The sequence below is a fragment of the Anastrepha obliqua genome, chromosome 4 (genome assembly GCF_027943255.1).
Source record: "Anastrepha obliqua isolate idAnaObli1 chromosome 4, idAnaObli1_1.0, whole genome shotgun sequence".
In the NCBI taxonomy this organism is placed as follows: domain Eukaryota; kingdom Metazoa; phylum Arthropoda; class Insecta; order Diptera; family Tephritidae; genus Anastrepha; species Anastrepha obliqua.
The window spans coordinates 6,262,981-6,407,159 of record NC_072895.1 but is presented as its reverse complement, the minus strand read 5'-3'; the positions used below and the strand labels follow the sequence as shown (position 1 = coordinate 6,407,159).

The 144,179-nt window shown below is 37.2% G+C and overlaps 1 protein-coding gene across 1 annotated transcript; it reads left to right on the top strand.

Annotated features, from left to right (window-relative positions):
- Positions 1 to 23,055: 23,055 nt before the first annotated feature.
- LOC129246407 (semaphorin-2A-like) lies at positions 23,056 to 111,108 on the top strand (the record flags this gene model as incomplete). The annotated part of the gene is made up of 14 exons (XM_054885213.1): positions 23,056 to 23,147; positions 40,679 to 40,730; positions 54,571 to 54,639; positions 56,012 to 56,119; positions 59,959 to 60,096; positions 61,034 to 61,166; positions 67,279 to 67,635; positions 80,992 to 81,220; positions 86,974 to 87,310; positions 87,699 to 87,862; positions 98,070 to 98,222; positions 99,574 to 99,682; positions 105,632 to 105,710; positions 110,271 to 111,108. Coding segments are annotated over 13 exons (2,013 nt in total), but the record flags the coding sequence as incomplete, so codon positions are not given.
- Between the last annotated feature and the right edge of the window lie 33,071 nt (positions 111,109 to 144,179).

Below are 144,179 nucleotides of genomic sequence, written 5' to 3'. Positions count from 1 at the left end.
ATAAAGTGGCAAGCACATGTTGTGAGAAGGAAGGCAATCATGTGCATGTGTGTGTGTGTGTGTGTGTGTTGGAGTATTTTACATTTAAATATGTTATTTGAATTACTGTGTTACTTGTTGCTGTTGCAGCTATTATTATTATGTTGTTGGCCAGTAAATTAGCCTCGTTTCGTAATAACTATCAACTACTTTATGTACATTTCTGCCTCAGCCATGTATCGGGTTACGTGTCGGAGATACTTACATTTTGTTGAGCACATAATTAGTAGGGTACAACCTAAGAATGATTAGCGTATTTTGCTTTTAAAGGGGGATTATTTAAGAGCTACAGTAAAGTTTTTCAAAAAAAAAAAAAAAAACACGTTTAATTCAGAAAAATGCAAATCGATAGTACAGTCCATATAATTTAATGTTTGAAGATTATTTCATGCATATGTTGACCGTGACTGCGCTTCAAATGGTCCATCCGCTTAGTCCAAGTTTGGCATACTCCGTCCAATGTTTCGGCCGGTATCTCACATATAAATGCTTTAATGTTGTCTTCCAATGCGATAATTGAAGCAGGCTTGTCTGAATAGACATGAGCTTTTTAACTTAGCCTCACAAAAAATTATCTAAAGGCGTTATATTGCACGATCTGGGTGGCCAATTGACAGGTCCCGAACGTGAAATAAAATGTTCACCGAACTCGCCTCTCAACAAGTCCATTGTAACGCGTGCTGTGTGGCATGTGGCACCGTCTTGCTGAAACCACATGTCATGCAAGTCAAGCTCTTGCATTTTGGGCAAAAAAAAATTTGGATATCATTTCACGGTAGCGCTCACCAATCACAGTTACGTTACAATTCGCAGCATCTTTGAAAAAGTATGGTCCAATGATACCTCCAGCCCATAAACCGCACCAAACTGTGACCTTTTCTGGATACATTGGTAGCTCTTGCAATTCTTCTGGCTGATCTTCACTCCAAAATCGACAATTCTGCTTATTTACGTACCCATTGATCCAAAAATGAGCTTCGTCACTGAACACAATTTTTCGATAAAAAAGTGGATCTTAAACTTTCTTAACAGAACACGCGTTTTTATAATAAAATGCAATGCTTTGCAAGCGTTGTTCGTTTGGAAGACGATTCATGGTTAAATTATAGGCCAAACTGAAGATGTTTGACAGTGAAACAAAACACGAAACGTGCGCCAGCTGTTTAAACCAACTGTTGGAAAAGATAATAGCTAAACAATCATCCTTTTCAAAAAATTTGAAGATATATTTTGATAATTGATAATAAAATAAAAATTGTGTTACAAAAAAAATTTTTTGTTATCAAAAATGAATTTTTTTGATAAAATTTAAAAAAAGATTTTTTTTGTAACACAATTTTTATTTCTGTATAACAAACCAATTTTTTTATAACAAAATTTTTATTTTGTTTATATATAATTTTTTTTTTTTTAATTTTAGTTTTTTTGACAACAAAAAAATTTGTTAGCTTTTATCAAAAATATTTGTACACTTTTTTCCAAACGATTTTATATATTTATTCGTTAAAGTTTTTGTAATTTTTATCAAAAAATTCTTACAAAAATTGTTTCTAATTATTTTTATATTCTTTGAAAGGCCTATAGAAAACATATATTGACCTTATTCTAATTTTCAACTTTTCTTTAAAATGATACCTAGTTTTCGTTTTAAGAGAAAAAAGTATGTAATTTTTCCGGCACACCGCGTTGAAGTCAGTCAACCTGCAGTTGCCAAAAAAACCCAAGTGGTGCGCTGCAATTTTATTTACCAGAAAAAATCATTGAACTGTTTTTTTTTTTTAATTTTTTTTAATATTCTACTGGAAATATTCACGTATCGAAAATCACCCAATATTTCCTTCCCTGCTTATCAGAATAACTTTTTTACTAAATAAAAACAAAAAAAATATGAGTTTGGGTGATGGAAGTCATTATTTTGGTCATTAAGGGCTCCATTGCTTGTCTGTTTGTATACTGCAGCTGTCTAGTTGAGAAGTGTCAAATATGACTGACGTACAACTGACTGATTTTACGCCGTCTTATATATAATATGTATAATAAGGTATCTTCAGCATATTTCACCAAAATAAAACGGAAGAAGTTTTTGTGTGGGTAAAATTATCTTGCTAAGCTCCAATTATACGATTTATATATATATCGATTATACGAGGTTTTTCTTCTATATGAAATATTTCCGAACATGTATGAACAAAAATTCCGAGCGTTTTTGGCCAAAAAATTGCCATAAATCAAACCGATTTTTTAGCTACTTCGAGCTTTTACTTTATTATTTACTAAAATTTATTTGCTTTAAAACTGCGTATATAGAAATTTTCTGAAAATTATGACTAACAAGTTGAAAAGTTTGATTAAAATTTTTTGAAACTTTTAAAATTTTTCAGATCCCTTTTCTCTCCTCCATTACATCAACAGCACTGAATGGCTGTAGATGGTTTTCTCTTCCCTCATTTTTCTTTTCACTGGTAACGGTCCACATTATGGTATTGACACAGCGCGTAAGTGCTACTTGAAGTGTGCGTTGGCACTCTTGCCATTTTACCTACCCACCTACCTTCAGATTTTTTCACAAAACTGGGGAGTTTGATTTATATAGTTTCTGCTGCACAATGAACTTTATTTTTATAAAAAGCTAACGAAAAATTTGAGCCTGAAAAATATTGCGAATATGTTACTGTAATATAAAATTGAATATGAAAGATGGTTAAAAGTGGCAGAAGTCGTAGCCGATTTGATAGGTGCGTAACTTACATACGAAAGTGCGTAGGTTTGAATCTCCGGGCATGAAACAGAAAAATCGTGAAAAAACATGTTGCATAACAGCAGGTAATGACAATCTTCCAAGTGTATTTTGGACATAAAAAAGCTCCATAGAAAACCATCAGCCGTGCGGAGTCAGCTTAAAATTGTTGGGCTCTCCATTTGTGGAATGACATCACGACGCACCTCACAAATCAAAGGTGGAGCTCGGCCAAACGCCCAATAAAAGCAATAAGCGCCAATTATATGTATTGATTGTTTTAATTATGGTTGCCAATATAACAAAGTGAAATATGTTTTAATGATTGGTGTTGTTGCTGCACTTTAACTGCTTTTTACTTAACAAATTGAATATGTAATTTTATAGAAAAATTGAGCGTACTGTCTCTAATGAAATCATTCAAAGAAGAAGTTTTTAACATAATTTTGCCACCATATATTTCTCTTTAAATATAGATTTATTACGTTTTTTATCATCTCTACATGACAACTGGTTTGTTTAACAAACATCGTCAAGTCGGAAATTCATAACCGGCTTCGCTAACAAATGTTTCGATTAATTACGAGTAAATGCTTTCTCTGACGGCTTTTGTGCCTTCGGTAATCTCCAACCAAGTTTGGTGAAAAATTCTATGAAAAAAATGTTATTAAACATATTTTCGTAGCACATTTCAATCCCCAAATGTCAAGATAAACAGAATTTTTTGCAATTTTCTTAAAAAAGAGCAGTCAGCAGCCATCTTAAGTTCATTTCCGAGTAGATATTCCCTATAAAAAACTGTCAAGCACTCGCTAAGGAAATTAGTTCCTCGAATTTGTATATTATTTTAAAATTATTACGAAATGCTTAGGAAGAAATCCGCTCATAACCCTTTCAAATTACAAGAAACACTTATTTTCGTACACTACTTTACGAAGGAAAAAACTAAGCTCAAAAAGAGAAGTTCACTTTATTTTATGCAGCGCGTGACAAATCACATCATTCACTCGCTTTGCTACACTCGAACTAAAACTTGCAGCAGTTGTCAAAATATTTATACGTAACATTTCGACAAGTTGTGTGTGTCATTGGTTTCAACTGCCACACGTACAGACCCAGAATAACCGTTACACAGCTCGAGTTTGTCGCATTCATAGTAGCCTTGGCTCTATCAACGTACGCTTTGTGACGAGGTCACACGAGCTTTTCATGTGGGCTCCATCAATCCCGCATTTGTAATTTTAAATTCATGGACTTCGATTACAGTTATGCTCTTGAAATTTTTATAGCTCGCACGTTCTTTAAGTGTGTGTGTATTTGCTTTGAGAATACAGATGAACATCAGCAAATCCCTATCTACATTTGACTGTATAAGTGTGCCGTTGTGTGTGCGTGTATAAATATTATTTTAATATTCATTCCTCTTTACTGTCAGTCAGGCGATCTGTAGCCTTCGTTCATCTTTCGGCGGTGACACTTTTTCAGTATTTTTATCAGTAGTTGCTGTTGCTGTAATTTTGCCATTTTCTAATTTTATATATACAAAATGAGTGTGTGTGTGTATGTACGGGTATATGAATCACTTTTTCCATACTTTATATAATGTCTGTCCAGCTGTCACCAGCTTCGTCAAGCATCCTTCGCTAAGCAGCACCGTTGCTGAGATGCTCTACATCAATCAAATTTCAAACACTCTGCATATAAATAACACATTTTTTATTTCACTCGTTGCTGTTTTTCCTCTCTTTGTTTTTTCTCTGTTTTTCTATGTAAGAAAAGGCGAGTCACACCTTGTAGTAAGATGTACATACACATAATTGTAATTGTGTGACCTTTGTCCTTACGGCTGGGGGTTTTCGCTTGTAAAAGTCAGTGATTGCTTGTGCGCCCTTCTGCTTGTATATGCATTCCGACTTGTGCGCGCCAGCAATCAATGTGCGAGCATCATTTGTCATTTCCGTTATGATTATTTTTCTTTTGGGCAGCAGTTTTTGTTAGTAAACTTTCCAAGTCTTGCAGAAAATTGAAGTGTCCAGGAATGATTTGCAATTTTATGATGTTGGAAGTTAAAGAAAAAAAAAAACCACAAATGACTAATCAAAACGGCCGATGTGCTTTTCCACAAATGCGAGAATATTTCCCCATCAAGGTTAGTGCTCAGGGTAAAGTCAATTCCAGTATCGTGTCCAACGTCCAAATAAGTGTTAGAAAATGGAACAAGCCTACATCCAAGACCATCCAAGCCTAAAACAAGTCTGAAATGAATGCAAAGGCACGACTTCTTGTCCAAGCCCCTTCTAAAACCGAAACCCAAGCTTATAACAGATCAAAAGCAATAACTAACTCTAAATTCTTCACCACGATAAAGACTAAGCGGAAAATCAAGGCTAGACCACAACCAAACTCGGGATTATTACGAACAATAAGACCAATACCAACTTAAAGACCAAGACCGCGACCGAGACCAAGGCCAATACTAAGCTTGTGGTCAAAACCCAGACCAAGACTAAGATCATTACCAAGGCCAAGACCAAGACCAAGACCACGACCAAGACCAAGACCAAGACCAAGACCAAGACCAAGACCAAGACCAAGACCAAGACCAAGACCAAGACCAAGACCAAGACCAAGACCAAGACCAAGACCAAGACCAAGACCAAGACCAAGACCAAGACCAAGACCAAGACCAAGACCAAGACCAAGACCAAGACCAAGACCAAGACCAAGACCAAGACCAAGACCAAGACCAAGACCAAGACCAAGACCAAGACCAAGACCAAGACCAAGACCAAGACCAAGACCAAGACCAGGACCAAGACCAATCCAGGACCAAAACTAAGACAGAGACCGAGAGCATTACCAGAACGAAGGCCAAGGTCAAGTCAAATAACAATCCAAGGCCAAGACCGAAATCATTACCAGGGCCGAGGGCAAAATCAAGACCGAAAGCAGTAACAAGACCAATACCACTTCAAGTCCAAGGATAAAACTAAAACCGAGACCAATACCAATAGTGGGCCTATAAAATATACTACTTTTATATTCCAAAATAGAACTAAGACAAATGAAAAACCAAATAAAGATGAAAATTCAAAAAGATGCATAATCTCAACTCCATTTTCCAGCTGGAACCTTAAATTTCGAAGTACCAAATTTCAACATATTTCTCCTCGCATCACTTCACATCAGTTTAAGAAGGTGTCAAAAATTTGGATTACGCCGCATTCAACCTGAACAATTCTTAAATTTCTGACAACGGATTTACAAGTCTTAGGAACTCACTGGGTTATTCACATTCAAATTCTTCGTTAATTTCGCTTTTCAAGTGAGTGAAACTCCAGCCAACTGCCCCAGCTCCTCAAATTTATGGTAATATTCAAATTTTAAATGCTCTTTGTTTTATAAACTTCCCTGCTTGCTTTCGCTTCTCCATAAATTTTCTCTCACGCTCTAACTCTCTTTCTTTCTCTGTCTCTACGCCGCGCCGTAAAGATATTATCTCTGTGGTGTGACACATACAAATCAACATTTCGCTTTATCTGGAAATTTGCACAAATGCGCGCCGCCATTTGCACCAAACTCACTACAGGCACACCCACACACCAACACACAGACGCACACACTCCGCACACAGATCAAGATACTCCTTTGGCTTAGAGCGTTTTGCAGCTTATAGAATTTAATTGCCCATAAAAATTGAGTAGCGCAACATCCGGCGGGCGTGTTGCAAGGCGCCAGAGTTCAGCGATTTACCGATGTGGTACCGAGCAAGTTTATAAGTGGGCGGCAAGTGGCAAGCAGAAATGGCAAGTGATTGTTGAATATGCTCGTAAATTCTTGCGCAACGCATTTGTAGTTTCTTAATGTTGACACAAACCGCATTTTTAGTGGTAATACTTGAGTTAGTATGCACGCGTGTGTGTGTGTCTGTGTGTTGAAGTAGATGCGTCAGTGAAAGTCGGAAGCCGGAATTGGCGCATTAGCAATATTTTGTTCTTATTTTCATGGAAAGTCACTGAAATGGATTGGAATATTTAGTATTTTGAGGATTGCTTACACTTTTCAGTTTGCAAAAGAAATATTACACTGGTAAACAAAAATCAACTTAAATGGAGTATAGAAAAAAACAAAAACAAGATTTTATTTTAATGGCAGGGTGTATCATTTTTCATTTGATATCCGCATTTGCGATTCCTTGACAAGAGATGCAAGTATTTTTGACATTGCCGTAAATTTTTTCCGAAAAGTGGTTAACTTCCAGGCTCTTAATTGAACTCTCCTACGCAACTTTTAAGGATTACTGAGCATAGTTTCAGTTACTACTACAAAATTAGGAAAGAAACTTAAGTGGGAGAGATTTTTTCAAATGGCAAATAATTTTTTGATTCTAAAAATTATTAAGAAAAAACAGGCTTTATACTTAGGTTAGGTAAGGCGGGTTGGCAATAAGCCACGCATAGACCTTTTGGTCCGTAGCGATACCAGATGGAGACCGATCTCTATGAATCATCAACGCTTTTGGCGAATCTAAGCAGAGCTGGGAGATCCGCTTTTGAGACTCCTCCAGACCCTCAAACAATGGGCCTCCCAGGCATTTTAAGCGCGTTTTTAGCAATGCCGGACAGACTCACAGAATGTACTCTAAAATTTCCTTAACCTCCTCCTTTATCAAGGGTGGTTAAGCTTCAAGAGCCGGCGTTGATTTTGAGTAAAATAAAATTTTTATAAGAAATTATTACAATTTCTCTTCATTATAATAATAATGGTATGACTCAATTACGTATGAAACAAAATATCGGCCAAATGGCCGCCGCGACCTCGGCGGCACCACTCCATCCAATGGTCAAAATTTTCGATGACGCTGAGGCATAATTGAGGTTCTATGCCGTTAATGTGCCGAATTATCTCATCCTTTAGCTCTTGAATTGTTGCTGGCTTATCAAAATGCACCCTTGCTTTCAAATAACCCCAAAGAAAGAAGTCCAACGGTGTCAAATCACATGATCTTGGCGGCCAATTGACATCGCCGCGTGGTGAGATTATTTGGCCATCCAATTGTTCGCGCAAAAGAGCCATTGTTTCGTTCGCTGTGTGACAAGTGGCACCATGTTGTTGAAACCACATATCGTTTACATCCATATGTTCCAACTCGGGCGATAAAAAGTTCGTTATCAGCTCACGATAGCGAACACTATTCACAGTAACTACATGACCGGCCTTATTTTGGAAAAAAATACGGCCCAATGATGCCGCCGGCCCATAAACCGCACCAAACAGTCACTCTTTGTGGGTGCATTGGTGTTTCGGTAATCACTCTTGGATTATCATTCGCCCAAATGCAGCAATTCTGCTTATTGACGAATCCACTGAAGTGAAAATGTGCCTCTTCACTGAAAATGATTTTCTTCGAAAATTGGTCGTTCACTGTTGCTGTTGACATTGACGACGCTTGAAATGGTCAAGAGTCTCTAGTTCTTGAGTCAACTGCGCCTTGTAAGCGTGTAAATGCAAGTCTTTATGCATAATGTTCATCAACGACGAGCGTGAGAGGTGCAATTGTTGGGCACGACGACGAGTTGAGGTGGACGGCTCTTCAACCACACTATCGCGAACAGCAGCATTATTTTTTGCTGTACGAGCTGTACGAGATGCACTGGTGTTTTTACATCTCCTACAGACCCGGTTTGCTCAAACTTTTGCACAATTTTTCCGATTGTACGCACATTTGGACGATTAAATAGACCGAAAAAATCACGAAATACGCGATATGCATTTTGATTTGAACGCCCGTTTTCATAATAAGCCTGAATAACTTTAACGCGTTGCTCGATTGCGTATGCGATTCCATGGTTCAAATTGAGTTAGTCTCAGATTGAAAAAGTTTTAATGAAATGCAGAAAAGGGTTTGACACTTAGGTGTGGTTTACATTCAACATCGGTCCTTTAAATTTAACCAACCTTTACTTAAAAATGAAAAAAAAAAATTCTAAATATATTTTTGAAAAATCTGTACACCAAATCTTTCGACATCTAATAAATCTGAAAATTACTGGTTTTTTCAAAGAATTTTGAGTTAACTTCTTATAAGTCAAGCCTACTAGTACCAATTTTTAGAAGAATTCACGATAATGACGAAAATACTGGGTCATTGACAATTAATCGCTTATAGAGTGAGTATTAGTGCCTAGAACCGGTTTTTGAAAATTTACTACTTCGAAACTTTAATGTCTGGTATCCTAGGCTTTTATAAAAGATCCAGTTTTTAGAGTAACTGCAGTGAAGAGTTCATTTGCTCAGTAATTTTGCCACAAAATGGTTTTGAAAATGTTAAATTTAGATCAGCTGCTTACTCCCACATTCGCTTAAAAAAATCTCAACCAATCTCAAATCGAACTCAGCTTCGCTGTTACCTTGAACAGATTATTTTCCAATCCTTAATGTTTTAGAAGCAACCCTGTTTGCTTAGCGGACTTGGTTCATTTGTTTACCCTTTCGTTGGTTTGAAATTCTCATCCAGCATTTGCAGTTTCTCACATAAATCATCCAAAGAAATCCCCGGCAGAGCTATTACTTATTGATCATTATTGCTTTGGCGCTTGTGAATCAGCATTTAAAATTAATTGATTTGTGCATTCCTTTCCATTCCCGTACCACACACTTTTAGCCCTTGCAGCAAGAGCTTCAAATTTGGACCAACACAAGAGTCAAGCACTTCAATTCTTCCTTTCATCACTTTGAATTTTTTTACTTAACAAAAATGTTTATTTATATTTACACATTGCGTTCCTTTTTTCACACACATCGCCACCGAATTGTGGATATTCAGAATTTACGTAACGTCGAAAAAATATTAGATATAAAGCAACCGAGGGACGCACAGAAAAAACGAAAATATTCAAAGGCAAAATGAAAAAAAGGGAAAAAATTTATTGACATTTCCTTGCGCCACACACACATATGCACATAGCCATACAAAGGCGCATGCATACATGGAAAAACACGTTTCAATTTAGTCAAGCATATTTGTGCGCTTTATTTTGCATAAATTTAGGGGCTTTTGCCGAAGCAATATCATTCCTAACCAACGAAAATAGACCAATGAAATTCGATGGTGCAGCGACAAACAAACAACATTTGAGTTGGGTTACACAGGCTGTCAACTGGCACATGCAGGAGGCGATTCCTGTCGACAGTGAGTAGGCAACCAACTGGCAAGCCAGTCAACCAGCTATTCAGCCAACAGTCAGCATATGTTAACGCATCGTTGACAGACAATAATGACGTTAAAGCGTAGAACATTTTTATTTTCAGCCAACGTTAGCTAGCTTTTTCCGCATAATTTTGATGCGTATGTGTGTGTGTGTACGTTTGTGCATGTAAAAGTGGTGGTGCGGTTGTTTGAGCACTGACTTCTTTTACCAGCTCGCTAGCTGCTCTTTATTAGCATTTCTAGGTCACTCTTTCATGCCACTGCAGAATTTTACATTATTTTTCTTTTTTAGAAAATATTTTTTGGCTATTTGCTGCTGGTATAAGGATATTTTGTTTTTTTTTTTTACTTTTGCGTATGTAGAAGTACAAAATTTTGAAGTGAAATGTCAACGGAATAAACTCAGAAACTGAAATCCGAGACAAAATCATCACAGTTTCTATATATAAAGTATGTAACAGTAGTCTAAGTTATGTATGTACAGGCAGAAGAAAAATGAGAAAATTTCTGTGTTAAAACAGGAAGCCTTCAAAGATATTACGCTGACACTCCGATAGAGAATCCCTTGCCAATTTCTCAACTTGCATCTTGCTTAGGTTACCAACTAACTAGTTTGGAGAGTGGCGAATTACAGCGCGTGAGTGGCGTGGCGAATTATATGGTGATCTTCGATATGGTGGAATCCCCGCATGACTCATTCTATATCGTGACTTATAAAACTTTTAAAGATGTTAATTTTGCCTTAATCATTTGCTGAAAATCAAATCACACTTGGATTATCATTCGCCCAAATGCGGCAGTTCTGCTTATTAACGAATCCACTGAGGTGAAAATGTGCCTCATCACTGAAGATGATTTTCTTCACGAAGTGCGCGATATGCATTTTGATTTGAACGCCCGTTTTCATAATAAGCCTGAATAACTTTAACGCGTTGCTCGATTATGTATCTTTCCATAGTTCAAATTTAGTTAGTCTGAAATTGAAAAATATTAAATGAAATGTAGAAAGAAGCTTGAGTTTTTAGGTGTAGTTCACATCCAACATCGGCCTTTGAAATTTAACCACCCTTCATAATGTCCAACCCCTATTGCAGAAGCTGTGAGGATTCTACAGAGAAAGAGACTGCTGAGCACTTTCTCTGCAAATGTGGCGGCTAATCGCTTGAGATTCCTTAGCATGCCCTTTGGGGATGGGTTGAAGAAATTCTCCCGCCTAGATCCCTTTTCTCTCGTCCACTACATCAACAGGCTGTAGGCGGTTTTCTCTTCACTCATTTTTTTTTCGCAGGTGTGGTCCGCATTATGGTATCAAAACGCACTGTGGTGCTACTTGTAATGGCTTTTCAACTAATTAATTTCGTATTTTTCTGCCAAAAAAACCATTTATTTAAGTATAAAAGTGAAAAAATATTTTATTCAAAATATTGTCCATCGGAAGCGGCAACTTTTTCCCATCTTTCAGGCAACTTATGGACTCCATCCCAAAAAACCTTCTCAACTTTTGCGCCGCGAATGTCATCAAGCCATTTTTTAATACCTTCAACATTGGTAAACCGTATTCCAGAAAGGTGATTCTGCATCGACCGAAACAAGTGGTAACCAGAAGGAGCTATGTCTGGGCTATAAGGCGGGTGAGATAGAATTTCCCATGCGGCATTTTCCAAATAATTTTTGACCGGTACTGCAACATGTGGCCGAGCATTGTCATGATGGAAAATCAATTTCTTGTGTCTGGTCGCCCATACTTGCCGTTTGTCGGCTATTGCTTGCTTCAAACGTATCAATTGTTGCCTATATAGCTCTCCCGTGATCGTCTGGTCCGATTTTAACAGCTCATAGTACAGCACACCCTTCTGATCACACCAAATACAGAGCATTACCTTCAAACCATGAATGAATATCCGGCTTTGGTGTCGATTTGACTGGTTGGTCTGGCTTCACGTATGATCTTTTACGCTGTGGGTTCTCGTAATTAATCCACTTTTAATCGCCAGTGACAATACGATGCAAAAACGATTTCTTTTTGTGGCGATTAAGCAGCATTTCAGACATGCAAAATCGTCTCTCAACGTCTCTCGGCTTCAATTCGTATGGCACTCAATTTCCTTGTTTGTGAATGTAATCGGCTGCTCTTAAACGTTAAGAAATGGCTTTTTGAGTGACTTCCAATGTTTTTCCAAGTTCTTATTGAGTTTAACATGGATCTTGATCGAGTAATGCCTCCAATTCTTCGTCTTCAAACTTTTTTGATGGACCTGATCGCTCTTTATCTTCTGCGTCAAAATCATCACTTTTAAATCGTGCAAACCACTGCTGACATACTCTAACCTCTGGAGCATATTCAGGATAAGCTTCTGAGAGTACACGATGTGCTTCTTTGCACTTTTCTTTAAATTGAAGAACAAAAGCAAAGCTCCCCGCAAATGCTGTTTTGTTGGAGCGTAATGATATTTTGACTGTAATAAAAAAAATTTGTGTGTTTACTAATATTCACTGTGACATAGCAAATTTACTTGAGTTTTTGGCGTGCTTTAACATAGAATAGCTGTCACTGTCAAAATATTGACTACATAAATAGATATGAGGTTAGTAACAAATACGAGATTAATTAGTTGTACACTCGATAGTATATCTACCCGTGGTATTCTTGCCATCTAACCTATGTATAATGCCCACAAAGCGTAACGATCGTCGGACCTACTACTACAGGCCTGCTGGACCTACTACTACATGTGCGCTTATCTTGAATTCCTCACTTTTGCCCCCACTCTTTTACACTTTGTAGATACGCTTAAACGCGCACTACCTTTTCTCAATGTTTCTCAGTTCGTTCTGGGCCAACACACACGATTTCCTTTGCTGCGACTTGCTAAAGAGCCTTTTTCGTTAACCGTAACTTGTTTTTTCTTTTGGTATCGTGCAAATTAAGTGATGTGCAGAAGCGTGCGTACATGTGTGTGCGTGTGTATGTAAAGCACTTTGGCTGTTTTCACTTGACTGTAATAACGAAAATGAAATAGAAATAGAAGTGTAAAACGAAATATGTGAAAAAAATTATGCTAAAAAAGAATTGTAAGAGTGAGTAGAATTTTTTACGCAAAAACGCTCGAAAATCATTTGTGCGTATTTGTAGATATATACAGTTATCTGTAGTATTTCGGCTTAAATGAATTTGTTGAAGTGGGATCGCTAGCCAGGATAATTGAATGTTAAGCTTGACAGCTAAAGTGTGAATTTTTGCCATGACAGACGTGTATAGAAATTTAATGTATTTAGAAGTGGAAGTGTTATTTTTGTGCGACGTGTTTGTGCTCGTGTTGGTTCCTTTTTTTGTATTCTTTGTATTCGCAAAGTCTCAAATGCTATTAGTGCGCGCAACTGTTTTTTTTTTTTTTTTCGAAAACACAAAAACCACTATTGGACGTTGCGTATACGCCGTGTTGGCAGTGTCACACTTCCTGCTCAGTTCGATTTTAAGTGGAAATACTTATGATGAGAGTTTTCCGTTGATTTGGTATTCATTAAATAAATTTTTAAATTGAAAAACGTAATTGATATTTCAATTTGAAATCAAATTTTTAATTATTTTTACCAGCTGCTCTTTTTACCCCATGAATTGCAACAAATTTTTAATTTATTTGCGGTTAACTTATTTCAAATTTAGGTCAACAATATTATATTATATTTGTGGTCTTCACGCCGTTTTTTATGGGTTGTAATTTATTTTAAAAATTTTATTAAAATTAATGTCTCATAACTACTCTACGCCACTTGCAGTACCTCCCAATCCACCATTATCACCCGACCTGCCGCCATCTCACTCAATTCGCTATTGCTCTAATAAAGTCGGTTTTCTGAGCACTAAAAAGAAAAAATCCTTAATCTAGCAATTTTATATATGCATACAAAAATTTTTTACATTAAGCATTAAAATTTTCTTTCATGAACTTCCTTTTTGTATTACTACAATAGTTAAGTTTTCTCTTTTATTGCGCACATTTCCATTTGCTTGGATGTTCGTAATGTTGGCTTCGCTTGTCTTTTATTAGTGGCCGTTGGTAGCTGCATCCTTCTACGGGTATATTCTGTGACATTTTGGCCAGTTGGCAACTAATTTGCATAAGGGTCAATATTTAAATAGGCAAATTGGCCGACTTCAGCCATACTTCAATATACCGTTGCTGTTACTACTGCCATGCCCACTCTGCTGTTCCGCATTTGAATGTATTTCGACTTTTTTGCTCTGCCTGCTTTGTAATGGGTAGAGCAATGAGTTGACAAATTGATTTGCAAATATTTAAGCGAGGTTTTTATGTATGAACGAAAATATTTGAAATTTCTAGGTATTTAGATTAGTGGCAGAGTTAGTTAATTTTGCATGTTTTAAAGTCTGCAATAAAATTTTTAGTTCAGCTTTAATGGCATAGAGGCAGACATTGAGATATATTTATTATGTAAAGGGTTTCCAAAGCATATTCAAAGAAAAATGCTACTTTTTAATATAAATGATCGGATGTTTATTTCATTATAAAGAGGAAAGAATGCCGTTAATAGTGGAAAATAACATCAGGTAAATGGGCACCATGACCACGCGACAGTACAATATCCTTTTCATGAAATTTCCTATAACCGAATTGCAAAGTGGCTGCCCTATGTCCTCGATAGCCTCACGAATTCTATCTTTGAGGTCCTGAATCGACTCTGGGTTGTTGGAGGAGACCTTCTCTTTCACGTGGTCCCAAAGAAAAAAGTCACAAGCTGTTAAATCACAAGATCTCGGTGGCCAATTGTGATCACCTCTTCGCTCTTCGAGAGATAACGCGGTTTGGAAACTTTTCGCGTAAAAGATCAATGGATCAAAGAGCGTTACTTGTGTGGCACGTAGCGCCGTCTTGTTGAAAATAAACGTTGTCCAGATCAATACCATCCAATTTCGGCCATAAAAAATCGTTAATCAACTCGATAGCGCAATAATTCGGTATAAAATAAAAAAAGGGAAATAGAGAAAGAAAAATAATCCTTGAAAATAAAAATAAAATGCCTTTTATTGAGGATCAAAAATTTTTATTTTTTTTATCTTAGTTTTTTTAATTCTGGTAACAATTCAAGTAAAAATATCGGGTCACGAAAAAATGTACAAAAAATCTGACACAACCGAAAGTGATTTTCCAGTACGATTTTTGTGTAATATTTTGTATGGAATGAAAAGATGAAGATGAAAGAAGTTGGTAAAAAGTTGTAGTAATATTACACCTTTAAATAGGGTTGCCACATAGCGTAACCATTAAAATTAGTTAAATCTGTCAACGATTTATAATATTATTGTACAATATGGGTATCAACCGTGGTTTATTATTATTCAACAACGCATTAGGTAATAATATTCACAAAAAGAGGTGCCACCTATTTCACAAATTAATATAAGTGAAATACTTAGGCTACTATTTATATCACAATAGGAGTATTAATCATAAAATATTCATTGAGCTTTAAACACAGAAATATACATAAAAGAGTTGCCATCTGTTTCAAAAATTAACATAAATTAAATACGTCGGCTATTATTTATATCACAATATAGGTATCAGTCGCGAAATATTCTATAACACACTAGATAATAATATTCATAAAAAGGGTTGCCATCAATTTAAAAAAAGGTTCTAAATTAAATGTGTAGGCTAATTTTTATACCACATATAGGTATCAGTCGCACAATATTTAATAAGACCTAAACTTAGAAATATTCATGAAAAGAGTTGCCATCTATTTTAAAAATTATTATAAATTAAATACGCAGGCTAATTTTAATATCATACATTATGGTGTATTATAATATTTCATTATTATTATTATTCAAAACACATAAGATAATAGTACCCATAAAAAGAGTTGCCATCTATTTCAAAAATTAATGCCAGTGAAATACGTATTATATATCACAATATGGGTATTAATCGTTCATTAAGCTTTAAACACAGAAATATACATAACAGAGTTACCATCTATTTCAAAAACTAATATAAATTAAATACCTAGTCTATTATTTATATCACGATATAGGTACCAATCTTAATATATTCTATAACACATTAGATAAAAATACTCATAAGAAGGGTTGCCATCTATGTAAAAATAGTATATAAATTAAATATGTGGGCTAATTTTTATTCCACATATAGGTATTATTCGCTCAATATTTATTAAGACCTAAATTAAGAAATATATATAAAAGAGTTTCCATCTATTTCAAAAATTAATGTAAATTAAATACGCAGGCTAATTTTTATATCACATATGGATACCAATCGCAAAATATTCAATAAGACTTAAACAAAGAAATATTCTTAAAAAGAGTTGCCATATACATATTTAAAAAAATTAACTTGAACTAAATATATAGGCTAAGTTTTATATCACAATTTTCGTATCAATCGAAAAATGTTCACTAAGAGTTTTATTCAGAAATATTCATTAATAGGGTTGCCATACATAAATGAAAAATTAAAAAATATGATATACTTACATATAACAAATTTAAATATTCCTCTTGAAGCTTACGAAAACATGATATTTTCTGGTTAGAGATCGTTAGCACTAACTATCCTTTCAATGAGTCGATTTTCAGAACTTTGAGAGAACTTAATTCGCTTTCAAGTCATTTTGGTCTAGATTTTCTGTCATTGTTCAGCATAATAAAGATACAAAATAAAAATTTCTACAAAAATTATTTAGTACTAAGGTGCATGTCCTCCCGCTTCTATGATGCCTTGTATGCGCCTAAGTAAGCTTTAGATGCTTTCCAGGTGTGCTTTATATGATTTTCTATGTATCGGCCGCCGTAGCCGAATAGGTTGGAGCGTGATTAGCATTCGGAACTCACAGAGATATCGTTGGTTCGAATCTCGGTGAAAGCAAAATTAATAAAAACATTTTTCTAATAGCGGTCGCCCCTCGGCAGGCAATGGCAAACCTCCGAGTGTATTTCTGCCATGAAAGAGTTCCTCATAAAAATTTGTGCCGTTCGGAGTCGGCTTGAAATTGTAGGTCCCTCCATTTGTGGAACAACATCAAGACGCACACCACAAATACGAGGAGAAGCTCGGCCAAACACCTAACAGAAGTGTATGCGCCAATTATTTTTTTTTATGTACCTCTGAGATGTATTTTGTGTGCGTCCACGTTAAGTTGGATCACTTATTTTCTCATGTGGCCGAAGTTCTTGACAAATTTAGAACTGTACTTCAACATATTTCATGCAAAAGCAACTTAGTTTTCATTCCATTTCGCAAGATTTTTTTATTTCCGTAAAAATCTCGTGCACTGTGGAATTGTGCGGAATTTATGCCACATCCATAAAGCAGTGTCTTTTGCAAAATCGATCGTCAGTCCAAACAAAAAGCACTTACCAAAAAACACATTTATATAAAAACAACAACAACAATAGCAACAAAATTTACATCATTTCAGCAATACAACACATTCGTCCTCACAATTCGTCACTGTATTTATCATTCATTGCTATGCAAATCACTTCTAAATCTAATACTATTATTATTATGTTGCTGTTATTATTGTCGTTCGAGGGTTGATTGACTATGCGTGCTGGTGTGTTGTTGCAGCTGGCGCTTTTGTTATTGTCAATGGCGCTACTTTTTATAGCTGTTGAAGTTCTTAAAGACTTTAGCTCTAGTTGTTTTTGTTGTTTGGCTGCTTTACTAGATTTTGTATGCTTGGTTTTGTTGCTGTCGCAGCTACTTCTGTTGCCATTGTGGCTTTATTTGCTGTTTTACTCTTTTATTGCCATTTTCCTACGCTTCCCGTTGAACCCACTTCTGCTTGTGTTTTTTTTTTTTTTTTTGGCGTTTTTGTCTTTCTGCATTTACTTTTGCGTTCTATACGCAGCTCTACCAGCATTGTCCGCGTTGTCATCGCTACAGGAATCCTAACGCACACAGCATAATTTGTATTTTACTTCTCCCACCGCTGCATATTTTCAGGCGTGCTGTGACACAATTTGCCGCTGCTTTGCATTTTAAACTTTTTTCTATATTTTTGTATATTTATGTGTGTGTATGGCTGTGTGTGTCTGTAAGCACATTTTAAGTGATTTTCTTTTACTTCTCGTCGCTTTTTACTTTGCCACTGATTTTCTTGGCAAAATAACTAAATCGCTGCTAAATCTTCTTGCTGCGCTTCAACGTCGTTGGTGCTTTTAAGCAGCGCTCTTTAGCGAATTTGGACCAACGTTTATAGCAGAAACTTTATTTTTTGATTTTTTCGTTTCCTGCTTGGCGTTTATTCGGATTCGCTCTGTGTGTGCTTCCAAAACTGATGTTTCTACTTGCCTGGTTTCCAGTGCTTTCGCTCCATTGCCTCTTATTTTTCTCGGTGCGTGTGCTTTCTTATTTTCTATATTTATTTCTATCACAGTAGCCCCTCTCCTTTTGTGTGTTTAGGGTTTTACTGTTGTCCATTAACATGCATTAAAGGGCTTTACCCGGGTGGCAGCGCTCTAACTTACTCAAGCCTAAGTGCCACGCAATGGCTTCAATGGCAGAGTTGCCTACGATTTGCTGCAGTTACAATCGCTCGATGCGTGCGCAAGGCCCTTATGGCCTTTAATGCTTCCATAACATAATTTTTTAATACCTGCCTTCCATTTTTTTTCTTCCTTTTATTTCTTTACATTTTTCCCCACTTATAATATTTCTTCATATTTTGTCCGGCGCACTAATTACTCAGACTTTATTAACTAATTTCCCTTTCAAAATATGTCCATGCCCTGTCCCGGTACTGACCTCACGAAATGCTTAAAATTTCTGGCAATAACTTTGCCTAATTGCATTTGTCATTGAGTGCCGCATTTTATTTTCGCACAAGGCGTCATCAAGTGACGAGTTAATGCGCCACTAAATGCCACGTGCAACTAACGGTCGGTACACTAACACACACACGCACACACACAGTAATAAATATGCACACAAATACCCACACCTTCGAAAGCACTTACATCTACATAAACAGCTGGTTGGGAGTATCAGTTGGCTAGGCACTCACTGGGGTTCCCTAGCTAAATGCGAATGCAGGACGTGACTTGCGTACGTGGTGTGATTAAAATTTACAACACACTCCACTTATTTGCAAAACACAAATGCACGCATGCACACAACTACATAACTACACAATCCCTACGCAATCTCCAACACTTACAGCAATTGCCTTGTCGTCGCAAAATTGCCTACTCTTCACATTTTGTTTACTGCTGCGTATGAACCCTGCAACACCCTTGGTCGTGGCAATGACGCCGCGGTCATGGATAATAGCCACACAACATTGGCTACTGCACAACACACACACAAGGCCAACATGCAGAGCAAAAGTGTTTGTAAGTGGCATTTATGTCGAAAGTGACACTGATGCCAATTTGTGTATACGTTTGTCTGTCCAGCTGCCACTGGCCCCTGGCTGTGTCACTCTGTGAATTATGCCCCAAAATTAGCTGCCTGCAGCCAGTCCAATTAGTGAAAATATTTATTGTTCCTAACGAGGTGAACAGAAAAAAAAGCAAACAAAAAAGGAATGAAGCTTGGAAAAAAGAGAGTTCAAAAAATTACTACTCAGAGATACCTGATTAACAAATTTTTGTTGAATCTTACGTAGCCGCAGCGTCATAATATCCACTATATTGAAAGGAGTTTGATGCAGTGCTGTGACGATGTGCTCAACAGTGTATCTCAGTTGCCGCTTTGTGAAAAGTAAAACATTCCAAAATCGGCCTAAGGCTAGGTTAGGTTAGGTTAAGTTGATATAGTTGCCCATAGAGAAGGCACGCTTGGACGAAACTCAAAAGTTCGTCCTTTGTGCTATCATTGCAAAGGAGATAAGAAGGCAGGGAAGAAAGAAAGAAGGCGGAAGGGGGGATGAGTATTTGGTGAAGGCAACCGAACGATGAATGATTTACGGTACTGATGATGAAATCCATCAGGTTTTTAATATCAAGACCTGCTATATCCGCAAGAGTAAAAAAGAGATGGGGGCTAAGTTACATAAATTTAAGGCAGTGGAAAGCACGGCAGCTGAGGAGAAGGTGCTGGGTCGATTCCACCTCATCCTTCATACAGCTATCACATAAAGCACTCGAAGTAATTCCGAGCACATTCCTGTTGGCCAATGTCCTGTAAGGGCATCTATGTAACTTGAGAGCTGAGATTTTGTTAACCTCAGTAGATCCACTCGTGGCCAGAAAGATTTCACAACCTTACAGGTTTGTCTACTTGCCCAGCACTCGCTGAGTTGCCGTGAAGCCCACCTCTCCAGGAGCAGTTAGTCAACGGGATCTCAATCTGCTCATTTCACGGGGTAACTACCTCACAGGTTCTCTGTCTAACCAGCTCATCTGCCTCGCAGCTTACCGCGATGTCACTATGACTAGGTACCCAGATGGCCCTTATAACGAAAAATAAGGCAAGTGATGGCGTTTACTAAATGTTTACTCTTTGATCATAGCATAGAGCACTGTACAGTCCGTACAGAATATATGAAGAACTGGACCATAGTGAAAGTCATAGATATTTTAAGGATGACATAGAAAAGTTATAAAATTCATTAATTTTTAAAACCGGAAGTAATTGCATTATGCTTAATAGTCTGTGCAATAAAAACTGCTCTTTATGTAATTTCAATGAGAAGGAAACAATCCAACATTTTCTTGGACGATGCCCAATACTAAAACAATAACGCTGTATGGCCACCGCGGACTCGGCGGCACACCTCCATCCAATGGTCAAAATTTTCGATGACGCTGAGGCATAATTGATGTTCTATGCCGTTAATATGCCGAACTACCTCATCCTTTACCTCTTGAATTGTTGCTGGCTTATCGACGAACACCTTTGCTTTCAAATAACCCCAAAGAAAGAAGTCCAACGGTGTCAAATCACATGATCTTGGCGGCCAATTGACATCGCCGCGTGGTGAGATTATTTGGCCATCCAATTGTTCGCGCAAAAGAGCCATTGTTTCGTTCGCTGTGTGACAAGTGGCACCGTCCTGTTGAAACCACATATCGTTTACATCTATATGTTCCAATTCGGGCCATAAAAAGTTCGTTACCATCTCACGATAGCGAACACTATTCATAGTAACTGCCTGACCGGTCTCATTTTGGAAAAAATACGGCCCAATAATGCCGCCGGCCCATAAACCGCACCAAACAGTCACTCTTTGTGGGTGCATTGGTTTTCGACAATCACTCTTGGATCATCATTCGCCCAAGTGCGGCAATTCTGCTTATTGACGAATCGACTGAGGTGAAAATGTGCCTCTTCTCTGAAGATGATTTTCTTCACGAAGTGGGCGATATGCATTTTGATTTGAACGCCCGTTTTCATAATAAGCCTGATTGCATATACAATTCCATGGTTCAAATTGAATTAGCTTGAAATTGAAAAATATTAAATGAAATGCAGAAAAAAGCTTGACGTTTAGGTGTGGTTTATATTCAATATCGGCCCTTGAAATTTAACCACCCTTTATAATTGGCGCTTACACGCTTTTTGGCTGCTTGGCAGAACTCCTCCTGCTATTTGTGGCGTGCGTCTGGCTGTTTTTCCACAAATGGAGGAACCTACAGTTTTAAACCGACTCCCAACGGCCTTTTTTTATGAGGAGCTTTTTCATGGCAGCAATAAAAATTACTTCTTCTAAATATTGACCGCTGCCGTTACCACTGGCACTGGCCGAAGAAGTGATGTCGGCATGCCATTAACCTCGCAAACGATATTTTCATGTAGCGCTTCACTGGTCGCTGGATTTGTTTCTCAGGCCTTACTTCTGAGGTGCTTCTACAGAAAAAAGTCTATCAGCGTAAGATCGGGCGTTCTGGGTGGCCAAGATATGCCACCGAAACGTGTTATCAGCTTGTTAGTGAGGGAATCACGCAGTAGCGCCAATCTGTCTGGCCGTGTGTTTTGCTCTTCTTGCTGAAGGGGAGATGTTCTCTTATTTTTGACGGAAAATAAGCCCAGAAAAGACGTCAACCACGTAAATTGCTTGCCCTCAATTATTTAAAAAAAAAATATGGTCCAATTATTTCACTGCCTGACAATGCACACAAAATGGTCACCTTGGGTCTGTGTAGTGACAGTTGATATTTTAGAAGCGAGTTCTGTTCTTTATGTGACCTGTAACGACAATTTCGCTCACTTAAACTTTCATTTAAACGAAAATTGGCTTCATCACTCCAAAAAAAAAGATAGTACTTACCGTACTAAAGCGCTCCAATATTGTCTCGCAGAAATAGTAGGACTTAAGCAAACTGTAGGACTTAAGCGCTTGCACAACTTAAATTCTGGAGGGACGAAGTCTAAGATCCTTTCTCAATACACAATCGTTTTTGGAAGTCCCATGGCAGTCTGCGCTCTCTTGCGCAAGCATTGACGCGGATTATTGTGCAAACTTGTCGCGCCGAGTTCAGCATTTGTTCTTGTTGTCAGGCTGCTCCGTGGCAATGAACTGTTTGCCACCAAACTCGTTGTTCGGAACCTTCGCACCCATGAACGATACAAATATGCACTTGGGGCATCACATCAACGTCAGATATTTGAGATTTTTTGGAGGTTTGCATTTCAACCTTATGGCCTTTTGTGTCTCAAATATTGTAACGTGAGTAAGATCTATGTACGTGAAACAGTTGGCCTTGAAATACGCTTCGATTGCCAACGCACGTTTTTCAGCCCTCCACTGCGACGTTTTGACTCTACAACCCTCATGAATAACGAGAGGTTTGCTCCTCTCTTATATGATACGCTCAGCGGTTTTTAATTAAATTCGCTTATTTTAAAAATTCTAAAAAATATATCTAATTTGGAAATTCATTTAGCGTTTGCGGAAAATACTTCAATAAAAACAAAAAAAATAATAGTTATATCTAAAAATTACTGGTAGTAGAAAATTATCTTTCGATTAGAAACTCTTCAAAAGAAATCAGCCACTTATATTGGCGTGTACATTTAACCAAATAAAATAAATATCATGAATTTCTTTATTAATTTCTTTCCTTTCTTCTCTTTCAGATCATGTCAAAGATTTCAGCTGTGGGCCGCTGCATTATAAAACGTTTTATTTCGACGAGAATAACAATGCGTTATATGTGGGCGCTATGTAAGTATTAGAAAAAAAATGTTTGAGCTTCAGTAAGTTTAAGGGGAGGTTCCAGTCCAAAGGTCCGAAAATGAGCGTAATTTCATGATTTTTTTTTTTTTTTAAGAGTACATACCTATTTATTTTTTTTTTAACTTATATTTCATTTATTTGTCTATATTTTAAAAAGTGTACGAAAATTTTTCGGGAAAAATAACACAAAATGGCAGCTCCAGCCCTCACTGACGACGGTCGTGCGTGGTGGTGGACAGTGTGCACGGGGCACTCTACAGCCCTGCCAAGTGATCTGGAACGAAAAAACCAAGAAAAATCCTAAAGTAGATTAGATTTTAGGGATTTTTAAAAAACCCCTTTAAAAAAAAATGGGGACGCTTTGGAAAAAAAATACCTTTTTTGTCTCTTTTTGTTTCTTTTAACGTTAAAAAAAACAATACTAAAAAATTTTTTTTGATAAAAAACGCTTTTTGAAGGCCCCCTAAATTGAATAAGCTTTCATTTGAGCCGCCAAACGTCGAAATCGGTGTAGTCGTTGAAGAGGAATCGCGCTCCGCGCGCAAAAAAAGGTGTTTCGTGAAAAACACGTTTAAAGCTCCGAGCGCGCTTTTACCTGTTTTTCGGCCGACGCGCTCACACTCGCCTATACGCTATAACTCGTAAAATCAATTAGATAGGGAAATATTCTTTTGAGTACTTTTGAGTACACATTTTTAAGACCTTAAGGATGAAAATGAAACAATACAAAAAAGTAAGTTTTTTTGGTCGATTTTGACTAGAACCTGCAACTTCAGCCTTAGCGATTTTTTAATGTGTTCTTAGTCTATTTTCCACCTACTTTGTAGAAGTTGGTTGACTCTAGTTGGTTGACCAGTCTTTTTTTCGCTTTCAACACTGGAGTTTTGGTAACTTTTTAACTCAGAGTTAAAGCCTAAAGTTTCTTCCCCAATTTTGAAGAGCAACCAGCAAGAACTTGGATTATTTAAGCTGCCTGCCCTTTGACTTTTTACCTTTAGGCTCTCTCTGTACGGTAACACAGTTCTGGTGACGAATTTCTTATTTGTAGTTTTTTCTTTGGTAAGCTGACCGTAGTCATCTCCAAATTGGTCCATTTGCAACAGAACTCCCATTAACCTATTCTAATTGGCTGAAGGTGAACTTTATATTTAATTCCCCTTTGCTGTTAACTGCGCTGGTCGCTCACACAGCAGTCGTCTCACACTTGCAAAGCAACTGCAAGCGATTATTATGCTCGCTGTTAACTTCACGCTCTCCCAGCAGTCGACGCCCAATTGTGTTGTAATTGTATCGTATGTGTATGATGTTCAGGAGTGGGGCATCAGAGAGCATGTTCGTGTATGTAGGTGCTCTGCAGCCTCAAACATTCATCACAGCTGCTGATGGCACAATCAAGATGCTATTTTGTTAGTGCTTCCTATGTTTAGAAAAAGGATATAGCAAAAAAAAAAGACATTTTGCAAACCGTTTAGCTGTTCAAACACTTACTGCTCTCTGCAGCCCTCACGTGGTACCATAGTGGAATTATGAACTATTTGAAAAACGATATTTGGAAGTCAAAGTTTTCAGAATTCCTGAGTTTGAGAATTCCTTAACTACTTCCTTAAATCGACTAATAACTCTTAGGCTGTTATTTTTTAGCAATAGGCTATACATTATCTCAATCTGGAGGCCATCAAACATCATTGAGAAGTAATTAAATATTTCTTCGATAACCTCACAATCAACATCTGTTTTAACTAGCATATCAGAGTTGCTCTCAACTGTACTATACATTTATTTAGAATTACACAGTCCGGCCGAAATTGGGAACAAAGACAAAGTCTGTGAACAGACTACACTTTTCTAAAGGTTTTTAACCTGATTAGATAGATTTGAGGTTTGCACTAAGGTTTGCTTTTCGTGGTCTTTTTCGGCCTCTACTCATCACAGTACCTCATCTAGACCCCGTTGCCTTATTGAACTTGATATAGAGCTGAGTTGGACTGAGCGTGTGTGCCTTTCACTGCATTTAAGGAAAAGGTGCATTGAAGTCTATTGGGTCGGGGATTGGCTGCCATGATACTCAGACTTAATGTGCACGAATATTGACTATATTTGAGGATATGTAATATCATGAGATATTTTTTTTTCGCTCGCAACAGTATCTCCAAGTTTTCTCTTCTTTTTCTTTTCTTCTTCTTCTAAGTCTACTATAGTAAGATATCGTCTGTCATATCTGAGTGGCATCAGGCATATAAAATACACAGATATAACATATCTAAAACCTTCTGTAAAGTGTAGTCTGGTTCTGTGTTTTAAAGGTTAATAAATTTTTTGTCGGTCTGCGTTTTATCCAGCTGACATGTGAGCTAACGAAGTGTTTTCCAACGACAGCTTTTGCTTTTCCTTTACCAAGTGAACGGCATAACAAAAAACTCTTCGCTTTAAAAATATTTAATTTCATTGTTTTGGTATCAATATTCAGCCACTAAAAATTATTCGGAGCAAATTACACTAACCTCAAAAAAAAGTGCGTGTAGTCTAGTACACCTAACAGAAGTGAAACTTTCAAGGCAGGCAAGGAAAGAGGTTGTGACCCGAGAGAGAATGAGAGAGAGAGAGAGAGAATATATATCTGAATAAACTCACAACATTTGCAGAGAATACAAATATACAAAATTTACAAAAATCACACAAACCGCGTCAACAACGCGCACTACTCCGAAGGTTTATCACCCGCACAAACCCAGCGATTCCAGGACCGCAGCAACGGCACAAATTACCGCAAGGTAATACCAATAAATGCGACGTTGGAATTGATAGCAATTTAGAGTACGCACAAGCACCAGCCAGGAAACGGAAATAAGCGCTAAAAAGTAGGCTCCACAAAAAAAAAACGCCAAAAAAGTTGGGACAAAAAACGCCCCAAACAGTAGGCACCAAGGAAATGTAACGCCAAAAAGTAGGCACCAAAAATATATTTCCTACAAGTTTGCACCAACAAACAAGCGCCACAAAGTAGGCAGTGTTATTTCTCACTAGAAATTCGCAATCACAAGGAAAAACTCAAGAAAAATAGCCTAAAGCGTATCTAAGATATATTATATATAAGATATAGCTCTCTATCCCCTTTTCCTCTACGTTATATTTTTTTTTCTCTCTCGCGGAACGAAAATGCCCAAAACGTTGCATGGCCTTGAAATTTGACTCTCCATTCTCGCTCGTCCATCGACGCCTAAGAAGTTTCGCTTCAAAAATTGCAAATATATGTTATTTGTTACCTCTTACACATTTCATTTAACTACGAGTACATCAGAAATATTTAAAATTTTATTCCAAATTGGATGAGTATAATTTTAAATTTTATCGAAAACTTTAGAGCAACGAAATTATATCATGGCATCTTTTCAGTACTAAAATTGTGTAAAAAATGTAGACAAACATCTTTATCCTAGTTTTCAAAGTGTCATCAACTGAAATATTCATCAGTTGCGCTCACTTGTTAAATCATAATTACTAGTAATGATACTCCTGCTCCTCTCAGCCTACTCTCTCGCGCGTTCCCAGGTTAAAGCAGTTAGCGTTCCCATCGGGCCATATCAGTTCATAATTAAGTATGCCGACAGTGTTTCCAGCTATGTTTCAAGCTAAACTAGCATAAAATGGCATTGCCCCGTCTCCCTTCCCCTTTACCACGCACGCAACAAATACCACACTCTCCCACCTTCATATGGAAGTTTTTCAACTCCTCCTTTTTCATAGTAGTTTTGCGACTCTTCTCACTCATCGCTTGGCAGCGAGTATGTTGAATTATGAAATATGCGTCCGCTATGTGCAAAATGTGCGCAACCTCAAAAATTTTTGAACAGTTTCAAATTGCGCAACAACAACAATGAGACAGAGGCATACCACCGTGGTCCGCTTGGGTACAGAAGTGTAGAAGGAAGTAATTAATTGCAGCCGAACAAGCACGAAAATGTTCGAAGCATCGAGACTATAAAGCCAACCATGTCATAAGCAACAACAACACTGAGCACTGTACTCAAACAGTGTACACAAAAGCACAAAGGCCATAAAAACAGGAGCGACAACAACAACAACAAAATAAACTATTTGAAGTCATAAACGGGTTGATAATGACTGGAAAAATGATGGTAATTTCACCAAAGCACAGCATCCACTACCAAGTGTGCGCTCATCTAAACTGTTTAGCAGTGCCTTTTGGGCGTGGCGCGCATTGGACCACATTGCATGTGCTTTTTTGAAATACTCATAGTTGTGCTTAGCAACAGCGGAGCCGCTTGTATGGAGCAGCTATGCCAGCGCGACACTTTGTTAGATGCCAACTGACGCTGAATAGGAAGTTTTGATTTCCGCCACTCAATTATGAATTATGAAACCTAATGGATCCGGTTACTTTCGCATGCATGCTCATAATGCTGTGGCCGTGAACTGGCGCTGGTGCTTTGTTTCGCTTTAAATTTCGATGCTTTAAAAATTTTTAATAAATAAAATGAAAATGAAATAATAGTCTCAAGTGCGTATGAGACGTAAAGGTTTAATAACTGGCCACGACGAGCGTTAAGGTCGTTTAAAAGAAAGTCATTTGTGGTGAGCTCTTCAAGCGCAAGCTGAACACTTGTAAATAATGAATAGCTACCTACTCTCATGAAAAAAATTGAATGAAGATTTTGCTTCACTGAACTAGGGAACGGGAGTTTTCAGCTCCATAATTTCGATGAGATTTGAGTATATTTAGTAAATTGCTCAGGTATGAAGTTATAGCAATCTTTTTTTTAAAGATTATGATTCCATTTGCCGAATCGTTCATGACTATATTAAATTTAAGCATAACAGTAAGCTTTTAAATCTTAATATATTAGAATTTAGCTGCAGGTTTGCCCATTACCTGAGCTCTTTATGATCAGCGCATATCCATCTAATCCTTCATACTCTGTACCCATTTCACAGCAGTCTAAAGAAATTTAATGCATATGTGAAATGTGAATATATGAATATGAAACTAGTCCTTTTGTAAGGCTTTTCCTACTTTTTATGTAAGATAAGTAGTAACTATTCTATAACCTATTCCTAATAATAAACAAAGTTGCTGCCGAATTCCAGGCATTTCCCTTACTATCGTTTTCAATACATACACAAGTATGCATTTGCTCTCCTATACCAATTTATTTCACAGTATTTCACTCAGCTATCCGTACGTACATTCCTATGTGCATACCTAGAGCTGCACCACTCCCGCCTCTGTCTACGTAGCCACTTCCTTTCAATACCAGTGACTACTTAAAGAAGAGCATCAGCGAAATGAAGATTAATGGTTACAGTTGGTGAACAATTTAGCCGCATTATGACCTCGAACAAAATGAATGAAAAAAGCAACAAAGAAGCAAGAAGAAGCGAGCAGAATATGCGAACGTCTATGGGAATTGCTGCTCCCACACGAGTGACAGCTAACAAATGTTTGGCTTCGGCAGAGTTACTTCTGCGTGGAGTAGTAGTAAAAATAGTTAGTTAAGATCGAAAATCCGCGCAATTTAGAGACATCGTATTGCAATCGAGTGCAGAGAAGAAAAGATTAAATTGACCTTCGATTTGAATCTATTTAAATTAATTCTTAACCAGATTTTGAGCGTTCCTCGAGTAAATAAAATTAGATTAGGATTGGCACGTATTAAAAGTTATTTAAAAATTATAAATATTTTTATATGGACATCTTACAAGCTTTTAATAGTGAAATATTTTATCATAGTTGCCACCCTATTTTTAATATGAAATTGTTTTTAAAAATTTTTTTAAATATTTTGCATTACAGAAAAGGAGTGCACTAAAGGTTTTAATATTTAAATAATATTTATTGAGGTTGCCACTTAATATTTAATATAAAATTATAATTTAATTAAGTAAAGTTGAGTCTCTAAAATTATAACTAAGACTTCAAGGAACTTTTGCGTTCAGATAATTCTCTACTTTCCACTGCTATTAAGATAATTTATTTCTCTGATATCCTCTGTGTATGAGTAATATTGCCACTCATTTCAAAATTATTTGCATATCAAACTAAAAATCTATTAATAAATTTTGAATGATGGACATTTTAGGCATATTTTATATATTTCTGCAGCTCATATGCTCGAATCCCCGTGCTTTTCGGACTTCTAATAGCGGTCGTTCCTCGGCAGGCAATGAAAGAGCTTCTCATAAAAAACCATTTGCCGTTTGGAGTCGGCTTAAAACTCTAGACCTCCATTTAAAGTAGCCAAAGGACTCCCACGATTAAAAAGTAAACGATCGAGTAAATAGAATCATGTTTTTCAAGATAAAAGAGTTACCACCTAACTTTTAGTGCAAAATTATTTTTAATAAGTTAATTTTCTTGTCAGGATTTGGTTTAAATTTGACATTTAGATAATAAAAGAAATTCCAAACTACATATGAATGAACTTTCCCACAAATTTTACATTGTACTCTTCTTAAGTAGGTTAAGTTAGGTAGTAATGGTTGCCCAGAGAGTGGGCCCACTTGGACGAAAGAAGTTTGGTTCATCTTTTGTTATACCATTACAAGAGGTGAAAAAGAGGTAAAGGAAAAACAAACGATAAAACGAAAGGTTTGGGTATTTGTGGACTATGAACGGTGACTAAATTGCGTTAACCTCTTTATGCTGCTGATGAAATTCATCAGATTTTTGTTATCAAGATCTGCTATATCAGCAGGCGCAGAAAAGAAGTGAGAAACAAGATGCTTGAATCTTAGTCCCGCGAGAGCAGGGCAGCTAAGGAGCAGGTGCTGAGATGATTCCACCTCATCCTCCATACAGCTGACGCAAAAAGAACTCGAAGTAATTCCGAGTCTCACGGCATGTATACCCCGCGGACAGTGCCCCGTGAGGATGCCCACGAAATTCGAGTGATGAGATTTTGCCATCCTCAGAATATCCCTCAAGCGCCTTCTATCCAAACGTGGCCAGAAAGACTTCACGACCTTATACGTTCGTGTACTTGCCCAGCGCTCGCTGATTTGGTGCAAAGTCCATCCTTCCAGGAGTAGAGCGTAGGTTGTCAAGGGGATCTCGAAATTTTTGGAAATAATTTAAATATTTCAATTACTAGATTTAGTGTAAAACACATATTTGGGATTGGGTTGCCACCTAATTTTGTTGGTAATTTGTTTTTTCATATTTCAAAAATTTCAAAAATTATTTGAAATTATAATCATGAGCTTTAATATAAAAACACATAGCTCGAATAGGGTTGCCATCTATTTTTTATATACATTTTTTTTTAATTTTTCCAAAAATTTTAAAAATAATTCAAATATTATAATTGTTAGACTTAGTTTAAAAAAACACATATTTAGAACGGTGTTGCCACCCAATTTTTTATATAAATAAATATATATTGAAAAAATAATTTAAACATTATAATAGGAAGCTTTAGTCTTAAACACATTTTTTGAATTGGGTTGCCACTTAATTTTTTATCTAAATTTTTTTTTAATTACTTAAGAAATTTCAAAAACTAATTGAAATATTACAATCATAACCTTTATTAAAAAAAAATTTGTTTGGGTTCTCACCTAATAATCATAAGCCTTAGTCTTGAAACACATATTTCGAATAGGGTTGCCACCAAGTTTTTTTATATACATTTATTTTTAATTTTTCCAAAAATTTAAAAAATAATTCAAATATTATAATTATTAGATTTAGTTTAAAAACACATGTTTCGGTGTTGCCACATAATTTTTTATATACAATATAAAAAAAAACAAATATTGCAAAAATAATTTAAATATTTTATATTAATTACTAGATTTAGTCTAAAATCGTATATTTCGAATTGGGTTGCCACCTAGTTTTGTATGTAAATTTTTTTTTATTATTTCAAAAATAATTTGAATAGTATAATCAAGAGAACTATTCAAAAAACATTTGTTTGGGCTATCACCTAATAATCACAAGCCTAGGTCCAAAAACACATATTTCGAATTGGGTTGCATCCTTATTTCGTACGTAAAATTATTATTTCAAAAATTTGAAAAATAATTTGAATATTATAATCATGAGCTTCCATCTAAAAACACGTATTTCAAATAGAGTTGCCACCTAGTTTTTTTATATACAATACTTTTTTTAATTTTTCCAAAAATTATAAGATTTAGTTTAAAAACACATATTTATAACGGTGTTGCCACCTATTTTTTTACAATATATATATAAAAAAAATATATATTGCAAAAATAATTTAAACATTATAATAGGAAGCTTTAGTCCGAAACACATAGTTTGAATTGGGTTACCACCTAATTTTTTATTTTGATTTTTTTTAATTATTTCAAAAATTTCATAAAATTATTTTAATATTGTAATCATAAGCATTAGACTAAAAACTTTACTAAACTTAGCTAACTAAAAGAAATATGTGATTTGGATTGCCATATAATTTTTTATATTGCATAAATTCTTGTAAATTTTTGCATTCCAGAGAAAATTCGAGAGTCGCTAAGCATACTGCGGTTGGCTTGGCACCTATAGTAGATACTATATAACGAAAATGTAGTGTCTTTTGGGTGTGGCAAGATTAGTTTAAGTTTTAAATGTCTTATTTTTTTATGACAGCTCTTCGTTGTAGTAGATTTCATTGCAATACAATTAGAACAGAAAATTTTGTACAACAAACACAACGACACGTTTAGGGAAACTTGACAAAACACCTAAGGCAAAATCAGTACATTATGACAACTGATTTTTATAAAGGTTATATGATGTTACTAGATTACTTCCAAATACTCCCTCTGAAGTAATGCATTTCATTTTTTAAGTTAAGTTAAAGTTTTCGCTGATATTAACTACTTTGTATAAACTTGAGTGCATTAACGTTTATTTTCGGTCCATTTCTCCGCAACAGGATTTTTGCTTTCGATTGGAACTGCTGCAAAAATTATTACTTTTCTTCCGATATGGCATTTCAAGTGCAGCATTGGTTATACTGCAATGGTAGTGATTTTTTTTTAACTTTAGTGTAGAATTTCGAATTTCCGTTAATATTTCCTATAAAGCACACATACTTACGTACATACAGAAGTATACACATACATATATACAGAGGCATACATTTTTTCAAGTGCTAAAAACCGCTCTAATTTTTATATATTGCGTATATCCTGCCCACGAATAAATACATTTCTATTTATTATGCAATTTAAATTCATTTCCCTTGAAAATTAATTTATGTATTTTAAAGTGGTGCGAGAAATTTATTGCAAATTGCAAACGGTTCGGCAAAGCACTTTCGCACTTCTCCGACAAGCAAATTGTTACTGTGCTTGTATTTTGTACTGCTGAACTTCTTTTTGCCGCTAACCTTTCAACATTTGTTAAGTGAAAAGTTGAAAATTAAAAAGTTTTCTACTTGACCGTTGCCGAACCTTTCGCTCATAAATCAGTTCAGCTGGCTGCCCTGTATATTGTGTTGAACAACTAAGTGTTTATTTGTGTGTGTGTGTGTGTTGAATGCTTTGTGTACTGGTGAATTATGGCCTGCGTTCTTGCGCTCTTCCTCTCAGTGACAGCTTAGGGAAGATATGTGAATATACAGTAGTGGGCATAAAAAAAGCAGCTCAAAGGTTAAAACGTTGTCACATTTTATACTTACTAGATAAAGAATTATAGACTTAAATGGTGAATAAGGGTTGTTCTCATTAGAGACTAGCCATTCCTGTTATGTAAAGTATGTTAGTAATAGTCAAGTCACAATGGAAGATTATGAATAAAATATATGAGGAAAAAAAATAAAACATTTCGATATTTTTCAACAAATACAGTTTATCACAGTTTTATACCACCTCCGCACAGTGCGTGTGTTTTTTTGGACTAGTTTCATCATGTCAAAAGAGCAGTAGGAGGTTTGCCATTGTTTCTGGTATTAGAAACGATTTTTCCTATTATTCGCCACTTTTCTGCCCACAATATGCATTGAACCCGATGACAGCCAATGTTTATCGAACACTAACCATTTATTTTTCTTCCTTGCTTTTATGCAATTTTACTTGGGGTTAGGTTTCCTAGTACGTAATCTCCAGATTCTGCGATCCTGGCTCATCTCGGTGTTTAAGTTTGCACGTTTCAAATCACTTTCTATTTGCATCGCCCATGTGTCTTCTGGTCGACTTAACTTCCTCGGCGCCGTGGCGATGTTTAAAATGTTTTTTGTCATATCTGATTCAGGCTTGCTCTGAACATGCCAATATGGCGAGATTTTAAGACATCCACGAATGAATCGATTAGGCACTTTGTCCAGCATTGTGACCCGGTGACCATATCACCATAGCACTAACCATTCATTCAGTTAATTTTCCAACGCACATGTCGAGGGAAACTTTCAAAAAATCTTGGCATTGATGGAAACAAATACAAAATTCTTCTTCTTCTTAATTGGCGCTATAACCGCTTACGCGATTTTGGCCGAGTTTAACAAAGCGCGCCAGTCGTTTCTTTCTCGTGCTAACCGGCGCCAGTTGGACACACCAAGTGAAGCCAAGTCCTTCTCCACCTGATCTTTCCAACGCAGTGGAGGCCGCCCTCTTCCTCTGCTACCACCAGCTGGTACCGCATCGAATACTTTCAAAGCCGGAGCGTTTGTATCCATTCGGACGACATGACCCAGCCAACGAAGCCGCTGGACCTTTATTCGCTGCGCTATGTCTATGTCGTCGTAAAGCTCATACAGCTCATCGTTCCATCGTCTGCGATATTCGCTGTTGCCAACGTGCAAAGGTCCAAAAATCTTACGCAGAATCTTTCTCTCGAACACTCCAAGTGTCGCTTCATCGGATGTTGTCATCGTCCAAGCTTCTGCGCCATACGTTAGGACGGGCATGATGAGAGTCTTGTAGAGTGTTAGTTTTCTTCGTCGAGAGAGGACTCTACTGCTCAGTTGCCTACTTAATCCAAAGTAGCACTTGTTGGCAAGAGAGATTCTACGTTGGATTTCAAGGCTGACATTGTTATCGGTGTTAGTGCTGGTTCCTAAATAAACGAAGTCTTTTACAACCTCGAAATTATAACTGTCTACAGTGACGTGGGTGCCGATACGCGAGTGCGCCGACTGTTTGTTTGAAGACAGGAGGTACTTCGTTTTGTCCTCGTTCACCAGCAGACCCATTCGCTTTGCCTCTTTATCCAGTTTGGAGAAGGCAGAACTAACAGCGCGGTTGTTAAGGCCGATGATGTCAATATCATCGGCATACGCCAACAATTGTACGCTCTTATAAAAAATTGTACCTGAGCGATTAAGTTCTGCGGCTCGTACGATGCTCTCTAACATCAGGTTAAAGAAGTCACACAACAGCGAGTCACCCTGTCTGAAACCTCGTTTGGTATCAAACGGCTCGGAGAGGTCCTTCCCAATTCTGACGGCGCTACTGGTGTTGAGCAACGTCATCTTACATAGCCGTATTAGTTTTGCGGGGATACCAAATTCAGACATCGCGGCATACAGGTAACTCCTATCCGTACTGTCGAATGCAGCTTTGAAGTCAACGAAAAGATGGTGTGTGTCGATTCTCTTCCATGGGTATTTTCCAAGATTTGGCGTATTGAGAATATTTGGTCGATGGTAGACTTTCCAGGTCTGAAGCCACACTGATAAGGTCCAATCAGTTGGTTGACAAATATATTACAAAATTGAATTTATAAAAAAAAGTGCGTGTAGCGAGGTATACATAACAGAAGTGAAACTTTTAAGGCAGACAAAGAAAGAGGGAGAGACCCGACAGAGAATGAGACAGAGAGAATGAGAGAGAAAGAATATATATCTGAATAAATTCACAACATTTGCAGGGAATACAAATAGACAAAATTTACAAAAAACGGAGAAGGGTCGACCGGTGTAGGTAAACAACGGACACAATTCGCGCACTATTCCGAGCGTTTATCACCCGCACAAACGGAGTGATTCCAGGACCGCAGCAACGGCACAAATTACTGCAAGCAATACCAATAAATCCGACGCCGGAATGGATAGCACTTTATAGTACGTACAAGCACTAGGCAGGAAACGGAAATAAGCGCCAAAAAGCAGGAACCAAAAACAAAAAAACCGGAAAAAAATTGGGACCAAAAACGCCCCAAACAGTAGGCACCAAGGAATCATAACGCCAAAAAGTAGGCACCAAAAATATATTTCCTGCAAGTTCGCATCAACAAACAAGCGCCAAGAAGTAGGCAGTGTTATTTCTCACTAGAAATTAGCAACCACAAGGAAAAACGCGGGAAAAATAGCCTAAAGTGAATCTAAGATATACCTATATAAGGTATAGCTCTCTCTCTCCTTTTCCGCTGCGTTATATCTTTTTTCTCTCTCGCGAAACGAAAATGCCCAAAACGTTGCATGGCCTTGAAAATTTACTCTCCATTCGCGCTCGTCCATCGACGCCTAAGAAGTTTCTTTTGAAAAAAAAAATTTAGCAAAGAAGAATTAAAAATATCTCAGTAAAATTGTTTTATGAAACAGATGTTTAGGACCTTATTCCATATATTATTTCGACTTCGTAAGTATTCTGAGTAATCAACACATCTCTTGAGAACTATAACTCTTAAAAATTTGTGTTTAAAAGCAGTCTCTGTTAGATTCCTAAAAGAGTTTTAAACGGAAAATGCAATAAAACTGCGAGAAATCTGATTTTTAGAAAATTCTTTTTTAATTTTCCATAGACTTCTTCGAGTAATAGACCAGCTAGCCATTTCAAAGTGCATGTACTGAGTTGCATTTCTATACGTAAATATATTCCAAGCCCTAAGACTTTAAAAAATAACCTTTAATATTTAATGGAAATAAATTAGTTATTAAGCCAAAGAGTTGCCTTCACTCCGCATAGAAGCTGCTATAACTTTGCACACTACGGTATATGTATGTACTCAATTTGAGCGTCAGTAATAATTCTCAAAAACAATGCTATCAACTATTTAGTGCCGCTAACGGCCGTTTCTTCTTACATTTCCTCCCCTCCTTGCCTTACACTAAACGCCCTTGTACTTATTTCATTGTTGCTCTTGTCATTGGTTGCTCGCTGCTCGTAAAATATTGCTGAGTATTTCCTTGCTGTCATTGACTTAGGCGGAGTTTCTATTAAGTTAGGCCAAAGCTCAAGTCTACTAATTGCTTAAATTTACATTAGAGGCGTTGAAATGTGACAGTACGTGAGTTTTACTGCAAGCCATAAAAATTAGTAAGTTTTCTTATTCAACTACTTTCGCTCTTAGGAATAGAAATTATTTTGCAATGTCATTAAAAGTGTTTCATATAAATGACATGGCAACTAGTAATTCAAAACTTGTTTTTAGTATCCGAAAATAAATAAATATTGGAGAAAATTAATAATTTTTTTATTTTTCTAAGTAAATTCAATTGGCTCTGTGGTAAATGGGAAGCCGAAAACCAACTTGGCAGTTCACTTTTATTTGTAGAAGGGCAGCTACAATTGAAGTCAAAGTGTTAGTGTTTCATATTGCCGTTTATGATTTATGTAAATACGAGGGCTGCTATTTATATTTCCGACCAAGGGCACTTCTAGTGCTGTCAGGCGATAACTACTGACATTTTCGTTCGGACGTTTAACATATTTTACGATTACCGCACTCAGTACGTTTTGATGTGTAAGCCATATTAGAATTGTTCGCAGTGGCTTTAAAACTTTGTCTCGGCAAAACAAAAACTTAACTAAGCCGTGCACATTTTTGAACCATTATTTGTCACGTTTTCCGTCGTCTATTGTACAAGAACTCAACGGTGAACTAAAATCATTAAACGGTAGACAATCCCCTTCCCTCTGCTCCGTAAAAACCCAGTGCAACGAATTTTATCGTGGTCGCTCTTGCCTTAAGATCGTTGAAAATCTGTGGTAGGACCAGAAAATATTGGTGCTGTGCGCGAAATTATCACACATCGATAGATTTAGCCATTCTTGGGCATTAGTACGACGAGCTTGAATAAGATTTTTCATGACCATCTTGTGGTAAAAATGTATTTTCACATTGGATCTAATTTTAAAATTCGCGGCTTGAAAAGTGCTTCGAAAATATGCTCAGAATGGTGTGTGCAACTATAGGCCGATCTCGAAGCTTTCTATTATTTCTAAACTTTTCGAAGAAATTATAAAAGAAAAAATGTGCTTTGCAATTAAGAGCTTAAACTCGCCAATCAGCATGGATTTATCTCGGGTAGGTCTACAGTTTCCAACCTGGTTGCTTTTGGTGAATACTACTTTGGAACTTTTGCTGAAGGTTTTCAAGTCGATTGTGCTTACACGGACTTTTTCAAAGCATTTGATAGAGTTTCTCATACAATTCTCCTACGTAAGTTAGCCTCGCTTGGTTTTCATTCTACTTTCAATGGTTGAAATCCTAGTTATCCAATAGACGATGTGTGGTAATGATTGAGGGTGAATGTTCGGAACCTTTCATGCCACAAGGCAGTAATTTAGGGCCTTTTCTCTTCGTTCTATTGGTTAATGATATTTGTAACTGTTTTTCATTTGCCAACTTTCGTTTGTATGCTGATGATTGGAAAATCATTACCATTAGAGAAAATGAGGATCCTCCTATGTTACAAACGGAAATTAATGCGCTCGTTCGCTGGTGGCATCTCTCTAAATATTAAGAAATGTTTTCATGTCACCTTCGCAAACTCAAAATGTTTTCCAGTCATCTTACAGCATTGATAATACTTTACTTCAATCTGTTAATGAATTCAAAGACGTAGGGGTGATCTTTGACTCACATTTTTCTTTCAACAGTCACATTAACTTGATGTGTCCACTTCTTACTCAATCTTAGGTTTTATACGGCGTAATAGCTCGATGTTCTCGGACCCTTACACTCACAAATTACTTTTTACTTCCTTTGTTCGCTCTAGATTAGAATAAGCAACATTTATCTGGAGGCCTTGCCATCAATTTGCTATTGAGAGAATTGAACGTGTACAGAAGGTGTTCCTTAAATATGCCGTCAGGTCGTTAAAATTCTCAAATCCTATCCCTTCCTATCATTCCCGCTTGATTTTAATTAACCTAAAGTCTCTAGAGAGTAGAAGGTCTATACTCTCACTGTCTTTTTTTTTTAGTGTAATTGAAGGAGAAATGGACTGTTCATCCCTATTGCGTTGCATTTACTTTCATATTCCTCCTAAATCGTTACGCAATATGTACTCATCCATTTCATCTTAATTTTCTTAACACGAATTATGCGCGTAATGCTCCTATTGCCCGCGTTTTCAGAGAATTCAATGAGATCTCGAGTTCTATTCCGCTTGACTTATCGGTTTCAAAGAATGAATTTTATAAATTTCTTAGCTCTTTTTTCTAATTTGTTTAATATTTATAGTAATATAATAGTAATTTAAGCTCATATTAAATCTAAGTGAAACATCATATGACTGAAAAAAGTTTTTCTAACAAAGTTCGCTCTTCAGTAGGCACTAGCAAACCTTCGAGTGCATTTTTGCCATAAAAAAGCTCTTAGTAAATAATCTTCTACCGTTCTGAGTCGGCTTAAAGTTAAAAGTCCCTCTACAGGTCCCTCTTGTTGAAGAGGAAGAGCTCGGAAAAACACCTAACCGAAGTGTATGCGCCAATTATTATTTTGTTTTTGTTTTTATAATTCATATTTTCGGTTGTTAATGCATTTTATATTTTCAGGTCTGTTAATGGCTATTAAATTCATTAAAATCTTTCAACTAAAAGCCATGTGTTCGCTTATAATCCCTAAACTATGTTTCAAAACTTGGTGGTTAAATTTCAAGGGCCGATGTTGAATGTGAACCACAAAAGTTCAAGAGCTAAAGGATGAGATAATTCGGCACATTAACGACAAAGAACCTCAATTATGCCTCAGCGTCATAAAAAATTTGGACCATCGGATGGAGGTGTGCCGCCGAGGCCGCGGCGCCATTTGGCCGATATTTTTTTTCCATCCGTAATTGAGCCATACCAGTATTATTATAATAGAGAGAAATGACAATAATTTAAAAAAAAATTGTAGTTTATTCAAAATCAACACCGGCCCTTGAAACTTAACCACCCTTTATATACTATAATGATAGTTGCTTTGTATACGCAAACGCCTCCCTTCTGTATGACGAATCATTTGGTGCATATTTCGTATGAAAAGGAAAAACTTGCGATCCTAACGATTTCAAGTTAAAAAAATGTATTGCATGGGTGTTTTAATTGATTTATTGTTATTATGCCCAAATGGAATTCGTTGACACTTTCAAGATAATCTATCGTTGAGGTGTTGATGTAATAACACAATTTCACCAATTCCGTATTTGTTTGTTTCAACAACACCTCAGACTTCATTATTCAGTTCATAAATTGTTTTTGTGTTCTTGGCTTTGCTCCTTCTTTACTCTGAGAGTATTTCTCATTTAGAAAATTCCACTCAATCAAATCACAAGATTTCGGTGGCCAATTCACATCACCGAGTCTCGAGATAGTTATTTTTTTAAATTTTGTCTTTAATATTTTTATTGGTACTTTCACTATTTTACTTTTGATATGACCCTGTAGACAACTAAAAAAGTTACAAATGCCCTAAGCTCACTATTTTTCAATTAGCGTGACTTCCTTTCATAGCATTTACAAAGGGATATCGCCGTAAAATCAGCTTGTTGCAAACTGGTCAGCTGCTTAGTGACATATTTTTGGTACTGCCAATTTATATACTCCTGTAATTAACTATTAATTATGTAAGCAACTATTAACAGATTTAGATTTAGAGCTCTGGAAAGAGGGAGAAAAAGAAAGGAATGAATATAGACAGAAATAAAGGTAGTTAGTACTGTGAGAATTTTCCAGTTTATTTCGCAAATCTGGAGGATATTTTTCTCTATTCCTTCCTATCTCGTTCTCTTATACTTTTCTCCTTCGCTCCTCGAGTATCTACCCTCTTTCCAGAGCTCTAAATACAGTGGGCTTTTTAGCCTGATTGTTTTAGGAGCCATGGCTCCATCTATTCAAATTTCAATTTGAAATCTATTAACACGGCGGACGCCGTAGCCCAATGGGTTTGGAGGATAGATTCCAATCTCCGTGCGTGAGATACCAAAATGATAAAAAAAGTTGTTTCTAATAGCGGTCGCCACTCACCAGGCAATGACAAACCTCCGAGTGTCTTTCTGCCATGAAAAAGCTCCTCATAAAAAACCAACTGCACTTCGGGGGCGGCATAAAACTGTAGGTCTCTCTAATTGTCGAAAAGCATTCAGGCACATACCGGAAATAGGAGGAGGAGCTCGGCCAAGTGGGCAAAAATGCCGATGGAGTTTATTACATATTTCGAATAAATATGCCATCATTTCTTAATAATGCACTTCATTTCAAATAAATTTGAATCGCTTATTACATACTGAACAAATATTTTTATGGCATTTATGGCAAGCATAAAATTTGTTTTAAATTAGCTTTATAAATTTATCTAAAACTTTCACTAAGTTAACTCTCTTTTTCAACTTTCTTTGCAGGGATCGCATATTTCGCTTAAATCTACAAAATATTAGTCAATCAATTTGTGAGGTAAGTACATCCAAGATATATGAAAAATCAAAAGAAAAAAACATCAAAAATAAAGATGAAAATAAATTTCATAAAATAAAAATGCATACAACAGCAATTCTTATGCTCGAGCGAATGTAAAATATCAAAGCAACATTTCTGCGAAAGTGCTCCCAAAGCAACGCGGCTTTGCTGCAAATGCTAGTGGAATCGCGCCAGCAGCTATACAAAAGCCACAACAGGAAGTGAATCAAGCAGCTCGACTAAAGAAGACATTTCACTTGAGTAGAAAAAAAATATATATAAGATGAAATTTTGCAAAAAAGAAATAGAGAAATGCATCGTACGTAAAAAACACGCCCGCACAGCTACTCGACTGTAGTGGCTGGCGGAAAGTTAAAGAAATTGAAAAAGTGAAATAGTGTAGTTGATTTGGAATACGAATAAAATGGTAAAAGTAGAAGAGAAAGCAGTAGGGTTCAATGGTTATTTGCAGCATATGCTTGACTTGGTTTTCAAGTTATGCTGCCGCAAAAGGCAACTCAAGTTTGAAATGCAAACACAAAGCACTGCCGGCTAAGTATCAGAAACAAGCAAAAGCAAAAACAAAAAAAAACAAAACACAATAACAACATAGAAGCAACAAAGAAGCCGCACACGAGATAGTCTAAGCAATGCCAGCTGTTCCTCGACTAGAACGTTGGTTCGACCACAGCACCGTGATTTGGTTGTCTGGGTCAGAGTCGTGCAGCTCCTCGTAAGTATGAAAAATCGAAATGTGCCTTAAACCAGCAGTCAGTTGCGCGAGGAGACAGGTGAATTTTACTCTTTTTCCTTGACTATCTCAATGCAGATGCAGTGAATGCGGTTTGTCTGCTGTGTGCACTGCTTCGTTTTAAAGGCAGAGGCAGCCGGTGCGTTGCTGACATCAACGGAGCGTATACGTAACATGCACAACGTACAGGGTGTAATGGCAAGGCGCAATGTCGGCATTGTGTAAATCTTTGTCTGTATGTGTACGCCATCTATGTGTGGGAGTGTGTCATGCATACAAGCATATTAACACATATGCCAGCGTGTGCTGGCTTTAATTTTTGTTGTGGGTTTTGGAAGTTGCTGCTTATTCATTTTCTGAGTGATGCAATGCCCATTTTAGCGTGGTGGACCTATGCGGTAACTGCCTCGGCTATGCAGTTGTCAGCTTTAGCGTTGCTTATCTTTTAACTTAAGTGTCTTTTTAAATAAGCCTTGAAATTTTTTTAGTTTCTTTCAAATATAGATATTTATTTGAATTTTTGCAAATATTGGCCGGAGTACCACAAGGCAGCATACTCGGTCCAGTACTGTACCTACTCTATACCGCAGACCTGACAGTACCGAAAATGTGCAAAGTAGCTACATTCGCTGACGATACATGCATCTTAGCTGTTGGATCAACTGAAAACGAATCCATCCAGAAACTGCAGAAGTCCATTGACGAAGTAGTCACATGGACTGAAAATTGGAACATACCTAAAGCTAAACGAAACCAAATCAGTTCACGTGGATTTTACTAATAAAAAAATTATCTGCAAACCAGTTCATATTTTTTCAGCAATAGTGCCAAATGCTAATAGTGCAAAGTATCTAGGCATGACTTTAGATGTAAAGCTCAAGTGGAAAGAGCACGTGAAAATCAAAGCTGCTGAGCTGAATCTAAAGACGCAAAAACTCCAATGGCTAATTGGCAGAAACTCTGAGCTATCAACTCAAAATAAACTCCTCATTTACAACCAAGTGCTAAAGCCGGTGTGGACCTATGGTCTTCAATTATGGGGATGTACTGCAAAGACCAACATCGACATTATACAGCGCCTCCAAAATAGAGTAATCAGGGGAATCGTTAAAGCTCCCTGGTACGTGCGTAATGAAGATCTGCACAAGGATTTAAATTTAAAAACCGTCTCAGACACAGCCAATCTCTGTGCAGTTAAGCATGCTGAAAAATTAAAAAAACACATTAACGCAGAAGCTTCCGTACTAAGCGATGAAGCAACTGTAAAAAGAAGATTAAAAAGAAAGAAACCTCAAGACTTAGTTGTCAATATTGTTTAAGCTACTTCAAATTGTGAAATGAAAATTGCTTATTAGTTTTATATTAGGTGTAATCTTTATGGAATGTAAATAAAAATTTATAGCATTTCAATAAAAAAAAAAAAAATTTAACTGCTGCCACCATACTTGTCGAAGCCACTTAAGCAATTCAATAGTCAAATGATACTCATTGACATTTCTGGCACAGATTTGCTTTAAAAAAAATGAGTGTATGGTCAAATGCTTTAAATTTTTTGCAGAAGTTTTGAAGAAAAGCTAATGAGAATCGGGTAAAGAAAGTTTTCCGTTTTTAAACTTCCTCACTGATATCACACTGGAAGTGTGCAAATATTCCCTTCTTACAAAGTAAATCCCCTCTCAACGAAAATCGAGCTTTTACAAAGATAAACACTTTTTGCGACAAATGTTTTTATCAGTCACTTCGTTACGATTCTTCTTCCAAGTTATCACGCGAGTTTGGTAATCACATTAGCCTCAATTCTTGATGTTTTTCATTCATTCGACTCATCGCAAAATACAATCGCATGGTTCCAAGTCAGTTCAGTATGGCAAATAGGACAAATAAATAAAGGGTTTTCCAATAACAGGTGTTATCTATCGCTATCGAGAGAGGATTAAGGATTTTCTATGACCGGAATTGGATGGTATTGATTTAGACAACGTTTGTTTTCAATAAGACGGCGCTATGTGTCACACAAGCAACGAAACAATTGAACTTTTACGGGAAAAGTTTCCGGACCGTGTTGTCTCTCGAAGAAGTGATCACAATTGGCCACCGAGACCTTGTGATTTAACAACTTTTTTCTGGGGCCACGTGAAAAAGAAGGTCTACGCCAACAGCCCAGGCAGGGTCGATTTTCATGAAAAGGATATTTAGTTTACCTTTGCTTTGCGATTTCGCATAAAGTCACGCAGAACTCTTAGCAGGCCGTTACTCTTACAGCCTACAATGCACACAAAATTCGCCATATTAAATAATTTACTGTGCGAACGGCCTGGTCTTTCATTTCAAAGAACGTTGTGGTACCACTGTTATTCATCTTTGGCAGTCAGTCCTACTTTTTTTTACTATTATTTAAATAGTGGCATGAAAATCCACAAAATGCCAGGGAATTATAATTTTGTTTCATTTCTTACCCAAATATCGCTCTTGATTGCTGACTATTTTTAGAGTGAAGTCTCCTTTTACCTGTTTTCGAAGTTTTTTGTAAAATTGTGTTCATGATCGGAGGAATAGAAAAAGGGAGGAGGGAGAGGGAGTTCATCAGGTTCATGGTGAGAAGATTTCAAATTTGCGCTCTTTAGCAGTTCGCTATTCAACTCTGGGCGAATTTTACACAATCAGCTGATGGCCTGACGTCACTTGAGGTGTGTTTAAAAAAACAGAGATTGTGCTAGTGATATATGAACAAAATCAACCAATGACACTCGCGATCATCTGAGCAACGACTAATTGGACGAGTGTGTAAATACATGTGAAATAATCGTGCGGAATTTTGCTGATGAATCCGCAAGTGACGTGGCAGCCAAAGTTCAGCTCATAATTTTCTTTTTTACAACAGGGTAACTTATCAGCCTTGCTACAGGATCCAGCACTCGAAATGTAACCAATTAAAAAGGCCACAAACTTAGTTTGGGAATTACTTTTATTCAAACTCAAAGTAAAAAATGTATGAAAATTATACAAAATTAAGAATTATTTTATTTTTGCTCGTTACGACCACCTTTTGCCTTGACTATGGCCTTGAGACGGTCCAGAAACGAATCGCAAGCTACCCGAATGTGACTTGCAGGTATTTTGGCAAACTCTCCGACAATGGCTTTTTTCAGCGCCTCGAGACTGGTGAATCTTTTAGATCAGACTTTGCTCTTCAAAATAGATAAAGAGAATAATCCATCGGATTCACATCTGGTGAATTTCAGAGCCATTGTGTGCACGTAATGAAGTTCGGAACATTGTGTTTAGCCATTCTTGGTTCACTCGAGCTTTATGAGATGATACCGAGTCCTGTTGAAATGGCCATGGTCTGCCACTGAAATGTTTGTCTGCCCACGAGCGGCTTCAAAGCAACTTCCAGAATGCTTTCCTGATAATATTCCGCATTTACCTTGTCGCCAGGCTCGATGAAAATGATTGGAGAGAGCCCATCTGCAGTTACAGCGGCCCAGACCATTACCTGTGGCGAGTGCTGCCTCCTGGTGGCCAATCGATAACTCAAATTCTCGTATGAATGGTCGGTTAAATAAACCCTATCCTTTTGGAGTTTACGAATTGCTGAATTTGAATAATTTTCTCGTCAGGGAGCACAATGTTCGGAAATTGACCCCTTAAGGGCAAGCGAAGCATCTCCTTCGCTCTCTCAAGTCTGACTTGTTGCTGCTTTGGTGTGAGATCAATCGCCTTTTGGATCTTTTGGATCTTATAAGGCTTGACTTTGAGATCATTTTTCAATTTGCAACGGATGCTACGGTCAGATATTTTCAGTTCTTTCGCCATTTGATTGGCACTTCGTAAGGGATTTCGCCCAAGTCGCTTCTTCACTTTTTGAACCAATTCACGTGACGTTGCAGTCTTTTGATGACCACCTCCATGGCGTTTCGCGATGCTACCAGTATCAATCGATATCAATCGAACAATCGCTGATTGTGATTTTTCAGCCAAATATAATGAAATCGCACTATTACGTTTGAAATCCATTACTGATTTTCTTTTTTTTTGCGTTTACTCTCGGCGGTTTCCGCGCGCTTGTGAACAACACTCTGGAATGTAATTGAGCCTCCTAGCAGACAGCTGCGTGAGCGGTCTGAAGTTGGTTACACTTCGAATGCCGGACCTTGTACGGGTATCTGTTTACGCAGATGATTTGTGAAATTTAACAACAGGATGGAGCCGGTAGTAGTAAATTTAGTTCCGAGTCATCCGAAAAGGAAATCAAAGCGTATATGAGCTCAGCTGTCGATTTTAATAGAACGCAAAGAGGCCATTGACACTTTCTAAGCTTTCGCTGTGTGAAAGTGCCAACTGTTTATAGGAAAAGTTTACTACTTATAAGGAAATACATATGTAGGAGGTATGGCTCTATACTCAATACTAGAACACCAGTTCCATATTAGGGAATTTTCCTTGAGAGTGGGTATGTATGTACATATGTATGTTTCACTGCATGCGTGGGACGCGGATACTCATAAAATATTTTCCTTTATTTAAATCGTGATAAAATTCCTGTTAAACGTACATATGTACACATACACACATATACATGAAATGACTAACTGTGTACATTACTGCATGCGCTTCAGCAATACTCCCTAACAAAAGCAACAGTTAGAAATACCAGCAACAACAATTTATATAATAAAATAAACAAAATAAATGCAAGTAAAACTGCGCGTCCGAAAGAAAGCCGTCGCCTGCCAGAGCATGCAAAGTGTTGTCTTGTATCCGCTCCTCCCTCTGAGCCCAGCTATACTAATACAAGCTCATATATATTTTATACATTTTACACACACAAATACATATAGCAAAGCCAAATAAGAAATAAAATAACAGCAGCAAATGCAAGAAGCGGTGGGTAAAAGCATCGAACGCCATTGAATGCGCCGTCATTTAAAATATCATTTGGTATTTTGCTCACGTTACGCGTTTGTTTATTTAATTCGATTTTCGTTTGCGCTGTATTCCACCAAAAGGAAAAATAAATGCAGGAACGAAAATCATTGCTCGATTTTTTTTTAGAGTGGGAATTAGAAATTTTCCGAAACGATGGAGGCAACTAACTTGAAAAAAGTAGGGCCAGACAGAGGCAGCAGCGCATTGAATACAAAATTGTGAATGGAAAATTTCTTTAAAAAATATTTGTGAATGCATGACTGTGTATATATTTGTACATTTTATGTGTATGTATGTATGTTCCTTTGCGCAATAGCATACGTAAGACTTGTTGTTTTTTTTTTGTCCTTTAGGTGTGTGCATGTGTTTGTGTCCCTGTGAAAGGTCATTTTGAAAATGCCAGTTACTGGCTGGGCTACGTGCAGAAATTGTACACGTTTCATTTTTTCATTGGCGTGCTTAGAAAAATGTTTATTGTGCAAGCAAGAAAATTGATTTTGACTCGATGACTAAACAGAAAAAATCAATTGGGAGCTAGCATAGAATTTGGCGTAATATTTTAAATTTCTGTTGCTAACTAAATATTTGAAATTAAGTACAATGAAATAGGAGATTTTCGAAAAGCAATTTGTGAGTGTTGAATGACTTACATTAGCACTTGACTTATCACACTTAATTGGGCCTTGCGATTAGTATGGCACTTGCGCTGAAGCCTTGCAAATGCAGAAAAAAGAAAGTATTGTTTAACAATAATCGACACACTGGCATCCCACTACTAATGCCATACAATAAACAAATAGGCCTTTAAGTGCAGGGAGGGCTGCAGGGGTGGGAATGGAAAAGGATTTTACACAGGAAAAATAATCATCGTCTATCCCATTCCTAGAAGAATTTCTTCGAGCGTAAGCAAATAATGTTTCAAGTGTCAATGTGGTGTTTGCTTTGGCTTAGTAGGCGGATTGGTTTCTTATTTCTTAGGTCCTTTATTCATACTTTACGTGGGAATTTACTAAAACGTTTTTATGTAATGCCGAAAGTATTGAGTGGAAATTGCTTCCAGGAAATTCATATTTGAAATAATATATTTCAAAGAAATTTCCATATCCCAATTTATATATATAACTGGCTCTTACACCCTTTGTTTACACGAGCTGCGCCTTGATGTTGTTCCACAAATGCGGGGACCTACAGTTTTATGCCTCCTCCGAACGGCAGCTAATTTTTGAGAAGCTCTTTCATGACAAAAGCTATTTCATGCTACATTAAGTTATACTAAGCAGTATTGTGTATCTTATATATTATGTTATGTTATGTTATGTTATGTTATGTTATGTTATGTTATGTTATGTTATGTTATGTTATGTTATGTTATGTTATGTTATGTTATGTTATGTTATGTTATGTTATGTTATGTTATGTTATGTTATGTTATGTTATGTTATGTTATGTTATGTTATGTTATGTTATGTTATGTTATGTTATGTTATGTTATGTTATGTTATGTTATGTTATGTTATGTTATGTTATGTTATGTTATGTTATGTTATGTTATGTTATGTTATGTTATGTTATGTTATGTTATGTTATGTTATGTTATGTTATGTTATGTTATGTTATGTTATGTTATGTTATGTTATGTTATGTTATGTTATGTTATGTTATGTTATGTTATGTTATGTTATGTTATGTTATGTTATGTTATGTTATGTTATGTTATGTTATGTTATGTTATGTTATGTTATGTTATGTTATGTTATGTTATGTTATGTTATGTTATGTTATGTTATGTTATGTTATGTTATGTTATGTTATGTTATGTTATGTTATGTTATGTTATGTTATGTTATGTTATGTTATGTTATGTTATGTTATGTTATGTTATGTTATGTTATGTTATGTTATGTTATGTTATGTTATGTTATGTTATGTTATGTTATGTTATGTTATGTTATGTTATGTTATGTTATGTTATGTTATGTTATGTTATGTTATGTTATGTTATGTTATGTTATGTTATGTTATGTTATGTTATGTTATGTTGGCCTGATCGCTGATCTGTCAAAAAAATCTCGAATCTGATCACCATTTATAAATATGCCGTATTTTAAATAGCTTTAAAATGTTTCTCATCATTTATATGATACTCTTACAATAATTTTAGAAATCTATGTAACTTGAGATTTCAAAATTGTTGAAATTATTTTTAAAAATATTCAAACACATTTCTGAACTTTAATACATAAACCGCTTTAAGTTTTGAGAATCTGAATTAATTATCTTGTCAAATAGTATTCCATAACTCCTTCAAATTACGACCGGCTATTTTAAGTAATTTTATTTTGTGGCTAACAGAAAATGTGAATTTGATATTTTCAAACCTCTAAGTGATTTTTGAGTACACAAAAACAATGGCAAACTCTCATGTCCATTGCTGTTTAAGTACAGAAACACAACAGGGTCAATTAGTTTTAAAACATTTTTTAGCACAGAGCTCAAAGCACTTGAATAATAAATATACATAAATAAATATTTTAGCTCTAAACTTTGTTTGTTCTGTTATATGTAACCTACAAATTTCAGCAAATTTCACTTATCTTCAATTTCACTTATCTGTAATCAAATTTTCATTTACCCTACAGAAGCAGTCGAACGATAAAAAATAGCAGCAGAAGAGCGCAGCGAAATTTCCTATAATTTATTCTGCAAAATGCGCTTAAGTACAAAGTGCAAATGCAATTCGATGTAAAATGCAAAATGCACAAATTGCCCGGAAGGCACACAAGCTGCGACCTTACAATGGGCACGCCCACAAGCATTTATTTTCTTACCTCATTCTCTCCCCTGCGTGGCTCTTCTCCTTTGCTCTTGCCCATCGATACTTTAATATCGAAATCGTTTGAAGAAATTAAGCAAAAATGTGGCCACAGCAACTGGCTGCAATGACTTCCCCAACACAGAAGGCGTGCATATATCACATAGACTTATGCACACACACACACGCACAGGTCTGCCAGCATGTAAATAAAGTACAGATGCCTGTCTTGCTCCGATTGAATGAATGCCCAATAATACTTCAACACTTCTACGCATTTTTTTATTGTACAGATTTCTTTACTTTGCTTTACTTTTTATTTGTTTTATTTCCTGTAACTACTTTTTGCGCTGCTTGATTTTTTCTGCGTCTGTCGACTGCAGTGATGCACAGTCTGCAGCTTCCCCACTTTCTTGCCTTCTACTTTTACGGCCGCTTATTACTTGGCGCTTGGTTGCTTATGCATTTTCGATTGCTTGCTGACCAATTGAGTCGCTCTTTCATTTGCTCATTTTTGCTGCTACCTTACAGTTATTTATTCTTTTCGACGATTCTTTAGCTCTGGTTTCTGCTGCTCTGCTGGGTGCTGCTCTGCTGGCTGCTGGTTGTTGGCTCCGTCCGTCAATCCAATCGGTTGGCAATATTTTTCCCACCATTACGGACCATTACCGCATTTGAGTATGCAAGTGGAAAAGGAGAAGAAGTTGAAGAAGGAGATGAAGAAGGAGATGAAGAAGAGTTGAAGAAGAAGAAATGTGTGCATGTGTTAAAGCGCATACATATGCAAGTGAGCTTGTGTGCTTGTGCGCACTCATCACCACAGTCTAATGACTTCGTCTTCAACTATCAATATCCTTTTCCGTTTTTAGTTCAAGTTCAGCTTTTATTACTTTTTCATTTGCCACATTTCAGCTTTAATTTTTTTCTACTCGCCAATACTCATCGAACTTTTGCTGGCACAATTTGTGCATCTCCCCGCCATCTTCTACTGCTGCTGCAAATATTGCTTTTTTCCACACTTTTTTTACTTTCTTTCATCTTCTTCCTCTTCGATAGCACTCAACTTTTTCATTTCTGCGTTTTTTCTGCTCGTTTTGTTTTTTGTTTTTCTTCTGCTCCTGTTTGCATTAAGCCAAGATAAGTGCGAGCTAGTAGATACTGCTGGCTCAAGTATTGAATTGAAGTGGGCGTACGAGCGTTGAGAAGATATCCTTCATTGCACTTGAGTATCTGCTCTACTAAGTAGTTATATGTGTGTTTACATACACACACACACACACACAAATATGCGCACTCGTAGCTCCGTTGCGCCAAACTTCAAAGGCTGTGGGACAGACGGCAAAGTGTAGGAGTAGTGCTAGATAAACTTACAAAAAGTAACGTGTGCTCATATTCACACATCTACACAAACTCACAAATGCATGGGCGCTTATAAGAAGCTCCCCATTTTGTTATCGGTTGTGTGTACGAGGCTGTGCTGCATACTCCGTCATCGTTGAATGCAACTTTTTTGAAGACAGACAACTTAAAATATTTACCATATATAATTCAAACGTTTTTATTGAGCTCAAGCCAAGTTGCGGACTGAAGTGTGCGGCTGCCTCAACAATAAAAAGTGTGTCAAGTGTTTTTGCTCATTTATGGAACGTGAAAAGGAAAAGTAATGTTTTTTTTGAGTTGTTAATGATTTGAAATCTCAAAAAGTTTGCTATGAACAATACTTCAGTCATACGAACACATTGCTCAATTATACACTCGATCTTCCAGATTTTTAACTTGGGCTCACTAGTAGGATCTCTTCGAAACTCTACGGTGCTAATAGATATTTTCAAAAATTGTGCTTCAAGCGGAACTCAGAAGCTCTTCAGGAGTTCAAGGAGTTCAAGGAGTTCTTCAACGCAGCCACATTCGATCGATTCTCTGATAAAATGTAGAAAAATTTTAATATATGCCAATTATGAGCGTTCATGTCAAATGCCTCGGTCGCAGAATGATACTCACTCCACACTGATTTAAATACTAGGTTGTTTAATGAGTTTTGTTGTACGATAAGAAAAACACAATTTTATGGTTTGAAATAAACTTTATTATTCAGTATAGTCTCGCTGAACATCAATACACTTATGTATGTATTCCCACGAGAACTCCCTCCCTGAAGTGAGAATCTGTAAGGGCTGCAAAATACGCCTCCATAGCTGTTATGAGCTCTTCATTTCATGAAAAACGCTTTCCACGCATTCATTTTTTAGGTCTGGAAACAGATTGCAGTCGTTAGGGGCCAAACATGGTGAATGGGCTAGATGGTCCAACAATTCAAACTTTAATTCAAGGATTTTCACCATCATCAAAATTCTCTTCTGACACGGGGCCTTGTCTTGATGAAAAAGAGTTTTTTTCTTTTATAAACAGAGTCCTTTTTCGCGAATTTTTTTCTTCAGCTGATCTAAAAGGTTACAATAATATTCAAAACTTATTGTTTGACCAGTTTGCAAGTAATCCCGAAACAAAATTCCTTTTGCATCCCAAAAACCTGATGTTAAAACCTTTGTAGCCGTTTTCTGGACAGGAACTCGTTTCGGAGCTGAAGAACCAGGTTCACACCACTCTTTAGCTTCTCGCTTTGATATAGCGTCTTGGTGATAGACCCAAGTCTCATCCATAGTAATGAAACGACGCACAAAAGCGATTTTGGCCTTTCGAAAACGTTCTAAATGTTGCTAAGAAACTGGCATTCGAAAGTGTTTTTGTTCCATTGTTAGCGAATGTGGCACTCAACTCAATACTTCAGTCAAAATATTGCTTACACTGCCCAATGAAAAGTCTAGGGCTTCTAGTAAATCTTTCCTACGATATCTGGTGTTGTTGCTGGTCTGGTCTGTTTTGGACGTCCTTGACGTGAACTATTTTTCAAGGCTTGTACGACCACGTTTTGATTGAGCAACCCATCCTTGTACTGCACTAATTGATGGCGAAAAGTCCTTATACACTTTCAATATTCCCTCATAAATTTCATTTACATTTAAACCTTTCAAAAGTAAAAATTCCGATGACCGCACGATACTTGATTTTTTCCGTTATAAAAAAATATTAAGACTGTACCAACATAAAAAAAAAATAAAAAAAATAAATAATGTGCGCGTACACTTCTGTTAGGTGTTTGGCCGAGCTCCTCCTCCTATTTGTGTTGTGCGTCTTGATGTTGTTCCACAAAATGGAGGACCTACAGTTTCAAGCCGGCTCCGAATGGCAGATATTTTTATGAGGAGCTTTTTCATGGCAGAAATACACTCGGAGGTTTGCCATTGCCTGCCGAGGGGCGACCGCTATTAGAAAAATGTTTTTATTAATTTTGTTTTCACCGAGATTCGAACCAACGACCTCTCTCGAATGGTAATCACGCACCAACCCATTCGGCTACGGCGGCCGCCTGTACCAACATAACCAAAATAAATTGAAGACTTTGTTGATTTAGATGCTACTATGAATAGTAACCGCGGAAACTAATACCGAACCACTGTAGGTTTTTCCAAGTGGAGGTAGCCGCAAATTATTACCCACAAAAAAGCGGGGGCTGGGTTGCTTACTGTAAGGCAGCAAGGCGACAATTAAGTTCTTGAACTCGTTGTTTGTGCCTTCGTAATTAGTCGAGGAATGCCTGATTTCTCTCTCCACTGCATCCGTATACTTTGATATTATGCTCTTGGAGACCCGGTCACAGTTGCATGGCTTGACGAGCTGGCCGCACAGAAGACTCTCGAGGCGGTTTCACTGCGAAATGATAGGATTGGGGTTCCCTTGATGACTGTGGTCTGCTCCTGAAAAGATGGACCTCGCGTCAACTCAGAGAACTCGAGAACTGTCGTCTGCTCTTGGCTGATAAAGCCTCAGCTCTCGAAGTTGGTGGGTGTCCTTAGCGGGCATTATCCATTAGGTACTCATGAGGTGAAATTTGGGATTGCAGTCTGCAGTCTGTTCTGCAGAGGACGTCTGGTGGAATCATCTCAGCACCTTCTACTCAGCTGTCTTGCTCACGTTGGGCTTAGATTCAGGCATCTGGGCTCTCAGTTTTTTGGTACACCTGTGGATACAGCAGGTTTAAACATTGCACGCCTGATGAATTTCATCGCATGTATGGTATCACAGTGGACGAATTTGATACTTTGGCTAAGTGGGACCTCGCGTGTGCAGCCATTTATCCTAAACTTACTTGACTTTAGTGTCCAAAAACTTCATATTGAATCGCTCTAAGGAGAAGAATTTTATTACACTAATATCCTACCGAAGTAAACTTTCAAAGGGGTTTATTAAGTAATCTTTTTGGAATCGATTCTAGTAAAACATTTTGTATCTTTCGTTTATCAGCACCCTCCTCACTGTTGACTGTTGATTTCGAGGTTGTAAGAGACTTCGTTTATCGAGGAACCAACATTAACACCGATAATAATGTAAGCCTATAAATCCAGGGGGCCATCTCTATGGTCAACAAGTGCTAGTTTGAACTAAGTAGGCAATTGAGTAGTAAAGTCCTCTCTGGACGAGGAAAACTAACACTACAAGGATCTCATCGTGCCCGTCCTAACGTATGGCGCAGAGGTTTGGACAATGACAACAGCCGATGAGGCCTCCTTTGGAAAGTTTGAAAGGAAGATTCTGCGCAAGATTTTTGGGCCTTTGCATTTTAGTGACGGCGAGTATCGTAGGCGATGGATGAATGAGCTGTATGAGCTGCACGACGAGATAGACATGGCGCAGAGGATAAAGATCCAACGGCTTCGGTGGCTGGGTCATGTCGTCCGAATGGATACAAACGCTTCAGCTCTGAAGGGGAAGGCCTCCCCTACGTTAGAAATATCAGGTGAAGAAAGACTTGGCTTTAATTGGTGTTTCCAACTCGCTCGTCGGTTATCACGAGAATGAAACGACTGGCGCGCTTTGTTAACTCGGCCAAAATCGCGCCGATCAAGAAGACTAATATCTGTGTAGAGTCTAAGACAGAAAAAAAGAACTGCCATTTTTCATGAAGTATAAAAGATATATATTTTAAAAATTTTTACATGAAAGTATGTACAAAACTACCAGTCGCAATTACTCAATAAGCCGTGTAGTCTCCATCGTTGTCGAGTATAGCCTGGCATCTTCTCCAGCTTTTCTGCGTAGCTCGTCGACAAAGAGACCAGATTTTGCGAACTTCACGCGCGAGTTGCTTTAAATCGTGGACGCAAATTTCAAAATTACTTAAAAGCTACTCAAGATTACTGTTTAACCTCCGATTCAAGCTATTTTATTTATATTATTTTATAACTTCTAGAAATACCATATTAACAGATTTTTCTCTCAATTTGCAGCGTGATGTGCTCATACTGGAACCTTCCGGTTCAGATATACTCAGTTGCGTGTCGAAGGGCAAGCGCGAGGTATGTATGCAAATACCAAAATATAAAATTTATATATATTATATATAATTTTTTTTATACCTACATAGCTATATAATTTGTATAGAATGAAAAGAAATAAAAAATTATCTTGTAAAATACTACCGAAGTATCCCTGCAGTTAAATCAATTGGTACCGAACTGGCAAACTGCAAGTTTGCTGTCAGTTGGAAAAGTTCGTCTGCTGGATTTTTCAATTCTAGCAAGTGATATTTTTATGATAATGATGCTCTGTAGCTGTTCAGAGTAGCTGTTCTACAGTGCATCTGAAATATTAAAAAAATTAAATCATGCAATAATTTTTTAAATTCGACTTTTTCTTAAATTCAGGTAAAAAAGTTGAGAATTTAGATCAAAATATGTGTAATTTTTTCGAAAATTTGTAAGTTTGATTTTAATATTAAAAAAAATTTTTTTAATTATTTTAACTCAAAAAATATTTGAAAAATTCAAATATAATCAGCCACAAAATTTTAACTCAAAATGTATTTGAAATATTAAAAAAATTATCACCCACAAAATTTTAACTCAAAATGTATTTGAAATATGAAAAAAAATTTGACTCACTAAATAGGCCTAACATTTGAAGCAGAGCATAATATTTCTTGTCATTTTGTGACTAGTTCAAATCTAGTTACTTTCGGACTAGTTGCGAACTAGTTACCATTTCATGAGATAGAACGTTTGCTGAACAGTTTGGTTTTTCACTGCAGGGGTACTGTACTCCTACATACTCGTACAAGTGTGTACTTAAGTGCATGTACAACACATATGTAAACATGTTACATCATAAGTATTCAGCCACCCATCCACCCTACCTACCTACACTCAATGCACATCACTTCAATGCGAACAAAAGAACACAAGTGTATGGAGAACTAAACAAATTTTGTAGTAATTAGCAAAAACAAAAACAAAAACAAAACTTAATGCAAAATTTTTTGTTATTGAAATTTAATACATAAAATGAAATGATTTGATATAAAAATTTCAATAAATAAAATGAAGTGATATAATATCAAAATTTAATACATTTTCGCTAATAAAATTTATCTGAAAAACTTATTCAATCATCATTAAAACAAATATGCAATTGTGTTTTTTCTCTCTCTCCCTCTCTTATCCCTGCACTTTCTTCCTTATATTATTATTTCTTGTTCCATTCTTTTCGCTATTGTTGTTTTCACGATTTCTTTGCTCTGTGTGTGTTTAACTTTCGTTTTTGGTACAACGTAACAAAAAAACCAAAAAAAAAATCAAAACAACAAACAACTGTAAACAATGTCAACACGTATTACTACTGCTCTCACACACACGCATACACACACACCCATGTTCGAAAACTTACTTCAAGAAGGTGGAATGCCGCAATCACATACGCGTTATACAGCCGATGGACTCTGGGACACGTTTGTATGTTTGTGGTACGAATGCGCACAATCCAAAGGACTACGTGATAAATGTGAGTATAGATAATGGGCAACCATGAATTGCACTCATTGTACATAAATACCTACACACACACATATATATATATTTAATAGCTACATTTGAATATGCTTAAACACATACATACACACGTAGATGCATATCTGAACAAACCAACTATTTCCTTGAATTTTGTTTGGAGCGCCGCCTTTGCTATTGGAAGAGATGTAGAATTTTGGGTATTCAGCTTGTTGTTACTTTATGGAGCTGCTGGTTAACTTTGGCTGGCCACAACTATACAATACTCGTACGTGTCTAGTTTATATGTGTGTGTACGCTTTGGTCGCTTTGTAGCCAAACTAATGAGCGGTGGGTTTGGAATTTTCACCGCTTCTGCTGCTTACACTTCTCTCCTCGCCCGAGTGAATATTACACTACACATAGATATGTACATATCTGCAAAAGCCTCTACTCGTATTTTCAATTTTTTTGGCAACGCTGTGGTAGGCGTAATGAATGAGCACAAATAAACCCGGATTAGTTGGTTGGGCCACAAAGTAGACCTACATAAATATATGTACACACACATCCTCACCTACCAAGCAACTGACAAATGCAGGCACGACAAACCTGAACCCACATTATCTACTTACATACGTACATGGATACATCCATACACACATACATACATACATAATAGCGTGTGTGAACACTTGGACTTGGAGATTTGCTGGGTGGTCAGGGCCATGACAACATTTAAGCATTAAATTAAAGTCACTATGTGGCAAATAGCTTCGATTTAATTGCGTTGAACGGAAATTTATTTAATGCTGCTTAGAGTTGTTGATATGTAAAATGGAAATCAGTGAATTTATTACTCTTTTAGTTGCATAGCTAATGTGAGAGAAGATTACTTCTTTAGCAATTTTGGGATCACACATTGTTGTTGTTTTTTTTTTTTTAATATTTATTTTTAGGACATTGTGGTAGCACACTCCGCTCAAGCGTCCTTGTGGAACCATGTATTTCTACATGTCGAAAAGGATGATTAGTTGCCATTACAACACCTTAGTCTCTCAAGAGTCCTTCCTTCCTCTTCATCGTGTTTGGAATTACAATGCATGTCGATATACATTTTTATATTTTTCGCTATTTCGTAGCATTTTTTGGACAAAAGATGCGGAAGCGTAGTTTGCTCCAAAGATATTGAGCAGCTTTTTTCTGTTTTTCTTCATGACAGACAGCTTCTTCGACAACTGCTCCACAATGGCCGCAAACGGCACTAGTTCGTATTTAAATCAGTGTACTAAATAAAGAGACTTGAAAACTGCGGCATCCAGAGAGTTCAATCGAATCAATGTCCCACAGATATCCTCTCAAGATAGTCTTCTGTGATTTAATATATCTAAATAAATTTTTCGTTCATTAGGAGCAAATAATACGCATAGGGATCTGACAAATAAAGTTCGAGCAGTTTTCCATGAACTCCTCTTCAAAGAAAATCTTTTGTTATATTCCGATGAAAATCATAAATACACCATTCCTGTATAAAAAATCGAATAACTCAGCCATTTTTACTAAATAAAGGCGCTAAACGCGGAGAATCCTTCTAACTCCCAGAATGATTATTGACTGGCTGTTTGTGCACTGCGACCTGAAGAGATCTATTGTGCAGCCATGTAGCCTACTCAAACCGTTTTATGCTGTTAATAAATCCTAAAACTGCTGTAGGCCTGATTTCTACCAGCAGGTTTGGATCTATAGCACCATTTCCCAGGTAATTTAGTCTGCATCGTGCCACTGCTAGGCAGTCGCATAGAACGTGTCTTGCTGTTTCTTGTGCCTCTTTTACGAGTCTACAGGAATCGTTTTCTATCGCACCTATCTTTTTCATTTGATAATTAAGTTTACAGTGTCCTGTTAGAAGTTCACTGTAAAGTTTTATGTCCTTTCTGCTTAGGTTAAGAATTGCTTCTGCCTTTATTCGTTCTGGGTCTATGAGTCTTTTCGACTGCCGCATGCCGGATTGGGCCCTCCAGTAGTCGATTAGGCCTCGTTGTTCCTGCTCACGTAGAAAGGCACTTTTGAAGTTGTTATTTATCTCGCAGAAAGGTTCAGGACCTATGAAGGGAGTGTTTGCCCCCCTTTTCGCTAAAGTGTCCGCAATTTCGTTCCCTTCATGCCCCTCATGTCGCGGAACCCATATCAAGGTAACAGAGTTTCTTGATGCTAGGGTGTTGAGGATTTTAAAACATTCCCAGATCAATCTTGATTGGAATAAGAAGCTATCCAGCGATTTTATAGCTGCTTAACTGTCAGAGAGAATGTTAATGTTGACACCGCGCGTGCCTCTCTGTAGACATTCTCTAGCACACAGCTCTAAGGCGTTGACCGGAAGTGGTTTTGTCCCATTGCTATTGATTTTTTGAAATGTAGTCCGACAATTCCAGCCCCGGCACTACGGTCCTCCATTTTGGACACATCAGTAAGCCCCACCTGTGCGCCCTGTTTTAAGAATATTTCATTGTTTCTCCACGCTTAATGGTCACTAATGACCACCTTGAATTTCTTGGAGAATTCTAGTTTCCTTTCCATCTTGTAGTGCACTGTCAGGCTCGAAGTCAAGAGTAGGTCAAGAGTTTGCACTATAATATGGCGGAATAAAACTAAAGTGGCTCAACCGGTTATCACCTTGATTTATGAAAGACACTCCTGTTAGAGCCATGCGCCTCCTTCCAGGCTCTAATATAGTGTTTTCTATAGCAGTGGCCGTGTGAAAATTCCTGGCCGCTGGTCGCCACGATAACTCAGCTCCAGGTTGTCTGAAAGGAAAAATTCAAATGGCATTTTACTCCTTATGAACGTAGTTTCAGTATGAGCTATTGAAAAAAAAATTTTTCGAAAATTAATATAACTGCGTTGGTTGAAAGACAAAGTTTGTTTTTTCGCACATTTTTTCCTCGGATTTTTGTTTATAAAAAAAAAGTCATGCATGTATCAGTACGAATAAAAATCTCAGAACTGCATAAGGACAGAAGTAATTCTCGGAATAAAAACCGCCGCTCGTCTATTGCTCGCGCGCTTTCTCAGTATTATGGAGCGCGCCGAGTTCATTGATCACGCATAACTTCGTCAATTTAACGAATTTTGTCATGAAATTTCGCACAGAGTTCTTTGAAAGTATAATAAACCAGAATCGGCAAAAAATCGATTTTTTTAAGCCGGGGAATGGGAATCCCCCCTTAAAAAAGTTATACACATCTCTTTAAAATAATGCCTCAAATTTTTATGCAGACAGATAAAATTCAATTCACAAAGTTCACTTTAGTACGCAGAAAAGTTTTCAAGGCCTAACAAGCTGTGCTGCGGAACATGCACACACAGCCATACATATGTATACACATGTATACATACACACATACATACATACGCACGAACATACATACATACACACATGCAGATGTACTATTTTATCGATTCTCTTGTCAGTGCGTAATTGCTGCTGCCAGTTGCGTTAACCTTTAACTCAATTTTTGCAAGCAGTAACCCAATCTAACAACAACAACAACAACCTATGTAACCGAAATTCCAACAGAAACAAAAACAGCTACCAAACTTACCACTCATACCTTTTGCTCCATCATTATTGCTTCCTTTTTCGTTTTTCGTATTTGTATTCCCTACTAACACCAACTAATGCGTTTACTTTGTTTTTCTTTGCTGCTCGTGTTGCCGCTGGCCTCTGGCTGAATACCTTCACCGAAACTCATCGACAACAATTCAACATCACCGAAAATGCTGACGCCGATATGGAACAATCTTGCACGCGAAACACACACACACACACATTCGCACACATAATTTTGCCTACAGGCGAACTTAACACATTTACCCAGATCCGAATACGTGCCTGGCATTGGCTTAGGCATTGGCAAGTGCCCCTACGATCCCGCCGATAACTCTACAGCCGTTTACGTGGAGAAAGGAAATCCCTTTGGATTACCAGCGCTGGTAGGTATAAGTAGATGCAGACGACAAAAGCAAAAAAAAGAAATGGGGAAAAGTTTTGAATGCAAGAAGCTGACGAAGGTGTAAGGCAAGCAAGCACACATGTAAACATCTGTTTGTTTATTTTGGAAGCATGCACTGCACCAGCTCCTTTGCCGCTGCAGCAAAAAGTACAATAAAATTTGCGAAAATACGGTTAAAGTGAAAGAATGAGCGAACGAAAATAAAAGAAGCAACTTTGGAAAAATGTCAATTGTAATAAAATTTGCCAAAGAAGGCCAACACGAAATGTGGCTTTGGCCATGTCCTTCGCCACAGCTGCGGGACTGGCAACCATTTTGCAGCGCGCGCTCGCGCCCGCCCCGCATCTCTTGCCGTACGCTTGAAAGAAAAAATTTCTCGTGCACTGTACGAACGAATTAAATTATACGCCCACAAAGAACGGAAGCGAAAAGGTAGAAAGCCACTAAGTCGTGTTTTTTTTTTTTTGTTCAACATTTCTTTCTTTCATTTTTTCACTTGAAAATGGCTTTGGCAGGGGCCGTGATTACGATTGCCAGCACAAAAGTGGTATAATCAAGAGAAGCAAAAAAAAAAAAAATAATTCCGAATTCTTGGAAAATAAAATCAGTTAGAGCGCAATAATACTATTGACATTGCCGCAATGGTGAATTCGAATTTTTGCCAAAATGGCGCGCTAATTTTACACTTTACTGCCTTGCTTGCCTTGACATCAGCTAGCCGGCCAAGGCGGCAGCCTTCTGCTGTCATTATACGAGCACGAATTATCCTGCTCTTTTTTCCATTCCATTTCGTCTGCGTTTTGCTGTCTTGTTATTGTTGCTGTTGTAAGCTACTATTGTATTAGCACTAATGCGCATGTTTTTTCTACTTGCTTGCTTGTCTTTTTTTCTTCTCTGCTTCTCTATTTTCATTGCAGTATTCCGGCACAAATGCTGAATTTACCAAGGCTGATTCGGTTATATTCCGTTCAGATTTGTATAATTTAACATCCGGTCGGAAGGAGCACAATTTCAAACGCACCGTGAAATATGATTCCAAATGGCTTGATAGTGAGTATAAAAATACACACACACACACCTATTCTATATACTTATCGAAATTTTTTACACTTATTCTATTTCTTCGTCTTAGTTTACTGTTTAATGGGTTAGAAGTTATAGGTGAATAGGCGGCATTAGGTGTCGTAGTAATTTACTAGGCTATTGTCATTGCCACCTGCGCGTTGGCCGGAGGTGAGCGAAAGGAAATTGTAGCAAATAGAGGAGGTTTTTAAAAACTAAGAAAAGTTTAAACTCAAATATTTAAACTGGTAGCGCCTAGGTTTGGAGTTAAGCAACTAAAATTTAAATAAAATCTTGGGTTCATATGAGTTGATATGCAAAATAATGCAAACAACTTTTATACTAGGTTGAATTGGGTAGATTGGAGGGTAATATTGGGGTATAGAAGGACTCACTTAGGCCCAGACACCCTTTGTAATACCACTAATTTGGGCTCAAGTTCCCCTTTTATTTATTTTTTTGGGAATGGCAACTGTTTTCCAAACAGAAGTTTTTGCCATCCTAAAAGCAGCCGAATGGATAATCGAGAGGAGATGGAGCGGGAAATAGATTGGAGTCTTCAGTCACAGTCAGGCTGCATTGAAGGCCCTGGAGAACGCGAAGCAAACCTCAAAGATTGTTCAAGAATAAAAGAAGAAGCTTAATTCTGTCGCAAGACAAAACAGGCTTGCACTTGTATGGGCTCCGGGACACTCCGGTGTTCAAGGAAACGAAATTGCCGACGAATCGGCCAACCGTGGATCAGCGGTGCCCCCACAGGGGCCAGAGCCAATAATCGGAATCAGTCCCGCAGGAATCAAGAATTGGGTCAGCGATTATGAAGGCAATCTACATAAAGAGCGATGGTCCGGTCTGGAACGCTGCAGAACTGCAAAGTGTTTTGTGACAAGTCCGAACAGAAAACTGTCAAACTTTCTACTAAATCTTAGAAGGACAGATATTCGGTTGATGGTCGGCATCATTACAGGACACAACCCATGGGGTCAGCATATGACCACCATTGGAATCATCGAGAACCCGGTATGCCTGTCATGCTTGAAGGAGGCGGATATCACTGAGCACTTTCTCTGTGAGTGTCCTGCCCTTACTAGAGCAAGGCTACGAGTATTGGGTTCCGATGTCATGAGAATGAGTAATATTCGTTCTCTAAAACTGGATGATATTTACAGATTTGCCAAAGAACCTGGAAAATTCTCACAGGACTAGCTATCTCTATCTCTGTCTCTATTCTTTCCTATCTCTTTCTCTTATACTTTTCTCCTTCCCTCCTTGACTATCTATCCCCTTTCCAGAGCTTTAAATACAATGGGCTTTTTAGCCCGAGTGTTTTAGGAGCCACCTAATCTTCTGGTGCTCCTTGGCTCGACCTTTTCAAATTCAAATTCAATTTCCCCTTTTATTTCGCGATGTGGTGAAATCGCTTCTTCTCTCTAATAGCTGACGAAATAAAGAGGATGCCTGCAGATTCTAAGTTTACCTGATATTCAAAGCAGTAAAAGGTAAGCGGTGATTTAGGGTTCTAGCAAGAGTGGGATAGCAGCAGAGAAATCACTATCGACTTTTCCTAATTTCTGCGGATGCCACAGGGCAACCCAGTGTGCTTGGTTATGCTACTAACCACTAATAACTAATGGAAGGTCTGTATATATTGATGAGATGCTTAGTTTTGTTTTCATTCATTCTAGGTCAGACTTGCCTTAGGTTAGGTGAGGTAATGGTGGTGGTCGGTCTGCACGACCAACTCACTTAGGCCTTACTGGTCCGTTGTGATACCACACAGGAACCTCATTTACCTTCCTTCGTGGAACCATTTTGTGGCTCTTATGAAACGTAGTATTGATCCCAACCCCACGCCAGAGATCTGTAAAAGAATTAAGAAAGTATTTACCTAGACAATCTGCTCTAATTTTAGCTAGGGCTGAACAATTGCAAAGGAAGTGCCCAACTGTTTCTTCCTCTTCCTCATCTCTACAACTTCTGCAATATTCATGGGAGAAAACTTCTAGTCTCGAGGAATGCCTGCCAAATAGCCAGTGACGGATTAAACAAGCCACGACCTTCGAGATATTATCTCTTCTGAGACTAAGCAATTCCATTGTTCTTTTCTTGTTTATTGGCGGCCAGAGTAGCCTAGCTGTTAGAAAAGTATAGTATCTTCATTTCTCCATGACCTATTGGCCTCTTGGACGATGTTGTTTTTTATTATTAGTTTACTCGTGGCCACAGGTATTCCAATGGTACTTTTATCACTGAGCAGTTGAAGAGCACTACCTTTTCTGGCTAGCTCATCAGTTTTACAGTTTCCTTCAATATCTCTCTACCCCTGAACCCAAATAAGGCTGATCTTGAATACGTCACTAATATCATTTAGGGCCGCCCGGCATTCCTGTGCAACCTTCGATCTTAGTATAGCCGCATTCATTGATTTGATGGCCATCTGGTTACCCGAGACTTGCCTTACAATGGACTCCGTGGTTTATCTATTGTTCGGTAACGCCATATAGTCCACTTGAGCCAGAGTTCGTTTGAGGTACAAGAGATGCCCACATACTGGACTGAGCTGATTGATTTAAGTTCAGTTCCCCTACTAGCCAGCTCATTCGCGATACAATTTCCAGAAATGCATTTGTATCCAGGGACCCAGACACTGTGCATTGTGCACCGCTTAGTCAGCCCATTTAAGATAGTCCTACATTCAATTGCTTCCTAAAGCTTTCTAGGCATCTTGACTGTCAGAGTAGAGAGTGATCAGGAAACACCATGAGCCAGAACGCAGCTTGTTTTATAGCTATCAAGTCGGCCTGAAAGACCCTGCAATGGTCAGGTGGTCCTTATTGTTAAGTTTTTTAGTTTTTTTTGGCCGCATTTGTGTGCGAAGCGGAGAGAAATGTATCAATCTGATGAGAAGAGCTTGATTCTGCAATGAGGTTCCCACAACCATGTAGCAGGCTTTTTCTACTTAAAATCCCATGTTTCTATGGTCGATGAATTGTCAAAATACTTTTTGGGATAGCTAAAGAGACATACTAGTTTTCAAAATAATTCGCAGAATTGTTTACAGACATTTTTTTTTTTTTGTTCTTAAAGATGTGAAGTAGCATCACTCAGTGAAACATCGTAAATTCAAAACTTTATCAAGCCACCATTTTCAACAGTGAAGGCTGTGCTAAATTTTAGTGATGCTTTTCATCAATTGACATATCCCTTAATTATAAGCAGAAAAAAATCGAGTGCTTGACCTAACATTTAAAAAATGTGGGCATATAGCAAAAATAACTTTTTTTTAATAATCTTTAAACTGTCATATCCCATATAAACAAATTAATCAGAATTGACCTAAATAATAATGGATTTAAATATCAGGAATGAATCTTCTAGTTACTTCATATAAATAATAAAGACTTTAAAAGCCAAAGAAAAGTTAAGAGTAGGTGTTGAGAGCAAAAAACCCCCTCACTATCAAACTTCAGATTTAGTCTTACGAAAGTCAGACAAGTTTTTTCAGGATTATTGTCAAAATAGACCATTATCTAGTAAACTATTGGGTTGGCAACTAAGTAATTGCGGATTTCAGTCATAGATGGCTTCAGTTGAATTCAATCATTTTTATTTCCGCATCGCAAGCTCATAAAAAGTTATGTGCTGTTTATTGTGACGAAGCCTTAAAAGAACGGCAGTGTCAAAATTTCGTTCTGGTGATTTTTCACTCCAAGACGAAAAACGCTCTGGTCGTCCAGTTGAAGTTGATGACGGATCGTTCCAGTACAACACGTGAGATCGCAGAGAAGCTTCATGTATAACATACATGCATTGAAACATTATGGTCCATTTACAATGTGTTAACCTGTCAGAACTGATGCTGACTTTTTTGTGAAGTCAGATCGTGAGTTTTTCTGTGCAGTTTGTACTAAAGTGCGGCGAAACTCAATTCGCTCCCCGCCTCCACCTCGTAACCCACCTGATGCATTGCCGCCTGTGTAGGATTCTAACATTGTTGCTCATGTGCCTGAAAAACAACAAGGACCATCTGTTCCGCCCGTTACTCAAAAGCTAAACAATGGTTAACAGAATGACAAAAGATTGGAATCTTCGTTCACTGCTGTTTTGAAAGAATTAGCTGGGCTTAGAGCAGAGAATGTTAGGGTGCTTTGTCTGCTGCGATCTCTTTATGATGATAAACAAGTGCTACTGGGAAAGGTTGATAATCTAAACTTTAAGTTAAGTATTAGTGAGCATAATTATAATAAACTGCTTAAGCTTGAGATTTGCTGCGATTTGCTCAAGAAACGTAATGAAAATTATTCATTTTTAAAACGACTGATAACTGGCGATGGAAAATGGGTTGTTTACAATAATATCAAGCGAAAAGGTCGTGGAGCAGGCCAGGTGAACCAACTCAAACAACATCAAAAGCTGATATTCATCAAAAGAAGGCTTTGTTATTAGTTTGGTGGAATTACACAGGAATTGTCTACTTTGAACTCGTATCACCCAACCGAACGATCAATTGTGATGCCTACATTGAACAACTAGCGTAATTCAACAATGCAGTTGAAGAAAAGCGGCCCGAATTGACATCATGACAATGCATGGCCACACACATCTTTGGCAACTCGGTAAAAATTATTGAAGCTTGGTTGGGATGCTTTGTCACACCATCCTGACCTTGCACCATCTGAATACTTTTTACTTCGATCTTTACAAAACTCCTTGAATGGTAAAAATTTCATGATGATGATGTCAAATCGCACCTGATTCAGTTTTTTGCTAATAAAAACCAGAAGTTTTATGAACGTGGGATTATGATGCTGCATGAAAGATGGCAAAAGGTTATTAAAGGGGAGTAAAATGGACAGTACATTACAGAATAAAGATATTTAGTTCCATGAAAAAGTTGTCTTTGATTTTCTAAAGAAAATCGGCAATTACTTAGTTGCCAACCCAATACTTCAGAGATTTGACGATATTTGCTAGAACTCATCATGAAAATAAAGTTGCAATAATGTTGTTGGTGAGAGTGGAATCGAAACCGAATTGGCTTGTTTTTAACGAAATAGTGCCACAGCATGACAAACAATTTTTGAAAATTCAGCTTTTCAACTGTTCGTTGAACACTTTTATCTACCGGCCGAATAAGGTTCTATTGCAGTCCCGTATCAATAAATTCTATTATTTTAATTGTTTTAAATTCTATACTTTACCACTTGGTTATTTCTACTATTTTTCTAGTCTTAAACTTTTTTTAAGCGTTTGTTCAAAAATACGAAATACGCCATAATCAGTAGGTGGGGCCTTGGCTGATTTTTTGTTTTCTTACAAAACTTAAACTACCACTTTAAGGCAACAATTTTCAGTTGATGAATAACATAAAAGTTATTTTTGCACCGAGAACTGTAGTCGAATACGGAAAATGCGCTTGAAAAAATTTTAAGATTTGATTACTCGGGTCCCGTCCGATATATAAAAAATTGAAATGAATAGTAGATATTATATTTTGTGCGGCCGCTACTACCATTCGGGAGACTTTCGAAGTCTGCTTAAAACTGGAGATACCCATTTGTGGAACAACATCAAGACGCACATCATAAATAGGACGAGGAGCTCGGCCAAACACCTAACACAAGTGTCAATCATTAATTTTTTTAATTTATGGTCTTTGGCCAATTATGGGTACTTTTTTGGCAGAATGTAGGTCTGAACCGATTTCGGTTGATTATTCGATATTCGATTTTAATATTTCTCAATATTTTTCAAGTGAAAATCGACCTATAAAAAAACTATAGTTACATTTTCAAACGCCAGACGAATCACCCCTTAGTATTAGTTATTGTAATTTACTCCTCGCCCGGCAATGGTAAACCTACGAGAGTAATTATGTCATAAAGAATTGGAAGTCATCTTGAAGAACTCTTGAATTAAATTATCTTAAATTTTTATTGTTATTTTTTTTAGTTAAACTAGATTTGAGTTGTCAGTATTAAAAAACGAAAACTATATTTTATTTAATCTTTAAATATTCTCGAACTAATTTTTAATTACACTTTTTACTTCACCATTCCTTTACTTATCAATTCCATTCACTCATTCTCTTCCCACACAGAACCGAATTTTGTCGGCTCCTTTGATGTTGGCGAATACGTCTACTTCTTTTTCCGCGAACATGCCGTCGAGTATATCAACTGTGGCAAGGCCATCTACTCGCGCATTGCCCGAGTGTGCAAGAATGATCGTGGCGGCAAATATATGATCAGCCAAAATTGGGCGACCTATCTGAAGGCGCGCATCAATTGCAGCATCTCCAGCGAATTCCCATTCTACTTCAATGAAATCCAATCGGTGTATAAAATGCCAACAGATGACACCAAATTCTATGCCACCTTCACGACGAACACACACGGCATTCTCGGTTCGGCGGTGTGCAGCTACGACATACGCGACATCAATGCTTCCTTCGAAGGTGAGTAGCGATAAGAAAATGGGGGGTATTGAAGGGAGGGTGCAAAAAAAATTCTAAATTGTGGTAAAGCGCCGCTCGACATGAGAAGTGGCGGTTGAAAAAGGAGAAGAGGGTGTGTCTGCTGCCGGTAGCAATCTTTCGTTTTTCACATATCTGTGAAGTTTTTCTCCCCAATCTCATTTTTATTATTATTTTGTGCTCGCGTAGATTTATTGCGCCGGCAATTATTCTTGCCTCTCCAGTGCGCTTCAGCTGGCAAAGTCAGTACGCTGTGCGCTGAGGCGTACGCGTGTGTGTATATGTATGTGTGCGCATATATATGTATTATGTCTGTGGATTGTCGATTTGAACGCAGAAACATACATATATGAATCCAGGTATGTTTGTCGCCGCGTCACCTGGTGTGTTCTAGCTGGCTGGTGGGTCTCATATGCGGATGTGCATACGAAAATATATCAGGCAGAAATTGCATTAGGAAAATTGATTGGGTTTCTAAGCGAATTAAAAAGGAATTTGAGATAAATTTTAAACATGTGCAAAGGAAATTTTTATTGAAATTAAAAATGCTTGCATGTCAAAGAAAAATGGTTCTCAAGATTTTTTCACGAGCGCTTCGCGAGAAATGAAATTTGATAAAATTTATTCACAGTTAAGCAAACTGTGAATTTTTAATCGTCTGCAGCTACGTAGTGAATGTGAACTGTGGAATGTTTTGCGCGTTTCAAAAAGTAAGAATTATGGAAACAAATTTTAGCTCTCAACATTCCACCTATACCTGCCCACTTTCACATTACATATAACAAAATCTTTTCAAATAGCACTTTTGAGAGTTTGAAATATACAAGGTGAAGTCCAAAACAAACAAGACTGGCGTCATAAAAAAATGTTTTTGATGGCGTCATCTTTTTAAGGAGTTAGTGCGTCAGAATTTACATCCTTAGCTGACTTCTAGTGAAAGCTTGGTGGCATTCGGTTTAGTGGAAGCAAAGTTATAACGTCTAAAGTGTCAGTATGTTTGTGTCATCGGTACAAAAATGAGTTTCGAACGAAGAGCTAACATCGAATTTTGTTTCCAAACCGGTAAAACCTTTACTGAAACATTTGAATTGATGAAAAAAGTTATGGCGATGATTATCTATCTCGCCGCAGAGTTCATGAGTGGTTTACACGTTTCAGAGATGGTTGCGGGCGCATAAATAACAATGAACATACGAGCCGCTCAAAATCAGTAATCACCGAAAACTACATTAAAATTATTCGGAAATTTAACAAAAGTGAACCAAAATCATCGTTGAAATTCATGGAATCGAAGTTGAATATCTCCAAAACATCGATTTATCGCATTTTAACTGATCATTTGGGCTTACGAAAGGTCTGTTACCTTAATTTAACTCAGGACCAAAAATAGCTCAGAATTCGACATTCGAAAGGCCTCATTAAAGAGGCGAGAAAAGACGAGAACTTCCTTTACAACATTACAACTGGTGATGAAATGGTGGGTGGTGATGTTTTCAACATAAACCCGAGACTGAAACTAAGCGTCAAAGTGCCGAAGGGCAGCAGCACTTCAACATTTTTACAAGTCTTGATTACACAGGTCTGCAAAAAAATGGGTTCGGAATGTTCTATAAAAGTGTAGTGTCATTTCCGAGTCTTTTAAGTATCTCGCTAACTATGGGTTAAAATCACCCGATGTTTAAAGGTGCCAACATCAAGATTTTTGACAGTCATTGATATTTAGATATTTCGGATCTTTCGTTTCTGCCTCTCTTTGCAACAACCATCCTATTCAGTTCCACTACCACCCTTTCTTTGTCACATACTCCCACATTTATTCGTTTAAATGTAATTTTATTATGTGAAATTAAATTTTTAAATTTGTAAACTGAAAATACTTTTTGCCTTAACAAACTTTTGGAACAAAAATATAATAAACAAAATAACCGATTTTCTTCTTCCCGTGCGAGCAGCCAAAATTCTTAATAAACTTTGCCTAATCGAAGTTGCTTTTGTTACTTTCTGTTAAAATACAGTGAAGACAGTATCATACTTTCATAAAAATCGAGAAACAAAAAAACAAAAACAATTATATCAGCACTTCTACTTATAATTTACTTCGTAACAAAATCTCAAAACCTGATCAAATTGTGGTCAAGTGCTTCGAAAATCCCAATTGCATATCAGCAGACAATCGAGAGGTTTTACCAGAAATATGCCACACAATAAATAAATTATTCTTTTTACAAACATATTTTATTAAATTTTAACAAACCTTTTACCGAATCAGAGTTTTTCTGCTGCTCTTCTCTGACTCGTAAATTTCGGTTCCTTTGGTAAATGCGACAAAATTGGGTTTATTTGTAATCGAAATGCAAATAGTTGAGCAGAAAAATTTCTGTAAATAGCCAATTTCTCGCATTCCACAGCAAATGCAAAATTCATATTTCAATTTTGCATATTTACCAAACACACAGCCGAAAAATGTAACAGGAAAATGCATGCACGAAAATTATTATCTCATAACGGCAGCACATCAAAAAAGTGGGACAGTCCGTTGCAAGAATTTTCATATGCAATTTATGGTTTACACAAAATAACAAGCATTTCCCGCTCGCTACTCTGCTGCTCAGCACACCCGCAAAGGTGCCCCAGCAACGGGGCCCCGAAAAAATGCTGCAATGCGGTTAGTGGCTTGTTTTATTGCCAATTTAAATATTTTAAATGCAAAACGAGATTTTCCAAATGCTTTACTTGGCAAAGGCAGTACTTTTTTTATTTATTTATTTGTTTTCATTTTTTTTTTTGTATTTTTTTTTTTAGTTTTGCCAACCAAATTTATATACTGCGAAAAGATCTATTTGCGTTTTTTCGAAAACATTTCTTTCTCGCTTCTGTTTTACACACACACTGACACACTCACTCACCTATCTCGTTTGCATATATTTGCTATTTGCTGCTGTCTATTTGCTACTTTCAGTGCTATTTCGTTTTCGTTTTTTTTCTGTGCTGGCGTCTGGTGCCAAATATTTTGTTGCATGCAATCGGAAACGGCAAATAGCATGCAAAACGCGCTGACATTGCCACCGTTGAAGCGCAAAGCGGAAAGCTCGTTACGCGCTATTTTTCGTTGCTGACTCTAGTATTGTTGTTGCTGTTGTTGCACACGTTGCACATTCATTTTTCGTATTCACTGAGCATTTGCATTCACGTGACTTAATGTGCGTGACAGACACGCCAAACACAGCCAGCGGCCAGCGTGGCGGAATATGAGCAAGATAATAAAAGTGGCAGGGAGAGAGTGAGTGCGGCCCGAGGGGCGTTGGGTAGGCCCTGGGTGACATGTTAGTGTACACTAAGCGCCATTTTTTCAAAGAATTTGTTTGTGGTGACGAAAAGAAATGCGATGGTGACGCTCAAACATGACAGAAATGCGACAACAACAATGGGCGGCGAAAGCCATTTGGATAGCAACAAGAAAAGTTGAAAAATGTGCATTTTTCCATACGCATTTCCGTCCGATTTCCCCCGCCTATCCACACATTGACGTGAAAATACCTGCAAATACATTTTAGTGTGTCAACAGCAACCCAAATAAACCTTCGTATGCCCATACACGCACACATACATACACAAGGAACACATTACACCAAGCGGTTTGTAGCTTGGAAATCTTACAACATCCGTTGTAATGCTAACTCATCATAAATATTTTTTATTTCTCTTTACTGCTCGCGCTTGTCAACACTTTTGTGCCGAAGCTCGTTATAGCAGCTAACAAAAACAACAATTGCTGAGAGCAGGCACCGCTTCAGCCATTTGTGTGGCTTCACGTTAGCGGTGCATGTTGCAATGAATAACGCATTAATTTTTGCGCACACTTGCAGAAATCATTTCCGTTTCCGTTCCCTTTGCATATGCTTTTCCTGTTTCGCAGGTTTCTAATTCCGTCCAGCATTGCGATTTTTCCAAAGGAGGTATAGTGTTTTGAGGACAAAGAAAATGTGGGTAAAAATGTTCGGTCAAGTGAAGGGTTCTGAGCATTTTCAGGCTTTATTGCAACGATGAAATTAAAATAGGGTTCAAAACAAATAGGCCCTATTTTGCTTGACTTCCAGAATTTTTCATTTTCCATTTCCTTCTTCAGCTTACTAAAAGCTGCCTAATTAATTCCAAAATAAAAAGACTAAATTGGAATTGAATTGGACATATGCTCCTCAGGGAAGACGACAATGTTGCCAAAATAGCTTTTCAATAGAATCCGCAAAGGAAGTCGACGTAGAGGCCATCAGACTCAAATTCAGGTTACCGGATCACTGCAGGGTGTTTCAAGCAGAGGTAGCCGCAATCAAGGATGCAGCTGATTGGCTGCTCACATGCGTACTAATAGTCAAGAAAATAAATATTTACTCCGACAGCCAAGCGGCAATAAAAGGACTGGTCAGGGAATGCCTGGCCTCACTTTCGACTGCGTCCGAATTCTTTGACATAAGCCTCATCTGGGTTCCTGGTCACAGCGACATTGCGGGAAACTCTGAGGCAAATCTTTTTTGCGTCGGATGAGATGGAATTATCTCAGCACCTTCTCCTTAGCTGCCCTGCTCTGGTGGGGTTAAGATCCAGGCATTTTAGTTCTGACTTCTTGCTACGCCTGCTGATAAAGCTGGCGTTGACATTAAAAATTAGCAGAAAGTGATTGTGTGTTCTCAGCTGCTGCAACAGCTTGATAATGAAAGTTTTTTGAACCGTATCGTTACTGATGATGAAAAATGTCCTGCTCGAGCTGTAAACTTCTTAAACCAAATTTATAAGAAATTGCATTTTTCCTATGCAAATTCTGTAGTAATTTTCAAAGCGTTGCCGGCGCGTGTAAATATTAAATAAAAAGAATAAATTTTTTTTGTCGTGGAATAAATGTGGAGCGCAAGATTAAGTTAGGTTAGGTTTGACAGCCGCATCGCACATAGAGACAGCGATGCCACTTAGACCCCAAAATGTGTCCGTTGTGAGTCGCAGGTGCTGGCCTACATTTCCCTTTCCTGAGCTTTTGACAAAGCGTAAAAGGTTCTTGATACCCAAAGTGTATAGATTATCTATATTCGTTAAGAAGTAGGATTTTAAAAATCGGTTCCTGCCACTGGCAAGAGCCGGGCAGGTGCAAAAAAGGTGGTGAATTGTTTCCAACTCCTCCTCATTCATGCAGCTACGACAGAAATCATGCGTGTAAACGCCTAATCTCCTTGCATGATTTCCTATGAGACAATGTTCTGTGAGGACCCCTTAAGGTCTACTCAGTTTTATAATACTCTTGGACAGACGTAATTTAGCCTTGGCCATGTTTGCCTAGCAATTTCACAGGTATTGACACTAATTCATCTTTGATTTACAGAACTGATTAGTGAGTGCTTAATAAGAAGCTTAGAAGTTGTAGGGAGTTGTAGTTGCAGAGCATAGCATTATATAATTTTTTTGATGCCATTATAATATTAGTATATTATTTTATTCTTAATAATATTATTATAGCCTTTATTTGCGGCATTACTTCTCACTGTGCATCTTCTATGCGGACTTCGCATATTTTTACAAGGCTGCCGTATTCTTACGGTGCTGCCGTAACTGCCATCTTTGCTATTCATTGCACTTTTCTGGTGCCATTTTTATACCAATTTTCTTTATATTATCCTCTGAGCGCGTGTGTGTGTGTATGTAAACGTTTTTTTTTTCTTAACTCCTTTTTTCACCTACTCGGAAAAGATTTATTTCTTTGTCGACGGATACAGGAGAACATGCCATACATTTTGAAAGCATGCGCACATACACACACACGCAATCAGAATGATCAGTGTGTACTATGGTTGCACTACCTTGCATATGTGAATATTTTGTTCACGTTTGCACATTAGATGGGGTTGAAAAAATTTTTAAAGCTAATCACTGTATTTAAAGCTTATGTTGGAAGGATTTCAGCACATAAAAACATTTTTTTATGTTTGTTTAAATTGCGGAAATTATTATTTTATTACAACTCGGTAGTTTGACGTCCGGTTTCCAAAAGCAAAAAGTCATTATTCCAGTCCTGAGGACCTTAAAGTGCTATATTTTCTTGGTTTCTGAATTAAGCAAAGTAGTTTAAAGCAAACTTTCAATGATCTTCAAATTACTTGAGATTGACGGAACGAAATGCTTGTCTTATGGTGGTAAAGCTCCAAATAACTGGGAATGGGACAATAACGAGGACACCGAAGTGCAACAATGTGAAAAAAAAGAAAAGTGACATATCTTCTTCTTCTTAATTGGGCCGATAACCGCTTACGCGATTTTGGTCGAGTTTAACAAAGCGCGCCAGTCGTTTCTTTCTCGTGCTAACCGGCGCCAATTGGACACACCAAGTGAAGCCAAGTCCTTCTCCACCTGATCTTTCCAACGCAAACGAGGCCTTCCTCTTCCTCTGCTACCACCAGCTGGTACCGCATCGAACACTTCAAAGCAGGAGCGTTTGTATCCATTCGGACGACATGACCCAGCCAACGTGGTCGCGTGAACTTTTTTCGCTGCGCTATGTCTATGGCGTCGTAAAGCTCATACAGCTCATCGTTCCATCGTCTGCGATATTCGCCGTTGCCAATGTGCAAAGGTCGAAAAATCTTACGCAGAATCTTTCTCTCGAACACTCCAAGCATCGCTTCATCGTATGTTGTCATCATCCACGCTTCTGCGCCATACGTTAGGACGGGCATGATGAGAGCCTTGTAGGGTGTTAGTTTTGTTCGACGAGAGAGGACTTTACTGCTCAGTTGCCTACTTAGTCCAAAGTAGGACTTGTTGGCAAGAGAGATTCTACGTTGGATTTCACGTCTGACATTGTTATCGGTGTTAATGCTGGTTCCTAAATAAACGAAGTCTTTTACAACCTCGAAATTATAACTGTCAACAGTGACGTGGGTGCCGATACGTGAGTGCGCCGACTGTTTGTTTGAAGACATCATCGGCATACGCCAACAATTGTACGCTCCTATAAAATATTGTGCCTGAGCGATTAAGTTCTGCGGCTCGTACGATGCTCTCCAACATCAGGCTAAAGAAGTCACACGATTGCGAGTCACCCTGTCTGAAACCTCGTTTGGTATCAAACGGCTCGGAGAGGTCCTTCCCAATTCTGACGGCGCTGCTGGTGTTCAGCAACGTCATCTTACATAGCCGTATTAGTTTTGCGAGGATACCAAATTCAGACATAGCGGCATACAGGTAACTCCTTTCCGTACTGTCGAATGCAGCTTTGAAGTCGACGAAAAGATGGTGTGTGTCGATTCTCCTTTCATGGGTCTTTTCCAAGATTTGGCGTATTGTGAATATTTGGTCGATGGTAGACTTTCCAGGTCTGAAGCCACACTGATAAGGTCCAATCAGTTGGTTGACGGTGGGCTTCAGCCTTTCACACAATACGCTCGTTAGAACCTTATAGGCGATATTTAGAAGACTAATCCCGCGGTAATTGGCACAAATTGCAGGATCGCCCTTCTTATGGATTGGGCAGAGCACACTTAAATTCCAATCGGCAGGCATGCTTTCATCCGACCATATTTTGCATAGAAGCTGATGCATGCACCTTACCAGCTCCTCGCCGCCATGTTTGAATAGCTCACCCGGTAGTCCGTCGGGCCCGCGGCTTTGTTGTTCTTTAGCCGTGTCATTGCTATTCTCACCTCGTCATGGTCGGGTAAGGTAGCGGAACGGTTGTCCACCAACTTATAATATTTAAAACACCAATTTGTCTTTTCTCAGCAGCATCAAAATACTTTTTTATGGTGCCGAAATCCTCTCACCAGCTCTGCTCTAAATGCAAGTGTAGACTTTTGCCACTTTATTTCGCATGGCGATTGCTCCGGTCTAATGCACATACATATGCACATATGTAAGTGGCGTATGTAGTTCTCTGAATTGTCGCATGCAATGACGATTAGAGCAACAACAACAACTATATGGAACAGCGAAGCAAACAACATCCGGCACAACAATTTTACGGCGTTTGTATGTGCGAGTTGATATGCGAAAAAAAATCGGCTTTAATAAAATAGCAACAACAAAGGGAAGTGTGTAAGTAAATGTCACGTTTAGTTTACATCAACGACGTGCTGTTTGCTCGAGTGCGAATGTGATTGCGTGAGAGTGTTTGCATGGAGAGTCCCCTACGCAGTTATGCGCACATATGTGCATGTGTAATATGTATGCGAACGTTTGCATTGGTGTGTTTGGTGATGTGCGCCCTGTTTTACTTGAGCAAAAGTAATTTTCCTGCAAAATATTACATTTGCCTCGCCAACAGTAAAGTTGTTTGCATTAGTTTTAAATCTTTCTTATTAAATATTTATTGCACAATTTCGCCAAATACTCGTATTTACATTTTACCAGCAACGGTTCCGTTCGGAAATTTTCTTAGGCATACATATCGCACCCTAAATACACAAGGGTCACAACTCAAAATACTAAGATTTTCAGGAGAGACGAAAAACGTTTTATGTAAAAATTATTGTAATATTTAAAGAAAATATTGTTCCATCATGAAAATATACAACATTGAAGAAGGTTCTACTGTATTTCTTTCAATTTTATATTATGTTTGCGAAAATAAATCAAAATTTTGATTTATGACCCTTTAACTGAAATTGTTTCGATTAACTAGTGATATTATCTTAAGTTGTGCCTTTTTAACTGATAAAATGTTTTAATTTTATAAGTTTCCTAACCTAATTGAACTCACTTTTTACAACTAAAGAGGCACAATTCAAAATAATATACCACGAAATTTATCACTTTTTACAGTTATAGAGGCAGAACTCAAAATAAAACTCTTTATGTGTAATAAAAGTAATCAGCTGTTCTTGAGCCCATTAACGCAACTCAAAATAATTCTCTTTAGTTGGTCGTGCAAAAGCAACACACTTGACATAAAAATAGACATAACTGTATTTTTCCAGTTAAAGAAGATAGTTATGTGAACGAAATATTTGCAGCAGTTAGAAATGTGTACTCTGAATTAATTTATGCAAAAAACTCAGTTTTGGAAAATTTTGAGTTGTGACCCTTTTGTATTTAGGGTGCGATGTATAAACCTAAAAACTATTTAAGGGCATTAACAATTATGATAAAAATAGTTATAGGAAATAGAGGTGCTAAGTCAAAGCATTATAAACAAGTAGCGAAAGTCACTGATGGCCATTCACTTGGGAGTGGCCAGGACGATTCTTCTGCTTACCATCCAGGCAGCTTCGCTCAAGTATCCTCCGGGCAGCTCCCAAGCTTCCGCTAATGGGAGAAAGCTAAGCAATTTGGGATATCGAGTTGTGCACTGGCTGTGAGACCCGTCACGTAAAAATCATTCCACAATAAAAAAAACCAAACAAAGCCTGGGATGAGAACTGCCGACTCTGATGTCGACCACTGCAAACGAACTAAGTATTACGTTTTGAGGGCGTATGTCTGGTATACACCGTCCCTTCATGGGGAAGATGCCACTATCCAGCTAGTTGATGTTCTCGTAGGAGCAAGAGATGCGATGGACGCGGCAAGTCAAGAAGAGCATTGGGCCTTGCGACGTCTACTTCAGTTGACGTACAAAGGAGCGCAAATTCGGTGTTGAATTTGTAATGGAGGAGAGACTTCGCCACCAAGTACTGTCGTTCACTCCGCTGGTTCTCACATTAATCCCCATCAAAGCGAGATTTTTCAACATCTCACTAGCGTCCATGCTCCGAGGAGGAGAAAGGCGATATGACCAAAGATGTCTTCTATGAATGCCTGGAACATATCATGAGCGCTGCCCCCGACATTACATAAAAATCGTCGGGAAATTCACCCTATACAACGAAAACTTTCGGTAACGGACAGAGGCTGATCGACTTCGTCAAGGCTCAAAACTTGGTAGTCTGCAGCACCAGACTTCACCATAAAAAGATACACCAAGCTACCTGGCTGTCTCCTGATCGAAAAACGCGAACCAGATCGATCATCTTGTGATAGATGGAAGGCACGCTTCCAGTGTTTTAGACATACGTTGCAGCCAAACTGTGCTCACGCCTCTGTACAGCAAAAAATGTGCATCTAACCACGCAAAGAATGTTTGACCTCGTAAAGCTGTAATCACAACGGACAGCGAAAAGATTTCTCTCAACTCCCGCTCCTGCTCTCAGAGAGTACTGCCCACTAATTCGGTATGCAGGAGCGATGCTGCAGCACTCCTCGTTCCTCACATACCGCCTCAAAAGAAGAAATTGGATTTCGGCGACTCTGAAAAAACAATTGTTACGACGAGGAATGTCATGCTGCAGTGCAAAGGAAGGATGCTGCCTGTGGGACCGCCATGTATGATCTCTATCGAAAGCTCAGAAAGGAAGAGAAACACATTATCAGAATGAAGAAGCGAGGCACAGATCCAGTGAATGCGAGGAGCTTGAGATACTGGCCCATAAGTAAAATGTTCGAAAATTCGTTCAGAAAGTTCGCGGCTTACAGAATGTTTTTTTATTAATTTTCTACCTATATATGTATACAGTCAAGAAGGGAGTGGCAAACCCCAAGGCCATGGAGAAGGGGGAAATTAAACTTTTATACAGATGGAAAACAGCCAGGTTACTATGGCCGCAAATAAACAAGAAAAGGACGAAGGAATTCCCTAGCCTCTCAAGAGAAGATATCTCGAAGGTCGTGGCTTGTGTCACCGCCCACTGGCTATTTGAAAGGTGTTGCTTGAGACTACGAGTATTCTCCCATGAATATTGTAGAAGCTGTAAAGATGAGGAGGAGGAAGAAACAGGAGAGCACCTAGTTTGCAATTGTCCAGCTTTAGATAAAATCAGAGCAGATTGTCTAGGTTAACACTTTTCAATTATCTTACAGAACTATCTGGCGCGGCGATCAGACCAATCCTGAGCCTCAGACAAATCAAGAGCCTCCAAATGGTTTCATGAAGATAAATAAACAAAGCTCCCGTGTCGCACAGTGGTATCACAACGGACCTGCGAGGTCTAAGTGAGTTGGTCATACGGACCGACTACCACCATAACCTAACCTAACCTTCTATGAGCTCTTGAAAGGCTGGCTTAGAAATCATACAGCAAATCACCAGCCAGCGAAATAACAGCGAACTGTGTGTCAAAAGTTCATTAAACCCATTTCTTCACCACAAAACAAACACAAAAAAAAAAAAAAAAAAATCACAAATAAAATAAATGGTTGAAGCGAGTTTCTCTTGTAACAAGGAAGCACTTAAAATTCATTATCAAAGTTGTTTGTCAAAAACAAAACAATAAGCAGAAAAAACGGCAAAAAAATTTACAAAAAATTCTTGTTGATTTCAGTATTTCTAGATAATTTGGCAACTTTGCCAAAATTTTGTTGAGCCACAAAAAATGTGCCATGTTACCACAGTAATTAATTAAAAGTGCAACATTTCTGACAATGATATGCAACAACAACGCCAACTGAGTGCAAGCAAAGGCATGAAGGAAAAGTTATTCGAAAATTTTTTGAATGGAAAATTAAGATTGGCAAACTTACATGCAGAAATATGAATAAATAAACTAAATTAATAAAAAACATATTTTTAACAAGCGCTAAAAATTAATAAGTAAAATTAAAATAAGTTGGAAAACAATTAAAAAATACTTAGGACAAAACTAACGCGCATCAGTCGCTCTTTGCATGACGCGCTCAACAGTAAAGAACACAGTAAAATAATAATGAAAATAGATTCACTGCTTTGCTTAATAATTTATTGTTTCGTTAAATTCTCCTTGGAGTTGATGCTTGCATCAACTTGCAAAGCATTTTTCACTTTAGAACACCTGAACGCCTCCAGAACCTCAAAATGATATATTATATAACTTTTTTTAGTATTCATTGACATTTCATCATAGAAGAACTTACGCCTTAACAGCGTCTTACCGAAAGCACAATTTGGCATACCATAAGAATAATTTTACATTATTAGATGATACTCGACAGATCACACACAGTCCGAAGTGAAGAGATTATTGCGGCTGTACATGAGAGTTTTGCCAAAGACATGAGAAAATCAATTCGGCGTGGGTCTCACCTATCTTATGGCTCTACACGGATGATTTTGGGCAAAGATCTTAGTTTGAAAACGTTTCAAATACAGCTAGTCTAAGATACGAAGCCGGCAAATCTTCCAAAGTGTCATACTTTCAGTCATTGGGCTGTTGAAAAATTCGCAGAAGAACCGCAATTTGGGATCCGAATTTTGTTTGCGGGTGAGCCCATTTTTAGCTGAATGGCCACGTAAATAAGCAAAATTACCGTATTTCGGCTGGAGAGTAACCCCAAGCTATTCAATAACAATTATTATAACCACTAAAAACAAACGTTTGGTGCGCCGTTTTAGCTGGGGGAATCATCGTCCCATATTTCTAGAGGGTTCCACCAAATTAACAGTGAATAGCAAACGCTATCGTGCCATGATAAACGACTTTTTGACACCGGATGCTGAAAATTGAAGCCCGTCATCTCCACAGTACTTGGTTCCAACAAGATGCCGCTACTTGCCACACAGCCCGTGAAATAATGGATTTACTCCGTCGTCGTTTCGGTCAGCAATTTATCTTTCGTCTAAGACCAGTGGATTGGCCACCAAGTTCGTGTGATGTCACTCCTTTGAACTTTTATTTGTAGGGGTATGTAAAGTCTAAATGCTTTGTGAATAAATCAGCTTCGATTGAGGCTTAGGAAGTCAGCGTTACTAAAATTATTCAGTAAAATTATTTCATATATGTCCGTTTAAAAAGAAAAAATGGATGCATGTGAGCGCAATTTAGTCTCCCTTTTGCGCAGGAATTGAATGTAACTTAAGTGGTTGTGAAATAATGTTGCGCATTGTCACCTTTGAAGAAGTTCCACGGAATAGCAAACTTACATTTCTTATTGTGGCATTCAAACAAAACCTGAAAATAGGCCAGTGGTTCTTTTATGGCAAAACTTAAGTTCGTTAAACTCCCTGCTGCTAGACAAACTAATTGGTGTCACCTATTTTATGGTTACATAGTTAAAAGGGGCTTAAATAGTTTTTTCGCTTTATATTTGCGACATTTATTTGATGCTTGCCGATCATATCTCATATGAGACACTTTAGTACGGTTGTAGTGATAATATCTTTAACACAGCGCAGAAGTAGGGCTGACACTCATTGCCGCATACTTAGCTCAACAGCCAGTTTTTGTGACACTCTCCGGTAAACGAGCGATATACTTATATAATATATAATATAACTACACACATTTTCCTTTCACTAAAAACAAGCTTTACTTTTATACTCCATTTTCTATTTTTTCTTTTTCCTCTTTTTAGGCAAATTCAAAGAGCAGGCAACCTCAAACTCAGCTTGGCTGCCGGTGCTCAATTCCAAAGTGCCCGAACCCAGACCGGGTACATGCACCAACGATACGGCCGCGCTGCCAGATTCGGTGTTGAATTTCATACGCAAACATCCGCTAATGGACAAGGCGGTCGATCATGAATTTGGCAATCCAGTATTTTACAAAAGGGATATTATACTAACTAAACTGGTGGTGGATAAGTAAGTAAAAAACAAAACAGAGAACAGAAAATATAAAGTAATTTAATGCATTATGAGGATATATAGTGTGTTGTTGTTGTTGTTGCACATAACCGCTTTAAAAGCAATTTTGTACTCTTACGAATTCAAGCGCATAATCTCTCTGCAGTGTCAGTTTTTTTTACTTCACTTATATGTACAGCTGTTCAGCATGGCGTATGAGTAACTAAAAAGAGCGGACAGCGACTTTGTCGCTGCCAAAAACTGTTTGTAATGTTAGTAATGCTGTTAATGCCATTACAAATGCTGGTAGCTGCCGTTTTATTGCATTTCGTGTTTCTCGGCAGCTTGTTGACATTTCTTCTGTTTTATTTTTTTAATTTTTTACTTTTGTTTACACTCACTAAGTTGCCACAATTCGCGCGCTGTGAACTTTTTCTGTGCGGTTATCCGCAGGCAAGTAAGCTGCCAGCAACGTTTGTTCTTTAGTTGTTGTTGTTTTGGAGTTAGCGAACATAGTAATTATTCACATTTTAAAATAAATGCAGCGTATTACAAGCAGCAGCGAAAAGAAGATGGAGAGGAGCGCGAAAACTAGAGGAATAAAATGTGAAAAATTAAAAAAAAATGCTAAAATATTAAAAAAATTTTAGAAAATCCAAAAAAAAAAAAACGAAAATCAGTAGAACTAAAAGCAGATATGCACCGCTGTGGCAGAAAGCATTTTTGGCATTTATACAGTTTTTTGTATAGACACATACTTAAAAATGCGAGTAGTTATTTTGCTTTTTTTGCCTTGGCCCCCTTCCAATGCTAGTCAACTTGTTTTGAGCCAAGTGAAATTTGTGCTGGGAATATCAGCATCAGGCGCAATTTGAATAGTAATATAGTTAAAAAAAATTAAAAATGTGATACGCTTTTCAGCTAAATGCTCTCGAACACCATTAGCCAGAGGCACAAAAATAGTCGCACTTCCCTGTGTAAGAATATAAATGGAATGCAGCAAAAAAATTACAAATTTGATGATAAATAAATAAAAACGTTAGAAAAGTTCAAGTAGTGGGCAAATAAGAAATAGTGTTAAAAAAAAATAAAATAATATAAAAATCTGAAAAAAACTAGATTCCGAATGCAAAGCAATTATTAGTTAATATGTAAGTGCTGCCTACTCTGGCGCCCATTTGGCAGCTCATCTTGGTACTTTTTTTTAACTCTTACACTTCTTTTATTGGCCACTGGTACTTTCATGACATGTTGTGGCGCCTCGTTGACAGTTTGTTTTATCTACTTGTACACATTATTAATGACTTAATGTAGTTCTTTGATAGTTCAGCGCTCTTTTGGCCATTCCTGTTGCGTAAAATGTGATTGAATTATCGAAATGATTATTTTAAAACTCACCTCATGCAACTAATTGTTTACGAAGTGCACGCTTATGTGGCGTTTTGATAATCTATATGCAGTGTTAATCAATTTTTTTTTTTCGGTGAAAATTTAAATGGCCTTTCTTCTTGTTATGCTAACATCGGAATATAATTAATTCCTTAAACCCTACTAGACGCGGAATTTTCCTTTTTCCACTTACTTTTTTACTTGTTATAACTCTGGACACTTCAAAAGCACTTTTGATTTCGCAGAAAATTTTTTTTTTTTGTTCATAAAGTTTACCCGAAAAACAGCCTCTTTTGGTAAATTTTTAGTTTCTCTCCTTTTCCGCTTTTCACTACATTCGCTTAAGATGAATAGAACGAAATTATAAATTGGCTTCTAAAATAATTGAAGTAATTCAAAGCTACTTGCTTATTATAATTAGTAAGGCCACCAAAAAATAGCTTGAAAAAAAAAACTCTTTTAGCACTTAAAATCGACAAGCTTTTTTTGTGTTTTTTGGTTTTCCTTATTTATTCTTCTCGGGAGCATAGCGCCTCGACAAGACTCAGTCTTGCGTTGGTTTCGTTAATCTGTTTTGATTTCTGACAAAGTATGTATGTGATTAACCTGTCGCTACAATCGACAGTTAAATACTATGTATAGAAACTGAAATTTTGTTTTTTTTTTGTTTTTGGTGGGTGAGGTAGGGCACAAAATGCCTTCGCACTTACAGCGACCGTCGTCTACTGCGCCGTGTGGTGTGGCCACTAAAACGATCGCTCTTCTCTTTCTGGGGAGACAACCTTCCCAGAACTGCTTTCTATATTACTTCGGGAGGTTCCAGCACGGCATCCATAAAGGACCAATTCTATTCACCCACGTCTGGGTCTACCACATTTGTAGCCAGCTTTCATGCTATAGGCTCGTCTTCTTGTGTCTCTCTCTGTGCGGCTTCACTTTGTTGCACTGTGTCGAGGTCAATCTTTCTCGATATATTTCTTTACCGCGTTCCATCTGTTCTCGCGTTCGAGCATTTTGCTGATTATATTGATCGGCGCGATGTCGCCAATCTGCTCCCTCAGAGCATTTCTTTCCGCGAGCCATCTGCTACAACTAAAAAACGTGTGTTCAACGTCATCGCTCAGCGGTTTGCAGTATATGCATTTGGAATCGCTTACCTTGCCCATGCGGTATAGGTATCTCCGGAAGTATCCGTGACCTGAGAGAAACTGAGTTAAGAAGTAGTTTACTTCCCCGAAGTTCCTTTGGACCCATTTGTCAATTGATGAGTTTCGGCGTCCATCTAGCAGTCTGTTCACTGCCCCATCGGCTTTGTCACCGCAGCATGGATTGACGTCTCCGATCTGAGAAGCTAGTGATGACGTGCTTCTTCTTGGAGTCCCACGCATCTATTCGTTCCCGCACCATGAGTTCGACGGGTATCTGCCCGCTGATCACGAAAATTGCTAAAAACTGAAATAAAGATTATATGTCTGTTAATTTAAAGTAATCTCAATTAAAATCATGTTTTTCACCGTACTTGCTTCAATTATTATTTTAGTTAGGTTTTATGGAAATGAAATTTTTAATTTAATATTCAGAAGTCAAAAGCTAGTTTTCTCTAAATCAGCCAATTTATCTATTTCTTGAAACCTGCCGCATACTGCTAGTGTTTTTAAGGCAGTGATCATTGTGATCCTACAAGCATGCAAAATGCTTAGTGAACGTGGCAGCGAGGGAGATATTAACATTATTTCCCATAGTCAAACCGCAATCAAGATTCTTGCGACGCGATGTTGCAGATCCAAGCTGTTAAGCTCCTGTAAAAAGGAGATCAAATCTCTGGGGTCTGCAGGTAACATTTCTTTGACCTGGGTTCTAGGACATTGGAACATAGAGGGAAAAGAAATTGCTGACGGGCTGGCCAGAAAAGGGTTGACTGAGTTGGTCTCAGAGGTCTCTGGCTGCAGATATCTGCCTATTACAGATCTCATAATAAAGGGTTTTTCAATAACAGGTGTTATCTATCGCTATCGAGAGATGATTAACAATTTTTTATGGCCGTAATTGGATGGTATTGATCTGGACAACGTTTATTTTCAACAAGACGCGTACTATGGAAAATAGTAGAACAACGGCATATTAAATTATTAATTTTAATTTTATAATTATTATTAAAAATTATTTTTACAAATGTCGCTATTTTCGAACCCACAGTTTAAGGATCGAGTTAAACTATCATAAACAAATTATTAATAAAATATATGAAATTAATTTTTTATCATTCGGCAATCTTTGCTATTTTTAGAAACGTCCAGGTGAAGCCACTTTTCCTTACTACATTTAAAGTGACTTTAAGGTCATACTTTGAAGGAGTAAATATAAAGTGTTATATATTTTCGGAAAGCCTATTTTTGGAAGGTTTTTAAAAAAATAATATGTCTTCAAATTTGTTTAAAATTAGTACAAAAACAGTTTCAAATAACGTAAGTTATAAGAAAAGTTTTTTTAAGTTTATCGAAACTTTTAACAGTTACCCACGCCTCCCCACGTTTAAAATTTAAGTGGGATTTGTAACTTTATTATCAGTTATTGTTAAAAATGTAGAAAGTCAAAACATGGAAATCAGATTTCAATTGCGGTTGCAGAGGCAATCTATTTACCGTTTTATCTTTTAAATTTTCTTACTGTGTGAGACGAAATTAGTGAAATTCTTTGGAATCTGTGACTTCCTGAAACCGAAAACTTTTTATGCCCGCTTCTTGTGTCATGTAAACATAAAATTATTTGTACATTCGCGGCACGTGAAATGCACCAAATGAAATAAAATGACTTGTTTCAGGTGTTCTAAGCGTGAAATAATAATAAATTATATTGAAGGAGGAAAAACTTTTAATGGTTTATCAAGTGTTTTGAAAAATAATTAGAAAGTCTCTGAATACAACATATGTCTTATCATCAGTGATATTCAAAGACATATAATTCCAACTTTTAATAAAAGATGGATGGAAGTATCCCGTAAAAAAGACATATTTTAAAAAAACAAAAACATTAATTGGTTGGATTCCGAATATTCAGTTATTTTATCGAAAGACAATATACCCATTTCTGGTAAACGGGGAAGACCGTGCCTACCCTATACAGACAAGGAAAGAAAGAACACAATGTTACTCCATGCTCGGAAATGCTTTCGATCAACTACAAATAAGGACGTATTCCACACTCTTCTTTATACATCTGATCCATTTATAACAAGTTTAAGAAAACCCTATAAAAGAATTGTAAAGCAACTTGAAGAGGAAACCTTGGATTTACTAAACATTAATTAATTTGTTTTTAATACTTATTTTCCGTAAGTATATAAGTAATTAAAATAAGTTTTTGTAAATAGAAAGTGTTACAAAAATAACTTTTATAATGTTTATTATTTCTATTCCTTTAAGACGTATTGTAATGTACTACTTCTTCTTACTGATTATTATAAGTGCTTTACTTAATTGTTTGACAATTTAAATATTTTGTTTTGTTAAAAGTTATGAGTTATAAGTTTGTTTTTACATATTTTAACAAAAAAAAAATTTATATAATAATTTTTAAGTTTAACTTTTTTTCACACGGTATTTAAAAGTAAATGATACTCAAATATATTTTATTTAAATCTTTACAAATTTTTTTGTATTTGTGCAATTTTTCGCAACTTAATCTTTAGAAATATAACAATTATCGATTTTTGGTCCGTAAAACTCCTCGATTTACCATAGTGCGGCGCTACGTGACACACAAGCAACGAAACCATTGATCTTTTACGGGAAAAGTTTGAGTTGCCTAATTTTTTCCACCCATTAAATTTGTGTCAGCTAATTTGCGCTAATAAGCAAGCGTTGCAAGAAAAATAAATGAAAATGTGCCCGTTCTAGTTAAATTTTTTTCTAATACTGCCCAGCAAATTCGTATGCCCATGGGGTGCAGAACTCTTTCATAATTAAATTAAAATACTGCACCAAAAGTTAATAATTTCAACCCAAAAAAGTTCTTGACTGCTCTTTCATATCCATAAGCAGCTCAGCTTCCACTCTTTTCACCGCCACAGAGTCAAAACCAAAATTTATCGTCACTGCATAATAACAATTTGCATGAAATATTTTAATTATGCTGCAGCATGCAATAGTGAGAACAGGCAAGAATAACTCAGTGCAACAACAACACTGCTATAAATCAAAGTATTAAGGAAAGAAAAAAAAAAAACAACAACAAAAATAACCTAAAAATTACCGCTACAAGCTTCAACAAATCATTTGTTTCCTTGTTTTTTGTTCACTATACCACATTTCAACAATATTTTCATGCTCTTTGTGTTTTTTATCTTTTCTCTCTCTTCCGCTTTCTCTTGCTCCACCCCATAGAATACGCATCGATAAACTAAATCAAGAGTATCTGGTGTACTTCGTGGGCACCAGCACTGGCCTCATTTACAAAATCGTACAATTCATACGCTACGGTCAACGTTTCTCCAATCTACTCGACGTACTAGAGGTGGCCTACAATGAGCCGATACGCGAAATGGGTCTGAGTCAGAAGACGGGCTCATTGTACTTGGCTACGGATCACAATGTGAAGCAAATCGATTTGGCGATGTGCGCCCGCCGCTACGATTCGTGTTTCCGCTGCGTCGCCGATCCGTATTGCGGTTGGGACAAGGACGCGAGCACCTGCAAGCCATACCAGCTGGGATTGCTGCAGGTGAGTGTAGTGAAGCGCAACGAAATACTCGAATATTCACGTTTGTGTTAGTGTGACAGTGAATTTTTCAAAGTGTGTGTGAGTGTGCGAAATCGATTGATTGCGGCTGCTGCTGCTGCTGCTGCTGCTGGTGTCAAGGCAAATATGCCATTCAATGCTTAAATCAACATTTCACTTGACACTTTTACACTTTTACATTCGTGCCTTCACTCAATCAACATTTCGGTTTTACATTTTCATTATCTTTTAGAGTGTTTTTTCTTTTTGTGTGTTTGCTTGTTGTACAACTACATTTGTTGTTTTTTCTTTTTTTTTTGCGCTTTTGCCTTCAAACATAATAACATTGATTTTATCTTGTATTTTTGTTATTTCTGTTTGCCTGCCACAGGATGTTGCCAATGAGACTTCCGGTATTTGTGACACGAGCGTTTTGAAAAAACGTATCACCGCCTCGTACGGCCAGACACTGCATCTGTCGTGTTTCGTTAAAATCCCTGAGGTGCTGAGGCAGAAGTCGGTGCGCTGGTATCACCATTCAACGGAGCGAGGACGGTAAGTTGAATGACAAGCAAATTTTTATGAAAAAAAAAAATATATTTTACCAGATGTTAAGGAAAGAAAAACGTTCATTTAGAGTAGCTGAATTTTAGAGCAGCGGAGACTCGGTTTTGTGGTTTTGCAGCAAAAATACGCTTCAGAATGTGGTGTAAGCGTCAACTCGAATAAGGTGGAATGAGGAATGAAGAACAGAAAATTTATAAAAATATTAAAAAGCAGCGCAAAAAACCTTAAATTCTGAGCTGTAATTCTGAACGAAAATAAGAACTGCATGAACAACAGAGCGCAAAGAGTTAAATAAACTCTTATACTGACCTCAAAAAAACGTATACGTGTCCATTCTTACCTACTGCTTCCGCGTCTATAGGTGCTTGGTAAAAATATTAAGGAGTTAGAACAAAATTTCTAACCTGACTTGACCTGAAAAATGAAAAAAACAAAAAAATAAATAAATTCAGAGAAAGTGATATGTGATATACAAGGTTGCCCATATTCGACGGACCCGACGGATTTCGATGAGTCTTTGGGCCCATTCCAATCGACGAGGCTTGTCCGCAGGCAACAATCTTTGCGTCAATTGAATCATATACGGGAATAAATGCAAGTCAATTCGGATAATTCGTTGTAAAGTGGTCCGAGCAATGCCCAACTGCTGATAACGCCGATTTTGAGATGTCCTTGGCGACGCATTGGTCGGTTTTGATTTGGCCTCTTTGGATTAGAAAGAGCATCACCAGTCGAAAACCTTTCGTACAAACGTTTAATGGTGTTCTTAGAAGGGGCACTTTTCACATTATTTAATTTTTTTATACGCACGTTGAGTTTTCACAATTGACTTCTATTGTTGAATGTAAATTTCAACAATTTGGGAGCGCTCGCGTGGCGTGCACTGTTCCATGGTAAATATCTGCTTGGACTGACGCTTCCAACGCGGTATGTCATTAGGCGATCTGACGTCTCTGTCAAAAGATACAGGGTTCGCAGATGGGTCGGTCGAATATTAGGGACTACGTCTACATAAGATATCCGAACACTCATGCAATTATAAATTAGAATCATATTTACTGTACACACGATCCAGAATTTCGGAAAATTGCCTCGTTCATGAAGGCAAGAAGATCAGCACTTAAAAATTATCTATCGGAATTTAAGTTGATATAAAACTAAGAAACTTCAAATTTACTGGGCAATTTTTGTTATTTTTGCGTAGAATCATTCATGACATTTATTTTTGAAAGATAACCCCTTGACCGCAACTACGTCGTAATTCGGCCATCCGTAAACACCAATTTTGAAAGAGTCGCTTGAGGAGTTCGTTCAATATCTCGTGAATAACTTTAGTAATGTTAGCTTCCAAAGCCTCAATCCAAGCTGGTTTATCCTCAAAGCATTTAGAATTTACATACCCACACAAATAAAAAGTCACACGAACTTGGTGGCCAATCCACTGGGCCGAGACGAGAGATAAATTGCGCACCGAAATGATGATGCAGTAAATCCATTGTTTCACGGGCTGAGTGGCAAGTAGCACCGTCCGCCGCCTTGTTGGGCCTAAATATTGTGGAGATCGCGTGCTTCAATTTTCGGCCTACCGCCATTCACGGTTACATAGCCGCCAGCCTTGTCTTTGAAGAAATTATTTCTCCAGTCCATAGGCCACACAAAATAATTGTTTCCAATGGATGTAATGGGGTACTATTCTTGAATGACTCCGGGTTGCTCTTCAGCCCAAATATGACAATTTTACTTATTACCATAGCCATTAAGCCGAAAATGAGCCTAATCGCTGGGCATCATTAGTTGGTCTGAGCGCGCGATGAACACTTTTCACAGAGCATCAGTTTTCGTAATAAAATTCTAGACGTTGTTGAGGAGTAAGCCTTTCCATGCTAAAATGTCCATTCATATTTTAAAAAATTATATTTTTACTTTGATTGTCTTCAAAATCCTGGATGGCATGCCTGGGGCTTCCCAGACAGGTGGACTATACAGTTCCGTCTATACTTGCCACTACAACGTTCAGAACCCTCCTACCCTCGACTACTGCAGTGTCTTTCAGGCTGAACTGATGGCAATAATGAAAGCCGCGACACTGGCACAGTGTGATGCGATACCTGGAGATGATATCTACATATTCACTGATAGCCAGGCGGCGATAAAATCCCTCACAAAACAGTCGACAACCTCCAAGGTAGCCATGAAATGCCGCGCATATCTTACCGAGATGGCTGAGTCATTTCCCCTAATAATTGCATGGGTTCCTGACCATTGCGACATTGACGGGAACTGCAGAGCCGATGATCTAGCGAAAATCGGTGCCAAAATGACTGATGAGTACATAGAGAATGATACAGATATACCCTTGCAAACATGTAGACTACGTATCCGCGAGGAAATTGTAAGAGTAGCGAATGAAAGATGGCGTAACGAAGCCCCTCAATGCTAAACGCACAGAACTTCTACTAAGACGAGATAAGCATAGTCCTAACACACTGATTTCAGTTATTACGGGGCACTGCCTAATTGGTAGGTACGCCCAGAGAATGGGTTTGCAAACACATGACTTCTACAGAAGTTGTCTAGACGAGGAAGAGGAAGAGACGATCCCTCACCTTCTGTGTCACTGTCCTGCTCTATTTACACGTAGACTCGCCATTTTGAGCGGGCATTTCTTTATGGAATTAGAAGACCTCGGCTCTGTCGAAATTATGGATCTTACGAAATTTTTGATGAAAATTTATTCTTAAAAAATGTTTACAAGTGAATCATTGAAAGCCCTGCCTATTGCTGGCTACTACTTTTTCCCATCCTCTGGTAGGGTAAAGCTATTCATATTTTGGGGCTATCCACGTGTGCCATCGATCGGAACAAGTGATAATCGGACAGCACAATATCTGGAGAATATGTCAAATGGGGTAGGATTTCCCATTTCAGTGTTTCCAGGTAGGTTTTAACGGGCTTGGCAAAGTAAAGTCGAGCGTTGTCATGCTGTAGAATCACTTTTTCATGCCTCTCCGCGTATTGCGGCCACTTCTCGCGCAGTGATCGGCTCAATCGCATCAATTGAAGTCGATACCGATCCCCAGTGACGGTTTCGCTTGGTTTTAACAGTTCATAATAAATAACACCAATTTGGTTCCACCAATTCTTTACTTTGAATTGCTGTTATGAATCCATTTTTCATCACCCGTCACAATGCAATTAAGAAAACCCATCCTTTTTTTGCCACTGGAGTAGTTGTTCTCAGGCGAAAAAATGACGTTCAACATCCCTTGGTTTTAACTCATAACAGACTCAAGTTCCCTGTTTCTGAATCAATTCCCAAAGCATGCAATTGCTTGGAAATGGATTGGCGGGTAACTCCTAACACTCAAGCTCTCCCTGAATTTGACACGGATCCTCATTGCGCAATGCCTCCAAGTCAGCGTCTTCGAAGGTTTTTGGCCTTCCTTCACTCGGACGGTCGTCAACATTAAAATCTCCGTCTTTGAAGCGACGAAACGAATCTACGTATGTTTCATTTTCATAAAACCAAAATTGTATGATACCAAAACAAAATCACTAATGTCTCGAAGCAGTTTGTTTACCATATATCTGAGCTTGGTTTATGACGTCTAGGTTATGTTAGAATCGACTAGCACACGCTGCTGGCGGCATCTATTGACAAGCAGCGGGAACTTAGTGCCACCTAAGGGTGGTTAAGTTTTAAGGGCCGGTGTTGATTTGATGAAATAGAATTTTTTCAGGAAATTATTATCATTTCACACACATGTAACAAAGTAACGGCGAAATAGCCGCGCGGCCTCGGCGGCACACCTCCATCCGATGGTCCAAATTTTCGATGACGCTGAGGCATAATTGAGGTTCTGTGCCGTTAATGTGCCGAATTATCTCATCCTTTAGCTTTTGAATTGTTGCTGGCTTATCACTTTTTCATTCAAATAACCCGAATCAAAGAAGTCCAACGGTGTCGTTGACGTTTAGGTGTGGTTCACATTCAACATCGGCCCTAAACGACTCTGGAGCAATATTGAACCCATTTTCAATAAACTGTTGGCTTTTTATTTCACATTTGGATCAAAAGATGCCAGCGAACTGTCAAAGTTGTTTAAAAAATCATCGTCAAAAAAACAAAGCTCGCATTTACTGTAGACTTCTGTAGATTTCTCCCTAGTTAACATTATCATTGTGGTTTCTCTTATGAAAATGCGATGTTTATCAATTTGAGTTTCCCATAGTCGATATATAAATTCAGCTATACGACAGAAATACCTATAAAATATGCGCTAATATTGTGCTGCGTTTGTTATATTCCTACAAAAAGTTGACGCAGAACAATTAAAAATTCCATTAACTACTTCCAAAGCAATCAATTTTAGAATTTTACTCAACTATGGAAAGAATTTTTGTATTTAATTAGGCTTATTAAATATTTAAATCGTTTTTTTTTCTAACCTCCCCGCCTTGATTTGAAAATAATTTTTTGTTGGAGTGCCGCCATAAAAATTTAATTAAGCAAAAATTAGAAAAGTTTAACTAGTTTTTAACAAATATTTATAAAAACAATTTTACGCCCCTAAATATTTAAACAGTTTGTCCTCATTTTCTTTATATTGTCTCGCTTTAAAAATCCATTTTTGTTTTATAAAATTCAGTTTCAAAATATTATTTTCCTAATCGAAAAGTGCTCGCGGGAATTGAGCGCTGCTAAATAATAACTTCGTGCGTCAGTCGCAGTTGTTGCTATTAAAATTGCATAAAGGCCGGAGCTTGTAATTGACACCATAACTGCGCAACTCCACTCGCTACGTTATATTCAGCGCTATATGCGTAGGTATGACTTGTTAGTGGCACAAATTGTCACCCTCAAAGTACGCAACAGGAAAGCGCAACATACAAACATTTTCTGACATTTGTACGCATTCAAAACTTTTTAATAAACGCAACAACTGTTTAGAAATTTTTCATATTTTTTTAATTCTCTACCAAAAAGGGAAGATAAATCTGTCCAAGTGCATGCAGTTCGCCCCATGCCCCGCAAGGAGCCGAGCTAATACACTGCCGCAACCCTCGCACTTTTGAAAAATTTTAAATTGAGTTTATCAATGAAAAAGTTGGCTTGCTTTTAGGGGTGGTGGGTATGCGCGAATACCTGTACAGTTGCTTGCACGCCATAAAGTATGCAACATATATGTATAGATAAGTATGCATTACATACATTTTTCACTGCAAAAAGTGGGGAACTGCTTTTTGGTGAATGACTCCTTGGAGACAACAGCGGTTTTACACAGCGGCAGCTAACACACAAAGGCTGAGACCAGGACGCCATAGACGGGCAAGCGAGGCAAGTCGCAATAAACACAAGCATTACAGCCAAATTCAAGTAATATAGCCGCCTTTTGGGCGCTCAACGCAAATTTGTGTATATCAAAAAGAAACTTGACTTTGTTTGTTACGCCTTCAGCGCGGAAACGCGCGATATTTTAACTTCTTGATGGGCTATTGAAAACGATATATTCATTTTTGACGTGTGAGGCGGAGATCCGGCGCGAAGAAAAAAAAAACTCACACAAATCAGCATTGAAAAGAAATAATAAAATCAGCGACGCATAAAACTTCAAAACTCATAGCGAATGTCAGCCAATAGCAGTGAAATGACAGCATCCAGCCGAGGCGATGAAAATGTGGTAGGAATGGGTAAAAGGAAAAAAATATTAAGAGAAAAAATCGTCCCTAAACTCCTGTCTACGCAGCGGTAAATTAACACTTCAAATTGCTGAAGTCTGCTTTTTGGCGTTTACGCTTATTTGCGTCGCAGCCAGCGTCGTTGTCGGCTAGACGCCTTTGCCGTTTTGTAATAAGGAAAGCATAGCAATTTTTGTGCGGCTTAGACGCATCATCCCCACGGCCGACCGCAACTTGGTGCGTGTGTGCGTGTGTTTGCGCCTTAGTATCAGCGTCACTGCAAAAACGTTTTTAGCTGTTTTAAGGTTACGGTTTCATTTGATGGAAAAACTTTTTATCTAAGTTGCCATCGCATTGCGCGAGGGATTCATCGAAGTAGCAAAAACTTTTCAATTTATTTCTACTTTTTCATTTTGCTTTTTTATGATCTTTATTTTCATTGTTATTTGTGTCTGTTCGAATGCGCAAATGCTTTGTGTGTTCGATGTGCGGAAATGGAGTTGAACGCATTCCAATGCGCAGAGGATGCGATATGCTCTACAATTTGAGTGAAGTTTGTTGACATAACTTAGCTAATGCAGACAAACCATGTTTTGATGCTCGATTTTGGCAAAAGTAAAAATTGATTTCCAGTCACTGAAATTAGGAAGCTTTGTGTATGCGTAGGAGTGCAGGCGTTGAAAGCTTGCTGCCACTTGCGCTGTCAACTCCCACATCTTCGGCAATTGTTTGGTGATACCTGGTGGTATGGGAAGTAGTTGCACCATCTTAAATACACTGGACAATTTTGATACTTTTTGAGGTGCTGCTGAGGTGGTTTTGGCTCATTTTAGAATTATTGGGCTTTAAATGGCAAGAGAAAGTTCAGAAATGCGATGCCATTCCGAACAACTCAGTCCTCTTTCCCCTACCATTTAAATATCATAAAACACTGTTGCACAACTTCAATTTTTAACATCAAACTTTTGTGTCAGCTTTTTTTTAAAAATTTTTATCTCGAAGTTCATTGGTCCTGGAAGAAAATTTTGTTTAAATTAGTGGTAGGGAATGAGCTAAATATAAGAGCTGAATATATTTTTTAGAAAGGACTAAACTTACAGGGTGCCGCACTCGAAGTGTAGCCATTTAAAAAGGCCATACATTTTGCCTGGAAATTTGCTTTTATTCAATTCAGAGTAAAAAATGTGTGAAAGTAATACAAAAATAAGAATCAATTTAATTTTGCTCGATATGACAACCTTTTGCCTTGACTATGGCCTTGAGACGGTCCAGAAGCGAATAGCAAGTTGCTGGAATGTGACTTGCAGGTATTTTGGCTCGCTCGCGGACAATGGCTTTTTTCAGCATCTTGAGATTGGTGAATGTTTTAGTTCGGACCTTGCTCGTCAAAATGACCCAAAGACAATAATATATCGAATTAGCATCTGATGAATTTCAGCGCCATTGTGGGGTCGTTATGAAGTTCGGAACGTTGTTTTTTGGCCATTCTTGGTTCACTCCAGCTTTGTGAGACGGTGCCGAATCCTATTGAAACGTCCATGGGCTGCCGCCGACATTTTTGTCTGCTTACTGCGTCAAAGCAACCTCCAAAATGTTTTCCGATAATATTTCGCATTTACCTTGACGCCAGGCTCGATGAAAATGATTGCAGAGCGCCCATTTGCGGTTACAGCGGCCCAAGCTATTACCTGTAGCGGTTGCTGCCTCCTGATGGCCAATCGATAACTAAAATTCTCGTATGAACGATCGGTCAAATAAACCCTATCGTCTTGGGAGTTCACGAATTGCTCAATTTGAAAAATTTGTTCGTCAGGAAACACAAAGTATGGAAATTCACCACTTTCGGTCAAGCGAATCAACTCCTTCTCTCTCTGAAGTCTGACTTGTTGCTGTTTGGTGTGAGATCATAAGCCTTTTGGATCTTGTAAGGCTTGACCTTGAGATGATTTTTTAGTATACGGCGATTGATACGGTCAGATATTTTCAGTTCTTCGCCATTTGATTGGCACTTCGTCAGAGATGTCGCTCAAATCGCTTCTTCACTTTTTGAACCATTTCACGTGACGTGGAAGTCTTTTGATGACCATCTCCTTGACGTTTCGCGATGCTATCAGTAACATTGTAACGAGGAACAAAATGTCGTAAGCGATAAACAAAATCTTTGTTTACTTTAAGGTGCTCGAGCTCGCGAACAATGGCTGGTTGTGATTTTCCAGCCAAATCTAATGCAATCAAGCTAAAATTTTTACTATTTTTCCATTACTAAAATTTTTTCACGTTAACTTTCGGCAAAATGTTTCCGCACGCTTGTAAACAATACACTGGACTGTTAGTTGGCCAACTAACACGCAGCTGATGCCCGTTAAAAAAAGTTTAGCTTATTGTTATATAACATAAAGTGCAAGTTTTAAGCGGCTTAGAAATCGCGCCGATTTTTATAATTGTTTTGTTTTACCAACGGTGTTAGGCTTTTACTTCCATATAAAAAATGTTGGGCGGTCGTTTTATGGACAAAAATATGGTCAGCAAAGAAGAAAATTTCATAAATCAATGTGATTTTTGAGATATCTAAATAGCCTATAGAACTATAAACTCTAAATATCTATAGACTATTTACATGATTTATATCTTTCTATATGGAGATAATAATCAATAATTTTTTTGCTTTCATATACTTCGGATGAAAAACATCTTCACACTTTATCAGAAGCATTTAGATGACTTACTCTATATATCGAACATTGTTAAGTATGATGAGATCATCTATTTAGGAGACCTCAATTTAATTACTTTACACTGGTTTTATCGTAGTAACAATATTTTGCAAATCCATCTTACGGCAGATATCGATATATTGGTGGTTAGCTCACTACTCTCGAATGATCTGAGCCAGTATTACTACGTTTTAAAAAATGATCGTAAAATTCTAGATGTTGTAAAGGGCGGCGCAAAATTAATCGGGTGGCGCAAAATTAACCATTCAACTTTTTACTAAAAAACAAAAATTATTTTGAATGACGGAAATCTTTATTTTGACCCTTGCGTGCTCCATTGCTTGTCTGTTTGTATGTCTAGCTCACAAGTGTCAAATATGATTGCCGTAGGATGATATTTGCAAATATTATAAATCTTTCCATAATTGATTAATTTTGTGCCACCTATTATTTGAGTCAAATGGTTTACAAATCACCTGTCAAGATTCCTTCAGTTTAAATTCTATAATTTTGATACTGACACAGATATGCAACCTCAGAAGTATCAATGATCAATCATGTGATCAGTATCAAAAGTGAATCAGGTCGCGATTAACGCGTTTCTCAGCGAAACTGATTGGGAGTTTTTGGACTCTTGTGATTATTCCAATAATTCTTATGAAATGTTTTGTCGGAAGATCACACAAGTTTTTACCATTTCATTAACTCAAAAAGCAAAACAAATGGTTTTCCAACCAGTTTGGAGTATATTAACATGAATTTTACCAATATCCAAGATTCTTGTAATATATTTGCAAGTTGCTTTCATAAAGTATTTATATGAAACTGTAAGAAACTATAAGAAGCTTTGAAATTTGCATAGGTGATGTGTGGCTTGCAATTATGAAGCTTAAGCCCAGCATAAAAACAGACAGTGAAGGCTTTTCTTCACAATTATTCAAAACTTACTGTGATTCCGTTTCCTTGCCCTTGAGTCAATTATTCCAGACTGCATAGATAATGCGATTTTTATTGATTCGTGGAAACTCTGCTCGATTCAGCTTATCTCCAAATCGGGTAACCGGAATGATGTCTGAAACTACAGACTGTTGCCAACGTACTAAATGGGAATATTCGATTCAGTTTCTCATAGGCCTCGGTAGTCCAGCGGTAGCGTAAGTGCACTAGCCTGTCATCCCAGAGGTTGTGGGTTCCACGTTCACGTGAAGCACGGCCGTCGCACTCTTCCAAACTTACCTACTTTCCTACTTTCAAGAAAAAATAACCGTATCCTTCCAGTTCTTACTAACCTACAAAAGTCAGCGTATTATATTACTTGCATTGTGGCTGCTAAAACATACAAAAAACAATAAGAAAAAGACGCAGTTACAGCAGTGGCGCCGACAAGAGGAAGCGGGCAATCGCGGTAATAGCGCAGACACACCAAATTTAGGCAAGTTCTCACCCATCTGTGTGATCCTTCTGGCAGAAAAATGTGAAACGCAGATGGCGCTCTAAATAGTTTAGTCTAACATTGAAGTTAGGTAGAAATTTGAGTTAAAAGTATGAGAAATGTTTGCCCATATTTTATTTTCAGTAAAAATCTATAATTGATTTTCGCCAGTGTAATCAACAGTTCTATAATAAAAACGCCAAACTAGGGAATATCACTACTTTGTGGCACAACTTTTCAGAGTGAGAGTCGAAAATATTTAATGGAAATTTAGCTTACAAATGTCAGCGAATCTCAATTTTAAATGCGTATAAATTTCCAATGGCAGATCTTTAATTTACTTACAACTAACTTTGAATTTTCATTGCAGCTATGAAATAATTTACAGTCCCGCCAAATACATTGAAACCTCCGAGGGTGGTTTGGTGATTATATCGGTGAATGAGGGAGATGGCGGACGGTATGACAGCTACCTGGATGGTACGCTGCTGTGCAGTTACAGCGTCAATGTCGATGCGCACAGGTGAGTGGATCAGCTGGTATAAAAAACAAAAAAAAAAAAATATTCCAATGAAGAAGAAGCAAAATCTTTTACGGGACACACTTTTTCAACTGCAACGCAATAGGAAAGCGAAACAAAAAGCAAATAACAGTAACTTTCACTTATGCCAATGAGTTTTGACTGAAAGTTAAATAAATTAATGAATTTATGATTGTTCTTTTTTTTTGTTGTTTTTTGTTTCTTTGTAGTAAGCATACAAAGTACTTGTTATTCATAAACTCATTACAGAAGCAAATTATTTGCAGGTGTGCGCCTTAAAGCATGCTGTGATGCCTTCGAAAGCATACTTTAAGGCGCGCGTGGGGTGTGCGCTCTACATATTTAGTTTAAGCCATATGCGTGGTAAATTTTTCGACCTTTATGCGAGAGCGCCAAGTAGGTGGCGTTTTTGCGTCTGTCACACACACACGCACACCTACAAAGGCGTGCACACTCATACTTCCTGTGTGTTCTGCCCCATGCCTTTATGCTTTAATTAAAATTCAATTTTACGTTTGTGACAAGTTGCTATTTCTGTTTTTCTGTTTTTGTTGCTGTTGTTGCCATTTTCATTTTCATTACAATTTCCAGTTTTCATTTTCGCTTTCCATTTCATGCTTTCATTTGCGATTTGTGCGCTTGCTTGAGTTTTTCATTGTGCACACCTCCACACACGCACACACGCACACATACATGCGCGCCTATACTATTCACTTCCCCTCACAATTATGAACACCCATCCTTCCGAGCGCTTAATTTCCGTTTCCTTTTCAATATGCCCTGCGATTGAGCGTCGAATGCGATAACATTCAACATTCGCCATTTATCATTTACTATTTACCGTACACTTAGTATCTATGTATGTGTGTATGCACTATATACTGGGTACATCTGCCTACTTTGCCCACCACCCGCCGCAACTTTAATCTTCGGTGAGTTTGCTTTTTGCATGGCAGCCACGAATTTGCAACGCTTTGAATGCCGCGCGCCCTGCTGGGAGATAGGCCAGGCGTGTATTTGTGTGTGTGCGTGTGTGGTAGATCCACACCTTCGTCTCTCACTCTGCTTACTTGCGCAATTTGCGTCTTTGCATCAATGTTGCTAACGTCTGTTAATTTGCTTTCCAGCAATTATTTGTTAATTCGCTTTACACCGTCGCAAACTTCTTCATTGCTGTGCGGCGATGGCAAGTGGGTGGAACAACCATTTTGCGGGAACTATTTTACTTCGTCATTTTGTTCGCACGTATTTTAGTGTTTTAAATAAAATTTTATTTGCTCACTCTTTTCTCCACTTTTTTGTTGCGCTTTCATGTTTCTTGCTTTTCTTACAGATGTACGCCGCCTTCGAAGAAAAACGATTACCAGAAAATCTACTCGCATTGGTGCAATGAATTCGAGAAATACAAGTCGGCCATGAAGCAATGGCAGGCCAAACAGGAGGTAAGTCTGGCGAAAGCCTTTGAATTCTTAAGTAAACAATTTCAGATCATTTCGCATATACGAGGGCAGACTGAAAAGTTACTTGACAAAGAAACATTTTTTTTAGAATATTTTTTATAAATATTTTTACAAATATTTTTTAAGATTTTTTTCACTGTAATCGGATTTTGGGGCAATGTATTGAACTACGATGACGTTTTTAAGTTAAAATTGTTTTCGAAAAATTTTTCTCTTTTTGAATTTTCCAAAATATGAAAGTTGTTTCTTATGAAAATTTCATACTACCATAAGGAATTTGGAAACAAGTAAAAGTCACTTAAATATAAGGCTTCAAGAAAGTGAAATTTGAAAAGGTGAGCCAAGAAGCACCGAGAGAATGGAAACTCCTAAAACACTCAGGCTAAAAAGCTGAGGGTAGATAGTCAAGGAGGAAAGGAGAGAAAGGACAGAGACAAAGAGATAGCATAGAATAGAGGCAGAGACAGAGACAGGGACAGGGACAAAGAGATAGGATAGAATAGAGGCAGAGACAGAGACAGAGACAGAGACAGAGACAGAGACAGAGACAGAGACAGAGACAGAGACAGAGACAGAGACAGAGACAGAGACAGAGACAGAGACAGAGACAGAGACAGAGACAGAGACAGAGACAGAGACAGAGACAGAGACAGAGACAGAGACAGAGACAGAGACAGAGACAGAGACAGAGACAGAGACAGAGACAGAGACGAAGACAGGGACAGGGACAGAGACAGAGACAGAAACAGAAACAGAAACAGAAACAGAAACAGAAACAGAAACAGAAACAGAAACAGAAACAGAGACAGAAACAGAAACAGAAACAGAAACAGAAACAGAAACAGAAACAGAAACAGAAACAGAGACAGAGACAGAGACAAAGATAAATAGTTCTGTGAAAACTTTCCAGATTATTTGACAAATCTGAAAACATCCCCCAGTTTGAGAGAACGATTATTACTCATTCTAATGACATCCAAACTCAAAATCCGTAGCTTTGCTCTAGCAAAGGCAGCACATTCACAAAGAAAATGATCAGTGCTACCCGCCTCCTCTAAGCAAGACAGGCAAATCGGGTCCTCAATGATCCCAATAGCGGTCCTATGCTAATCCCATGCGTGGTGTCCTGCAATAATACCGACCATCAATCTTCTTCCAAGTCTCAAAGAAAGATTACTGTTCGGAAATTACATTTCCTTTAACATCGCGGTGTTCCGGAACCCATATAAGTACCAGCTTATTCCATCTTGCTACAGAATTCAGCTTCCTAAGGCTTCTTACACACGTAAGAAATTCTATATTTTCTATTTCTATATTTTTCTTCTATCGTTTTAAGTCCCTTGATGTCTGGGTGGAGCCACTCAGGCCCAAAGTTCCACTGAGCTTCACAATTTTACGATTATAATTTTTTGCTCCATTAATTGCTTCTCCATTTGGCGTTAAGAAACCTAGTTTTGGTGTGGATACCACTTGCTTAAACTCCCAAGAACGCCTTAAAGCCCCAAGTGGGGTCCCTCATAATATCTAGAATTGGGTAGCGCAATTTCGTATTCGAAATGCTTTTTCTGGCTGATTAAATATAGAAACTATTTTGAATGAGGCAGGAATTTTGATGGAAAAATGTATAATAATTATATCAAAATGAGGACATTGTGTACATTCTTCAAAGCAAAACTGCTATTTTTGGAACCGGTCTCAATTTTTTTATTATACAATAAAAGAAAAAAAAATTCAAACAAGCGACGTGAAAATAGAAATATTTATAAAAGCGATCATATGCGATTCCATTAAGTATATGAATCGCCTCGAATTCATTCGAATTTTCAAGGGTGACAGTTCTTTCAGTGTGATCACTTAGCGAAGTTCGCTCTTTAAAAAAATGTGAAAATGTGCTCTTTAAATCTAAAAATGCTTAAATCTATATTCTCACAACACAAAAATGGCAAACTATGATGAAGCAAATTTGCTAAGAACTTCAAAAAACTCTGTTTTTCTCGGAATTTTCTGGTTTATACGAAAATTTGTATTCTTCTTCTTCTTCTTAATTGGTGAAATAACCGCTTACGCGATTTTGCCCGAGTTTAACAAAGCGCGCAAGTCGTTTCTTTCTCATGCTAACCGGCGGCAGTTGGACACACCACGTGAAGGGAAGTCCTTCTCCAAATGATCTTTCCAACGCAGAGGAGGCCTTCTTCGTCCTCTGCTTCCACCAGCTGCTACCGCATCGAATACTTTCAGAGCCGGATACAAATATCCACTCGGAAGACATAAACACGGAATTTTTCCCTTTCTATTTCCGCACAAAACCAAAAGTGGTTTTCTTCGTACAACTACAACAAATAAGTAACGGATATGGCTCAAACTCTTTTAGCTGAGACATAAAAAAATATCCATTACAATGTAAAAAAAAAAAATTATATGCCATTCGCGACGAAAATCGGTTAGTTAAGCAACTATTTGGCTCACCCTCGTAAGGGTACGAATACATGTATGACTTGCACAGTCCTGTCTTCATTTGCCAACACTACTTTGTAACATTGGCACACTTATTTCTTCACACATTGCGTTGACTTCGACCTCTGCCCCTATAGCAAATGACCCTTGTGCTATCTTTAGTTGCCCTGTAACTCACATGACATTTAATAAGCTGGTACATGAGTAAAAGTAATTAATTTTTCAATGTTTTCCAAATTTTGTTTTCCAAGTCGTATTTCGTTGGTTTTTGGTTTTGCTCTCCCAACATTACTTTGGGCGATTTCAGTGAACTCTGGCAAATATACACACACATATCATATCTATACACAAATAAAACCGAATCTGGGGTTTATAGCTGTATATGCACATTACTGAGTTTTACTGGAATATAAAGGGTGATGAGTTTGCAGGTAGCGGAATTTAAATTGAAGTAAATTAACGAAAATTCAAATTGATTGGGCATTCTTTGTAATTTTTGTGTAGAACTTTCCATGACATTTATTTTTGAAAGATAATCTCTTTCATATGTTGGACGCAACTATTTTACAACCAACCAATTTTAATGACTCGCTGTTGGCTTCCAATGCCTCAATCGCAGCTGGTTTATCCACAAAGCATTTGAACCCCACAAATAAAATTCCAAAGGTATGATATCAAAAGAACTTCGTGCCAGTCCAGGCTCGAGACGAGAGCCTGTTTCACGGATTGTGTGGCAAGTAGCACCGTTCGCCGCCTTGTTGGACCTAAATGTTGGGGTGATCACGGATTTGAATTTCCGGTATCAAAAAGTCGTTTATTATGACGCGATAGCGTTCGCCATTCACTGTAACATTTTTTTTTTTTTTTTTTTTTTTTTTTTTTTTTTTTTTTTTGGTGGGTGAGGTAGGGTTCAAAATGCCTTCGGACTTACAGCGACCGTCGTCTACTGCGTCGTGTGGTGTGGCCACTAAAACAGTCCCTCCTCCTCTCCTGGGGAGACTCCCTCCCGGAACTGATTTGTACATTACTTCGGGTTGCTCTTCAGTCCAAATATGGAAAATTTGCTTATTTACGTATTTATTAAGTCAAAAATGGGTCTTATCGCTAGATGCCATAAGTTGGCCGGAGCGCGCAATAAACACTTTTCACGGAGAGTCAATTTTTCTAATGCGATTCTATGATTTGTAAGCGTTGTTGAGGCGTAAGTCTTTCCATGCTGAAATGTCCATGCATACTTTAAAAAATTATGTTTTTATTTTGATCGTCGTCAAAATCCTGGCTGATGAAAGTGAACACACACACAGTTCCGTCTATACTTGCCACTACAACGTTCGTGACCCTCTTACCCTCGAGCGAAGAGTGGGAACGCGACGTGGTAAGACAGGGCGGAGGTGTATATTCCGACCATCTGGGGATCTCCTGCAGTTTTCGGCTTCCCGACTACTGCAGTGTCTTTCAGGCTAAACTGATGGAAATAATGAAAGCCGTGACACTGGAATAATGTGACGCGATAGCTGGAGATGATATCTATATTTTCACTGATAGCCGGGCGGCGATAAAATCCCTCACAAAGCAATCGACAACCTCCAAGGTAACCATGAAATGCCGCGCATCTCTGAACGAGATAACTGAGTCATTTCACCTAATGATATCATGGGTTCTTGACCATTACGACATTGACGGGAACTGCAGAGCCGATGAACTAGCGAAAATCGGTACCAAATTGACTGATGAGTACATAGGCAATGGTATCCACGAGGAAATTGTAAGAGTAACAAATGAAAGATGGCGTAACGAAGCCATTTGCAAAATAGCTCAACAGATGTGGCCGACTCTCAATGCTAAACGCATAGAACTTCTACTAAGAAGAGATAGGCATAGTTTTAACACACTGATTTCAGTAATTACTGGGCACTGCCTAATCGGTAGGCACGCCCAGGGAATGGGTGTGCAAACACATGACTTCTGCAGAAGTTGTCTAGACGAGGAAGAAGAAGAGACGGTCCCGCACCTTCTGTGTCACTGTCCTGCTCTATTTACACGTAGACTCGCCATTTTGGGTGGACATTTCTTTGACGAATTAGGAGACCTCGGCTCTGTCGAAATTAAGAGTCTTGCGAAAATTTTGAATATTTGGGCTAGTTCACCTCGTGGCATCACAATGGGCCATGAGCCTGAGTGTGTCCTTCAATGAACAACCGCTTCAAACTAACCTAACCTTGATAGTCGTCACGCGTGATCCGTCAAAAACCCCTATTGGGAAAAGTACCTCCAATCTGATCACCTTTATGTTACTATAAAAAAACACCTCCCTGCGTATATTATAGCTCTTAGTCGGGGCATAGGGCGTTCATCGTGTACACTTTAAAATAAAACTTATATTAACTTTTTTTATTTTCCGTAAAATTTCCCCTAAAATACTTTAAAAATTATCCTTTACACGTTAAAGAAATATAAAATTTCATTTTTCTGCAAAAAGATAAAAAAAGGTTTGACTTCAGAGCTAAAGGCTTTCAAAGTTCATGGTCGAAAAATCGACTAGCAACCGAATATGGACTACTTCGAATACTAACTAGTTCTCAAATGACACAGCCATCGAAAAAAAGTATTATCCAATGGCTTTGTATCCAACTTAAAAAACATCTGCATTTTCCACCATTGCAACACTGTGCCACACAGCACTAACTTGCCGATTTCTCACTCCTATACTGCAGCTGTGGTCATCGCTGTTCAACACATACACACACACACACACAGAACTGTTGTACTGCATTGGCATACGCCGGGATGTATGTACAAGAGCATCCATTCCTTGTCAATCACCACCACCCCACCAGCCATTCGAATGTTGTGTTGTTTTAGTGCTGTAGCTCACAAAATTTACGCGCATGAAATTTAATTGCGTGAAATTTAACGTTACTAATTGTTTTAATTAATTTTTTATGTTATTCCATTCGCAACAACGTTGGCAACTGTATCGGCCAGCTCATACCGGCACTTGTCTCAGTCATTTTCGGAACACGCTTTAGGGAGGGAGGTGAGCGGTGGCGCAAGCTTCACGTAGTCGTAATTATGCGCTTTACGACCTCGAACATCTTAGTGGACGGAATGGCTCTCCGAATATACAAAGATGTGTATGTGTGTGTTGATGTGAGTGAGTGAGTTGGCGTGAAAATTGGCAGGTGTTGCCACCATTCGGCATGGAATTCAATTTCCTCTCCACTTTTGCCCTACAGCATGACAAGCACTCCTTTCACACCCCTCTTTTACACCCACAACACTTGCCATAAAAAATTGATTAAAGTTGTTGCGCTGCCAGCGCGTGCGTATAAAATTTAGAATTTATGTGCTTTTATTATTAATTTTCAGTTGTTTACATTTACATATATATATAAAATATTTTTGGATTTGATACTCGTTTAGCAAGCGGAAAATCTAATTGTAAATTCTGATTTATTACATTTTGTTTTTCTGTAGCAATGCAATATGAAGGAGAAGGCGAATGGAAAGCATATAAATGAAGTCTTCAGCAATGATGGTGTGGTCTGACCGCCAGGTAAGAATGATTGATACCATTTTTATGCGATAGTCTTTTGAAACTAGCACAGATTTGAAATCTTGAAATAAATATAGAAACATTTTTGATTTGGCAATTTTTTTTTTTTAAGTCTCATATCGAAAAAAGAGATACGTACCAGGTATATACAAATGAAATGAGACTTTCAGCTATTAGTCCATAGATGTTGCTTGGAGTGTTTTTAAACCTTCCCCAATGTCTTGTTTTTTCCGTCTGTCACCTGTCAACAATATTCAGTTCATTGTTTGTTACGTTTCATACAACAATGCATTTTTGGCGCTCTTAAAAATGTCGAATTTCGTGCCTTCAAACTACGATTTGCGGACATCGTTGATTTTCTGTTATCTATTGAAAAAAACGCTTCTCAAGCTCATCAAAAATTTCATAGGTTTATACCTGTATATGACAAAAATTTTTTTTTTTTACATTTTTTAATTTTGAAATCGAGTGAGCGCCATAAAATGCGAGATGAATTCTTGACGGTTAACGTGTAAGAAATTGCAGAAAAGAAAATAGAAGAGAAAGGCAGATTTACGTTCAAACCAAGATGGTTCGCAGTGGTTTTTCAAGGGCTGTATCCAACTAGCATAAAAGTACTTTGTGCTGAGTCTGGGCTGTGTTACTCAGACAACACCTCCGTAACCAAGTTATTTTTAAAATATTTCAATATTGGTGTGAGAAGAAAGAGTTTTATCAAAGCTTCTGTTTAAGGAGTTAGGGGTAGTCAGAGGCCCGAAAAAATGATGATTTTCAACCATTGCTTTTGCCAGCTAATTACTTTATTTTACAAAAATAAAAACACAGCATTAATACACCATATTTCGACTTGATTTTAGCAAAATTTCAACAAAAAAAAATAATAATTGTAAAATTTATCGCTGTTTGTGTGGAGCCCGTTTCTCCAGAAGTCACTTGCGGTGATCATCACAAGTCCTTGGGTATTCATCTAAAATTAATCGGCCAAGATAAATTAGTTTTATTAATAGATAATCTTGTGCCTGATCGAAGCTTTTTTCCAAAATTAACAAAATGGCGGCCTCAGGAAGTATTTTTCAGATGTTCGAGAAAAAAATCGACAATTAATTGTTAAAAAAATCGAAATTTTTGAAAAAAAAAATTCTTCGATCAGGCAAGAGTTTTTTATGTTTTTTAAAAGCAGTTTAAATTTGATTGAATTCTACCCAGCGGTTTTTATGTTACAGCGATCACCAGTTCAAAAAACATAATATAGTTCTGGGAAAACGCATTTAAAGTTTTGCTATTGAGCTCCGGAGCGCCCAAGCGCCCTTTGTTATTTGTTGAATAACTCGAAAAGTATTTTTTCGGATTCACCTCAAATTTTCACACAATATTTTTAAGATTTCATACTTTAAGAAAATGCAAAAGAAAAATCCAATTTTTTTGAAAGGTGTGACTTCCCCTAACCCCTTAAAAATATGAACTTTCACTTAAATGTAAATGGGGAATGGATGGTAGTTCTGGCCCTAGTCGTTATAAGCAAAAATTCTTAACCGAAGAGCATTCAGATAAGTTTATTTTCGTGATTGCCGAAATTAAGTAGTTAGGCAGAGTAGATGGCAAGAGTACCCCGAGTAGATATACTACAAATAGCACTAGAGTGCCGTTTTGATACCTTACTGCAGACCACCACCTGAAAAAAATTACAAAACTTAAAGGAAGAAAAACCATCTACCAACATCCACTGCTGTGGATGCAGTGGAAGAGTGCAAAGGGATATACGCTGGAGGACTGCCTCAGGATATCCTCAAAACGAACAGTAAGGAACCTCAATCGTCTAGGCGTCTGGCGCGGACATTTGCAAAGGAAGTATTTAATAGTTGTTGTTGTTGTTGCAGCAGTAACTTTGCCCTGTCAGTGTAGTTAGTGTAATCACCGGTCGCCTTCGTCTAGCTCATCTACCGGTAGGCCCAGGAAACTTGCTGTTTCGACAGGTTGGGTCCAGAGAGAGAGAGGGGTGTTAGATGAGTAGGTTTTAAAAGGCATGTGAAAAGGTGGTGAGTGTCGTACGTGGTGCCTTCACATGCTGGACATATGTTTAGTATGCCGGGGTCGATTCTGGATAAGTAGGAGTTAAACCTGCTACAGTATCCAGAACAAAGTTTGGCGGAACTCTCGGGGAAGTTGGAGCTCTTCGTCTGCAATGGGATGTGGTTGGACGCCGATGACGGCATTTGGGGGTCGGTAGCTTAAGAAGGTGTTAGGAGTATCCCAAGGAATGTCGCTGATTGTCTGTCTGTACACTGTCCGATCCAGTAGCTGTCGATCTATTTTGTCCTGGATCTCGTCCGCGTAATTAAGGAGGTGCCTCCTGACATGCCTGGGAGATGGCTCAGGCTCAAACAGGTGTCTGCATGGGTGAGATCTGCGGTAACACCCTAGCAAGAACTGCTTCCTGAGCAGTTTAGTATGCTCCTTCACAGGTAGCATATGGAGCTGTAGCTTCGTCACTGGTTCCAGGCGACCAGACAGACGCAGAAACGGTCGGCCTATTACCTCAAATGTCGATTGCAACATTTCTTTGTCTTTGCCCCAAGTGTTGCCGGCAAGCGATTTGAGGACCTTGTTGTGATTTTGGACGTTAGTGGCAATATCGGTTGTATGCATGGAGAGGGAGAGTAAACTGTTCAAGGTTACACCCAAAATTTTGGGATTGTCAACAGTCGGAAATTGTGTGTCATCGGCTTTTACCTTGAGTTGCAGTTTGACCTCTTTTGTCCAAGTGATGAAGGAAAGGAGGAAAGTTGTAGGTTCCTCGCAGTGAAGAAGCGAGAAAGGTAGGCGAGGTAGTAATTTACCTTGGCGCACAGGCCATCAATGTCATTGCCCGACGCCATTATCATGCAGTCGTCGGCATAGTAGGAATTTCGAGTTATAGAAGTTAAAAAGCAAGTGTGAAAGGACACCACTCTGCGGAACTCCTTGCTTTATTTTCCTCTGTTTTGACTCGGTCTCGAAATAGCACCGACGAATGCCGACCACTCAAGTAGTTCGCGGCGACCTCTTCAGCCCTGGCGGGAGTGTCGACTGTAAAATGCCATCTAGTAGCGTGGCGTGGCTGACTGTATCGAAAGCCTTTTTCAAATCCAACACTACTAGGGAAGTCCTCTCGCAGGGGTGGTTTTGGTTGAGCCCGCGGTTTACCTGAGTGAGTGTCGTGGTAGTGCTGTGCATTCTTCGAAAACCATGCTGGTGTAAGACTAGGGTGAGATGTTTCGTAAAGAGTGGGAGTAGAAGGGCTTCAAGAGTCTTCACTACTGGAGAAAGGAGAGTTATCGGACGATAAGAATCCCCTTGGTTGGCGGGCTTCCCAAGTTTCAGTAGCAGGACCACTTTCCCTCATTTCCACTTATCTGGAATAATGAGAGTAGCCATAGACATATTAAGGACCCTTGTGAGGTATTCTACTTCCAATGCACCCAGCTTTTGCACCATCAGCATGCTTAGTCCGTCAGGGCCAATGGCTTTAGATAGTTTCATATGGTTGATGGCCGCCTGAACCTCATCGCTGGAGAAAGCAAGTGGCGCACAGTTGTACGTCAGTTTGTTCAGTCGTCTAGTGGCACTACACTTGGATCTGTCGGCCGGAGGATGCAGAATAAATTGCCGGCTAAAAAAGCTCGCGCATCTCTTCGGATCCGACGAAGTATAACCGTTGAAGTATTCAACAGTCTTTTTCTCGCAGAATCCCTAAAGCTTCCGCAATGTGGGTTGTACGGAAGTCCAAGTTTTGCGAAATTAGTTTTATTATTTTTTTGCAGGGCTTTTGGTTTAAGTATGGTAGTAGGCAAATGGAGATGAAAACACAGATAATAGCATGGAACTCTTTGCGTCAACTATAGGTCCTCAGGTTCCTAAACCGCACAGACTGGATATAGTCTTGCTGTAAATAACAAGTTGGTAACGAGGATGTGGCAACAAAATGATGCCGAAGCACTAGTTGGATTCTGTATGAATCACCACTCTAACCAACCAACCAACCATAGGTCCCCAACTCAGAGTTCAAGTTCAGAAACAGGAATATACCATCAATTTATACGAGTATATTCGGCGTATTTCCTTAAAAAAAAATGCGGTTTTTTTCAAATTTGATAAACGCCGCGGAGAATCCGATTTAATTTTTGAATTTTGCCTTCTGGCAGAAAACTGCGTAACTCTGATGGCGCTCTAAGCGTTTGAAGGCGTTGTCTCTAAGCAATGACAGGCGGGCATTCCCATTCCTATTTAGGACTGGTAGCGGCCGGTTAGGCAGCTACTCTGCCAGAAAGCAAAATCGATTAACGAAACCAACGCAAGACTGAGTCTTGTCGAGGTCCTATGCTCCCAAGTGGAGTGAACAACGAAAAAAAAAAATCTTTTAAAGGAGACAAGTTTGAACAAATTTCGATCACTTCTATTTTTATCCATACTTTGTGTGGAGACGCAGCACTGTACCTTCCAATAAAATTACATACTTTTTACTACAACTTTTTTATTCTATTTTCATTAAATGAAAATCTCTTTCTCTTTCTCTATTTGCAGGTAGTGCGAGTAACCACTAAAGACTGACATTTTTAAGCTTTTGAAAGACAATATTTTCATATTTTTAAAAATTTTAATTTGCTACAAATTCTTGTAACCGAAAAGTTCTGCACATAAAAAATATCAAACAGGATGGAATGAAAAACAAAAAAACAACAAAATCAAGAGAATTGTATAGTATCAAAAACCAAGTTAAAATACGTAGATAAAAAAGTAAAGTAGTCGAGACGAGATTGCACTGGAAAAAGGCGAGCGGTGTTTTTAAGAAAATGCCTACGACAGCTCGGAGGAAATCCACAAACGGGAGCGAAGCAACGGCACTGGGCGCATAAGGTGGAGTGAGATTTTTAACTATATAAAGCATACGGAACACACAAGCATTTACACATACATATATGCACACAAGGGCAAAGTCACACACCCATGCAAATATGGAATACACACAAGAAAGCGTGCGTCGAAGAGGACGACAACAGAAAAGTTACTAACAAAGAGATCCTGCCAGCAAACAAAAAAAAAAAAATAAATAACGAAAGAAAAACAAAGAAACGTAATAATAAAAAAAAATTAATTCACAAAAGCAACAACCGAAGGTTTTAAAGCAAAACGAAATACAGAGAAATATCGCAACAAAAAAGAAAAGAAATGAATTTAGTAATACACAGCCTGTAGAGTAATGAAGTGAACCCGCAATGTGAATAACTAAACAATCCATACATATACAGCAGCATTTATAGAGGCACACATACATGCATATATATAAGAGTATATACCCTACAAGACAGTGCTGAGCACTTTTGACAAAAATGCCAACACATTTACAAGAATTTTATTAGTCTCTAATAGATGCGCATTATCAGAATAGCATATAAAACATTTTTTAATGGGGAAATGAAATATTTTATTTGATATTCTTTTGCCCTGTTCGGTATGGATTCTATCTCTCTTTTACCAATAGCAATTTCATATAAGTGAGAATGTATCTACTGTACTTTAAACGCCAATGGAACTCATTTGTATGCTTATTAAGCCGGGTCGATTTGTGGGGAGGCAAAAAAGTCGCCCATTGCTCTGTGAAAATCATATTCTAGGGATCAAAATAAGAAACTTTGCCGAAGGAACCATACCTCTAAAACGAATTCTGATGTCCCCCAATTTGCGTCGAACTTTTTAGTTTCTTTTCTAGGCCTGTAAAGGCCAAAAATGGTGATATTTTGAAATGATTGTGTGGGGAACCCCCCAGGAGAGTTCCAGGGGGTGTGCCACTGGCATGGGTGGATCGGCCGTCCAAATTTAGTGGGGGTCGGTCATACATTTGGACTCGATTGGAGCACTCTAAATGGGTCAAAGTGGGATTTTTTTTAATAAATTGTTTTATTTTAACGAAACTCTGATTACTTTTTAACGAAAATGAGGAGTTATTGGGAGTTTGTGCTGATTACTGATGACGAAAATGAGTAGTTTGGCCCATCAGTGCTGATTACTTGTTGAGAACAAAAATGAGAAGTATGATTATTAGTGCTGAGGAGTTTGTGATGACGACAATGAGGAGTTTAGTTGTCAGCAGTTATTCCATTGTAAGAATAAAAATGATTAGTTGCCTTGTCTTTAGAGCGTAGTAGATATATTTTTCAGTTATAAGAAATTGCTATTGGTAAAAGAGAGATATAATATCACACCGACCAGGGGAATCTATCAGAACTCTCCCATGGCTAGAACAAAAAGGTGTAGTTGGATGAGGATAGTGATGCTGATTATATAAGTGCTTATATGATAGTCAGCTGTCTTATAGGGTATATATACAAACACACACACATATATATACATTTATATACACAAACATTCAACATTTGCCTACCTGCCAGCCTAAAAGTATGCTAAGTGAGCGTGGATTTTCCCAAAATATAACCACTAAAACCACCTAACAGCAAATACTCCTCCAATCGGACACAAATTATAACACAATTTAAAAATGCGAATAATATGCAAGAAATTTTTAAACTTCATTAAAATTAACTATAGAAAATATAACACCTTAAACAGCGGGCACAGACCAAATGCGCTTGCTCAACTTTAGGCAAACAAGAAAAAAATAAACATAAAGAACAAAAAAGAAAAATAAAAAATATAAAAATTCAAATTTGTAAATTACTTATAGAAGATTTAGCAATTGTAACTGTTTCATAAGTAAAGGCTAGCAGAAGAAGAAACTTTAAGTGCATATATATATATATACATACATATATTTAAATATAAATTCTGCTAAAACGAATATAAAAAGTGACAAAACGTAAAATAAGCAAAGAATTGCAGCATTAAATGGAAGCAGCAAAACAAAAAAAAAAACAAAAAAAAAAAACAACCTGCAAAGCACTTAGCAGCGGCAACTTGGTGATAGACTTAAGAAAAACTTATTAATTAGACACATTTAAAGAGCTGTTAGCGTCGCTAAGTTGAATATATTCATAGTATATGAAGTAGAGCTTGATTTTTTTCTAGCGATTTTAGCCTGTAAGAACTTTGATTATTTTTGCATTTTTCATCAAATGTAAATAGGTATATGATTTTCTTTTCGACATCTTGTTTTCACTTCTTTTTCAATTGAAAATGTCAGAAAGCCTGCCTATACATACATACATACATAGTAACAGTAGACATTGAAGCAATGCCGTGTCTGTGTCTGCGTAAGTGTCAGTTTTTAATGCTTCAACTAATCGATGTGTATGTCTTTGTAAGTATGCATTAGTAGTGATGTTTAACGTTAAATCAAATGTAAATATTTGTAATATATGAATAAAGTATTAACAGAAAATACAAAGCAAAAGCAAAAACAAAAAAGCAAAAACAAAAACAAAAAACTTTAGCATATTATGATAAATGATTGTTTATATTCGCTTGTGTTATACGCATTTTACGCAAAACGAAAGCGCTTGAAAGTGTTGAGACTTTTCTATAGAACACAGGTGAGTGACGAAGCAAACATTTTTATGATTTATTTCATGTTTTATGATTTAAAAAATTTTTTTTTTCGATACAATTTTTCTTGAACTTGATGATGCTGGACCTTAGGAGGAGTGGCGAGAAATTTTATTGTAAATTTAGTGAAAAAAAGTATGAAAGTGTTGCTTTTTACATTTATTGAGTTTGCTCATTTCTCGTTGCCTCTCAAAGAATATTTTAAATTTTTTTTAAATGATGAAGTCTTTTGCATTAATTTTAACAAAAAAAAAAAATAAAACACATGAACGTTAACTTCTTTTTTTATTCCTTGATAATAAATGCTGTTAGATGACATTTTCAGATTTTCAGATTTTTTTTTTTATTTTTTTTTTTTTTTTGATGACTTAGGACCCTCGTGAGCTGCAGATTTTGCAATGAACTAACGGGTGGTTAAGTTTTAAGGGCCGGTGTTGATTTTAAATAAAGTAATTTTTTTAAGAAATTATTCTTATTTCTCTTTATTATATTATCGGTACCGCTCAAATACGTATAGAACAAAATATCGGCCAAATGGCCGCCGCGGCTTCGGCAGCACACCTCCATCCATCCGATGGTCCAAAATTTCGATGACACTGAGGCATAATTGAGGTTCTATGCCATTAATGTGCCGAATTATGTCATCCTTTAGCTCTTGAATTGTTGCTGGCTTATCGACGTACACCTTTTCTTTCAAATAACCCCAAAGAAAGAAGTCCAACGGTGTCAAATCACATGATCTTGGCGGCCAATTGACATCGCCGCGAGAGATTATTCGGCCATCAAATTTTTCGCGCAAAATAGCCATTGTTTCGTTAGCTGTGTGACAAGTGGCACCTTCCTGTTGAAACCACATATCGTCCACATCCATATCTTCCAATTCGGGCCATAAAAAGTTCGTTATCATCTCACGATAGCGAACACTATTCACAGTAACTGCCTGACCGGCCTCATTTGAAAAAATACGTCCCAATGATGCCGTCGGGCCATAAACCGCATCAAACAGTCACTCTTTGTGGGTGCATTGGATTACCATTCACCCAAATGCGGCAATTATGCTTATTGACGAATCCACTGAGGTGAAAATGTGCCCGAGTGCAGTGCAATGAGGACAGACGCACCAGCATCGATACAGATTTTCCCCCCTTACTTGGCAAGATTGCTCTGACATGGCACTCAAACTCTAGTTTGCGGGTAGAGAGATTATTACGAAGTTCACTGAAATGTGGTGTTAACTGCCTAAAAATGCTACCATGTCCCTTCAGAGATTGCTGCCAGTGGCCAACGCCTTTTAGCTTGACTGCGCTTTGAGCAGCGATAGAAGTAACTTAAAATAGCGAGGAAATGTGGAACCAAAAAGACAAAAGTCTTGGTGGTCTTGGTTGCTGCGGATAAATGTGCAAATTTGGCAAATTCAATGCATTGAAAATGTGAAGAAGTCATAAAATAAGCAGGAGGTGCTACGATGTTCTAAATTAACTCTTCATGTGAAAAAATTATTTTTAAAACACTGATTTTTTTGTGGCGAAACTTTTTTTCTACTACAATATTTTTTCCGTTTCTTAAAATCGATGAAATTTTATTATGTTGCAGAATATTTGGAAAATATGTAGGCTAAAAATTGTAATAATTGCGCTCTAGTTCTATCATTGAAAATCTTAGTTTACTAAAAATTTCATTCTATTCACTTAAAAATTCAACATTTTCGCCTTTCCTCGGTAACTCAAAGCTCAAGCCTAAGACAATTTCTATTATTGCCAAAAAGATCTGTATTCTCAATCATCACGTCATGTATTTTATTTGTTGTAGTTTGTTTTCACATCATTTTTTTTCTGCTATTTAATCCTTGCCTTCGTCCTCCCTCAGCCGTTCTCGATAAAAGCCTCAAAACTTTTGTACAAATATATGTAATATAATCTTAATAATGGCGCTTTGTTTTCCTAATGTTCATGAAAAGCAATAATATTGATCGGATAATACATAGTTACAAATACAGCAACAAGAACAACAATGAGAAATCAATGTGAATTTTACCTGCTAATAGTGAGATATATAGTTATATAGTATACATACATACATATACTTAAAATATGTATAAAGAAAAAACCATATAAAGTTTTAAGTGAAAATTTTCATAAAATATCTAAAGTAATAAGTATAAATTAGCATAGAAAAAGTACTAAAATATTTAAAATAAGATATCGTCGTAAGTAAATCAATAAAATTGTACACTAAGACGCATAATAAAAAAATTTAATTAGAATACGATTGCTTGGATTGCTGCAAATTTTACATAAAAGTCTTTTTTAATATTCAAGAAGTTTGGCTGATAACACCGGGCCACAGTAAAAGTTACCCGGGGAAAGTCTCATATTTACATGGAACTATGGATTTTATGCTGCAATGCTGCTTACCTTCTTTTTCATTCTCTCAGCAATTTAGATTTATATAGAACCTTTATGGAATAGAATGGAACAGTTTTTTTTCATATTTAAGGTTCACTATTTTAGCTTACAGACTAAAAAATAGAATTTTTAAACAAACAAATAAAGAAAATATGGCAATGGCCCTAAAGATCGTTTGCCGAACAATGAGATATACTTTCAGCGTATCACTTAAATTCAATTGAAATTATGGTATTTCTCTGTACTTTAAAGCGCCAGTTACGTAAGAAACTCGGCCAAACATTTCACGCATCACTGCAACCCTTACCGGCCATTGGAAAGTAGGGGATCATGCAGCCAGACTCAACCTACCCTTCAATCCTATCTGTAGAAGCGGTCAAGCGGAAGAGGCGAAGGAAAGTCTTTTCCACTACTTATGTGAATGTCTAGGGCTAGCTAGGATACGACTCCGCTCTTTTGGTAAGCCCTTCTTGCAGCAAATTAATGAGATCTCAGACATCGAGATAAAGAATTTGCTGCTATACTTGGACCTCATTAAATAGACCTGACTTAGAACAAGAAAAAAAAAGAAAAAAGCAACATCATCACACGAGGGCAGTTGTAGTAAACCAACACCATGGTTACTAATTAGGATTATTTCAGTGCAAATACTCAACCACTTCAATAACAACAACAAGAAACTTGCTTTTTCCTTCTTTTTCTTTATTTGCGAATCCGATTTCTAATAGTAAAGTAAATAATAAACGAAAATACTGTTCTTATGAAACTTTCAGTAGTAACATTTGAAAAATTATAGCACTTGTGAATAATGCCGACTAAACTACAATAAAAAATCATTAAATTATATTAGGTTGGGGGTTAAGTTCGTAGCGTTTTTACAGAAGCCTTTTATTTAAATAAAAAGCAATAATTATATCAAAAAGCTAATCAAATATATGTTCGCCAATGCTGTTTACAACCTCTTCCCACCTCTAGACCAGTTTGCTGATGTCGTTCCGCCAAAAGTCGCCTGGTCTGGTGACAAAGAAGTTATTGAGCCAGTTTATTAGGACCTCTTTGTCATCGAAGGTAGCGCCCTTCATACTGTTTGACAGGGAGCGAAGAAGAGAAGAAAGTAGTCGGTCGGTGCAAGACCCAGAGAATACGGCGGATGCTAAAGGAACTCCCATTCGAACTCTTGGAGTGCGGAATAGCTGGGTGAAGTAGAGCTCCTTGTTGGCGTTCTTTTCGATCATTTCCCAGTGCCCCATGCTATCCCAGTCTCACCAAACTCATATTAAGATCTTCTTTGAATGAAGATCCGGCTTGATTCTCGGCTCTGGTGTATCTCCTGGAGCCATCCACTCCTTTCTTTTCTTCATATCGATATATAGGCACCATTTCTCATCTTCCGTGACGATTGGTATAAAACGCGTTGTTTATGATCGCATTTTGCTCGATGGTGGGCGAGATGCTGAGAAGCGAAGCTGAAGGTGGCTTTCTTTGGTTTTTTCATTGAGCTCATGAGGTACCTAGGCTCCCAATTTTTCGGTCAATGCCATTCAATGAAGGTGATTGAGAATCGTTTTATGATCGCAGTCGATATTTTCTGCCAATTCACTACCGCTCTGCTTCAAAAGGGATTTGAGACGTTCTTCAACGAATTCAGAAGGCCTTCCGCTGCGGGACATATCATCGAGGTCAAGGTCGCCATTTGTGAACTTTGCTGTATCCGTGCTGTAGACTCGCCTATAACGCCTTCTCCATGCACGTCCCAAATATCCCGGGCTGCTTTGCCAACTATTTGACCTCGATGAAAAGCAAAGAAGAGGAGCTGTCGAAAATATGGATTTTTGCCTCCTGGGCATTCCATTTCTAGGCCTCAGAACTATGTATGTCAATATGTAAGACGACAATTTATCGGGTCCTGTTGCTTTGTTGTCATTCGTCATTTTGATGACATTTCTGATTTCTTCCCTTGTTATAGTTGATCCCGTCTACGTCTCAATTAACTATGACTCATACATCGATCTATTGTTTTCCGAAAAGGGGAATAGATGTGTTTTTGCCAGATATTTTCTTTTCGTTGGGCTCGTCATTTCTTCCATTCACACATTCCCTATGTAATTATGTGTCAAAGTTGTTCTCTGAAAATTGGAAATATGGAATAGTGATAATTTGAGCAACATCCAATAAAATGTTCAACATCTTCTTTTTCATTTAAGTTTCAGAGTGTACAATTTTTATGAAATGTACCAATTAATTTCAAAAGATTGCTCCTTTACCAATTTTATCATTAAAGTATGTTTTTCCTATGTTTAAGTCTAAATGTTTATTTATTCTTTCTGTGCATTTTTAGAACCGTCTCCACATTCTATCTCGAATTGTATTACTCCTCATCAATAGAAGGGTATCTTTTTTTCCTTTCCAAGAATTTAGGCTTAAATCTCTATCATCATATCATAAGTTGAATTCCACTTGTATTTTATTAGTGATTCAGCCCAGAATATGTTTTTTCGCAATACTTTCCGAGTCAGATTATGCGGTAGCCTTTTGTTGCTGGGTTCGAAAATTGTACTTTGTATATAATTGTGAAGTGGTGAAAGAGTATAGATGTGCCCACCTTCAATATTCGATTCCAACATTATGGCCAGCTTCTCAACGCCGTCAAATAGATTGTAGCCCCATACTTGAGTGGCATACCTTTGAGTGTCACGGCATATGGTTTAAAACATTTGCCATTTTGAACTGAGATTTATCTCTTTTAGAGAAGAAGCCTGCCCAAACTGAATTTATACAAATTTTTGTTGAAGTGATATACTTTAGAAGGTGCTTTTGGAAGCTCATTTTGGGGCCAGTACTACTCCCAGTGTTCAAGGAAACGAAATTGCCGACGAATTGGCCAACCGTGGATCAGCGGTGCCCCCACAGGGGCCAGAGCCAATAATCGGAATCAGTCCAGCAGGAATCAAGAATTGGATCAACGACTATGTAGGCAATCTACATAAAGAGCGATGGTCCGGTCTAGAACGCTGCAGAACTGCAAAGTGTTTTGTGACAAGTCCGAACAGAAAACTGTCAAACTTTCTACTAAAACTTAGAAGGAAAGACATTCGGTTGATGGTCGGCATCATTACAGGACACAACCCATGGGGTCAGCATATGACCACCATTGGAATCATCGAGGACCCGGTATGCCTGTCCTGCTTGGAGGAGGCGGATAGCACTGAGCACTTTCTCTGTGAGTGTCCTGCCTTTGCTAGAGCGCGACTACGGGTATTGGGTTCCGATGTCATGGGAATGAGTGATATTCGTTCTCTAAAACTGGAGGATATTTACAGATTCGCCAAAGAATCTGGAAAATTCTTACAGGGCTAACTATCTCTATCTCTGTCTCTATTCTTTCCTATCTCTTTCTCTGATACTTTTCTCCCTCCCTCCTTGACTATCTACCCCCTTTCCAGAGCTTTAAATACAATGGGCTTTTTAGCCTGAGTGTTTTAAGAGCCACCAAATCTCCTGGGGCTCCTTGGCTCGACCTCTTCAAATTCACTACTCCCAGATCGCAATACTCATTTTGTAAGGGACTTTAATATTTTAATAGACTGAATAAAAAAAAATTAAAAATAATTTTAAGTACTTACGAGTATAATCATTCCGCGATAATAACATGGATATCAAACGAAACAGAAAATATACAGCTGGTAAAAAAGATTGTTTGTTTAGTTTTCACCAGCACAAAAGTATTAAAAATTTTTTTTTTATTTAAAAAATTGTGCTTAAATATTCTTAAAAATTCCGAATTAATTATTTTGAAAAAAATATATATTATACATATTAACAAAAATGTATTTAATATGTAAATATTACCCACTTCTGCGTTCATTTGCTTTAAACTTGCCGCCTATGAAGTAAAGGGTACTCAGTGCTATAAAATAATAATAATACTTTTATTCTGACGAAAAGTAAACTTTTTTTTTGAATTACGTCGCTTTCGCTTCATACGCATATTATTATCCTGGCAGGCACATTAATATTTAAAACTATATTTTGCAAATTTTATCTTTCTAAAACTTTAAGTCTTTTAAAAAGTTAAATTGGCGAGAGTATTAAAACCGAATATGCAGCAATACCACATAAATCTATAGTTCCACGTGCATATGAAATCTTTCATGATTAACAAAACGAGTTGATTTTTGTCGCGCGGTATAATGATAAATATTATAATGAAAGCAATAAATTTTGTTACGCAAAAAACCTGGCGCTTTCGTCTAGTTTTCCCCTTACAAATATTGTCCATATCTTTTTAAATATTTTTACCACTAAAAAGTCAACCCTCGCATTCGTTTGGCAGAATTAATCAGTGAATTTTCTTATGAAAATTTTATAAAAACGAGAACTATCTAACGGCCAGCCGAGAGCATCTTCCTAAAACACTGTTTTTAATAGAAAAAAGGGTTCGAGCCATAAAAAATATAAGTCGCTTTGGGCTTGAGTATCGTTAAATTTCTGCAATGACGACTGAAAGCGAATCTATTCGATCATCAACAAGATTTTTTATATTGGAACTGTCAAGGGAAAGAGCATAAAAGAATGGAATGAATGACAAATAAAATGAAATATGACAAAATTAAGTTTATTGCGCATTCACAACGCAACAACAACAACCTTGGACCATTTCTTTTTACTGGCATTTCTAAATCAACCCTCCGCTGGGCATTCGGATCTGGCCAGACTTTTTCGACTTTATACGTGAATTAAGCATTTTTCTACTATAGCTAACTACTTCAGCTTCCAGGCAGCTTCCGATAATTTAATTTTCTATCGATTTATGGATATAATCTTTTAAAAAGAATCCTCGAACAGGACGAAAAAAGACCCGATCCGGTTGTTCAACCCAAGGTTTTAAAAAAGGTGTGCAAGCGAGGGTTAAATGCGAATGGAAGAAAAAAAGGAACTACTGTAATCACACCACCTTCTTTTTATATAAGCACGGACGCCTTGTTACCAGTTATGGACACGTTTTGCTTACACTCTCAATCGCTCGGTCGATCAGCGTGATAAAAAATATGTGCGTCAGTTTCTGTATCGGCACTTAAGCTATGAATACGCGAATGGAAATCAATTTAGATTACAGTGACCGACAAAAGTCTATATACACCCCCCATTTCCACTGGATTCAAAGTTCAAAAACTTTACTGAAAAATGTGTTTACACAGTTTTATTTGAAAGCTTCTTCTAATCATTATAGACATAAAAAAATCCATACATTAACATAAAATAGCAAAGCTATGGCAAAAAAACCTAAAACCAACGTTGACAAAAGTCTACCTACAGTACACAAATATCTTACTCCAGTGTGAAAAACCTCACTTAACTCTAAGTAATATTGCTTCTTAGTATTTAGTTGGTGTTCCAATAGCATCAATTACAGCTTGAAGCCGTCGTGGCATCGAGCTGACTAAATGTGTTAACTGTTCCAAGCTTCCATTAGTCGTTCTTTGAGTACTGAAGCGCTTGAAATCGGATTTTTTCTAATATTTCGATCTGAAATTTCCCAGACATGTTGAATAATATTCAAATTTGGGCTCTGCGTTGGTGTATTTAATTGCCTTGGCGCATGGTAAAGCAGCCAATCCTTCACAATGTGTGCTGTGTGCTTTGGATCGTTATTCTGTCGAAATATCCAACCTGGACCAAGCTCCAAATAATCCACCGAATATTTCAGATTGACTTCAAATAGTGATTTGTATTTGTAATGATCGATATTACCTTCAATAAATAGTAATCTTCCAACTGCAGATGCAGCAACAAGCTCTCCGAACCATTATATTGCCGCCGCCATGCTTCACTCTTGACACCAAATTCTTCGGGCTCAGTGCAGTATTTTTTTTTTCTCCACACTTTTGCTCTTCCATCGCTATCGAATAGGTATACTAAAGTTCGACTCATCTGTAAATAAGATATTTTTTTCGTGGTGTTCTACTATGAAAGCCGCGTTTGTTCAGAGCTCTTTGTATTGTTCTTGGATGAACACGCTTGTTGGATGAGCTTGCTATATCCTCGGCCAATTTCGGAGCAGAAACTTTTGGATTTTCGTCCACTTCTTTTAGAATCAAGCTGACGTCTCTGCGAGAAAGTTTGCGGTCACTGGGGGAACCTACAGTTTCAAGCCGACTCCGAACGGCAGTTATTTTTATGAGAAGGTTTTTCATGGCAGAAATACACTCGGAGGTTTGCCGTTGCCTGCCGAGGGGCGGCCGCTATTAGAAAAATATTTTGGTGTTTTCACCGAGATTCGAACCGACGTTCTCTCTGTGCATTCCGAATGGTAGTCACGCACCAACCCATTCGGCTACAGCGGCCTGGACTGTTGCATGACTTAAGTTTAAGATTTTTGAAATTTCGCCATATAATTTTTTTTCTTTCCTCTGCTGAATAACTAAATTTCTAACGTCAACTGATATTTCTTTTCGAGGAGCCATTGTAGACGCTTAGGTATTCAAATTGCAACTAAAATCAATATTAGCAAAGCAACAAACATAAGAAAGGGAAAGAAATAGACAAACGGTATTTTACCGTTATCACAACATAGGATATCAGAGTAAAAGATAGGAAACCGGTTCTGGTAATTTGTCAACGCTATTTCCGCGTTTTCCCTAGTAAAACTCTGTTGTTTTATGTTAAAGAATGGATTTGTTTTAGTTAAGTCGATTAGAAAAAGATTTCAAATGAAATTGCATAAACACATTTTTAAGCAAAGTGTTTGTACTTCGTAAACAACGAAAGCGAGGGGTGTGTGTACAGGGTTTAATTGAAAAATAATTAGCCTTATTTTTTTAAGCAGTTTTATTAAACGTTTTGGCTTATACAACTAATATTCTTCAAAATAGGACCCTTGAGCGTCAATACACCGCTGGTAGCGGTCCTTCCCCTGCAGGAAACATTTTTTAAACTCATCCGCCGGAATCGCGTTCAATTCAGCTGTCACAGTTTTTTACATCGCCTCGATGGAGTCGAAACGCCTCCCGTTCAGCTTTCTTTTCAGGCGCGGGAACAAGAAGAAGTCCGGAGGGGACAGGTCTGGGCTATAGGGAGGGTGGGGAAGCACCGAAACCCCCATCTTGGCCAATGCAGAGGTGCAAAGGAAGGCGATGTGCGCCGGCGCATTGTCGTGATGAAGGGGCCAATTGTTGACGAGGTTGGGCCGAACCTGGGCGACGCGGTTGTTCAGCCGAAGAAGCACTTCTTTGTAAAATTCCGCGTTTACAGTGCTTCCTGGAGGTACAAACTCCTTGTGGACGATGCCTCGAGAGTCGAAAAAGATGATCAGCATGGTTTTGGCCTTGAATTTCGACATGCTCGCCTTCTTGGGTCATATCGACTGGTTCGCTTGCCACTGGGCACTGGACAGAGATCGGTCCCCGTAAGCCTCCTTGAGTAGCCCAATGGTTTCGGAACTCGTTTTGTTTAGCTTTACGCAAAATTTGATCGAGTAACGTTGCTCCAGCGATCGCTGCATTTTCGCCACTGCAAATACCTAACACACTTTTAAAACAGTTTTCACGCGCGGAGCGATGTTGACTGCACCGTTGTTTCCAGCGAACTGGGACCGGTTTCTAGTGGAAGGGGAAGGTCCAATGATCATTTTCCCCCACCAGCCGATTCGTATACTTCTGTTGGCCACTGTAGGTACGTGTCGAAGGTTTTGCTCATAGACTTTTTCTATCGAAATCCGGTTTTAGCAAGTGAAATTTTTTTAATGCCAGGAAAAAATTGTATGCATTTTTATGCGATTTCTGCCACTTTTTTATTCTAAGCTACGACCGCTTATCGATTTAAACCAATAAACTATGAACTTTTTCGTGACTATTCAAAACATTGTCCTTCACTGTGAATAAATTTTAATTTTTAAAAAATTGAGTTCCATACAAAAATTTTAGCTTTCTCGGTCCATACCGGAATGATTCTTAAAATAAATAAATTTTTACGCAATCATTTCACTTAAATTCCCACTATTCTCATAAAAGAAACTAACTAAAAAAGTAATACCTTCCCCCTTTCGCTTTGACTAACCCACACATGCGCATATGTAAATGCTTTCACAAACTGTCCAATAATCATTTAAATCGATTGCTTATAAATAAATACGATTAAGGTGTGAGTGTGAGTGCGAGTGTATATGTGAATGTATGTGTGACATTGTTTGTCTGCTGAGAAAATATAATAGCAACTTATATACACATAAATACAAGTAGTTTAAAAACTTATTATGCGCTAAGTTTAAGTTACAATTCTAAAAGTAAAATTCTTTTCTAAAAGACACTATTGTAATATATTAAAATTATGTGAAATGTTTTGTATGACAATCACATGATGATGGAAATATTGATTAGATAATGATTACTAAAAATGATAAGGATAGACAAAAAACGACGATAAATTTGTTAAGGAGTATAAGAAATGATAAACAAAAAACGAAAAAACTATGGCATAAAAATTAATTTACAATCAGTTTTATCAAACCATTGGCGCCAGAAAACAGAAGAAGAAAAAGCGCTGGTAATTACTTTTTATAAAGTTATAAAAAAATATGTATATTAATTTTAACTCCTGAAATTATAGTTTATATATGAATATATGAAACGAGTACATGCATTTAGGTTTCGCGGTTCTTTGTTAGTGAAAATATTTCAGTTACATTTTAAGAAAGAGTAAAGAACACCAGTTTTGATTACAATAAAAGCGAGTAAGCACTGTTCAAATGTATACAAAAAAATACAAAAAAATACAAAAAAAAAAACCAATTGACGGGCTCAGCTGAATACAAATGTACGTAATTGTATTTGAGAGTAAATAACTACACACACCCATTCACCGGTAATTTGACCATTCGTCATTTAGTAATAATTCAAGTAAAAAATTTATTGCTATATAAATAAAAATTAAAGAAAAGCTAATTATTATGAAAATATTACGTAATAAGTTGGTAAATATGAAAAGAAAGAATCATAAGTAATTATAAAATATTAAATAAAAGATCAAATATATAATAGAAATCTTGTAATTAAAATGAAAGTAAATAAATGTGATAAGATTCTTAAAAAATGTGGCCAGGTTTATTATTTCATTGAATTTTAAAGATAGGGCATATGTAAAAAAGGTAAGTTTTCAATGTGAGAAGTGTATTCGTATAAACTAATAATAAAGCATTTGGGACATTATTTTAAAAACCGGTCGGATTGGTACAAAAATTCAACGGTAGATTTTTAATTTGATTTTTTTTTTAATTTTGCAACCTGAAATTCTGTTGCAGGTTCTGTACCGAGAAATGGAGAGAAGTCTCTTATTACATTATATCTGAACTGGAACCCGCAAGAGAGCAGAGGTCGCAGTCCACCAAAAAACACTTGGAGAAGGTAGATGTTGCACGAACTAGCAGATGCCGACATCTCATGTCACGGTGCAAAAACAACAGCACAGAACCGTGTACGATGGAAGAGTCTTGTCGAGACCCTATGCTCCCGAGTGGAGTGAACAAGGAAAAAAAGAAAAATTTGATTACATACTATTTCCGAACTTCGTTTTTCATACGGATGATGACGATTTTCATTAAATATTTTTGGAACCTTTTTGTTTGAAAAGTTTGAGGATTTTTATAAAATTTTTTTTAAACTAAAATTTTTTGAGAATTTTCATGAAATATAAACAAACATTTTTTTTTAAAAGTATAATTATTTGATAATTTCTTTAAAATACTTTTTGGGTATGAAAGTATTAAGAATTTTCATTAAATATTTGGTGGAACTTTGCTTTCTTTTAAGTGGAAGTATTTAGGGATTTTTATTAAATATTTTTTGGAACTTTTTTTGTGAGAAATGGAATTATTCATCAATAATTTTCTCTAAATATTTTTTGGGTATGAAAGAAAGTTGCATTAAATATTTTTGAAACTTTTTTTCTGAGAGTGGAAATGATTGATGATTCTTCAAAGGTTGTTTGGAACTTTTATTTAGGAAGTGATGTTATTTCATGATTTTTTTTTAATTTTTTGTAGGTATGTAGGGATTTTCTTTAAATATTTTTTGAAACTTTTTTTTTTGAGAAGTATTTGAATTTCAGTAAATATTTTTTGGAACTTATTTTTTTTTTGTTTTGAGAAGTGGAATTTTCGAAAAATATTTTTTTGCAACTCTGTTTTAGAAGTGGAAGTATTTAAAGATTTTTGTTAAATATTTTTGGAATAGTCAACTACCTTACTACTGTTCTGTGCACACAGCAGAAGCTATAGCAATATACAATGCCATAATAGTTGCGTCAAAAACTAATGAGAAAACAATAATTTGTTCGGATAGCAAGTCTACAATATCAGGTATCATGAATATAAGAAACAAATCACTCTTATTTCAAGCATACGAAGCATATTAATGAGGCATGATGGAAAGAATAATGAGATGGCGCCTATCGTGGTCCCGTTACTTTGCACTCAGCGAATTTGACAATGAGTTACGTGGTTTTAGCTCCAGTATGGCGAGATTACCATTTTCGTAACTTTATTTAGCATTTTTTTTTTGTTATTTAGTCTCGGAGTTTTAGTTCTTTCTTAATGACATTTTTCTAGCTGTTCTAATTAAAATGTTATGTTCATAATTTTGTAAAATATACATTTTTTAATAATTATTTAAATAATTCACTCAGTTTTATTTAGCTCTACTTTTTTTTAACATCTGGTGGCAATGCCCGCGATTGCTGGTGTTGTTGGTGTTCTTCTGCTTTCTGCAGTCAAATCTCTCTCTCGCTACTGCAGTGTTTCCTAGCTTTGGATATAAAAACGCACTAAAATGCCCATTCAAAGAAAATAACCCAACAAGTTTTTATTGATCACTTAAAGAACTTTGTATGCGTGACAAATTGTCTTTAAAATGTGCGTTTTTTTAAATAAATGTGTTATGTACAATTTAATTTGTGAGGTTTTTTTGTTAAGCGAGACTCTTTAGTTAAGGCAACGACTTTTTCCCTATATTTGAAGTTATGTAACTAGATAAGGTACTCTTTTTGTAAAAATGTCAGTATGGTTTCTTTAGTATTTTCTGGTTGTTTTAATTCGCATTCAATAAATTCAAAGGCTTTTTAAAATGTGTAAAAAGGTTTTCAATCTTAAGAAGAGTTGAGAGAGGGGCATTTAATATTTTTGCATAACCTTAAACGGAGCCAAAAATTAAATTTGCACTTTCAAATTATCAAATTTTATAAGAGTAAAAAATTTTTCATTAGCACTAAAATCTACTCAGAGTGACCTTTTTTAACCTTTTTTTGTTTAATAATATAGTTTGTTTTTTAACTTAAAGTTTCGGTAGCTTTAAATTAAAAAAAAGAAACAAACACGAAACTTAAAAATTTTTGCATTTTGGGTATAAAAAAGCACTAAATTTATTGCGAAGAGCAAATGGTTGGCAATACTGCACAACTCAGCAAACGTGACGTCACGTACGCTCTGATGGGCGCAATCTTCTTTCTATCATTCTTGTAATTGAGGATCAAAATAAAGTCAAAATAATGTGGATTCCTGGCCACGGTGGTATTAAAGGGAACGAGCTTGCCGATCAAAAAGCTAAGGCTGCAGCAATGGAACCGTTGCACACATTTGATTGTATGCTGAAGAAGGACATCTACAGACTAATTAATAAATATTTTGAAGCAAAAAGAACTGAGGCCTGGAGAGCAGTGCAACGCCATTATGCAAAATCAATAACTGGCACTAAACCCAACTATCAAGTCATATGCCGTACCAAAGACATCACTGCCTTCATACGACTTCGCATTGGACACACAATCGGTACACACTCCCACATTTTAAATGGTGAGAGGCCACCTCCCTGCCCCTACTGCACCCTGTCAACATTAACAGTTAAACACGTTTTGGACGACTGCACGCATTTTATAAATCTCAGGAACACAAGTTTCAACAACCATCTTCCATTGGAAATACTAAAGACTCCTTCTCAGGAAAACATTGAAAAAATGACAGATTACTTAATTTGAGCCGATCTGAGAAAATTGATTTAAACCATAAGTCTATTTACTTAAATATCTATGTAAATCTTCTTCCGTATATCCTATGAATTTACCTCCCACATAACTTAATTTCTTTATTAATTAAATGTGTCAATAATGCCTAATAATCTTTTCCAGAAAATTAACTCTCTAATAGCTTAACTTTTCTAGTCAAAAATAATCCTGGCAGCTAGTGCTCCCTTTTTTGTAAAATAATAATTTATTGTTATTTTCCATGTATGAAATAAATAAATAAATAAATAATTTTTTGGATATTAAAGTACCATATATAAGGATTTTCGTTAAACATGTTTGCTAACTTTTCTTGTGTTTGCGGAATTTTCATAAATATCCTTTTTTGGGCATCATAATTATATGAGAATCCCTATTAAATATATTTGTTAACTTTTGTTTTGAGAAGTAGAACTATTTGAGAATTTTCACTAAGCATTAGTGATTTTCGTTAAATATTTTTTTGAATTTTTTTTTTTGAGAAGTGGAATTATTTGATGATTTTCGTCAAATATTTTTTTTGAATTTTTTTGTTGAAGTGGAATTACGTGAAGATTTTCATTAAATATTTTTGTGCTATTTAATAAATGAAAACTTAAATAATAAAAAATAATGAACTAAGCAAACAAGAAACATTTTTAATATCGTACATTCCACATGCATGCTATGGTAAAGCGTTTTCTAATAACAGGTGTTAGGTGTTAAACGGTAGAGATGATTAACGATTTTTTATGGCCGGAATGGGATGGTATTGATTTGGATTTAACACACATTTAATCTTGTGATTTAACACCTTGTGACTTTTTCCTTTGGGGCCACGTGAAAGAGAAGGTCTACGCCAACAGCCCAGGGTCAATTCAAGACCTCAAAGATGGAATTCGTGAGACTATCGAGGTCATAGGCCAACCACTTTTCAATTCGGTTATGGAAAATTTCATGAAAAGGATATTGTCCTGTAAGCGTGGTCGTGGTGGACATTTGCCTGATGTTATTTTCCACTATTAACGGCATACCTCCCTCTTTATAATGAAATAAACATCCGATCATTTATATTAAAAAATAACATTTTTCTTTGAATATCAAAAGTAAAGTAAAGAGGACGGATGTATTTTTTTGAATATACAATAAAAAACTATTTTTTAACGATGTTAAGCTATTGATTTTATATGAAATTTACATTTTTTTTAATTTTTAAAGGCCCATTTTTTTCAGATTAAATATTCCACGCCAACAATTTTTTGGCTCGCCGAAAAAGGGCATCGCAGAAAAAACCTTTGCAGACACTATTTTCTGTTATATTTCAGTAAAATAAAGGGGGTTTTCATAATTTGATATACTTCATTGCCCCGCTGAAAAATATACCAAAATACGATTACTTTTTCCGCCACTACAGCAGTGTTAGTGTCGGACAGCTCGAGAGTTAGATTCCAGTTCAAATAGTCGTATGAAATTGTTAGGAACCAAAAATTATAATTTTCTTCTGGGAATGGGAATTTTCAATTCAATTAAATGAAATTAAATACCAAGCTCAAAGGACTTTTGGATTTTTCCTAAAAAAGAGTTCAAAATGAACTATGGAAAAGGAAGGAAGAAGAGTTAGAGGGTTAAATTGTTATAATTGACACTTAGCCTATATCGGGTTTTAGCCGAGCTGCTCCTCCTATTTGTGGTACGCGTTTTCATATTTTTCCACAAATGAAGGGACCTACAATTTTTTGACGCCTCCGCGCGGAAGAAGGTTTTTTGTGAGAGCTTTTTCGTAGCAGAAATACAACCGAAGATTTGCTACGCCCTGTTGAGGAGCGACCGCTATTAGAAAAATGTTTTCTTAATGTTGGCGTTTCACCGAGATTCGAACCTAAGTTCTCTATTAATTCCGAATGGTAGTCACGTACGAACCCATTCGGCTACGGTGGCCGCGCTACATTCTACATATCCTATAATTATATTGTATAAAAACGATCTCCTCACTTTTGTGTTCCAATAAAAAAATTTTCATTTGTTTTACTGTGTAGTTGAATTATTCTTGAAAATATTCGGATTAATTTCCGAACACAGCAACTCAAGCAATTTTCTCAAAAATCAATAATCTTAAAATTCTTCTTTATGCCCTTTCGAAAACTCTGCTCCAATTCCTTTTAATTTCCTATTCACTTCGTACAAACTAATAATATCAACAACACCAACAACAACTACTAAATCAGTACTATGCTGATGCAGTTAAAGTGAAACGCTTTATTTTATTTGGAAATTCCTTAATTAACAGCACCAACAATGAATTTCTAATGGTAGCAAAAACCGTCACACACACATGCACACCTACATGTACAAATTCCCATAGAAAATTCGGTATCAATTACAAAACCGCATGCCCACACAAATGCAGAACAACAAAAGGCAAAGTAGAGAGAGAGTTATAGAACTGATTGTGTATGTGTGTGTGAGTGAGTTGTATGCAGAGCGAATGCGGGAGGGAAGAGCGAAAACTTAGGTGCCGTTGGCGCTTTTTCTTCAGCAATTAATGCTGTGTTTTTGTGTGTGCCTGCAGCCACAGCCACTGCCACCGTAACCACCGACGATGTCGATTCCTAGAAACAACGAAACTAACACCACCATCACTGCCAATGCCAAGTACATGGCGCAGACATAACAACAATAACAGCAACAGCAACAGTAACTCCAACAAAGGGGCAAAATGCAGGCAACTCACTCGATATATTTATTTATTACTCACCCACTCTACTTCGGTTCACTCACTTGATGGCAACACTTCAAATATAATTTTGTTGCTATTCTTAATACTCTTTGCAAAAATTTGCTTCTGCTACTATGGTATTTCTCGCTATTGTTTTTGTATAGTGTTATTGTTGTTGTTGTTGCCACTATTAAAATGTTGATTGTGTGTCGATTTCGAAATGCTGCAAATTACCGGCATTATTTCTTGTAATTAAGCATTAAACTTTTCGCACAGCCAGCACTTCCGCCGGTGGGTCGGTCGGCGCCTACGAATGTGCTTCTTACTACCGACCCGCGCTCATCTGGTAGGAACTTTTCTTTTACCACACAGCATTCATCTTTTGCGAAAGTGAAGTGAACGTGATGAGTACCTTGTAAGACGTTTCTGTTTCTAGGAATAATTTACTGGCCTCAGGCCAAATTATATTCATGTTGCCACTCAAAGAGCGCTTGTTAAGACGGTATGCACAACACTTGGGTTTAATGGATTATAGAAAGTATGATCTGCATACAATACATATGCAAAAATTAATGGGAAAATATACTCTTGAATAGAAACAAAGGCAGTGTTAACTCAATGAAGAGATTTTGAAGTCATGAAGGAGGCTGCAACCAAGTTAGAAGATGGTACAAAAAGGATTTAAGGGATTGTGAGTCAGTAATACTTATTCGGTTTCTAGCGGGTTCGCAACCCACTGTGTACCGAAAACATCAAATGGTAGAAACGGTTTATTTCAATGCGACCCCTCTCGGCAGGCGATGTTAAACTTCTTGTCTTGTCTTCTAAAAACCAACTGCTCTTCGAAGGCGGCGCAAAAATGTAGATTGCCTCATTTTTCGGCCAGTATCCCACAGTCAAATTTTGCAAAACTAAAAATTCACTGACCTCAACTAAAGGTGGCGATATTTAGAGGTAAAATAAAATAGGATTCCACTGTCATAGCTCGACTTTGCGAATAAAAATATTAGTTCATGGATTCCAAGGCGAATCTGTTAAAGGTGGTGTTGGTAAATCAGCTGATTTGTTTTCTTCTCTCGCTGTGTCTATGTGGCTGTCAGCACAAAATAAAACAAGGCGAATTAATTTTTCGTCTCCTACTTTTCCAATACTGTGCCGTGACAATCAAATGTATAAAATATTGTTATTGATCCAGTGCCACCACCTTTAATAATTGCGTCTTGATGTATTCTGTAAGTAGAACTTTTCGGCGAAACTAATTTTTTATTAGTTTCTTTAGTTTTATTAGTTATTCAGTCTGTATCGTTTTCGAGTACGCTTTTAATAGTTTATTTATTTAATTACTGGAAATGTAATATGTTATGATTCAAGATTAAAACAGAAACTGAGGCTATCGGTCCCGTTTACTAGTTTAACAAAGCTGAATTTTTTGAGCATCTAGCAATTTGTGTGTGAGGTTAGGTAAGGCAGGAAACGGCTTTCACTCACAAAATATTTTGAACATCATCTTAAATTTGTGTGCAAATTAGTTTATTTGTGGGCCTGAGAGTTGGAGGATCAAACTGCAAATAATTTTAAGAATTATTCAATTTCGTAAATTTTTGTCAGGGGTTTTTTACAGTCAAATATCTTTGGTTCGTTTTGCATCTTTCTAATTTTCATTTTCCCAAAAAAACAATTTTTTTTTAATTTTTTTCAAAATGATTTTTGACAAAGAAAAAAAAACATTTTTTGAATATTAAAATTCTTTGAAATTTTGATTAAAAAAAATTTTAGGAAAAAAATTTTAACAAAAAAATTTTTTTTTATAATTGGTTTCAAACTGATTTAGAACAAAAAAAAATATTTTAAAGTTGTTGAAATTTTTGATTAAATGTATACAAAAACATACATAGCAACAAAAAAACTTTAACAAAAAGGTAAATTTTTTTTTTAAATGTTAAAAAAAATAAGGGTTTTTAAACAAACAAATTTTGATTGCAAAAAAAAATTTTAATTGAAACATTTTCCCAAACAAAAAAATTTGTTTTAAATTTTTTTCAAAATGATTTTTGGCACAAAAAAACACAATTGTTTGAATATTAAAATTCTTTGAATTTTTGATTAAATGTACAAATAACATACATAGCAATACAAATTTACAAAAAAAAAAATTTACAAAAAAAAAAAATTTTAACAAACATTTTTCTTTTATAATTTGCTTCAAACTCATTTTGTAAAAAAAAAATTAATATTAAAATTGTTGAAATTTTTGATTAAATGGACAAAAAAACATCCATAGCAACAAAAAAACTTTAACAAAAAGTTACATTTTTTCCAAATGATTTAAAAAATAAAATTTTTGAAATAAAAAAAATTTCAATTCAAAAAAAAAATTTTTAATTGAAAAATTTTCCCAAACAAAAATTTTTTTTTTAATTTTTTTCAAAATGATTTTTGACAAAAGAACACAATTGTTTGAATATTAAAATTCTTTGAATTTTCGATTAAATGTACAAAAAACATACATAGTAAAAAAACAAAATTAAAAAAAAAGTTTAACAAAAAAAAAAAGTTTACCAAAAAAAGCTTAACAAATTTTAACAAAAAAATTCTTTTATAATTTGTTTCAAACTGATTTTGAAAACAAACAAAAAATTATCTAATTTTTTTCAAAATGATTTCTGAAAAAACAAAAAAATTGTAATTATTTTAAACTTGATGAAATTTTTGATTAAATGTACAAAAAACATACATAGCAAAAACAAACAAAATTCAAAAAAAATTAAATAAAAGAAAATTCAGAAAAAACATTTAAAAAAAATTTTTTTTTATTTGCTTGAAACTGATTTTGAAAACAAAAAAAAACATTTGAGTTTTAAAATTCTTAAAATTTTTGATTAAACGGACAAAAAACATACATAGCAAAACAGAAAAAAGTTAAAAAAAAACAAATTTAACAAAAAAAAAGTTTTTGCAAATTTTTTTTTTATTATTTGTTTCAAACTGATTTTGAAAGCAAAAAAAAATAGTTGAACTTTAAAATTCTTAAACTCTTTGATTAAATGGACAAAAAACATACATAGCAACAAAAAAAAAAATTATCTAATTTGTTTCAAAATGATTTCTGAAAAAGCAAAAAAATTTAATTTTAAAGTTGATGAAATTTTTGATTAAATGTAGACAAAAACATACATAGCAAACAAAAAACAAAGTTACATTTTTTTTCTAAATGATTTAAAAAACATTTAATTTTTCAAAGAAAAAAAAATTGAATTGAAAAATTTTTTATTGAATCATTTTTCAAAAAAATTTCTTTTTAACAAATTTTTTGTAAGTGTATGTTTTTTTGTACATTTAATCAATTCATAATAGTTTTGATTTTCCACAATGCTTTGAATTGTATTTTAAGGTCACAACAAATGTAGAAATGTCAAAATTGTTGAAAAATTTAGTAAATACAAATCAAATATAATCATGGATACGACATGGTTTTTACCTATATATGAGTTGTAGTGAAAGTGATGGAGATGAAAAATTAGTGCTGAGGCAATGCTACAATTGGCAGCCACACTTTCCATTTTGACTAGCGATGGGTACTAGCAAAGTATTGGCACCGACTATTTGACCGGTATGGGGCAGAGAACTGTTTCGAAGTTGGCATACCACGTCCTGAAAGAAATGGAATCGAAGTTATGCCCATAGTGAATACTTTTTGTACCAGAAGGTCACTTTGCTGCAAGGACTGATTTGGCTAGTTGTCGTACCGCTACCTTGCGTGGTATTCGGGGCTTTATTTTTTGCCGAGCTCGGGTTGTTAGCCATAAACTCCGCCGCGACATCTTTTTGGATGAAGTTGAGTTTATCAAAATTCGTCCTATAATAAATATATGGCAAACACCATATTTAATTATATATTTTTACAATTTACTAACATCTTTGATTAAATTCGATCGCTTTTGCATTTCATCCGAAATACGCATTTTTTAGTGGCGAATGGTACGTTCACTGATGTAATGATTTGAGCTTAGTTTTTCCGACCAAGTATATTGTCGAACCACTCACGTCTAGCTGGAATTGCCGTACTAATATGAAATATAATAACTAAAAATGGTTCTATAATTAAATTGGTCTTATTTCAATTAATACAGATATTATTTACCTTCCAAAAGCAAACAAATCAAATTAAGTTTCCATTAGCTTTAGGCAATTAATTTAGTAGTTAAAGCAATGAAATGAGCAAAAATTTATCAATTCATAATAAGAAATGCTCTACCCTTCGCCTACAGCCAATCGTGCTTTTGTCCTATTGAAATGAATTACACAGAATTAGCTTAGCAATCCGACTGAAAATAGGAAAATGATTCAAGGAATGCGATACTTTTCAATACAAATTATTTATTCGTGTCTGTAAACCTATATGCACACACACATACATGCGCATGCAGGAATACATAAATCAAAATTAATGAATACATAAGAAATAGATAATAAACACGAAATTGATGCTGTTAAATGTTAAATTCAATTTTCGTAAATGAACGTGACATCCCGATGATTCCGCAAAAAATATTAATGCACACACATACACATGCATATATAAGTACATCTAAAAGTGTATGTAGATATGTAGATTGGCAGCAAGTAAGGACGCTTGAGTTGCTTGACATGACATGACAAGTCGATATCTTTGACTCTATTGAGTTCACTTAACCCTTTACCGCGTCTGGGCCCATCTGCGGTATTTCAATTTTAATTCAATTTTATTTCCAAATTAAGTATTATAAAGTAATTCCATCAAACCCGACAAAGGGATGGGCAGTCCAGAGTCATATCAGCTGATAGTTGTCACCATATTTATACTGACGGTTCAAAGATGGACAATGGCACTGGATCGGAACTCAGAACAATTATCCTTAAATTGCTCCTTTGGACTCCCAAACCGGTGATCGGCGCCTTCCATGCGGAGATCTACGCTATAGAGAAAGCAGCAAAAACGATAAGACTAAAGAACTTACCTCCGGCAGGCCTTACCATTTTTGTTCATATCCGAGCAGTGATCAATTCACTGGCCTCAGCGTGCATCAATTCAAGATATGTGAAAGAATTCAGGATCAGGTCGCCCTCGGATATCCAACAACACATCACCATAATTTGTTGGGTCTACGGTTACTCTGTATTGGGGGGAAATGAAAGAGCGGATGAGTGGGCAAGGATAGGCTCTGAGCTGGACCTTTAGGGAGTGGTAGAGGACATAAGCATTGATCTAAATGAGTTATGCACTGCGATTCACATGAGCATAACCGCGGAAACTAATAGAAGGTGGTCTCTGATTACCAACTGCAGGGTCAGCAAAGAGCTCTGGCCATAACTGAATCTTGAAAGGACAAAATGTCTGTTTGGATTCAACCGATCAACTGGTAGCGTCCTCACAGGTGTTACAACGAGTCACTGCACTATCGACACCCTAGTCAGTAGAATCGGTGTACCTCACAATGCCTTCTGTGGAGTTGTGGAGAGGAAGAAGAAACTTAGTCGGTACAACACCTCGTCTGTGAATATCCTGCACTTCAAAGAAGCCGTTCCAAATATCTTGGAGGTTGTTTCTTTGCAGACCTGGGAAGTCTGCAAAATGTCTCACTGAAGGGACCAATTACCTACTTAAGAAGATATAATTAGTTTAAGCAACTTAATTACGGGATGAAAATCAAAAGCAGGTATCACAGTGAGTGAAAATACCATCAGGCAAATGACCACCACGACCACGCTTACAGGACAATATCCTTTTCATGAAATGTTCCATAACCGAATTGCAAAGTGGCTGCCCTATGTCCTTGATAGCCTCCCGAATTTCATCTTTGAGGTCTTGAATCGACCCTGGACTATTGGCGTAGACCGTCTCTTTCACGTGGGCCCAAAGAAAAAAGTCACAAGGTGTTAAATCACAAGATCTCGATGGCCAATTGTGATCAACTCTTCGAGAGATAACATAGTCCGGAAACTTTTCCCGTAAAAGGTCAATGGTTTCGTTGCTTGTGTGGAACGTAGCGCCGTCTTGTTTTAAATAAACGTTGTCCAGTTCAATACCATCCAATTCCGGCCATAGAAAATCATTAATCATCTCTCGATAACGGTAGATAACACCTGTTATTGGAAAACCCTTTATTTTGTGTATCAATCAAAATATTGTTTTTTGGGTTACAAGTTTTTAGATTACAAAAATTAGGAGATCTTCACTATTTTTCGAAAGTTTTAATTTTTATGCATTCGTCTTGATTCATAAGCTTCGTAAAAAAAAATAGTTAAAAACGTTGAAATAAACGATGAGTTCATTGAACAAATGTGAAGTCCAAAAGCGTCCAAATCAGACAGTACTCTTTCAGTTGAAAATCTGCCATTTCAAATCATTTTTTATCCTTTCTGAGGTTGCAAAGAGGTTTGAAATTCAAGTAAGAGCCATCATTTTATTTTTAATTATTTAAAAAGTAGTTTTGAGTTGCAACAAGAAAGTTTTACAAAAGATGGTCTGAAAGGAATAATTTTTTTAAATAAAATTCGTCAAAGGCACTGAGAAGCTGATTTGATTTTTTTCTGTGCATTTCTTCTTCTTGTTATTGATTGGCGCGACGAAGGTGGTCAGAGCTCCAAAATTTAGGGTGTTTTCAGGATTTTTTTTTAATAAAAAAATGAAAAGCGGTATTTAAATTTTTTAGGCGTTTTATTTAACTTCTTTTATATACAAAAAAAATTTTTTTTGTTTTTTTTTTTTAATTTTAAAAATGGTGCTGAAGTTGATCCTCCGCAAAAATTGGACCCGGTCGGTGTTGTCAATGTTAGCTCTTCTATTTATATGAAACACAAAAACCAAAAACATTATTAATCAGCATGACTGTGGCTATGTCCCGCTACTAGAATACAACAAAATTTACATATTCCCGCGGTTTTGAATTTGACACTTTAAAAATCGGGGTTTTTTCAGTTTTTTAATCGAAAAATACGAAAAAATTGAAATAATAATATGATTCTAGTACGGGCGATAGCCATTGATATTGTGAACAACATATTGAAATTTCAGACGACTCGGTTTTTGGCAACACCAGGACGAAAAAAGTAGTTTCGAGATAATTGAGTTTAATCTTTGAAGTACAGTAGCACGCGGACCGCTCTCTATCTAGTTAATGGGCTGTAGAAGCATTAATATTGGGAATTTCCGCATGAAAATTTCACAGTATATTCTTGAGATACTAAACTTTCGAAATATCGAAAAAACAGAAAATCGATATTTTGAACTTTCTAGATCACCGGGTCCCATAAAGCGACTTCGGCCGACTTCAACAAAGCGCGTCAGTCGTTTCTTGCTCATGCTAACCGGCACCTGTCAAAGCAGCATTCCCTGAAAAATGTCTGAGGAATATTTATGCAGCTATGACAATGCCTTGATGTTGTTCCACAAATGGAGGAACCTACAGTTTCAAGCCGACTCCGAACGGCAGATATTTTTATGAGGAGCTTTTTCATGGCGGAAAAAAACTCGGAGGCTTGCCATTGCCTGCCGAGGGGCGACCGCTATTAGAAAAATGGTTTTCTTAACTTTGGTTTTTTCACCGAGATTCGAACCGACGTTCTCTCTATGAATTCCGAATCGTAGTCGCGCACCAACCCATTCGGCTACGGCGACCGACTGCGATATAATATATAATGAGGGTATATTCACATGTCGCGTAAGCGGTTAGCGCGCTGAGCAGAATCAAGAAAAAGAAGAAGATATTCCAATGTCGCATATTTGATATTATATTGCTTTTATGAAGCCTATATATGTACGAGTATAATTACCAGGCTGCTTATATAAGTCGCACAATAAAAAATAAATTTTCCCAATGAAGTGTTAAATTTTGCAGCCTTTGAGACAGCGCATAATGAGCGCACCCCCAGTACGCTGCGGTGGCAAATAATTTCTTTTTCTTCATTGAAGTATATTGTGTGATTTTAATTGTATTTGTGAATTCATTATCCCTACAATATTCTACTTAGCTGCAAATGCGACTCAATGATTAACAGAGAGTGGCAAGACATGAGCGAGGCAAGAAAGACTCAATTTAAAGGCAGCCTGAATGCTACGCCGTAGGCGCTCTAAGCACCAAGTTAGTAAAAAAAATCAACGAAAATACCATTTCAGATGTTGTCAAATGCTTTCAAATGAATTTACGTCATTGGAAAAGCTGTTTCTGTTGTTGTGCGTGTGATGCGGAAACGGAAATGAAATCATGATGCGAAACGCCAACGCGAATTTACATTACGAAATTTGTTTATTTTTCTTGGCTCAGTGAGCCGATAGACATTTTCCTCTTTTGACGCGTTGATTGTTGCTGTATTTGCTATGCTTCCTGCTGTTGCTGCTTAGCAAATAAATAAAACGGCGCATCATTGCGTAAGATAAATACAAACATTCACACACACACATGCGCATACGTACATAAATAATCTACAGCGGTGTTCATAATAATAGCAGCGAAATATATTGCAAAGCTCTTTAGTTTTTATTCAATTCTTATTTTTCTTATATCGAATGAGTTGGTGTGTGGCCACCACTCGGAAGTACATAGGTTCGAACCTCAGGATACGAAACGTCAATTGATAGACAAAGCTTTTGAAGTGAAACTTCTTAGGCGTCGATGGGCGAGCGAGAATGGAGAGTAAAATTTCAAGGAGATGCAACGTTTTGGGCATTTACGTTCCGCGAGAGAGAAAAAATATATAACGTAGACGAAAAGGAGAGAGAAAGCTATACCTTATATACACTTTAAGCTATTTTTCTTGAGTGTTTCCTTGTGGTTGCTAATTTCTATTGAGAAATAACATTGCCTACTTTTTGGCGCCTGCTTGTTGGTGCAAACTTGTAGGAAATATATTTTTGGTGCTTACTTTTTGGCGTTATATTTCCTTGGTGCCTACTGTATGGGGCTTTTTTGGTCCCAATTTTTTGGTGTTTTTTTAGTGTCTACTTTTTGGCGCTTATTTCTGTTTCCTGTGCTATAAACTGCTATTCATTCCGGAGTCGGATTTATTGGTATTGCCTTGCGGTAATTTGTGCCGTTGCTGCGGTCCTGGAATCGCTGGGTTTGTGCGAGTGATAAACGCTCGGAGTAGTGCGCGTTGTTGCCCCGGTTTGTGTCCGGCGTTACCTACACCGGTTGACCTTCTCCGTGTTTTGTAAATTTTATCTATTTGTATTCTCTACAAATGTTCTGAATTTATTTACATATATATTCTTTCTCTCTCTCTCTCTCCCTCTCTCTCTCTCTCTCTCTCTCATTCTCTCTCGGGTCTCTCCCTCTTTCTTTGTCTTCTTTTATTTGCACAAAGTTCAAGGAGTACAAAATTGCATACCCAGAATTGCTCTAAAGATCCTGGTTGAAAAATTTGAAATTTTTGAAATTTCGATGAATTGATTTTTTAATATTTTCCACAAAATTATATAAGTTAAGTGTATGGTGTTTGTTGTAATATAAGCCATATTTTTATAAAAAAAAAATTGCTGTACTATAAACTGCGCTGCTATTATTGTGCACACAGCTGTACATACTCGTGTATTCAGTTAGAATATCCTTGGCACATTCGCACATTTTCACGCTTTCAAACACATCGGCTTGTCACAGCTTTTTCGCCTTTCCGCTGTGTCTGCGCTTTACATTGCTATCCTTTCTTCCTCCTCCCTTCCTCGTTCCTCCTTTACTTTTATTTTTTTATTTACATTCAATTAGTTGTGAACATTTTTGCTTAACCTTTGATGTTCGGCACGTCAAATGCTACAAAAACAAGAGCAACAGCAACAACAACAACAATAGCAACAGGAACGGTGAAGGCACAATCTTGGAAGGTACATATAACAAATTTAGCAGCAAAGCAAAGTTTACACAATAAATATTGAGGATTGTAAATGTTATTTCTCATCCTCGAGCTAAGCATCTGCTGGATGGCATTGACTAAACGTGATTTTAAATTTGCTGAATAAGCAAAAAAAGAAACGAAAACGCTTACTTATGTGATGAGAAGTTTACTTATATGTGAGTATGTGCATATATGTGTGTGTATGCGTTGGTACGTGAGAAATTCCATTTACCGTTTACTTTAAGACAACCCGAATTTGAATATTGATAGGTAAAGGCATTGAGTAGCTTCATTAAATTGAAACATTTTTAATGCAAATAATTTAGTATGAAAATAGCAATTTTTTAAGTTCTTCTTATTGCTGTTAAAACAAGCAAAAAACAGTAGAAAAATACACAGTTACACATCGCATCAGTGGCGCTAGCAAGAGGTAGCGCAGACACACCAAATTTAGTGAAGTCTTCAACCATCTTTGGGATCCTTCTGCCAGAAAAATGTGACACACAGATGGCGCTTCAAAGCAGTAAGAAGGCGTTGTTCCTAAGCAACGACAGGTGGGCATTCCCACTATTTAGGACTGGTAGCGACAGGCTAATCACCTACCCTGTCAGAAAGCAGAATAGATTAACGAAACCAACGCAAGACTGAATCTTGTCGAGGCCCTATGCTCCCGAGTGGAGTGAACAAGGAAAAAAAATTAAAGTTCGAACTCTTGGAATATTCACTGAATTCACCAGATTTGGCCCCCAGCGACTTTCGTCTGTTTTCAGATTTAAAAAAGTTCATGCATGGAAAACGTTATTCAGCGAATGATAAGGCCACAAAAGCTATGGAAGCGTATTGGGTTGTCCGGAAAGTAATTGCCAATTTTACATATGGACGGCGTTGATAATTGTTTTAAACAGCTCTTGACTATTTATTTTAACTTTTTCTCTTGACAATTATTAGCTGTCGCTTTTGGCTTGCTTTAGAAAAAAAGTGCGCTTAATTTTGTTTATATTTGTTTGTTTGGCGTCAATTTTAATATGGAGCCCGCAAAAGAGCATTTTTGTCATATTTTACTTTATTATTTTCATAAAGGCAAAAGTGCAGAGAAGGTTGCTAAAAAGTTGCGTGATTTGTATGGTGATAAGACCGTAAAAGAAAGACAGTGCCGAAATTGGTTTATCAATGGAGATTTGATAAGGTAGGCCAAGTGATGTCAATGAAGACGTTATGAAGGCTTTAATCGAATGGGATCGTCATGTAGCTTCGCGTAAGATTGACAGAAGTTAAATATACCATATAAACCGTTCATGAACATATAAAGAGTCTTGGACTGGTAAAAAAGCTTGATCTTTGGGTACCATCTGAATTGAAAGAAATTCATTTAACAAACCGAATCAACGCTTATGATATACATCTTAAACGCAATGAAGTCGATCCGTTTTTGCAGCGGATTATCACCGGTGATGAAAAATGGATTGCTTACAATAACGTCAATCGAAAACGATCATGGTCCAAGCAGGATGAAGTGCCACAAACCACTTCAAAGGCTGACATTCACCAAAAGAACATTACGCTACCAGTTTGGTGGGACTGGAAGGGTATGGTATATTTTGAGCTGTTTCAGAGGAACCGAACGATTAATTCGGATGTCTCCTACCAACAATTGGACAAATAGAATACAGCCATTAAATATAAGCGACTAGAATTGAGCAATCGTAAAAGTGTCATATTTCATCAGGACAACGTTAGACCGCATACATCTGTGGTCACTCGCCAAAAGCTGAGAGAACTTGACTGGGAGAGCTCTTGATGTATCCACCATATAGCCCTGACCTTGCACCGACAGACTACCATTTTTTTCGGTCTTTGCAGAACTCCTTAAACAGTAAAACTTTCGGCAATAACGAGGCTATAAAATCGCAGCTGGTTCAGTTTTTTGTAAATAAAGGCCAGAAGTTCTATGAGCGCGGAATAATGAAGTTGCCGGAAAGATTGCAAAAGGTTATCGAACAAAATGGAAAGTATCAGGTCAGTCCGTAAGTTCGTGCGCATTTTAATTTCCCTTTTGTACGATTTTTGCATACAAAAAATTATTCGCGGAATATAACGGAACTATTTATATTTTCTTTGATATATTGTGCATTCAACAAGTGATTTTAATCGCGGATAGAACGTGTTGTTAAAAAATAAAATGGAATCTTCGAACCCGTATAAGAAGCATATTTTGTCTTTTTTTTATAAAAGTGGTAAAAATGCAACAGCTGCTGTTGCAGAAATAAACACTGTTCACGAAAAAGACACCGTGAGCGTAAGGACTGCGCAAAAGTGGTTTTCAAAATTCCGAAGTGGTAACTGCGACGTGGAGAATGCCCCGCGCGCTGGTCGTCCTGAAGTCTTTAACTCCGACGCCTTGCTCGAACTCGTGGAAGCTGAGCCAAATTTGACAGTCGACATGATAGCTCAGAGGTTAAATTCATCGCATGGAACAGTTCACAGGCACCTGGTTTAGTTGGGAAAGGTTTCAAAGCTAGGAAAATGGGTTCCGCATAGACTTTCCGTCGCCAACCTTCAACAGAGAGCGAATGTGTGTTCTCAGCTGCTGCAACGGCTTGGAAATGAAAGTTTTTTGACCCGCATCGTTACTGGTGATGAAAAATGGGTCCTTTACAATAATCCTGGTTGCAAACGCCAGTGGTTAGATAAAGATGAAACACCAGCACCGACCCCTAGAGATGGCCTTCACCCCAAGAAGATTCTCCTGTCTATTTGGTGGGATATGGCCGGTATTGTTTATTATGAACTTCTGGAACCAAACCAGACGATAACTGCTACTTATTATTCCCATCAGCTATCAAACCTGAATGAGGCACTTAACAAAAATCTACCGTCTTTAGACGCAAAGTTTTGTTTCACCACGACAACGTAAGACCTCATACCGTAAGGCAAACATTAGGCAAGTTTAACGAGCTCGGATGGGAGCTAATGTCGCATCCACCATACTTTCCGGATATTGCACCATGTGATTATCACCTTTTCCATATGAGTAACAAGAACTACTCCTCAAAAGAAGCTATGAAAAGGGATATCGAAGCGTATTTTGGCTCCAAGGATAAACAATTTTTTGAGCAGGGAGTTAAACATTTGCATAAACGTTGGGAAGACATTATGCCGGGTCGATTTGTGGGGAGGCAAAAAAATCGCCCATTGCTCTGTGAAAATCATATTCTAGGGATCAAAATAAGAAACTTTGCCGAAGGAACCATACCTCTAAAACGAATTCTGATTTCGCCCAATTTGGGTCGAACTTTTAGTGTCTTTTGTGGGGAGGCAAAAAAATTGCCCATTGCTCTGTGAAAATCATATTCTAGGGATCAAAATAAGAAACTTTGAAGAAGGAACCATACCTCTAAAACGAATTCTGATGTCCCCCAATTTGGGTCGAACTTTTTAGTTTCTTTTCTCATGTAAAGGCCAAAAATGGTGATATTTTGAAATGATTGTATGGGGAACCCCCCAGGGGAGTTCCAGGTGGTGTGCCACTTGCATGGGTGGATCGGCCGTCCAAAGTTGGTGGGGGTCGGTCATACACTTGGACTCGATTGGAGCACTCTAAATGGGTCAAAGTGGGATTTTTCGTTCGACCCAAATTGGGGGACATCAGAATTCGTTTTAGAGGTATGGTTCCTTCAGTAAAGTTTCTTATTTTGATCCCTAGAATATGATTTTCACAGAGCAATGGGCGATTTTTAAATCGACCCGCCCTGGAAGACATTGTTAATAATGAAGGAAAATATATTATGGATTAATAAATACTTTAAACATCTTTTTTATTCATTTTAAAACCACCTTTAAAAAACGCATTAACTTATGGACTGACCTGATATGTCAATTATATACTTTCCATTTCATTTAATTTTCAGTTCATTCTAAATT